The 144,179-nt window shown below is 40.2% G+C and overlaps 2 protein-coding genes and 1 long non-coding RNA gene across 4 annotated transcripts; 2 read left to right on the forward strand and 1 right to left on the reverse strand.

Moving 5' to 3' along the window:
- The first annotated feature begins 36,221 nt into the window (after positions 1 to 36,221).
- Positions 36,222 to 83,710, forward strand: ctif (cap binding complex dependent translation initiation factor). Of its 2 annotated transcripts, XM_023961200.1 has the most exons (13): positions 36,222 to 36,461; positions 37,781 to 37,852; positions 39,516 to 39,638; positions 39,786 to 39,859; positions 43,191 to 43,295; positions 43,440 to 43,518; positions 59,467 to 59,543; positions 61,932 to 62,012; positions 67,353 to 67,932; positions 69,428 to 69,727; positions 73,164 to 73,319; positions 79,452 to 79,505; positions 80,830 to 83,710. In XM_023961200.1, exons 1-13 carry the CDS (start codon positions 36,285 to 36,287, stop codon positions 81,049 to 81,051), a joined length of 2,100 nt encoding a protein of 699 aa, XP_023816968.1. In that variant the 5' UTR covers positions 36,222 to 36,284; the 3' UTR covers positions 81,052 to 83,710. The 2 variants fall into 2 exon arrangements, with proteins under 2 accessions (XP_023816968.1, XP_023816969.1); XM_023961201.1 differs by lacking the exon at positions 61,932 to 62,012.
- Positions 83,711 to 85,372: 1,662 nt separating this feature from the next.
- LOC110016054 lies at positions 85,373 to 96,008 on the forward strand. The gene is made up of 2 exons (XR_002291317.2): positions 85,373 to 90,870; positions 94,457 to 96,008. It is a non-coding gene; the product is annotated as an uncharacterized LOC110016054 (long non-coding RNA).
- Positions 96,009 to 125,273: 29,265 nt separating this feature from the next.
- smad7 (SMAD family member 7) lies at positions 125,274 to 140,352 on the reverse strand. The gene is made up of 4 exons (XM_004074708.4): positions 138,935 to 140,352; positions 138,207 to 138,260; positions 134,958 to 135,029; positions 125,274 to 126,145 (listed from the first exon to the last, which is right to left on the reverse strand). The coding sequence occupies exons 1-4, from the start codon at positions 139,398 to 139,400 to the stop codon at positions 125,610 to 125,612; spliced, it is 1,128 nt and encodes a 375-aa protein (XP_004074756.1). The 5' UTR covers positions 139,401 to 140,352; the 3' UTR covers positions 125,274 to 125,609.
- Between the last annotated feature and the right edge of the window lie 3,827 nt (positions 140,353 to 144,179).

Below are 144,179 nucleotides of genomic sequence, written 5' to 3' on the forward strand. Positions count from 1 at the left end.
TTTGTAGGTTACAACAGATCTGTGATTTACTGCACATTTTGGTGGCTGGGATCACAGCGCGGCCCTATGGTCTATTTGCTGCCCCCACCTGCTGGTTAGAGAGCTCCGGTGTTTTTTGTTACTCAACAAATTGAATCCCTGCCAATCTCAGGGTGTATATTTGTCCAAGTGTTAACGTGTGTGCGTGTTTGTGTGTGTTTTACACAAGGCGATGATCCACCCACTTGCTTTCCATCCAGCTCACAGTGATCTTTCTCCAACACCTATCTGCTGCAGCCATTCAGCCCGACAACAAAAGAGCGCAGCAGCACAAGACCACTGCGCCCGGGCCACTGGCCCAATGAACTCCAACGTGCTGACAAGCACAAATAATCAGCCTCTCTTTATGAAACCTACACGTACAGCAATGACAGTTTGCCGGCTGGTGTTGTTTATGTCACACCACTGCTCTCGGAGGCCGCACGAGGGAAAATTCTGCGACCTTAAAGTCTGTTGGGTCTGTGCCGTCTAATTCCAGGTTTATGGTTTTGCCTTTTATAACACAGACGAGGCTACCCGCCTGCAAACACACGGAAATGTCATCACCCACCCCCCTTTTGCTGCTAATTGGTGCCTTGGTATACGTTCCCTCCAGCTTCAGCTGGACAGATGTTTGAGGAACCTCCCTCAAACATCCCTTTGCTAGATCTGAACACTAAAGATAAATATCAAATATTGTAATCAAAATTATTGACATTGTGAGATATTTTTATTGACATTTCAAACATTTTTAAAATTCTACATAAAGCTGCAGCAATTTTACCAGTTGTTGAGTGACTACAAAACTCATTAATACAAATAACAAAACAGAAAAAACTGTTTTTTGGTCACACAAGGCATCAGGCAGTAAATGGAAAGAGAATAAAAGGGATAGGACACTTTAAATGTTTCGGTATTCTCGTAGATTTAAATTTAACTTTTAGAGATCATTTGGAAACGTTTCTAGAATTATTCAATTTAATTGATCAAACTTTAGAAATACAAGACCTGATCTAACTAATGAGCCAGCAAAAGTATATATATGTATATGCATATATTTAATGGTTTTTAATCATTTAGTCTTTTGACTGACTACATGGTCTCAAACAAATGAAACAATTTTAAAGCCAATCAAGTCCCTATTTAAAAAAACAGCAATTGAAATGTAAACACTTAGGTTTTGTGGTCATGTCACCAAGTGCTGTTGTATCTTCTATAAATTCTATGTTGTTACCTTTGTGTGTCGTTGTTTGTGCATCATTCAGTGTGTCCAATGTCTGTTTGTTTCTTTACCTGCCTCAGGACAACAGATGTAAATTAGCTTTGATGGTAATTCTGGCATTTCTATGCTCTAGCGGTATTAAAATATTAAATAATATGCATTTTCCCAACATAAAATATTTAATCAAATCAAATTATGTGAATGAGAAAATAGAAATACATGAATAAATAAATAAAAATTTGTACGGCACCCAGATGTTTTCAAACAACATTGTGAACCTGGTGAATAATATTGCTGTCTTGGTAACAAGGTCAAATCCTTTTATGTTCGTTTTCAAAGCTAGAATTGAATAAAAGCTGTAAGTGGAGAAATAGTACACAGGAGAGGAAGAACCTCAGCAACTACAGATGGGATGTGAGACGATAGTGGAGTAACTTCAGGAGGACTGAGGACCGAAATGTAACGGACAAAGAAGATAAGATGAAAGGAAGAATAAAAAGTCAGGGTTCCTAATTTCCTTGGACCGTCACACTTTCTGCAGCCAGCTGGAAACGACAAGAATTTTTCCACTGACTGTCCAACTTTAGATTCATACAACCATTTGTCACAACTGACCATGCGGTTTATCTGTTTTGTTCGTCTTCTGTATTTGTCTAAAACATTTTTTTTTTTTTTTTGTCTTCTGGTTTCTATTTTTATAACTACTGGCGCACTGACTGTGAGGTAAAGTCAGATGTTCACTATAAGTGAACACACATACACACACACACACAAACACCCATCTCCGGAATCCTGCAAACCTTTTTTTTAAACCGCGCTTCCCTTTCTTTCCACACAGCGGCAGGCTTTTACCAGAGAAGACACGGGAATTGTGCGTCACTGCAGACAAAGGTTTACTCTGAACTGAGATTATGTACTTTTCCCAAAAAGTCACAAATAACTGGAAAAAAAACACAACTCAAAACAAAAATTATAAAATGGTTAAAATGTTTTGATTAAATGAGCACATAAAGGTGGAGTAAAACTTAGACAGGTTTCCAACCAATCTTAGAGCCACAATCATTGACAACCACTAGATCCGACTTCTAAGAATGAGTTTAAAGTCACAAACTAACTCATCACTAAATAAATAAACAAAATCCCAGAAAGAAATAGAACAAGCAGACTCTAAACAAGACTAAAATCCACAACTTTCTTATTAGCTATATTTCTAATCATCACACCACTGTTCTGCCACACCTCGCTTATCAATCCGAAATAAAGAATAACATGTTTTTATAAATGTACAGGGAATGATTGTTAGTTGTGTATGTTCCTGTATTCACAATAAAGCCTTCGTGTCTCATATCTTGTTTCTAGGGAAATATCTGGAACAGCTGTTGTCTTTTATTGTTTTTTCTGAATTTTCAGAAAAAACCTGCATAAAAAACATTTTCTTTTTTAACATCCAAACACCGTACACTCCCTCCCAGGAAGCCCAGCTGGGGTTGATCAGGTCCCAGGTTTCCCCTTCCTCATCCACAGCCACCTTGAGGCTATTTCTGCTGCCTCAGTCAGCTCCTTGGTGGCCCTTCGCTTGCTGCCCCCAGTGATCCCCAGCATGATGAATCCCTTGCAAAGGAACTGGCCTATGAACCCCCCACATCCCACCTTGATGAGCTCACACCTTGCCGTTGTTCCGGCACTCCTCTACTAAATCAGCCTACATTCTTCCTATCTTTTGCATCGTCGATCCGGTCCACCCGAGGGATGGTCAATTCCAGGAGAATGATCTGCTTGGAGGGTTCTGAGATGAGCAGCACATCTGGGCCCTGGCAGCTGGTGGTGACTTCTCCCCAGCCCGGACAAAGGCGATGATGTTCTTCGCTAGGCGGAGGAACTTTCAATGGCTATTGCCACTTCTTATGGTGTTGGCTATTGCCTTCAGGACTTTGTCATGGCGTCGGTGGTCATTTAGGGGTTTCGAACAGCAGCTGAGGATGTGCTCCAGGGTCCTCTTTATTTATATAGCCCTATATCACAACACAGTTGTCTCAACAAGTTTGCACCAGTAATTATACAAAAACATCAAATCAGTTATAAAATACAATAGCTGATTGCTAAACTAAACCAAACAGACTAACCGGGGATCCCTGCCCTTAGACCCTCCTTCTTGGTAAGGAAAAACTCCTACAAAAAAATGATTAAGGTACAAAAAGAAGAAACCTCTTTCCACATGAAGGTGTTCAACACCATCAGACACCTATGACTCCTCTGTTTTTTGATTTTTTGTTTAGCAAAAATGTTAAAAACATAAAACCTCCCATCTCCTGATGTCCTCTCCCATTCTCTAGCAACCTTTAACCCCCACAATGTCTCAGTGATCTTAGAGCTCATCTGCAAATTTAAGTCCTCCACATGTCAGCTCCATTCCCCTCCTAAAATTAAAAAAGGCCTCTCTCTTTTCCGTTTCCTTACCTCTAACCAGCAGCTGTCATTGGAGTCAAAAAGTGGGTTTGGTTGTAAAAGCTACAATCTTCCTTCATCCATTCTTAATTTATCATTTAATGTTTTAGATCTAGGGTAATAAAGGTATTTGCCACTTGACTCTGTATCCATCTTCCTATGAAATGTCTTTATGAACCCATTCATTCCCTCTTGCTTCCATCACTGAAACAAACTGTCTCTAAAATCTCCAGCAATCTCCTCCTGACAACACATTTCTACATCTTAGCACAGCTTTCTACTGCATCTCCCACACCACCCTCCATACACCCTGCTTCAGCATCACTCACACCCTCCTGGGCTGGCTTTGTTCAAACTTCACAGCCTCCACTCAGTTCTTTCAACTAAATCTAATTCAACTAATCCATTCCTTTGCTGTCACTTCAGGTACAGTATATTCTCCCTTCTCTTGTTAATCCACCTTGTTCCCTTTGTTAATCTTTTTTCTGGAAATTTGAAATCCGCTTCCTGTGGTTTATGGGTTACTAGTTCTGCTACAGCCTTGGGCTAGTTTGAGTGTATTTGAGCTAATAGGTTGTTTGTCAGGGTGGGTATACATTTAAAAGCAGAAATAGGTGATACATTTCTGGTTTAGGACAGTGGTTTGGGACCATCCAACCACCACCCCCATAAAAGCTCAGTGGCGTTTAGTGAAGAGTCTTGTGGGTTCAAATTCATTGTTGATTAATAGAAGGATATAAAACGTGACCCAAAACACAGAGAGTCAGGATTGAGGGGTTGGACTGAGGGGGTTTAACCAGTGTGGCTGTGTCTGCAGCCCAATGCCCCTTTGGGGAATGGGTGTCATGCACTTCCAGAAATCTGACAAATAATGAAACTTTCAACATCCCATTACACGTTACATTTCAACCTAGACATTAAATGAAACCTAGTTGTCTATTAACCACAAATTTTTGCTTTCATTTTTACATCAAAGCAGACAGAGCAGTAAATCATGACTTTATTGTTACCCTTAGCCAAAATCAATCAAGTGTACTAAAATTAAATATAATGGATACTGAAAGTGAAGCAGTATACTTAAAGTTTACTTTTCAAATACTATCCAAATATTGTAAACTTAGCATCTACAGTTGATGGCTCAGTTGGCTGCATGTATAACTGACACATGGAAAAACCAGGATTTGTTTTCCAGGTGTGCCATGAGCTTCATCCAGTGTGTGTCCTTGTACAAGACCCTTCAGAATACTGTCTATGTCACCAAAGGGGGGGGGGGTTCTCTTCCCCCTGTGATGGTTCCCAGCCCCGAAAAAATACACAGTGGTGTCAGCAAGGGCATCCAGCATAAAAATCTCTACCAAACTCAATGTGTGGATCAGTGAAAGCTAATTCGCTGTGGCGACCCCTGAAGGGATACCAACAACATCTATAAGTTCTAAACTTAAAATGTTCCAGTTCAGTCTGAAGAAGTATTTAGTTAATATGTTTCCTACACACAACTGCAGAGGCTGTGAGGTAGAGAGGAAAAGCAGATAGAGAGGTGGTGGTGGGCTCAGACTCACTGCTTATGATTCCAGACCCCAAAGCAAACTTCCTAATAAATAAATAAATAATTAAATAAATAAGTAAGTAGTTTTCATACTGTATTGGGTTTACTGGATTTTTTGAAAAGTGAAAAAACAAAAAAAAAGGCTGTGCATAAAAGTGAATTTGTATCCATCATTTCACTCATCTTGACTCTGGATGTTTGACAGGCAGAAAACTCAATACAAGGTTGTGGAAAATAGACAAAAAATCCAAAGGAAGCTTAAGGTGCGCAGTTTAGAAACAAAAGAAGAGAAGAGACAGAAAAAAACTGCAAGGATAAAGGAATGCAGCCAGTGTCCAAAATTAACACTTGCTAGGCGCCAAATACAACCACATTTGATGTTTGAGGAATAAAATTAGGAGGAACATTTATACGGCTAAGGAAGGTTTGCAATTAATCAGACTGTTCGTTAGTTCATTGGGGATTTCATAAGTTCTGCTGCCATTGTCATATACGGTCAGTGCCTTATGCAATGTACACAATCGTTTGTCGTTTTTTTGTTCAGTTTTATTTGGCACATGAGCACAAAAACAGAAGAATATGTTCTTAAGATTCCATTGATGTTCATTCTTGAAGCCAACGGAAATGACCAGAGTTATAGTTCATGTCAGTGTTGTTTTCAGTTCAAGAAAAAAAAAATGGAAAATTTGGATTTCAAATATACAAGTATATTTTACTTATATGATTAATAAAGTAAAATAAACTATGTAGTTTGTTCTTGTGTTTGTATTTAGTTATTTAGGGCACGGCTGCAGAGGGGCGTGGGGGCGCCGTCCACTTTTCCCCCAAGGACCGCCTCTGGTGACAGCAAACAACAGCAACAACAACTGGAACTTCATTTCCCACATTGCTCCGCTTCCTAGTGCACGTGTCAAAGCTGCCAGCGAACCGGACTGGACGTCACATTCCTGCATTCCGCTTTTCCCGGTGTCGGAGTTTCTCTCAGAGAGCTAATCCCCTTTCTCCCAGTTGTTTATGACAGCCGGACTCATGACACGGCGGATTTGATTTCACGGGTTGATCCCGGGTCCTAATCTCCTCCAGGGTAAGAATTTATCCGGGTTTAAACCGTCTTCCCGTGGGAATGCTGTGAGAGACTAGAGCGGAGGACTTTTTGTTTTTTTTTAAGAACTGCATTTGAGCTAGTTTTCGCTTTAGACGAACTGGCTAAAGTACATAACCTATAATAATCTCCACTTGCAGACTTGTTGTTGTTTAGCCAATATGAGAGAGAACAGTTTAAATGCGTTTGTGGTCATATGTTTACTGTGGAACTTAATTGCTAAGCTAGCCAGCTGGTTAGCCGCAAAGCTTGCGTCACCATTGTTACCGGCGGCACGCGGGCAGACACACCCGGGCGTGGAGGAGCTTCCAGATGTGGCTTTGTTACCGTCACAGGGACACTGACTGTGCCGCATTAGTTCTGGTGATTGGGGTTCTGGCTGGACGCGCCGTTTGACCATAGCAGCCTTAGCACCCCCCCCTCCCCCCCGCAACATGGGCGTTGCTTTCCAGTCACTTAAAACTGTAGCTAATGCGAGGACGGAGTCTCATAGCTGTTTGTTACTCTCATTTCAACGCGGTAACATTGTACTTTCACCGAGAAGTGTTCGGAAACTTGGTTTAGGGGGTTAAATATGACTGCAGACACAGAAGGAGCTAAGCTAGCTGCAGATCAGCGGGGTGTCTTAGCTGTGTTGACCCTCACAAAGAAAGAGAGGATATTTGCTGCTGCAGCAGACCACTGAGGAGGGATCAATAACTGATTTGACAGCCATCAGTCTGCAAGACTGTTTGTTATAGCATTTTTAAACTGAAGTAAATCAAGTCCAGCCATGTGTTTTGATGTTTTTTTTTATATTAATACTGGTTATCCTTAAAGGTCACTGAAAGTTGCTGCTATCAACACAAAGATGGAAAGCATGCTCATATTGGCTTCATTTGACATAAAACAAATCCAAAATCCATCTTTTTAATTCATAGAAATTCTGTTCATGTCAGTCACATTCAGGTTCCTGTTTAACATTTTCTTGCAATATTTTGCATCTGGCTAATTTGATCAGACTCAGAGATAAATAAGATCTTTGCGTTTCGAGACTATTTGTTTTGAGATGTTTAGAAGGTTGGTTTGACAGTTGAATAGCCATGTGGGGAGTCCACATGGCTATACAACTGTAAAACCAACCTTCAAATGGGTGGAAATTCCTGATAGATTTACAGCTTTTAGTTTTGCTTCACTTGTTGCATTTTCAGGAAAAGCCTAAATAATAGGGAGTTAATTTATTAAAATGATTTGTATTCCTACGATCAAACCAGATGGATCTGTCTGAGGCAAGTTGTTAATCGATTGGACCAATACATTACAAAATTGTTTCAAAATGAGATGCATCGATTTGGAAAAAAACAAAACAAAAAACTTTTGAGTTGAGGTACATTAGTTCTGTTTTACAGTAACGTAAAAACGACCATCACAGCGGACAGCACACGTGATGGCAGCAAAAAATGATCACGCTATCGTTACAGTCCAATGTGTGGAAACACTTTGAATTTAGCAAAGACATGTGACCATACAGTGTGGTGGAATGTTCTCATAATAATCCGTTTGGATTGTTTTGATGTGGAAAAACAACAGAGGGTTGAACTTTATGAAACTAAAAGGTGAATGGATTTGACATTAATTCTTGTTTACTTGTTTGTTTGTACACATATTTAACTTACACTTGATTATCTTGCAAGAAATAGAAGGAATCGTGAAAACTTTACCAGCACTGTTCAGTAACCAGGCATTTATCTGAGTCACACTGGTTTGGCTAAAAGTGTTTTAGATCAATTTTAAGTAATTGAATTGGATGAACCGATATCGACTATGAATCGTATTAGCAACCGCAAATAATAATATGAATCAAATCGTTTTTTAAAATGAATCGCTGCATCCCTACTGTCTAGGATAAATCCTGCAATCCCAATAGCTACATTGGCACCACTTCCCTACACTGTTCTTCAATACTCTGGCTCTTTAGTCTATTGAAAATCTGTAGTTTTTTCCCCACAATAAAATGGACTTCAGCTCAGTGCCTTACTAAGAACCAAAACCTTGCTTTGAAGGAGACCAGAGTTGGCTTCAAAGATCCGCACTATAGACCCCAGGTGGGTTTTCACAACTTCGGACCATCAAAAGAACAAACTCGCACCTGAGGGTGCCATAAATTACTTTAATTTGTCTTTGAGATACAAAAAAAATCACTGCTACAAATCATTGTCATATAAATATATACCGTATATAAAATCAGCTTTGTATCTGCCACTTGCTGTTATATTAATCTTGGTTTCTGTTCATTCTCCTGTGTTGACTTACTGATCAGCTCTGCTTTCATTTACCGGTAGTTTTTTCCCCATAACATACGTGCTTTTTTGAGTAATGTTCTGCTTTTGCATAGATCCCCAACTACCGGTACAACTGTTGCATTTTGAATAAAACATTCTAAGGTCATTCAGGCCACAAAAATTGCTCTGACTAACTGGAAAGTGAGTTTTGCTGCTTTAGACCTGACCTAATTTAGACCTTCATTTTATTGACACCTCAGTGGTTTGTCATCAGCCTGTGATTTGCAGGCCCAGCACTGCTCATGCCTCTGCTGGCGCTCTGTTTCCCTTCCTGTCTGCCAGCAGCAACAACAGGTTGCTTTTAGGATGGCGATGCACAGCTTGTCATGTGGATGCAGTATCTTAAGAATCGTCAAGGGGAGGGGGTGGACTCACCTGCAGGTTGTGGAAAGGGGACAAAATATCTGCAGGAATGTCATCCTGAGTCACACTGTACTGCAGAGATCCAGGCTAGTTTCAGTTGGATGATCTTTTCATTATGGATCACGGTTGAATGAGTGGAGATAAGAATGAGATAACATGGCTGGTGATGTTCTAGATTTGTTAAGAGGAGAGATACCTGGAGGAGGCTGAATGCTTAGAACAGAGGGAGCTTAATTCATGCAGCAATAGTGAGCAAATGAGTGATACCTGCCCTGTGTTTGTGTAAGAACATGCTTGTTTTGTCATCATCTCACGTGTGCAGGTGAATAATGGCCACCACTGCTCTTTATTTCACCCTTTGTTGCTTTTCTTTTCCCCTATGTGTCTGCTTAGCTTTGAGATCTCCCTGTGAAGCCGGTGAAGTGCTTCGTGTGTGTGTGTGTGTGTGTGTGTGTGTGTGTGTGTGTGTGTGTGTGTGTGTGTGTGTGTGTGTGTGTGTGTGTGTGTGTGTGTGTGTGTGTGTGTGTGTGTGTGTGTGTGTGTGTGTGTGTGTGTGTGTGCGTTTGTATTTCTACCCTTGTGGGATCCGGGACCTGAAATTTCACCCACCTCGTGGGTACCAATTTTTTCCGTGGGGACCGAAGCTCGGTCCCCACAGGCACAAGCATTGGAATCAATAGAAAAAAGCCTCCTGATATGCCTAGTGCTGTTTTTTTTGCAAAGTAAAATCGGTCCCCTGGAGATGACTTTTCATGACAAGGTGTGTTTCACCATGACATCCTAGTGGTCAGAGTGGGTATAGCAGTGTGTGACGTTGGACTAATGGGGACATTTTCCTGACAAAGTGTGTACTTTTTCAATATCATATTTTATGATTACAAATATTGAAATTACTTTTGGAAAGTGACAATATTTGTATTGTCAAACAGATATACTTAGTTGACACAAATTATGTCATTTTTAAAGCCAGGATAACCTGGCAATTTCTACTCAAATGTCAAAGGTAAAAAAGTGAGGCTTGAGGCCTAGTCCTGAAACAACACCTTTTGGGGTCTTGTGAGGGGAAATGTGATCGTAGGAGCATCACACTTTGTACAGTAGCTAAGTACAAGGTTTTAACCATTACTGGTAAGTTTGGTAGTTCTCACTCTAAGCAGATCTGAGAAATTAAAGAAAACACCTCATCAGGAAAATCTAGGATGAGCTTATTGTAAATGTTTGCGTCTCCCTTGGTGGCCCAGTTTACGCAAGAGACTCCAAACTCTGGATGGTGCATTAGGGTAACAGCCTGATGTAATGAAAGAAGTTTCAGCCCCCCAGGTCAAAGCATTGTTCCTGTAGCCCCCTGTACCCTTGTTTCGGCCTACTCCAATTCAAGTGTGAAATCAAGATTAAAAATGCTTCCCTTTGGCCAATAAAGCCAATCTTTGACTATGTTGTATCATTCATCCCCCTGATGCAAAATAACTTTGTTGTTTGTTGCTAGCATGATGCTAAAGCTAACTATCTAACCAGGCAAACAAGCAATCTAAAATTTGGTGAACTTATTAAGCACCCCATGAGGGGCTCTCATGTGAATTTTCTCCTGTTTTTAAACAATATTGGCCCAAGGGGGCAGCTCCAAATACCTGAAAAACAGAAGTTCCAGGGTTCACAGTTTCAAAAATATATGTCTGATTGTGGCAAAACAGACGTCTCCCAGTTTGCAAACCCCTGTACAACATGTTAAAAATGTGGGTGCACAGAAACCCCTAGATATTTTTCATCCCCAAACTCCTTGGAAGAAAAATCAGGAAGACGTACACAGTTACCCCATTCTGAAAGAAAACAGCAATTCTCAAAATGTTTTTGGATGGATTTTTCCCCCACAGGCCCATTTGAACCAGTGACCAAAGCCTGGGTTAAAAATTTGAATGTAACTTAAACACCAAAGGTGTTTTTTTTCCCCTAACAGAAGGCATTTTGTTAATATCCATCCAAAAAGGGTTTTTTGTGTAGGTACAGAACACCATCCCTCCTAATGCATTAGCATTAGCATAATGCTAATGCTTATGCTAACGACACACTGCCAGAGCTCCACAACAATATCAGCTCGCTCCAGCATAAGCACCCGGAGGCATTTTACGTGGTTGCAGGAGACTTAAACCATGTAAACCTGACAGACACTTTGTTCAAGTTCCACCAGCATGGGAAATAACACTCTGGACTGTGTCCACATCAACAAAAAAGATGCACACAGAGCTGTCCCCATCCTCATTTGGGCTTCTCCGACCACATCGCAATCGTGCTGGTTCCTGTTTACTGCCCTTTCCCCAGACGCCAGGCACCAACACAGAGGACCATCACAGTGTAGCCCAATGAGACTGCCCCAGCTAACCAAGACACAGACTGGCAGGTCTTCAGAAGGCAGCTTTGCACTAGGTGGAGGAGCACCTGGAGGATTATACATCAGGTGTCCTCAGGTACATCAGGAAGTGCATGGAGAACTTCACCTGCACCATGACTGTAACGTACTATCCCAACCAGAAACCCTGGCTGAACGCAGAAGTGTAGTCTCTACTGAAAAACAGGAATGCTCCTTTCCAGTTTGGTGACCAGGTAGCACTCAGAGTAGTGAGAAGGGATCTGCACGCTGGGGTGAACAGGGCCAAGCATACCCTCAGAGGATCCAGCAACATTTTACGTCCAATAATCCCCGTAGTATGTGGAAGGGCATTAAGTGCATCACAGACTACAACACCAGAGTTGTTCCGAAGACCCCTTTCTACAAGACGCACTCAACCTTTTGTAGCGCTGCTTTGAGCTTTGAGGACTCCAACCCTGAAGAGTGGAGAAGTGAGGAAGACCATCCAGAGAATCAATCTTCACAAAGCTTCTGGACCTGACAACATCACTGGACGGGTCCTGACAGACACCAGCTCACAGAGGTGCTAACAGACATTTTCAACACCCCCCTGAAGCAGGCAGTGTTCCCTACCTGCCTGAAGACCGTAACGATCATCCCAAACTCCAAAACATCCTCAGTGACAGGTCTGACGGACTATTGGCCAGTGATCCTAGCTCCGATGGTCATAAAATGTTTTGAAAAACTGTTCATGACCCACATCACAGAATCCATTGGTGTTACCAAGGACCTGCACCTATATGCATACAGGTCAAACCGATTCACACAAGATGTCACTAGTGGTCCACACAACACTCACCCACCTAGAGAATAAGAACTCGTGTGTTTGCCTGCCCTTTGTGGAGTTCACATCAGCCTTCAACATAATCATCCCAAATACCCTCATCCATAAACTGCACACATAGGACTGTGCTTCACTCTTTGCAACTAGGTCTTGGACTTCCTGAAAGACCATAGTCTGTGAAGATCTGTGACCCCCCCCCCCCCCCCCCCCCGATCACCCTCAGCACGGGCCTCCCACAGGGCTCTGTGCTAAGCCCCGTCCTGTTCACCTTGCTCACGCATGACTTCACAGCAAGTCACTCCAGCAGTCTGATTGTGAAGTTTGTAGATAACACATCTATACTTCGACGAATCACCAACAACGATGAGTCCAACTACAGGGAGGAGGTGGAGCATTAGGAGGGCTGGTGCAGAGACAACAACCTCTGCATCAATGTGAAGAAGACCAAGGAGATGATCGTGGACTTCAGGAAGGACAGTCATGCTCCTCCTCCTCCTCTTTACATCGGTGGGGCTGAGGTGGAAGTGGTTTTTAGCCTCAGGTATTTGGGTGTGCACATCTCCAACGACCTCACCTGGAGCACCAACCCATCCTGCCTGGTGAAGAAGGCACATCAGCGCCTCTATTTCCTTATTAGGCTCAAGCGTGCTGTGATTAGAATCTCAGTCCTGACCACCAATATGTGCATAGTGGAGAGTGTCCTGACCTCCTCCATCACTGTGTGGCACGGCAACTGTTCTGTGGCAGAGAGAAAAGCTCTGCAACGGCTGGCTAAAACTGTGCAGAGGACTGTGGTTTCACCTGCAGTTCACCACTGAGATCTACAAAACTGGATGCAGGAAACGAGCCTCCTGCATCCTGAAAGACCCCAGTCAGCCCTTGCACCCTCTGTTCTCCCTGCTCTTCTCAGGCAGGTAGTGACAGAGCATTAAGAGCAGGACCACAAGACTGAGGAACAGTTTCTTCCCAAAAGCAGTAAGACTGGTGGAGATTCGGCGATATTTGTATCGATTTTAAATGCTGTCAGGCTGATAATTATTTAATTATTTATGAGCGCCCTGCAGCGTTTAACTCTTGTTTTCCATGTAACCCTTGTGCTATCTTAGGCACTTTAACATTGGGAGTTGGGTCATCTAGACCCACTACATAGTGCTCTGAACCTTTTTTCTTCAATGATTTGTGATCTTCACTGGTGTCCATGGATTACATGAAATCTTTCCACCTTTATCAACCTTTGTCATGGTAGGGAGAAGAGGTCAATGTAAGGGTGGGGTCATCTTAGAATAGCATAAGGGTTAAGCCTCCGACCGCTAGTTGGCACCGAGCCTCTTTGGGCAGCTGTGATGGTGTGGCTCTACACCCCACCCCAATGAAAAGATCTCAGTGAGAAGCAACTTGTTTTTATGAGACATGAACCACGTTGACCACAGTCAACGTCACCCCCCGAAGAGGATGACATCAAATTAATGGGCCGAAAATCGTGTATTTCACACACAAAAAGATTAGTCTGAAACTGAAGTCGAAATGTTCGTCTTCCCGAGGCAACCAAATCATTAAAGGGTTGCTATGGAGATAAAATCAACAGAAAAGCCGCCATTTTGAAAAACGTGGAATTTTTGAATCATGTGATGACATATAGCTCTCACCAATGGAGCAATGTCTTTTTCTGAGTCAGTTGATGATACTGATCCCTAAGCTAGCACTTTTAGCCACATTAGCATAACTAGCATAGTTAGCATTATTAGCATTTTGAGCAATGTGTTTTTCAGAGAGAGTTGATGATGCTGATCTCAATGCTAGCACTTTTAGCCACATTAGCATAACTGGCATTGTTAGCCTAATTAACATTTTGAGCAATGTGTTTTTCAGACAGAGGTGATGGTGCTGATCGCTATGCTTGCACTTTTTGCCACATTAGCGTAGCTAGCTTAGTTAGCATAATTAGCATTTTGAGCAATGTGTTTTTCTTAGAGAATTGATGATGGTGATCGCAATGCTAGCACTTTTAGCCATATTGGCATAGCTAGTATAGTTAGCATAATTAGCATATGCAGCTTTGACTAGCCTTGATCAAAGGTGGGTGATGAGGGCGGTGAGGCTGGGGAGGGCGGTAAGAGCGGCGGTTGTGCTTAGAGTTGGGCGTGGAAGGCAGATTGTGTCTGCTATACCATGCTATACAACGCTGGTTGCGGCTTTAATTTTTACTTAGGATGGGCACCAAACCCATCCTACCATTGCAACAACACATCATCAGTTGGGTGGTTTGGGGACCACAGGATTTCCTCTCTGCTCTGTGCACATGATATTGTCCTGTTGGCTTCATCGAGCCAGGACCTACAGCATGCATTGGGGTGGTTTGTGGCCGAGTGTGAAGCGGCTGGGATGAGGGTCAGCACCGCCAAACCAAATCCATAGATCTCGACCGGAGAAAGGTAGTTTGCCATCTCTCGGTGGGTGGAGTGTCGCTGCCCCAGGTGGAGGAGTTTAAATATCTTGGGGTCTTGTTTAAGAGTGAGGGAAGATCGGAGTGTAAGATTGATTGGCAGATCGGAGCAGCGTCCGTAGTTATGTGGTCGCTGTATCAGTCTGAAGAGAGCTAAGCCAAAGAGCAAAGCTCTTAATTTACTGGTCGATCTTCATTCCAATACTCACTTATGGTCATGAGCTCTGGGTCATGACCCAAAGAACCAGGGCCCGAATACAAGTGGCTGAAATGAGCTTCCTCTGTGGGTTCACACTGTGGGGTGAGAAGCTTGGTCACCTGCGGAGAGCAGGTGACCAAGAGTATAACCACTTCTCCTCCACATTGAAGGAAGCCAGTTGAGGTAGCTCATGCGTGTAGTCCGAATGCTTCCTGGACGCCTCCCTGGGGAGGTGTTCTGGAACTGAATCACTGGGCAGAGGCCCCGGGGAAGACCCAGGACACGTTGGAGAGACTACATCTCAATGCCGCGGGGTCCCCCCAGAGAAGCTGGAGGAAGTGAGCTCTTTGTCTGGTTATCTTTGCTTAGACTCCTGCCCTCGTGACCCGATCCCGGAAAAGAGGAGGAGGAGGATGGATGGATGGATGGATGGATGGATGGATACATACCGAACCGAAACTCTGTGCCATGTTGCTGCCAGTATCAAATAAAAACACAAATTGGGGATAAGAACGGGTGGAGCAGAGCCTCTGACCAGCAAATGCATGGAGCATCATCCAAAATGCTGTTGGCAAAGCCTGTCAAAGTGCAGACTGTCACGTAAATAAAGCATCTTAGGCACATTAAAGCACTCTCCTTCATCCTGTCATGATGCCTCATCATCACACTTTTTTTGTTTTCTGGAAAGAATTTATGTTTTTATTTTCCTTTATTTTTGAAGCACCGTTCAGGCTCCTGAACCGTTTAAAAGTAAGAAACTAAATTAAGCAATGTTGAAAATAAACAGCATTTATTTCCTCAATCAGCCTTTTAGGGCCTTATTGGTTTAGCAACATCCATTCCATTTTTATTCTTACCATTTTTATTCTTTCTTATAGAAGAATATTTTGTTTTGGAAATCAAACAATGTTGACTGTGCCCTTTATATATTTTAAGTTACCAAAATAAAAGCACTATGAATTTGCTTGGGTAAAAGCAACTTATATATTATTTACAGTTGCAGGGCTTAACATTGTGCTAATCAAATAAATTGAATTTTACACTTTTATTCTAATGAAAGATGTATTACTCTTGTTTATCTGCTTATTTAATATAATAATATCCTATTTTCTATTTGCGATTACGTAGGATTTGCTGTGTAAATTAGGGTTCTTAATTACTCTTTCATTTTACCCCCCACCTTAGTAGCTGGCATAACACATAAATTCTTCCCTGTGAGATTATTAAAGTTTGATTTCTGCATTTATTTATAAACAAAACAAACTTTTTAATGATTACACAAGTGAATATAGGTGCTGTAGTAAAGCTGAGGCACCCATATAGTAAATAGTTGCCAGTTCCTGACTTTTCGGGTTCCCACCGTGACTATCCCCCTCCCCCACCAAGACTGAGAGAAGGGTGAGCAGAGCAAAGCCACACCCGCTCAGCTCCACAGGTGCATCGTCTCCCTCTCAGCTCAGGCAGCAGTGCAGACAGCTAACCCAGTGGAGTCTCAGAACGGCAAGGATTTTTCATGGAATCTAGGTAAGTCTCATCAAAACTTTTTAAAAACAGACAGTAAATGACTTTGAGACATATTTAGTCCGTCTAGGCATGCTTTTCTCCGGTGGAAATGCTCGAGAGCCGAGCACATGGCGATGCTAGCTAGCTCGGTCCTTTGAAGCTAACGCAGCATGTGCTTGTGGGGAAGCTAGCTTTCCAAATGATTTTGGTCAGGCTGTTACAGATCCTAAATACATTTTAAATGTAATTTATTGACGTGTGGCCTTAAATGTATTAATTTGTCTTAAATTCTGTGAGTTAACCCCCCCCCTTCGCGCTGCGCCAATCTTGCTGCTTGCCGTTTGTGCAAAAGTGTTGATAATTTTGATGCTCCAGCAAAAGTATCGTAGTCACGTCTGCATGTCTGGGATCATTACATCGTTTAGATATTCTTCGTACCGGGATCAAAGCTCCCGCTGCAGGAGCTCCGTCTGAGTCATGTGACCCAGTCTCACTGTCCCGCATTAACCCGAGAGGGTAAAACTAGAATAGTTAGAGGATCTCATTTTTTTCCTCTTGATGAAAATAAGAAAAATATCAAAGTTTAGGAGGCCCGACCGAAATTTAATGCTTCATCAGTTTGACATGTTCTTACATTTAATGCTTGTATGTATGCTTGCTTAGATAAACATGATGTTCATGGTCTTTGTAAATATGATTTATATATTTTAAAATGATCTTTAAAAGGTCTTAAAGTCTTAAATTTAACTTTTTAAAATCTGTAACCATCTTGGTAGTGTTTATTTTTTTTTTCATTTGAAAATGCTTACCAATTTGATTTACTTTGGTTAATTTGTTTGTTTGTTTTAAAACCAGCATCACTTCAGTATTTTGTGGTCTTGATTTTTAGAGCTAAACAAAAAATGTATGACACCATGGTGCCCTGTTGTACGGTAATCAAGTGACTTTAAAAAGTATTTCTGGTTCCAACATTTAGTAATATTTTGATCATGTCTTTTGTTTAAAACTCGAGTCCCGCTTACATGTTTTTATACTTTTGCTTCCTGGTTGGTTTATGGTGCAGTAGTAAATAATTGAGCACATTTAGTACTGAGCATTTATCTAAATACTTTAAATCAAAAACTCAGGAAGGTCCAAAGCTAATGTTCATTTTGTGAACCTCATCTGCACAGACCCACTGCTGCGTCATCATTAAGATAATTGTGTAAAGTAAACTTTGTTTATATAATAGTTTATCAGTAAGGACATTTTTTTAGCTGAGTCTGTCTTTCATCTGAGTGTTTAATTAAACAACCTTTCTGTGTTTGATTCTTAGAAGAACCTTCAGATTTAAAAAGCGTGTGAAGATGCTTAGGGAGCAAAAGAAAAGGTGCCAGAAGAGGTACACAGAGGGCCTGAAGACCAAACATCCACCTGTGCAGGTAAAGTTTTTTTGCCACTGTTTTCAGTATACTATTTATTGGGATCAAAATACTTATTTATAGTAGATTTCTTCTTTGTAACAAGATTCTTAAAAAAATTCACATTGCAAAATAATTTATCATCTCCTTTTTAATAATGTAATATCTATTAGATGTGAAAGCATTGGTTAACACATTTCTGCTAAACTGATGTAAATGAGTAAAGTCATTTGTGTCCCCTTTATAGCCCTCTGTATCCACTGAAAGCTGCAGCTCCTTGGTTGGATCTTCAGACATCCCAGAAAGAGAAGATGCTGTTGGCAATAGCTGGGTAAGTGTCAAAAAGAACGGTGTTTTTTACCCTATGTTAACTGTTATGAAATTCCTGCTTGCCAGAAATAAATAGCCTGCTAAATTCCTTGGGTGGGGGGAAAAATAAAAATGTGGTTAAAAGTAAAACTGCAAAGATTTAACTTGTAGAGTTTTAATTCATAAATCAGTTAAATATCTTAAAATGTAGATATTTAATTTAGTGAAAAATTAAATCCAACATGTGATTAAACTTGTGCAGTTTTAATTTGTACCTTTTTAATTTTAAAAAGTAAAAATAATCTCTTAAGGAATTGGAACCAGACACCAACACCACTGCCTGTGTCCAACGAGAACAGTCAGATACAGATGAGCCAGAGGTTCCTCCCCTGACAAGAACAGACAGTGTATTTGTAAGTATTTATGATGGAATCCAGCCAATATCAAATACTTTTGTCAATGTTTTTATCAATAGGGCTCAGAATCTTTATCATCAAACTTTGCCTTAGACCAGGGGTGGGCAAACTTTCTGACTTGAGGGCCACATTGGGTTCTAAAGTTTGATAGAAGAGCCGGACCAGGAGCAGATGCCAGGAGTGAGAATGAAATAATATGGAATCTGGATGAAAGCACTTTTCAAGCAAAATTATATTTTACAACATTTTAGAGTTTTTAGGTTAAAACTTTTGTTTTCATTTTAGAGCCAATTACACTAACAGCTTGATGTATGTTGTGAAAACTCAGAGAAATGCTCCATTCATGTGGTGTTTGAATGATCATAAGAATGAAAAAAAAAACACATATTCAAACACCACATGGATGATAAAGCGGAGCCCCCAAACCTTTTCTTATGAGGGCCACAATAAGTCTTTTTTCTTTAAAACTTTAAGCTTCTTTATTTTATTGTGAAGCCCTATAATAAAGTTTTATTAATTCATGATCCTTTTAATACAACAAATAACACTATTTATGAAATAAAAAATAACCAAATTACTCTCTCTGTGATTTTCAAAGACAAAAAGTCAGGAAACAATATGCTGATACATTAAAAAGAAAAAAACAATGAATAGTGGATCCTCTCCCGTCTTCGTCCCGCTGAGACTTTGAAGCTGCAGCTCCTCACACGTCTCATAGTTTGCTCTAATACTGAGCAGCTGTGTCCTGCATGTCGTTTTCTTATCCAGTAATAATGAAAAAAGCAAATTTATCTGTCTTCTGCTGCAGCTAATCGTATATCTGCGTTACCTTTTCACCAGTACAGAGTTCTTCGTTTTTTGCAGGAGTTATGTTCTGAAAATAACCGTGATCTGTGAAATCCACGGAGTTTGGTTACTTACAGACGTTTTTTTATGGTAGTTAAACTTCTCACTGCCTTAATACACTTTTCTCACACAGACATGAACATTTTCACCTTTTCTCTTGTTTAAATTCTCAAACCTTCATAGAAATTAGGTCCAGGATCTTAGAATGAAAACAAAAATTTCTGTAGATCTAAAGCGCTCTGCCTTTCTGTACAGGAGACATGGAGATTGACTGACAGGGTCTTCAGCCAATCAGGACACAGGACAGGGTGTTTAAAAAAAGCAGCATAATCGATCTAAAAGAATGAGCTAAACTGGGAAAGATGAACTGTGACGTAGAAAGGGAAGACTGTCTTCTGCTCTATTTGACAGATTTTTAGAGGGTTTCAGGTTGGAGCTCAGACTGCAGTAGGGGGGAAGAAAATGTCACTTCTAAAATGGGCAGATAAAAAAAAACATGGGTCTCTGATATTGTTCAATGGGCCGTACCAAACATGGAGGCGGGCCGGATCCAGCCAGCGGGCCGCAGTTTGCCCACCCCTGCTTTAGACTGAACTCTTAACTTTTATAAAATATTATTTACAAAGTGGTGTATTACAATTTAAAATGAAAAACTTGTTTCTTTTCTCCAGCTCACTAAAGACTACTTTACCAAGCATGCCATGGTTCAAGATCTGTCAGACCTCCCCTCAAGCTGCATAGAAACTAAAAAAGCAGTAGCCTGCAGAGACTTTCGGCTAGCAGACAGATTGTGAGGATAATTATTTACTGACGGAGTTTTTTTAAATGTGTTTTTAGCTTTTGTTTATTTTTCTGATGGCCTGCAATCTACCCTGCTCATTACGTTAATGAGCACTCCATTTTAACACTTGTTCTATTCTGTTTTTACAGGGACTTCGGGACTTCAACATCTTCAACAAAACATCAAATGGAGTCGAGGAGTGAAGACAGTGAATCTGGTATTACACCCCCCCCCTTCTAAATTTAATCTTTTTATACAAGCGTTCCCAGTTGAGTTTTAATCGTGAAATCGACTATTTTAGCCAAAATCACTAAACCTATTTTGCTTTAAAGACAAAAACAAAACCTAACAGAGTAGTGTGATGTCGCACACAGGGAGTTCCATCTTGCCCTGATGGCTAAAATCTGGCTCAAAACTGTCTGGCAGGATTGATCCAATATTGCTTGTCATTATTTTTGCCCCACTAATATTAGCGTGAGGCTATAAGCTCGTGCTCGCACAAACGGCTATCTGTGACAGGGAGGGGAAGTAAGCCCAGTATTGTATTTCTAATGAACCACTGCCTATGGTCTTAAAAAATGTCTTAAAAAAGCAACACAGCTTTTGGATCTTGGCTAAAAACTGCACAATCATAATTAGGAGATCACTTTTAACGATTTTGACAAAAGAAAAAAAATGCATGTCTATGAAGACTCTCATTTATCCAGGTTGATTCCATTTCCACATCATAGTACAGGGTCGGGCAATTATTTTAAGTCGCATTGGGCCACATTGGGTTATAAAATTGGATAGAAGGGCCGGACCAGGAGCAGATGCGTGGAGTGAAAATGATTTAACATGGAATGTAGATGAAAACATTTGGATTGAAAATTATATTCTAAAACAGAATATTCTAGAGTTTTTAGTTTAAAACTTTTGTTCCCATTTTAGATCTCTATTTTATTGTGAAGCCCTTTGGTACCTTCAAGGAGTTGTAAAGTGTTGTATGAATAAAGTTTCATTCATTCATGATCCTTTTAAGAAAATAAATAACACTATTTATGAAATAAAACAATGACCAAACAACACTCTCTATGATTTTCAAAGACAAAAATTCAGGAAAAATATACTGACATTTAAAAACAAAAACAATAAATGATGGATCCTCTCTCGTCATAATTCCTCAGAGACTTTGAGCTCATCTTGCGTCTCACAGTTTGGGCAGCTGCGCTTTCTGTTTTCATCCAGTAATACAGAAAAAGCGAATTTATCTGTCTTCTGCTGCAACTACACATATATCTGTGTTACCTTTTCACCACTACAGAGTTCCCTCCTTTATTGCAGGAGTTTCGTTGTAAAAATAATCGGTGAAATCCACGGAGAATGATTACAGACGTTTTAAATTTATGGTAGTAAAACTCCTCACTGCCTAAATACACTTTTCGCAGACAGACATGAACATTTTCACCATTTTCTCTTGTTTAAATTCTTAAACTTTCATAGAAATTAGGTCCAGGATCTTAAAATGAAAACAAAGATCTGATCACGATCAAAGATTTCTATAGATCTGAGAGCTGCGCGTTTCTGTACAGGAGTTGAGGCACGGACTGGGGAGATTGATTGACAAGGTCTCCAGCCAATCAGGACACAGAACAGAGCGCACTGTTTAAAAAAGGCAGCATGATCGCTCAGATATAATGAGCTAAACCGGGAAAGATGAAATGCGACGTGGAAAGAGAAGACTGTCTTCTGTTCTATTTGACAGTGATTTTAAAGGTTTTCAGGTAGAACACAGACTGCAGAAGGTGGAATAAAATGTCAGATCTTGATTGTGTGGCCAGATTAAAAAAAAAGTGTGTTCGGCGGGCCGGACCAAAGATGGAGGCGGGCCGTATCCAGCCCGCGGGCCGTAGTTTGCCCACCCCTGTCATAGTAGTAGGTTTAGGGGCTGTCATCTGGACTTGGTTTTTAAAGTTAGAAAACGTTTCACCTCTTATCCAAAAGGCTTTGTCAATTCTGACAGAAAGCTAAACCTACTACTATGAAAGAAAATAAATGTACAGTCAGGACCATAAATATTTGGACAGAGACACATTTTTTTCCAATTTAGTTTCTGTACATTACCACAGTGAATTTTCAATAAAACAACTCGGATGCCATTGAAGTGCAGACTTTCAGCTTTTATTCCATGGGTTGAACAAAAAGATTGCAGAAAAATGTGAAAAACTAAAGTTTTTTTTTTAAACACCACCCCATCATTTCATGGGCTCGTTAGTCATTGGACAAATGAAATAACTGAAAACAAAATGGTCATTACTAATATTTGGTGGAAAAGCCTTTGTTGTCAATGACAGCCTGAAGTCTTGAACTCATGGACATCAGCAGATGCTGGGTTTTCTCCTTCTGAATGCTCTGCCAGGCCTTTACTGCAGCGGCAAACAGTTGCTGTTTGTTTGTGGGCCTTTCTGTCTGAAGTTTAGTCTTCAACAAGTGAAATGCTGCTCAATGGGGTTAAGATCAGGTGACTGACTTGGCCATTCAAGAATATTCCACTTCTTTGCTTTAATAAACTCCTGAGTTGCTTTGGCTGTATGTTTTAGGTCATTGTGCATCTGTATTATGAAACGCCGCCCAATCAGTTTGGCTGCATTCACCTGGAAGAGATTGTGTTTAAAAAATGCTTTCGTTTTTCACATTTTCATGCAATCTTTTTGTTCAATCTATGGAATAAAAGCTGAAAGTCTGCACTTCCATGGCATCTGAGTTGTTTTATTTAAAATTCACTGTGGTAATTGACAGAAACTAAATTAGAAAGAATGTGTCTCTGTCCAAATATTTGTGGTCCTGACTGTAGTTGAAGCTGGACTTGAAGAGCTGCTTCACAGTGCTTCCATGGCTGTTGTGTATGTGCCATTAGGGCATGGGTCTTTAATATTGACATTTTCTCAATTCAGGGAAGACAAAAAGTGTATGATTGTCATTTTAAAATAACCATATTGTTCATACAATGAACAGGACTCAAGACTGAAGAACGGACACGGCAGTGAAAAAGTCTAAAAGTCTAAGAAGCGACCCTTACAAACAGGTATGCTTCCTACATGTTACACTTTTAAAAGTTTCTTAAAAATGGCACAAACTATGTTTTCTAACAACCATTTTTAAGGGAGGGGGGTATTATTTATTATTACATTTCTTGCTTATAGCATATGTAGTTCAAAGATAAAATGTTACTAATAATTGTGCACAAGAGGTACATGTCATCAAAACTGTCTAAATCAGACTTTGAAACATCTCACTGCCAACATTGAAAGACTTGAGTTTCATGAAATTGTCTTATGTCAGCTTTCAATGAAAATGTGAGGTTGTGTGGTTCTTGTTGGGTTTTTAATTAAAATGTTTTCAAAAATGGAGCCCATGGTTTCTACACAGCAGAGAGACTAAGGCATCGATACTGCTGAGACGGGTAACTTTGCACAATACAGAATCATTTCTAACTACACCAGCAACGTGGCTCTGATACTTTATTTCCTTCTTTCAACACAAGATAAGAAAATCTATTTCTGTGGGCTTTCTTTTCTAATGAACATCTGACATTTAGTTAACACTGTTACAAGTAGTCAGACGTTTTGCTGAGCTTTTGATATATATCGTAGCATCTCCTTAGTTTTTGTAAATAAGAAATGCTCATTACCTTGAATCTGGTCTAATCACGTTTTGTACGTTGGTGACTTATAACATTTTTTCCTTTCTTTTTCTAAGGAGCTTAAAAAAAAAGGACCTGGTCTTCAGCAGAGTGCCGAGCATTGGAAAAAATTTTAGGAACCTGCATTGAAGGTGGGAGGGTACCAGGAAAAAATGTCTTTCCTGCATAGAAGCTTCGCAGAGGGAGCTGGAAGGACGAACATGGCAGGCAGTCAAGTTTTTTGTTAGGAACAAAATCACAGCACTGAGGCGGTATAGTTCAAAAAGACGTTAGTTTTTGTTAGTTAGAAAGATGTGATTCAACTTTATTTTGTTTTCTTTAATTTAAACCAGTGCTTGTAAATCTAAGTTCCAAATTTAAGCTTCAGACACATGCACTTATTTATCTTAGTGACCTTTTTTTCCGGAAGCACTTAATTTTCATTTGAAGCACGTGTATCGGTCAAAGGTGACCTTTTAATTTCTGAAGCACTTAATTTGTATTTAAAACATATGTATAGGTCAAAGGTGACCTTTAATTTCTGAAGCATTTTATTTGTATTTGAAACAATTGTATAGGTCAAAGGTGACTTTTTTTTCCTGAAGCACTTGATTTCATTTTGTAATTTTTTGACAGGTCAAATGTCACTTTGTTTTTATAAAGCACTTAATTTGAGTTCAACAGGTCTTTGTTTTCTGGTTAAATCTGTGTTTACGTTGTGGAACTCCAGGCCTTTAGGGCTGATGTCGTTTTAGTTTTCCAGATCTTTTTGCTCTACCCCCTTCCGATCCGCTGCCCCGGTGATTCCAGTCAGTTAAAAGTAGGAAAGGGAAAACGAGGGGGAGCCCTAATTTTTGTTTTCCACCAACTCCTGCTTTTGATTGACTGAGCTCACCTGGCCCAGTAGATCAACAGGAAGTAGAAGAAGAAAATCTGGAAAACAAGCAGGATGTCAACACTCCAAACCTGGAGTTCAACAGCCCTGCAGTAAGTGTGTGATAGAACGTTTAACGGGTCAAAGGGAACCTTGTTCTGTCCAACAGCAGTATATTTAGTTTTATAGATTGGTAACTATAAATAAATTGCCCATGTCTCTTATTTGCTGTTCGCAGTTTCCTTCATAACAAACATATTTTGACAGTGAATGATGCCTTGCATGTTTGGTAAATGACTTTATTAGTCAGGAAGTGTGAAATGAGTACTACAATCCCAATTGCCTTAGTTACAGAGCTGTTAACCAAAGTTAGAGTAACTACTGTTGTATGGGTGGTCCCCATGGGAAACCAAAATTCAGGTTTATTTTTCATGTTAGTGTTTTCAGTATTTGAAATGACAACACTCCTTGAAAAAAAATTACATTATTTTAGCAGTTAAAACCATCTCAGAAAACCTTGTAGAAAAGGTGGATCCCACCAGGAGGGTCCTAGTCATGGGACCTCACGGGGTAAGAAATACGGGTAGGTGTGTGTGTGTGTGTGTGTGTGTGTGTGTGTGTGTGTGTGTGTGTGTGTGTGTGTGTGTGTGTGTGTGTGTGTGTGTGTGTGTGTGTGTGTGTGTGTGTGTGTGTGTGTGTGCAAACACAACAGCATTGTGAGTCCATGGTTTGAACAGTTCCACGGTTGTGTCCAATCCTCTCATATTGGGTCACTACAGAAACAAAGGGAGACGACAATGGCGCTATTGTTTTTAATAAACGCGTGTTCAGCCATCCCTGTGACCCCCCCCAGTACGGCATTTGTACCCGGTTTGTGATTGGTCTGTTCACTTCACACCATTTACGCAATAAATACTCATGTGGTGGGTTCTTTGTAATACTGCTTTTATTTTGTTAGATTTTGTTTGCTGCATGGTAATCTATACATCAGCCCCCTATTACTTTTTTGGGGGATGTTCCCCCAGTATTTCTACCATTGTGGTGTATAAGATCTGAACTGAGTGACCCCCCTCCCCGGGAGATTTATCTTGGTTACCAGAGAACTTTTTGAAAATGAAATGTCAAATACCATTTTCATGAACATTTTAATTGACAGAGTAAGCAGTGTTGAAGAAGAGAATGAAAAAGCATTTTGCTTTTTCATTTTAATTTTGAGTCAAAATATGCAGCTTCATTTTCAAAATGAAAAAGCATTTCTGGTATTGACTTTTATTTTTAATTATGCTACAGAATCGCTTCCATACAGACAGACTCTAATCACTCACTGCTTGCTTGCGTTGTCTGGCTCCAGTGTGGTGGTGTCCATATTGTGAAAAAATGGCGCCTGAATTGACATCATTTGGCTGGAGCTGGATTAAGCCAATAATATATACAGTCAGTCAATGATTTCTATAAGATTAAAGAACATCAGTAGCTCAAAAATCTGTAGTTATGTTAAAAAAAACAACCTCAGACACAAAAAGTCAGTAACTCGGCCCTGTCCTGTGGGGGGGCATTCTGGGGGGGGGGGCACTATTGGTACGGGGCAGGGGGGGTTGACGGGTCGGGGTCTCCGCTGAGGCCATCGGCGGTTTCCCCGGCCGGTTGGCTGCCTCGGTCCCGTCGAGGCCTGACCAGAGCTCTTCTAGGGCCGGCGTTTGGGGGTGGGGGCCTGGGCTTGCTCCGGGGGGGGCCAACGCTTTCTGGCTCCTCTCTCTCTGTGTGGGGGGGGTGGTGCTGGGCCTGGGGTGTCGGCGCCTCCGGGGGTGGGGCCCCTGGGCTGGGTGGGCCTGGCCCCCTTGTTGGGGGGGGGGGGGGGGGGGGGGGGGGACAGCTGTTTGACCACCTCATATAACCTCATAATAGGGTGAGGGGTTGGGGGGCTTAGCCTGCGTTGAGCCTTGGGGGGGGGGGTTTACTAGGCAGTGGCCCCCCTCCTATGGTTGCCGTATGGAGTGGGCCCCCCCTCTTTCGGTTTTATTTGCACCTTAAACATGTAGGGCCCTTGGTAGGGGGGGTGCTTGGACATCACTGCCAGCAAGCAGCAGATGTCCTCCTGGCACCCTACCCGCCAATTTTAACCGCACCTTAGACATTTAGGGCCCCTTGGTGGGGAGGGTGAGGGGACGTCACTGTGAGTAATCAGGAGATGTCCCCTTAGTGCCCTACCCGCCAATTTTAACTGCACCCCCCTTAGTACATACACCCCTCCCCCCCTCAATATATACATCCCAACATAAACACACACACATGCACACACACACTCTCTCAAACACACATACACGCACACACATTTTGCAAGGAAGGTGGGACCTAGGACCATCTGTCCCCTGCCTCTTCCCTGGTGGGGGGTACGGGCCCCTTTGCAACGGCGGCCGTGTCCCCGGGGTGCCGGCTCCCTGGGCCCGGCGGTGCTCTCTCCGCACGGTGGGGGGGGTTCACATTACATCTGAGCCGGGGGTGTTCGTGTCCCTGGGGGGTGGGTTCTGGTCCTTGCTCCCGAGTGCTGGGCCCCGCCAAATTTCCAACTGTGGCCGAGCCTGGTCGGGCCATATTTACAACACCCCTTGTGGGCCCTCTTTTTTCCCCGGGGTTCCCCCCTCCTGGGCGGGGGGGGGGCGGCGGGCCCCTGCCTCGCTCCTCCCTGGACCAACCGTGGGCCGGGCGGATGGCTGCCTGGAGTGCGGAGCGGGTCTCCCTTGGGGGGTCCTGGCTCGTACCTGGGGTTGGGGCGGGGGGATGCCCGGAACTCCTGGGTGGTGGTGGGGTGCTCGTCTGGGGCTGTGGGCGTCCTTCTCCGGTGGGGCCCTGCGTTGGGTTCTCCCGGCGCGCCGGGGGGGCTGCTCTCCTGGTTGGGCTGGGGCGGCGCTCTCTTTCCCTCCGTGCCTCCCTGCTCTCTGGCTCTGGGGGCCTTGCGGCGGCCCTGCTGGCCCTGGCCTGGGTGGCGGGCTTGGTCGCCCGGGCGGCGGTTGTTCCCTGCCGGTTCCCGTGTGGCGTTGGGGGGATTCCGGCTGCCGCTGCTGGTGCGGTGGGGGTCTTGGGGTGGGGATGGCTGGGCACTCTCCCTCCTTCTTTTCACGTTCCACCATCCATTTTAAAAGAACATAAACACTCACCTGAGCACAGGTGTTAGCTCAACAGACTGAATGACTGAAATATTTCACACTAGTTGGTTTTAAGGCATAAGTATGCGTGTGAACACTATCTGTTTTGTGTACATGTCGACAGGTGGACATTTTTGCAACTAACAGGTGTGTTTATAACATTTGAGTGTGTGTGGACAGGCTCCGCCCTTTTTTTTTTTTTTTTTTTACATTTAAACCTTACCATAATGATTAACAACCAGTAAACTTGTTGCTTTATGCTGCTTCATGGTCTTATCCCCCTTCCCCTCCTATTATCACCCCCTACCCCCCCCCTCTCTCTTCTTCCCCTCTTTCCTTTTCCGTCCGGTCCAACACCAAAGATTTTCAGACATGTTTGAAATTAATAAAGTTTGGCCTCAATTACAAAAGGGGTTTATTCAGACATACCTTTGGTTTGTCTGAAAATTAATAACCCCTCTTGTTAAAGTAAAATATGTCCAACCCAAGAGGCCCTCAGCTCTCATCTGACTGCCCAGCTGTTGGACAGGACAAGTTAAAAAAAAAAAAAAATTAAAGTTAAGCTAATTTGTGAGTATGCTAAGGCGTCCAGTCAGAAGTAGACCAGATTAGTTGAATTAGCAGCTTTCCCCGCACGGGGTGAGAACATAGGCTTGAGCTCCCACTGGGTAGACTGGTTCTTATGATCCACCCTGTTTTAAGGCATAGGTGCCGGCATTGTTGCTGATATTCATTATGTTGGTCACCTATGACTATGACTATGAAGTGTATGACTGCATTTTCTACAGATGATACGTCAGTGGCATATCACATTGATGTATTCAGGAGTGAATGTAATCTGCTTTTTTCTGTCTGCCTAATGTTTTTTAATGGAAATATCCCATCTCGGTGTAGACTGATGCTCATGTCTCACCCCACACACAATGAAAGTGTGTGATTGGTCTCAGGCTGTTTCTCACGGCACAAGAGTGTCCCTCTGAATGGTGCTTAGCTTCAGGCAGAGTCTTCAGAGAGCCTTAGTGGGACATGCACTGCTTTTCAATTAATGGTGATTACCAATGTATTTTTGAAAGGTGAAAAATATTTTTTGTTTAAAAAATAAGCCATTCAGTAAATGTACTTTGCAACGCTCAGAAGACTTCAGTCAGTGCAACAAAAATTTGGTTTAAAAACGTTTAATCAGCGTAAAGAATGTTACAAGACAAAGCCTCTTTAGGGTTAATCATGAACAAGTCTTGGAAAAATCTGTCATGTGGAACCCAACTCACAACTAAATGAATTATTTAATGATGTTTGGTTTCTGCTAAATGAAAAAGTTGATGAGATGTGAAAGAGAGAGTCTTCTCATGCAATTAGTATCTAGAAGATTGAATTATTATACTACTTAAAACAAGATATGGTTGGTGGTGATCAAATTTTTTGATGTCTGTGTCTTCATTAGAATCTACAATTCCAGTGCTGTACTACAACATTAAGGATACAAATTAGTTCCAGACAGGATGGCATGCAGCTCTTTGTTGTAACAGTTGGTAGAGTTAAAGAGGGACAGTGGAAGGGTGGAGAAGGGAAGTAGGTGGAGCTTCTGAGGAGAGACGAGACTGAAAATTGCCTTAACTTGGGAAAAGAAGGAAAGGGTGTACTATACTTTTGTCTGTTGTCTGCTACATTGATTGTATCCCCGAATCTTTTTTCTTCTTTATCTTTTGCCTGCTCCCTTTAGGGGTCGCCTCAGTGAGACATCCCCTTCCATAATCCTATACTCTGGATCCTCCTCATTCACACCAACCAACCTCGTTGCCATTTTTAGTAAAAGTCCTTGAAAAGGTTTTTTTTTTTACCAACAACTCACTGACTTTCTCTAAATAAACAATTCATTTGATGTTTTCCAGTCAGGTTTTAGACCCCATCATAGCACAGAAACTGCAGAGTGTCAGGGCTAAACATGGGGAATCAGCGTTTCAATCTTATACAGCCAAAAAATGGAACAGTCTCGCTGAGGTTGTGAAACAGGCCTCTACTATATTAAGGTTCAAATCTAGACTTAAAAAAATCCTTTTTATAAAACTGAAGGGGCCTTATCGTTACCTGTTTTCATTTTCTTTTCTCTTTCCTTTTTTTTTAAAGTAAATGTTATAATTATTATTTATGTTTTTAACATTTGAACTGCATAATCACTTTGCCTTCTCTGAACTTGTCCAAACTATCTTAATCAGGGTTAATAGCTTGATCTTCAAAAAATCTAATGTAATTTGTACCTCTTCATTCATTCAACTCTGCCTTCTGTCTCTTTCTCAGAGCCACTGTCTCTAAACTGTCTCTTTTCATTCTTGCTGACATTCCTCTGTCACACCTGAAACCTTCTTCCATCCAACCTGTTTTCCCACTCTCTCTCTGTTGCTCTGGACTTTTGACTTTAAGTACTTAAAGTCCTCTGCCTTCTTTATCTCTGCTTGAGTTCCTCTTATTTGCATTCAGTCTTTTTTTCTGCTGACCTTTATTGGTCTTCTTTACAGGGCAAACCTCCATCTATCTAGTCATCTACAGTCTATATACAGATCACAATGTCATCTGCAAACATCATGGTCCATAGAGATTCCTTTTATAACCTCATAGGTCAGTCTGTCCATCACCAGAGCAAACAAAAAAGGAGCTCAAAGCTGATCTTTGGTGCACCCCCACCTGTACCCTGTTATCCTCTGTCACATTAACAGCATATCTGGCCACTGTCTTACAGCTGTCGCATATTTCCTGAACAACTTTAATGTACTCTACTTCTCTGCCACTTTAGACTGCCTCATCCAAAGCTACAGCTCCTTGCTATACTCTGTCACAGACTTTCTTTAGACCCAACAGAGCTCCTTCTGACCTTCTCTCTTCTTATCCAGAAGCATCTGTAAAGACAAATTTTGCGTCTGTGGTTTTCTTCATTGACATGAAACCATACTGTTGCCCACAAATGCTGACTTCTGACCTCAGTCTAGATTTAACCACTCTTTTCTGTAACTTCAGTGTGTGACTCATCAGTTTAATTTTTTCTATAGTTTCTACACCTCTGCAAAAGTGCACCATTTCATTCCATTCCTGAGGCTACCTTTCAACCTCCAAGACCTTATTAAAACAGCCAAGTCAGAAACCACTGCCTCTTCTACTCCTTGCTCTCTAAAATTTTCCTCTTTCTTCAAAGTTCGTCTCCCATCTTTCCATCACACCTGTGGAACCCGTCAACACATTTCCATCCCTGTCCCTGATGACCCTAACTTGATGAACCTGCTTCCCATCTCTGTTTCTCCGCCTTTACTAACCTTTATAAATCTGTTTTTGCCTCTTTTGTGTCCAACCTGTAGCACCAGTCATATCCGTCCTGTTACTCTTTCTACCACCAAGTCTGCTTATCCATTTTTCCTTTTTCCAGATGACAAACCAAATACCTTACTCTCAGCGTCCTTGATCACTTTAGGTCTGGCTGTCCAGTCATCTGGGAGAACCTCGTGATCTCCCAAAGCCTTTCTCAACTCCTCCCTCAAAGCCACTCAGCACTCTACCTTTTATAACTTCCACCACTTGGGTCTTTCTTCTGACACTTTTCCTCTTCCTCTCTACTAGTCCTGACGTCCTCCTCACACCACCATTTTATGCCGTCTGGCTACATTCTCTCTGCTACAATTTTGTAGTTGCTGATCTTTTTCAGATTATAGCGTCTGCTCAAGATGTAATCAACTGGTGAGCTCCTCCCACCACTCTTATATCACTACACATTTTCTCTTTTCTGGAAAGATGTGTTCACCTCTGTTATTTCACCATCTGTCATTCTGCATGTTTGTCCTGAACACCAAACTTATACATTATATCCATCTGTTCTCCCCCATCTTTGTTGAAATCTGTCCCAGTCACCACTCTTTTTTTTCCCCTAAATCAACCTCCCTCCAGACTTTCTTCTTCTAATGAAGCTCACATCCTACCTGGAGGCTATAATCACTGACGATATTCACCATCACACCGTTAACTTCCAGCTTCAGACTCATAACTTGACCTGACACTATTAACCTCCAGAATATTACTGGCAAACTCCTTGTTCAGGATCAGTCCTACTCTGTTCTTCTTTCCATCTACACCATGCTAAAACCCTTCTCTCAATTTAAAGGCCTCCCTCCCTTTCCGTCTGGTCTCCTAAACACACAGGATATCCCACTTTCCTCTTTCCATCTTATCCAGGTGACTTTTTTTTTGTCTGGATCACTTTAATCTCCTCCCAGTCTCTTTACTCCACAAATCTGGTTGGTGTTATTTTAGAACAGAAGGTCTTTTCTTCCCAGCAAAGAAACTCGGGAGCTGAAGAAAACCATTCAGACGGAAGTATTATTTAGGCTAAAAGTGGCCTAATAAACATTTGAACAATGTTCTGTGAGAGACGATGGTCTTTAAATCCTATTTTTAGGATAATTCTGTGTTTCTGCAGTACAGACAGTTTAAAATGTACACATATCTATCTTGTTTGTTTTGTTTGTCTAAAAATCAATGACCTTTTTTGTGTGGATTTCTTTCCTTGCGGCAGTAACTCAATACTACACGTCAAGGAGAAGAGTAGGACATCTAACTGGCAAGCAGCCACTTCCAATATGCATCTGTTAACTGAGTGTTACATTCAGGCTACTGTCATTGAATGCATCTTCATTCATTCAAACTGGAGATAAAATGATTGTGACGGATCTATCAAACTGAATCCAACAACTCTCGCAATGAGACAACTGCAATTACAAACGGTGTGCTTCAGTCATTGATGCCCTTCTGACTGGCAGTCCACAGTAAAAAAATAAATAAATAAAAAAAACTTTCATATGTAACTTTTGTAATTTTCTATTTATACACTACTACAGGTTTTTGGCAGCAAGGACAGTAAGCTAATTCATTAAAAGCATACAGTTTTTACTTAAATGAATCAAGTGGACATAGTCATGCAAACAGCTTTTAGCCTCCCGGCACAGCAGCAGGAGAAAGCCACTGCTCTGTCTGTTCCTAGTGGGAGGGGTTTTATAGTAGCAGGGGTCACAGTGAAAGAATGTAAAGTTATAAACTCTGACATCCCCTGCTTCTCTTACTGTTTCTTTTCTTTAAATACTTTGTTTTTCCTCAAGATGCAAAACAAAGTAATGCACTTTGCTTATATGGGCATCTTGAGTATTTTTTATGTATAGGAATATATTGAGTTAAAATAGGTTATTGTTATATATGCGTTTAAACTACTTTGTTTAAATTACTTTAGGCTTTTATTTTGTTTTTTTTCCCCTATTTTTTTTTCTTTTCCTTTTTACTGATCCAAAAGATGATACGAAACTATGACCCTCAAACTGTGACTCGATCCGAACTGTCAGTTTTGTGATCCGCTGCACCCCTAACAAAAGAGATTAAAGACTCACTCCAATGAAAATTGTGGTTTTGGTGTTTTTAATGTGTTCCAGTGGCATTTATCCGATGATGGAGGATGTAAAGAAAATTAAGTTTAAAATTGTGTTTATTAGTATTTCTGTATAAAAATCATGATGGAAAAAATGCTGTTGGAAAAACCTTGTTGCAGTGACGGTTGGAGGTGGGAGGGGCTGTATGCTCCTGGGGAAAGAGTCTTAAGAAAGGGATGGTGGGGCGTGTGGGCAGGCTTACTCCATACCAATGGTCCCTCTCACAACTGAGTACCAGTCACTGAAATTTTTCTCACTGAAGCATCTCTGACTTTAAAGAGTTCAGAACTGTTAATTCTTGGCTCACTTCTATGGTCGACTCCACACTTTGTAAATCCAGCATCTTTCCCATTTATCCCAGCGACTAAGTGATTCTAAACCTGATTCTGTTGGGTTTTGTTTCCAATGTCTCTGGTTGAACCTTTTGAATGTCTTCTTGAAAATATTTAAGCCTACGTACTCTGATTTTTTTTTTTTATCTTTACATCTCAAAAAGCCGGAGAAATTGAACAATATCTGCTAACTAGTGGATGCGTCATAGCATGATCAAAGCATTAAGTGTTATAATAAAGTGAATAGGTTTTAGCAGGGAACAGTTGATAACAGTAGTCATCTTGTTTCCCGTTTATTCACTCTTTCTACTGGTTTTATTATAACTCCATCAATTCAGGATGTCAAATGATCAGTTCAGTGGCCTTTTGGTAGAGTGTCCGCCCTGTGACTGGAAGGTCGTAAGTTTAAATCCAGGCCGAGTCATACCAAAGACTCTAAAAATGGGACCCAATGCATAACCTGCTTGACACTCGGCATGAAGGGGTTGGATAGGGAGGTAAGCCACCAAATGTTACCCGAGCGCGGCTGTGTCTGCAGCTCATCGCTCCCCCAGGGGATTGGTCAAATGCACAGAACAAATTTCACTCAGCTAGGTGTGTGACATATAATGGAACATTAACTTTAACTTTAAAATTTTTTTTTTTTTTTTTTACATTTCTTCGTACCAAATCTTTGTTTGTTTATACAAGAGCTAGACAGTTCTATTGACATTGCCAGATTACAATTGTGACCCCAGGTCAGATTATAAATTACTATAGGACATATTCACAAGTTAAGAGATTACCAGTATGCTTTTGTCCTTTTAATGTACATAAAGATAATGGCAGCTTTTAAGGCTAAAGTACTGTTTGAACAAAATTTATTTCCTTTGACTAGAAAAAGTAATGAGTTTTAGAACTTTGAGTCTATTTTATAAATGGATGATTTCCCTTAGACTTATGGGTTTATGAGCGGATTGGAATGATTTTCTCTTAATATTTAAAAATTTTTTTTTGCAAGAATGCCATTTTTTTTCTTCTCTTTTTGAAAACGTAAGCAAAGCAAGTTTTTTATAAAATAAAAAAGTCTGCGGAAAGTTGTGAAGTTACGCCTCCTGCTTTCAATAAGTTTGCTAATGGAGCTGCAGCTTGAACCAAAATAAAGGCGTTAAAGGGACCTTGTGTTGGTGACGTGTTGGCTGCAGAAGCACAGGGCTCCCCAGTGAGTCCCCAGGGCTCAGCAGATACTATTCTGCCTGTTCCAGCCATAAATCCTCTTTGCATGGCTAGTGATCAACCCAGGATGTAAAGGAGCTTAGTAGTAATAGACAGGCAGGCGGGAAGCAGCTTCGCTGTTGGCTTGGGGTCATGTTATCACACACAACTCTGACAGAAGAAAGACAGCAAGGAACAGGTACACAAACAAACTAAGGCAGGTAATAAAGTTGTTTATATTATGAAATATGGTTTAGTTTGGCCAGAGGTCCAACTTTTAAAAGTCTAGATTTATACTAACTGAGTAACCTGAGTGCCCTGCTGTTTTATTTTTTTTAATTAATTTTATTCTTGGACTGTAGTTAAGAAAAAATAAACCAAAGTGTAGGACACCTGCTTGGAGAATTTGGTGTTATAAATCTTGCTCTACGCTTTGTATGTAGAGCAAGATGGCACCATTGTATGTGGCAGGCCATCAACCTCTGCTCTTCATCCTGTTTTTTATTTATTTTTTATTGTTTGTTGAAGTGACATCACTACTCATGTATGATTGCTTCACTCTACTAAACATTTTGTAAATAATCTGGAGACTTCTGCTATGGGACAACCAAAGACACTTCCACCGTCTCTGGCATCTTTTCCTCCCTAAGAAGAACATTGAACTATTGGGAGTGACCAGTATTTATCTATTTGTTTGTATTTTTGAAATACGATGTCACAAACTGCTGTCTTGTTGTGATTACTGCTAAAATTCTAAAGAAAGCTTTCTATATTGTAGGGCCTGGACTTTTGAATTGAATTCACACTTTTTTTAAGCTCTGGAGTTCTTCCATACGCTTTTAAACATGCTTTGGTTAAGCCTCTTCTTAAAAAAACTTCCCCTTGACACCTCTGTTTTATCTAATGTTAGACGTTTCCCATTCGTCTTTTTTTATATAAATGATTAGAAAAAGTTGTTTTGAATCAGTTGCATTCCTTTTTAGAATGCACTTTTATTTTTGAGAAGTTTCAGTCAGGTTTTAGATCTTGGCATAGGTCCACAATGACATTACCATGTCTGTTGATGCCAAGCAACCTGCTTCTCTTGTGCTGTTGGACTTGACTGTAGCTTTTGACACGGCGGGCCATACAGTCCTTTGTCTCAGCTAGAACATCACATCGGCATTCGCGACACTGCACTTGACTGCTTTAAATCCTATTTAACTGGGAGAAGTTTTTCAGTCAGGACTGGTGAGGCCTCCTCTGTCCTGTGGGGTTCCACAAGGTTCTATCCTCGGTCTTTATATTTGCTGCCATTGCACGGCATGATCTCTCTTTTCATTGTTACGCCGATGATCTGCAGATATATCTACCTCTCAGTTTGGGGGTTAGGGAGTAGGGAGGAAATTGGGACATAGACTTTTCATTTGATCATACTGATACATTTTTTTCTCTTCTGCTTACTTTTCACACAGGTCACATTTCTCTCCCCTTTGCCCCCCCCCCCCCCCCCTGCCCCCCCTCTCCAGTCACAGCAGTGGCTGACATGGAGAATTCCTCAGTGGCATCTGCATCATCTGAGGCAGGAAGCACACGCTCACAGGAGATCGAGGAGCTGGAGCGTTTCATCGACAGCTACGTGCTAGAGTATCAGGTGCAGGGGCTTCTGGGAGACAAGGCAGATGGAGAGCTGGACTTGGACAGTGGTGACAAAATGCCACAGGTTAGTTAGTTTTATTATGTAAACAGAGTGTTGTGTGTGTTTGCAGGCTGAGTTAAAGGGCTACTTATGTTGTTGTAACAAGCTGACGTTGATTCCTTAGTCACAACTGCCCGTACGGCTGGACACGTGTTGTCTACAGGTGAAAAATGGGCAAATCTGTCAGGAAGAAGACAGTTTATTAACAACTAGAACGCAGCGTAAGGACACCATACGACAGCATCACCTGTAGGTCATGAGAATGGGCTACTCACTTTATTCTTACAACTACTTCATAATACATTTGAGTAGGGCTGCACGATATGAGGAAAACTCGCGATATTGGTGATTAATATTGCGATAACGATATAATTTGCGGTATATAAACAAATAGCAAAACAACCAAAAACATAATTTCCATTTCACTGCAACAGTTAAAAAATTATACTCCAAATGACCCTTGTCGACATAGGAGGCAAACATCAAACATAAAAGGGCTCATCTGATTGATCAACAACGTAAACGGGTCTTTCCGATTGGTTAAATGCACAAAGGGATTTATTTCATTTGTTCAATATTTCAAGCTGCCATGAGTTTATTTTAGCATATTTAAGGTAACCATTTATTGCGATTTTTGTCATCTTTTGCGGTATGCAAATTGCACAGCTTGCTGTTGCGATAACGATAAATTTGCGATATATCGTGCAGGCCTACATATGAGTTAACTACGTACGGGTGCATGTGACTAAGATGTGCGTTAAGTCACACAAACAAAATGGTCAATTTCAGCTTAATAAAAAAAGCCAACTTTGTACAAAGCATAAAGCTAAGCTGGATCCCACAAAATGTCCCTGTATTTTAGCGTGTGGCAGTTAAGAACTTCTTTATTTCTGGAAAGGACTCCAGCAGAGCCAGACTCAGGAAGGCGGTCTGTTTAACCTGCCCATGGGAAAGGGCACAAAGCCTTTAACTCCAAACAAACAAACAAAACAAAAAACCACTTCACTACTGATGCATATTATGGGAAAGAAAGGAAAAAAAGAGGAACACTAGTTATTATATGCCAAAAATTCTAATGTAAACATTGACTCTGCAGATTGCAGAGTAAAGAAAAGAACACTGAGTTATTGAGCCAATGGGACTATGAAGAACTGTCTGTGGGATATCCTGTGTTGTATAACAAAAAATCTGGTTTATTCATTGAAGCATTGTGATGGGTTAATTATATAGATAGAACTCTAAAGTACACATAAAAACAAATTTATTATTTAGTCTTGAGCTGCAATTTGAGTCAGTGAGCTCTTTAAAAAAGCAGATAAATAATCCACATTTCTACATTTCAGTGGACTGAAGACTGCTTTGACAAAAGAGACGGAAGCTGGACATCATCACAAGGAAGAGGCTCCTCTAAACCTGTAAGGATTTTTGCCATATTCAGTAATTTTCCTGTGAGATGGTTTCACCTTTTTTTATAAAATATATTTTATAAAAAGAATTTCCCCCTGAAAAGAAAGGATGGATTTGTGTTTTGTAACCCAACACTCACAAAAGCGAAATATTAAAAAATTGAACTCAGATCAAACACCCTGGTATTTGTAAAAGTAAAATGAGCTCATAAGGAATTTATGTTTTCCAAACCCATATTTATTTTTTAGGTAATGACTGGATAAAAACATACAATACACAGTTTATACATTAGAAAAGTTAGATAAATTCTGCTAAATGTGGTCTAAGGGCCTCCTAATAAAGTGGGATTGAAAAACAGCCAATGGTATTCATCCATGATGTAAACCTGCTTTTACCTGTACAGGGTCCCAGGGTTGTCTATTTTAGGGCAAAGGCAGGTTACACCCTAGAGCAGGGGTCACCAACCTTTTTGATACTAAGAGCTCCATCATGGGTACTAAGTCATACAAAGGCCTACCAGGGCTCCTGAAATAACAAATTTGCCCAGTTTGCCTTTAGTTATTTATTTATAATGATTAATGATACTCATATGTGAAAAGATTCATCACTTTAATGATTTCTGTCAATAATTATCAACAATGACAACAAATCAGGAAACAGATATCAACATATTCAGCCCTTTTTTAATTAATGCTGATTGATGACTTAAAAAAATAAAAAATAAATCACAACCAACACAGTTTTGCTCCCGCTGCCTTTTTTAAACCCACACTAGCATGCATGTTTGACCTGTATGTGTTAACGTGCCCACAAAGGTGCGGGCACGTTGCGATAGTTCATTTGGCGATACTTGTATTGATTCAAAATGATGTCAGGATATTTATTTAATTATTTATGAGCGTGATGTTTCCTTTGGTCTTTTGTCCATTTTCTACAACCTTGAATAGACTTTTCTTTGTTGTGAGTCTGGAATCGCAAGTGGTGAGTCTAAGCTCCGTCCCCACCCCTGGATTAGAATCTGTACAGTTCTTAAAAGTCCCCTTCAAAATAAAAACATGTCCAGTTTTTCAGGATAAGGTTATTCTTGTCATTTTTAACAACACATTCATTCTAAATGTTGTCTAACATTGTAATTTAAACTGTAAATAAGTCACAACACACAACACTAAGTGCAGTTATTTTGGGAATGAAACATATGTCGAACAGCTTACTTTTATATTGTATTAAATCTTTAGAGTATTATCAAATATCATATTTTTGTGCTAATTTGAAATTTCTGGTCGCCAAAACATTTATACTTCACAAGCTACATAAAGAAAAAGAGACTCCAACTATTATTTCAACTCAACATTCAGACTGTTGGATAGGTAGATAACAGCTGAGCAATATGCACTCTGACATTATGTTGACTTGATGCAGTTTTAATGAAGCTCACAACCAACCAAAGGGGCAGAAACTGCCAGTTCATTGGTTTGAGTGAAACTATGAATTCTTGCCTAAAGGCAAATATTAAGGCTAAGCTGTAACCTGATTTGACTTACAAGTTAAATTAAGATTTTTCTCAATTTGTTTTTCTTAGTTTGACACAACCTCCGGACTGTCATGTCTTTTATAAATGTTCAGTATATCATAGTCTCTGCATTTTCTGCTTTCCTCCCCTTTAAACTGCAGGACGAGTGGGAGCACAGCAGCAATGGCAGTACTGGCTCTAGGCCTAGTTCAGGGTCCAGACAGGGGTCAGGCTCCCGTTCTGGCAGCAGAGGCCGGAATAACCAGTTCAAAGCTCCTGCTAAGGTAGTGAAAGATGTGCCTGTGTGCTTTCATTAGCAGTTTTGAGTGTTCTCCTCTGGCATCGTGCAAATGTCCACTTTATTAGGAAAAGAAAAAACACAAATTGAAACTGAAATATGGTGTGAATTTGTCATCTTTGTTTTTGTCTAGAACGGGAACAAAGATGGCTCCTTTGACATCCTGGGAACAGACATTTGGGCCGCCAACACAATGGACTCACGCGGGTATGCGTCTTAGTGTCTCACACCTTTTTTGTGTCTGCTAGTTTTGGATTCCATACATAGTTTCCGGTGAGTCATGTTGCAAATGTAGATGCTGTCTCACAGCTTTTGCTAGTCAGTCTCATGCTTTAAAGCTTAGTGTTTACAATCCTCTCTGTTTTTCCTAAATAATCTTTCAAACCAAACTTTGCTTTTCTTATTCCATACCAGTTTTCAGGCTAAAACCCGATATTTCAACATGTTTGCTCTGATATTTAACCAGCTTCACTGCCTCCTCTGAAAATGTTGGTCACAAAAAGTTTTATTGAAAAAAAAGTCAAACAATTTTTATGAAAAATTGATCTTTAATGTAAAAAATAATTTATTTAAAAAAACAGCAAGACACTTAATATTGTAAAGGGTTGATAGGTTTGATATAGTAAAATCTAAAGTCAAGACCATAAATATTTGGACAGAGACACATTCTTTCTTATTTAGTCTCTGTACATTACCACAGTGAATTTTAAACAAAACAACTCAGATGCCATTGAAGTGCAGACTTTCAGCTTTTATTCCATGGGTTGAACAAAAAGATTGCATAGAAATGTGTAAAACTAAAGCATTTTTTAAACTCAATCCCTTCATTTATTTCATGGGCTCGTAAGGAATTGGACAAATGAAATAACTGAAAACAAAATGGTGGAAAACCCTTTGTTGGCAATGACAGGCTGAAGTCTTGAACTCATGGACGTCACCAGATGCTGGGTTTTCTCCTTCTGAATGCTCTATCAGGCCTTCACTGCAGCGGCTTTCAGTTGCTGTTTGTTTGTGGGCCTTTCTGTCTGAAGTTTAGTCTTCAACAAGTGAAATGCTGCTCATTTGGGTTAAGATCAAGTCCACTGTTGTCTTCCGTGGACGTCCAGGTCTTTTTGCGTTGCTGAGTTCACCAGTGCTTTCTTTCTTTCTCAGGATGTACCACACTGTTGATTTTTACCCTCCTAATACTGTAGCAATTTCTGGCATGGTTTTTTTCTGTTTTCTCAGCTTAATGATGGCTCCTTTCACCTGCATGGAGAGCTCCTTTGACTGCATGTTGTCTGTTCACAGCAAAATCTTCTAAATGCAAGCACGAGTCCTCTAATCAACTCCAGGCCTTTTATCTGCTTCACTCATAATGACATAACAAGGGAATTTCCCACACCTGCCCATTCAATAGCATGGAAGTCAATTGTCCAATTACTGACGAGTCCATGAAATGAAGGATTGTGTTTAAAAAAATGCTTTAGTTTTTCACATTTTTATGCAATCTTTTTCTTTAACCCATGGAATAAAAGCTGAAAGTCTGCACTTCAATGGCATCTGAGTTGTTTTATTTAAAATTCACTGTGGTAATGTACAGAAACTAGAATGTGTCTCTGTCCAAATATGTATGGTTCTGACTGTACTTAGCGGCTTCACTGAGTACCAGCCACGTTGGCACAGCTGAAGACAGGCTGAAGTTATTCAACCTGCACCGTGGGATTATGTAAGCAGCTCTGTCCTTACCAGACACTGATGGTTTTAATTTAATTGTTTCTGCACTCCTAATTAAGCTGTGTGGATCTAGATTGAGAAGCTCATTCATTCATTTTTTAATCAAGCGACAAACTATGATGATATATCTGAATATTTAAATGTTATACTGTTTCCTGCTGCACGCAGAAAACACACAACCATTAAAACAGTTCAGAGTAATACAAGTGAGCGTGGCGTATATTCACACCCACCTTGTCTATTTGATTAAAATAGACCAGCATTTGCTCACTAAATAAGGCCGAACTCTGGTCTGGACCAAACAAGTGGAATGGATGGTCTGCTTCTGAAAGGGCTCTGGTGCGCTTTGCTTACTATGTGAATATAAACTAGCCTCAGTCTGGCCCAACTTCAACTGTCATCAACCTTTTTTAGAACCAAAATGTTAATGTAGCTGAAAGCCACAAGCTGTCAAACCTGGAGCAAGGAGGAGATGCCACGCAACCCGTTGAGACAACTGTGATGTGATATTGGGCTATATAAATAAAATTGAATTGAATGCATCCTTCATATTCGGGCTGACGCACATCAATTCATATTAATCGTTCTTTGTATATCACTGTTCATTAGGGTTGTCCTTAAAAGTGGAAATTGGAAATTCTAAGCTCCAACCCATGAAGTTGGTTGGATTAGCTGAAAAAAACTCTCCTTGGGAATTTTTCTCTCAATTGGACAATATTTACCCCTCCCTCAGTGACCTAGAAGTTTTCCCCTTCGGCCCCTATGGGTGCGCATTGTCAAAGAATAAAAACAACATAACAATTAAAATTAGAATTAAAATGAAAGTTTTAACATCAGAACTGATCTCAAACAATTTAATCTACAATTCTACATGTATGAAAAAGAACAAATATTAATGATGATGAAAATTGTAAACATTCAAAACATCCATTATATAACTGAGTATGCTTGTATTCCTGTTTGTTCTAAATGTGAAAAAAAATTCTTAAAAAGGCGATATTCATATTCCATATCCAATCTACAGTCTCTGTCCCAAACATTTGTTAGTGTTCACTCTGAGACTGCTAAGCCCATCTATTGGCAGCCAGCTTAGTTCTCCTTACTCTTCTGCTGAGGCACCATACCAGTCTCATTGAGGGAGGGGTAAACGTTGTTGGAATTGGAAAAAAATTTACAAGGAGAGTATTTTCAGCTATTCCAACAGATTTCAGGGGTTGGAGCTGAAAAAATATTAATTTGAAAATTTAGCCCTCTGGAAGGACCACCCTACTGTTCACACATGGTAACACAAAGTACTGTACACTAATAAATACATAAACAAAATATTAAATAAAACTGTTTTTGTATTTTTAAACCCCCCCCCCACACACACACACCACTCACCCATTTCACCTATAGCAATAACAACTCATGGTCGCACAACGTGCAGCTACTGGAGCAAACACAAACGCTGGCGTATCATCCTTTTAACAAATAAATGGAAGCGTGTGGTTTCAAACTCCTGAACAGGCACTAGTTAAAAAACTTTGCCATACACATGCTTCCACTTACAAACATTTGTCCACTTGCAAAATTTCAATGAAGATACATGCCGAACTAATCAAAAAATATAAATCCCACAGATAATTTGGACCAAAGAGGTGAACCAAGACTCTTTAATTTCAATACCCACTTCCATTATTCACGTTCAAATAAAGAATTTACAGTAAACTCTGAATCGTCTTAATGTAACTGAATTTTTCTGCAAGGATTTTACTATTTAAGCCCCATATGTTTTTAAGAGGCTGTAGCGTCTCTAATCATCATGGTTTCCGTGTTCCAGAGGTGCAGGTTGGGATGTGCAGCCAGAAAAGCTGGACTTCAGCCATTTCCACAGGAAACACTTGAGAGGCACGCCGAAGCACCTGCCACACATTGACAGAGAGGGGTGAGGCACTACTTGATCCACTTTATCTGTACAGTTTGGATCATGTTCAAAGTATAGTTTGAACATGGAACAGCATATTAATATTAAAATGATTTGAACCCCTGATTCACTGATTTCCTTTTTTCGCGCTCCTTTCATCTCCAGGATGAACAAAAACAAGTTTGTGGAAGAGGATGGCATAGACATGAATGACATTGAGAGGTTCCTTCCTCATCTGTGCTCTGTAAGTTGGACAAAAATTGCTTCATGATTTCTATTTTTTTCTTGTTTTATTAAGTTTATTAGGTATCATATGGTCAGTAATTTTGGTTAAGGACAAGGATTTGGCACTGAATATTTTACTAGCTGTTGGAGAGTGACCTCTAGTGGTGTAATGGAGGTAATGCTCCCTGAAGCAGCACTGAAAATGGAACAGCATATTCCATGCTGTTCCATGGTAAGCAGTATGCTGCTGCTTCAGAATAACTGGTGAAACTGATTTTAGAAGCCAGTAAAAGAGGTGACCTTTTGTTGGCTGTAGTTTTAGCAGCAGCTGAAATGTTCTGTTACTGCAGGATTTCAGTAGCTGTCAAGAAAAACAATGCTATTTCACTGGAGGAGACAAATCGTTCAGAGTTTAGATTAGTGTTCTCCCGCTTATTCGCGTTTAAATATTCGCAGTTTCACGTATTCAGGGATTTTTTTTCTTAAGTCACGGGACTCCTCCCGTTAATCACAAAGGCTCAGACAGCTCAGGATGCTTGTATGAGACTTTTGCATCTGAGGGAGGTGCTGCGGGAATTTCTTAGGGGAGGGGAGCGGATACAAAACGCACGCCGGCCCGTCGGCTTCCCTGCTGGCTTCTAAAGAAAAGGGGAAAAAAAGAAAACAAATATTTCACAGCGAACAACAGTTGCTTGCACCGGATATTGAATGGAGTTTGTGCCCCTCCATGAAGGAATGGCATCAGCTGACCCAGGTTTGTCCGGAAAATATCCTGAGAATAATTATCGTCTGGATGAATGAATGATTGATAAAATCGGCCTCTCCTGAACTTAACTGAAGGAGGAAGCACGGGCTCCTGGTTTTAAGGGACAGAGTGACTCTCCTAATGTGGGTTATAAGGTGCGCTACGGTGCAGCCCAGTGCTCTAAATAAATAATATAAAAAAAACTCTATGTTGAGCAATATTCAGGTGTTCTTTATTCAATGTTTTACAAAACATCAGAAGGGTTATTAATGAGTAAAGATCGTGACGGACATTCTTTGGCCTCAGTGGTTGGGGGGTTTCCGTACTTGCAGTTGTCTCTGGTCCCTTATCACCACAAATACGGAGAGAATACTGTAGACTGTGGGGCAGAGGTAAAGCAGTCTACCTCTGATCACAGGTTTGATTCCTTCTCTGCCTGTCCATGCGTGGGCAAGACACTAAATCCCCACATTGCTCCCAGTGGCCTGATTAGCGTCTTGCATGGCAGTGAATCCTGCCTCCTTAAAACGGAGTTTTGATTGTTTGTTAAGCGATTTGGACCTTACAAGAAGGTGGAAAAGTGCATCCTAAACACTCCCCACCTACCATTTAAAAGTTCAGACTGTATTATATATTTATAAAATGATACATATATATATACTATTTTATATTGAAATAAAAATAGCCCCTGAAAATGTGGAAGCATAGACTTAAATAACCATTTCTGGTGTTTTTTATGTGGATACATGAATGTTTCAGCTAAAAAAAACAAGTAGTCTTTTCTACATCCACGTGTGACATAACTGGGACAGTGGTCTTTGTTAGAAAACTTATCACACATAAATCATAAACAGCATGGCTTCGTAAATAAAGCTATAAATATCCTTTATGTTATATCTTTTTACAATGTCCAGCTCATTCTTGGTTAGTTTAAGAACAGATTAGCTTTACTGCCATATAAGTTAGCAAAATGACACATTCATATGGCAGCTGAAGTTAACTTTTGAAGTTTATTTGTTTGTTTTTTTCTACTTTCAACATTAACTAAAAAGGACTGAGGTGAAGCATCATTCTTATCGAAGCCCATCCAAAACAACCAAGGTCTGCTGCATTCACATTCTTTTTCAGTTATAGATGAAGCTAAGTCATTTTGGAGCACTAATGTGATATTTGTCTGATTTTTTTAACTGGCTGTGCCTGCGTCTTGCCCAGGACTCCCTTACAATAAGAATATCCTGGTTGAGTAAAGGTCAAATGTTGCAATGTTCAACCACCCAATTAAATTCAAGTCAATTTCAATTTTTAGATATATATTTTTAAATCTTAAATAAATTCCTAAATAATTCCAAATCATACATTAATAGAAGGTCAAATCTTTTTAAATCCTTGGTCTCAAGTCAAAAATACAAAGTCAAATTCAAGTGCAGTCTCTTACCAAGCAATTCAAGTCTTAGAGTTGAGACTCGAGTCTCATTGTAGTCAAGTCTCGAGACTGGAGTATTACCACCACTGGTGATAATAAAGACAAAAAAAGCTTTATGAATTACACATGTGATGCATCATTTCCATATATAGTGCCTATGAGACCACAGTGTAATGTATTCTATACCTGTTAAGACATTGCAGGATGCGAACATTGTTCTCTTTCCTGGGTGAATTGTGATTTATTGGAATGAGTTCGTTGTACGTGAATCCCGTCACACTGCTCTCCTCATGCATTCTATTCCCAGCCATGTCCTCCCTTTTCCAGCGTTTGAGCTCCCGCGTCGTCCTTTTTCCTTCCCTTCATGGCCTTTGAACTGAGCAGAAATCTCCTTTTAATCACGTTCTGGCCTAGATGGTCTACCTGAGTCACTAAGACGTCTGACTTATTGTATAGGCCTGAACCAAAGCTGCAGTTTCCTTTCATTCATGCACGGCCAAAAGTAAGAAAGGGTCAACTGAGTTTGTCTGCAGTGCTTCGGATCGGAAATATGCTGACAATGGGACACAGTCAGTCGGAGACATTACCGCGGGAACCTGGTTTTCCTTTCTCTACTGGTCTCATGCCGCTGAGTGTCTGTGGAAGTTTATGTCTAAAGCTCTACCACACAAAATCACAGGCTCTGATGCTACATTCATTCTTCTTTCATATCATTATTTATTTTAATTCTACTTTGTGCCCAAAATATCTGCAGATTGGAGTTCAGAATTCAAAATGTTTAATTCCTGACCAATAAAGTCTCATCTAAATCTGTTGCGGTCCTGATCCACAAGCTTAGTCACCATCCAGATCCTGACTGAACTATTGATCTGCTTTCCCACTTACTGCTGTTCTCTGCAAAGTCTGCAGTGACATTTTTGTGCAGTTGAAGAGAATCTAAATTTTTTTTCACACCATGCTTTGTGTCAATCTTAGCTAACGTAATGCAAAGATCCTTTCAGCAGCACCCCAACACAGTCAGAGCTCTGTCCAGTGTTGTTGCAAATGCTGCAGCCCTGGCTTACACCACCCTCTGCTGCAGAAATGTCACATTGTTGGAATTGCTAGTAAAATCCCAATGAGATGTCATTTCCCACAGTGGCATTAGTGAAAAGAAACCCAATTTATTCATATCTCTCTTTTTTTTTTTAAGTTATTGCATTCCAAACCTTGATAAATAAACTGAATTGTATTAAGTTTTACACACAAATAGATATTCTTTTATTAAAATGTATTACCTCTCTTCGATTTTTGGTGCAAGTTTTAGCTATCATGTCTGTGCTGTTTAATAAAAAAAAGTGTCAGAAATATTTACTAAAGCCTGCCATCACTGCTACATTATTGCTCTGCTATTCTTCAGCAGTGACTTGAAATGACAGATTTTATCTCTGCAATTGAATTAAAAAAAACTATTTATTAGTTACATCATCTTTGGACTTCCCTGTGACTTTCATGCTGGGTCATTGATTATGTTGGTTTAGGCTAGGGGTGTGACAACCGCATATATGTATAACCGCATAATCGCATCACCCCGGTGATGATCACCCCGATGAGATGATCACCGCGGTGATGACTCATCACCGCACGTCCCCACATGTTCCTCTTTTTTTTGTGTGAAAGTTCTGCATATTATGGTGCATGATTTGAACTATAATGAACACATTCATCTTTGCTAATATTTTACTTTTTCTGCGAGTTCTGTGTTCAGACTTCAAGGGCTTCTGGGGGAATTTTCATTGTATTCATTTCTATTACAAGCTGCGTGTGTTCTTGAGTGCGCGATGCGGCCCCTTGCCGGAGGATTTTGTGTTGGGTGGGGGGGTCACAAGAGTCCCGACACCGCACTGCTTCATCACCGCGGTGATCAAAAATCTCACTCCGTCACAGCTCTAGTTTAGGCTATGGCTGTGTACAGTTAATGTGAGCAAAAGGTTTTTTTTATACTCAGTCACATTCGGATGTTTTTTTTCTTTTCTTTTCTTTTGGAATCAATTTTTTTTTTTTGACATGCTCATTGTCACTAAGCACATAGTTAATCTCAAATGGTGAATGTTTCTTAAAATGGGTCTTTAGACTTAAAGTACCCCTTGGTTTATGCTTGTGTAACGAATTTACCACTTGTCTGACATGTAAATTGTTCCAGTGTCTCACAATTTTTTGGGGGGGAATAACTTTAGAAGTGATACGCTAATCGCTGGGGTCAACAGTCTGATAGCATCTGCTCGTTCCTCTGAGTATTTAAATGAGCGTTGTCACATTCACCACACCTGAAATGATGAAGGACAAATAAAAAAAAAATGTAAACAGGTTTTAATGAAAATCAAAAAGGAAATGCTTTCAAGTGTTGCAGCTATTTAAAGGAACATTTTTAAGAGGTGATGGTTGGACGCAGGCTTTAAATCAGAGTTCATATATTAGTCAGATAAGGGACAGGTTGGGCTGTCGTGATCTCCCCAGACAATTCAGCACTTGGAAGGAGAAAGTGGCTGGTCACTGAGGACACTTCCCATCTCTGTGGTTTGTGAACAAAGCCCGTGGCGAGGAACAAAGCTGAGAAACTGCAGACTGGTTGACCCCGCTGCCTGGAAGTGTACGTGCTGCAAAGCAGGACTTCAGTTGGGAAGACAGACTGAGGGCGGGTGGGAGTTTTGGGGGGCAGTCTGTCTGTCAGCTGTCAGTTCCCTCAGAGTTACTCACAAATATAAATATTTACTACTATCTTCTGGGTTTCCTCTCTGTCTCCTTCATGTCTTCAGTATCATTCACGACTTCCTCCGGTTTCTTTCTTTACGCCGTTTCCCCATTCCTCTTTGACCGTCGTCATCAGGGTTCCTTCTCCTTCGCTTCTTCCGTTCTTCACTCCTCCCCTCCATCCTTCAAATGTTGGTGGGCAGTAGAACAAAATCCAGGAGGTCATGGTGACCGGCAGCCCCCTTCATTGGCTCACTTCCTGCTATTGTCCTGGTGTTTGCAGTTTATTGGCTCCTACACATTATTAACCTCTTACTTTCATTCTTGATCACTACTGGACGCTGTTCTGCTGCCAGACCTCACCATGTGAGGAACAGTTGAGATATAAGGACATTCATGACGGGAGAAGCTTAGGAATGTAATACTTCCCCCTTGATGCTTAAAAATAGTTCAGTTTTTTGTCTTTTTTAGTTAAAAATCTAGAAAAATGTAGAAAAAGTCACAATAGATCACATGACAGAAGAAAAGCAGGAGGCTTAATTTTAGTTAAGTTTTTCCTTTTTTTTTATACACGATTTGGGATCTTTTTTATTTATTTAATATAACCGATGTTTCTTTTCCTCTAAATGAAAGAAATGTGTTGCGGCTTAGCTTTCCACCACAGTGCTGCTTTATTCTAACAATGATAAATTCTTCTTCTTCATTGTTAGCCTAAATACTTTGACCCTGCTGTCTGGACGTGTACGTGCTGCAGAGCAGGTCGCCATGTGTAAAAACAGCATTTCAGTTGAAAGGTCCAAATCGGTGAATTCAATTCCCGTCTGTTTTTATTGCATCTAGGCCAAACTGGTACTGACATATTTATTTAACTAGGTTTGTTAGTTTTTGTAACCCAAATGAAGAAAGTGTTCTGATTGTGGAGTTTTTTTTCTTTCTTTTTTTTGCTTCTGCAAAGCTTTTGTAAATACCTGCATCATTTAAGATGATTATTGGCTTTAAATGTTGTCCTCACTTTAAATGAGCAATTTAAAGAGTTACTTATTTGACCTGTAGCCCATACAGTTTACTTACCTAATGAATAATGACTTGATGCACATCAGCTGCTCATGACTCAGCAGTGCTTCTAAACAGTTTACTCTGATTTCAAAGCAGGTTTTAGAATTTACTTTATTTTTTCATTTTAAAGTTTGAAATTCAACCAACATTTTAAAAAAGAAAATATTTTGTTCTCAAACTATTATAAAATGTTTTTTTTAAATATAGACTTCTATTTCGTTTAAGTCATGGATCCTTTAAAGGGCCTACAGTCAAGACCATAAATATTTGGACAGAGACACATTTTTTCTAATTTAGTTTCTGTACATTACCTCAGTGAATTTTAAATTAAACAACTCAGATGCCATTGAAGTGCAGACTTTCAGCTTTTATTCCATGGGATGAACAAAAAGATTGCATAAAAATCTGAAAAACTAAAGCATTTTTTAAACACAATCCCTTCATTTCATGGTGCTGGTAAGTAATTGGACAATTGACCTGATCTTAACCCAAATGAGCAGCATTTCACTTGTTGAAGACTAAACTTCAGACAGACATGGCCACAAACAAACAGTAACTGAAAGCCGCTGCAGTAAAGGCCTGGCAGAGCATTCAGAAGGAGAAAACCCAGCATGTGGTGATGTCCATGAGTTCAAGATTTTGGGCTGTCATTGCCAACAAAGGGTTTTTTCAACCAAATATCAGTAATGACCATTTTGTTTTCAGTTATTTCAATTGTCCAATTACTTATGAGCCCATGAAATGAAGGGATTGTGTTTAAAAATGCTTTAGATTTTCACATTTGTATGCAATCTTTTTGTTCAACCCATTGAATAAAAGCTGAAAGTCTGCACTTCAATGGCATCTGAGTTGTTTTATTTATAAGTCACTGTGGTAATGTATAGAAACTAAATGAAAAAGTGTCTCTGTCCAAATATTTATGGTCCTGACTGTATATCACGCTTTTCTTAAGGCTTTCAGAGTAAACTAGATCTATATATATGATCACACTAAAGAACAATTTTTTAATATGAAACATCAGGTATTTTCGCAGCCCTTTTTCTTACTCGTAAGACGACTCGATCTCTGAGGCACCGGCTTTCGCTCCGTTTAGGTACCGCCCATTTCCTGACGTCAACCTAGAGGCCCTCGGCAGCGTCTGCGTCAGCGTTTGCCCACAAAAAAACAAACATCCAAACTTTTGCAAAGATGGATGCGCATATTGTGGATATAAAATCGTTTTGCTGATCCATGAAGAAAGTGTGTGTGTGTGTGTGTGTGTGTGTGTGTTAGCCTGGATTCCTCGCTTATCTAAGTTGCAATATCAGACGTGGAGTGGGAGGGGCTGGTGCTCAATGCGCATGTTTTTAGGGGAATACTCAGAAATGCGTGAATGGATCAAAATACCGCTTTGGGGTTGTTTATCATGAGAAATGAACATTATAAAACACTTCAAACCTCAAAACAGTTGATTTTTGTATGATTTAGGAACATTAAAGACCCACAACAATAAAAGGTGTTTTTAGCATTTTTTACATATTCTTGTGGCATTTTCTGATGATAGAGGACATGTTTAAACAAAATTTAGCTTAAAATTACATTTCTGAGTTTTTCTTTATTCAAATTGTTGTGAATCAGGAGCAAATGAAAAAATGTAGTTGGGGGAAAAAGCTCCCCGCTCCGCTCTATCCTGACTCATCCACTTGCAGACAAATGGATCCATGTACGTCTTTGTTTTCCTCGTCTGAGCTGACATCTGGATCAAAACTGTACGGCTGGATAGCTGCAATATTACTCGCCATTTTGTTGTAATGTTAGATCTGCGTTGTGAGGGGCTGCAATCTAGCAAGAAAATGTGTAAACCAGGGATGGGCAATTTCAGGCCTCGAAGGCCGGTGTGTCTGCATTATTTCCAGATATTCTTGCCCTACTCGTGACTGATTACCTGGTTCAGGTATTTCCAGCCAATCAGAACATGCCAGAGCAGGGTATGTTGGAAAACATGCAGGAATGCGGCCCTCAGTGCCCACCTCTGGTGTAAACGGATGGGAATGGGAGCCCCACTTGCACCGCACCATTGGTCCTGCCAAAGCTCTGAGGTGAATTTTTTTTTTTTTTTTGGCTACAAATGGCATAAACATAATTAAAAGACCAATGAGAACAATTTTAAAATAGATCAAAGAATGATTGTGGTGGGACTTTAACAATGAAACAAATAAAATCTGGATGTATAAAAGGAATAATTAATATGAAACACTGGCTACTTTATCAAGCACATCAGTGTAAATGCTTCTAAATACCAGTACCAGTGTACTAGTTTAACTAGTTTATCACATTTACATTTTCAGATGAGATAGATGCTGCAGTACAAACTGAGCAACTCCATAACACAGAAGAATATTTAGTTTTGTTTTGATAACATAACTAATTCACTTTGTTCATCTGAGAACTGATTAGCAGCTGTGTTGTGGTTCTTTGTTCAGAAATCAGGATAATATTTCAGAACGTCTGCTGCTCTTGCACCAGAAAGAGGGTTTTAAACTCTCGACTGTGCCGCTTGTAGGTAAATCTATGAGAGACAAAGATAAAAAGGTCTTGGCATCTTTGTGTCTTATGATAAACAGTCTGAAGCCAGAGTCACTAGATGGGTGTGCAGGTTCATCAAAGAACCAGAAATATGACAAGAGATGAAACCGTTGTGGGATCAAAGTGCCAAGTGGAAGAAAGAAGGGGAAAAAAACGGCTAATGTTTCATAAAACAGGAGTTGTAAGAGTTTTCTTGAAACAAGCTCTGTAGTTTGTATCCCTGAGAAGGATGAAGTCAGTAATTACTTTCTTTTTCTCCTAAAGCTTTGATGGGCTCTGACACAAACTGACAAGCGGTTGACTGGAGCATTAGCAAACGTCTGTCGCCCTTATTTAGTCGGTTTGTAATCCACCGTCAGCACTGTCAGACCCCATCAACGCCTTGTTTGACACATCTGTCAGTGAGAAAGATCACTTTGATTGACTGTTCAGTGAAGCGAAAGAGTGCTTCACGAGGAAGGTGTCAGCGACAAGAAACAAACAACTTTTTTTCTCAAATGTCATGTTGCTTTGTCCAAAACAAACCTTTATTTTTCATTATTATTTTTTAACAAAAATGCAGTCATGTGGAGTTAAAAAACAGTACTAGATCATGATGCATGCAAAATTCCTACATCACAGCAATGTCCAAACACTGAAACCTCTAACAGGATCCCTGCAAGGTTTTAAAAAGACTTAAAGCTATCAAAATCGTCTTAAATTTGATGTGATAGGACATCAATTACATTGTTAGAAAACATGTCTGAGTGACTGAAAATGATAAAAAAGTTGATTCCAAAATAGAATATAAAATGATTTAATATTCAAATTTCAATTTAAAACCTTTTTTGGGGCTTTTAAAAATTTCTTTTGAAATAACTAGTTAGATCAAAACCTCACAAAGGTGGAAGCATCTTTAACATAATTAGTTATCTCAATAAAATTCAATTGAAACCACTTTCTTGCTAAAATAGGATGCAAGAACCACATTAAAGTAAAATTGAGTCACAAATTTAATGATTTAATATTGATTTTTCTAAATTATAATTGATTTCAATTTGGATCCATTTTTTATTATTTATTTTTTTAACTCGGCCCCTTTTACAAGCTTCTTTGCTGCATTGTGCCATGCAAAGAAAGGTCAAGACTCAATTTTACTGGTTTTAAATCCATGAATTGAACCGAAAGTAGGAACCGATTATTGCAAATTTCGAGAACAGACAAATGATCGCGAAACACTGAACGGCAACATTGACTCTGTCCGAATTCCCTCACTAATCCCTAACTTCTAAAAGAAAAAAAACTATTTAGTGTGAGACGACGATCTAGTTCCCTGAATTTTTAAACAATTTGGACACCATGCTCACATTTGCTGAAGAAAAACCTAATAAATATGAACATTCAGAAAGACAATTTAGGAATCAACTGTGTTCTGATGATGAAACTTGGATGATTTAAAAACCATAATTAAAATAGTTTTTTTTCCACATGAAATATTTTTCAAACGCAATGCATTGTGGTCTATATTCCCCAGTTTATATTCTGTGAAATATCTTGGGCACTCGATTTTGGAATTGTAGATTAGGACCACTCTACAAAATGGTTAATGCACTATATACCATAGTGAGAAGTGAAGGAATTTAGACACAACTATTGACTGCTGGCTCATGGGCAGCACGGGGAAGAGCAAATTTAACAAGCCATGGTTAAAGAAGAAAAAAACCTTCATTCCTAACTTGTTAAGAGGAGTGGCGTGTTTGAGGCTCGCTGCACCTTCAGCCAGTTGGGAGGAGAAATTAGGATTAAATTGTGCATTAATAAAGGTTTTTTAATTTATTTTACAGAGCCCTGAACAGGGTTAAGCATCATATACTTTAGTTTCACTGTGAGCACCAAATTCCAGAAATTTGATCTTACCACTTAAAAAAAAATCAAAATAACTCAAATTTGGTGGGAATGCTGCTCTAGATGCCACATCACAATTGATTGCTTTTTTTGAAAATATTCTGCTAGAAATTTCTCTAAAAAAAAGGTTCCTGGCTTCTTTTCTTTCTCATAAAAAGGTTTGTATTTCTTATTGGTTAAACAAATGTGCAATCTGAAGATCCATGACACCATCAACTACAGTAGGAAGTCTTCCATCAATGTTAGTCAAAGTTGCAATGACAGTTTTTGATACAACTGTCCAATAAATTACATTTTATTTTTGCTTTTTTAACCTTTATTTAAATAGAATATTGTTGTTTTTTTTAATTAAGCATATTTGAGCATTAGTCTTTTGTGCTTAATCATCCCACCGTCTTCTCACCTTGTTGCATTGACAGCCTCTCTTCCCATCATTCTTGCTGTCTCCTCTGTTCTCAACAACCTGTCCTGCAGTCCAGCCCTGGACTAGTTTTAAATTTATTGCTCTTGGCCAATGGCCTCCTTGTAACATAAATAAGCTGGGAAGAACAATGGGCTGGATGACGGAGCATCATGCCAGAATTGTTACGCACCAGAAATGACAGGAAATCATGGACTTCACTTTCTATGCTATTGCAGAGAAAGTCCTCCTAATCTTCATTCTGAATCCATTCTTCACATTTCCAGCTGCCGTGGCGTTCTCATTTCCTTACTCTCCTTTCCGGACACTTGTACCTTCGCTGCACTAAAGCAGTGTCATTGTTATGAAGGGACTGACAAAGACATTGATACCAAAGATGTAAAGTTGAAGTACTAATACCTTTTTTTTTCTTGCACTTTCAATGATTTGTCAGTTAGCTTCCTTGTAATGCACTTAATAGGATCTATTTTAAATCTCAAGGTCTGATTGCACAAAATAATTTTTGTTTTTCAGCTGATTGAGCCTTTTCAAGAAACTCAAATTGTCTGGACGCATTTAACCCCAAACCACCGTCCTCTGTCTCTAAAGTCTCTGAACTAAATCCTTTTGTGGTAAAGCCATGTTTGTTTCATACTAAAACATTTTTCATATTTTTATTCTATTATAAACTTACATACAAACAGATATATGTTGAAAAAAAAATCCTTACACAAAAAAAGCTGGCAGTGAAGCTAATATAGCTTTATTTTCATGACTAAACTCGCCTTTGTTCGGCTCAGTCTCCACTTCTGTACAAGTGCCACATCAATGCAGGGTACCTCATGGTAGCAAATCAAGCAAAACGCAAACACCTACTGCTGTCTCGCACCGTTTCCAATAAAGGGGAAGAGCCCAGGCCACCAGTCTTCCTGCCTCTAACCGTAAATCGCACCGTTATAGCTTTATCTAATCAAATTGTTACCGAGAATGCGCAATAATTTACTCTCCCTCCCTGAACGATGGATCTATTTACTCCAACTGGATTTACTGAGACAGTCTCCAATGTTACCCCAACAGCCTAAAACTCTTTTGTTACCAATAAGTTTTAACACAACTATATTTACATTACTCTTCCTTAATCCTGCTATTTTATCAGCATTTTTTATTAAAGATATTAAGATTTATAAAGATTAAATCTTTTATTGAATATTTAACAAATACAATAAAATATTTTAAACCTTTTTTTAGCCAAAAGCACACAAGCAACAAATGGAAATGTTTCTCTTTCTGTCAACATTCTGCCATTCATCCCCCCCTTCGGCATCATTGTCACGTCCACAGCACTCACACTGGCTGCATGTAGGTAACAGGTCTTCTGGCTGAGGACCAGGACAGCTCAAAGCTCGCTTTGATCTACCTATCCATGCCTGCTAGCCTGCAAATAGCTTTTACACAAACACTACGCTCTTCCGCTTGGGCCATTTTTCAGCTTTCAGATTACTCCTTTTCTAGACATACATGGTTCATTCTTTATTATTGATGAGTCTCAATATCTGCCAACTAAAAACTTGATCAAGTTTAACTTTTATGTGTGTAGTTATGTTTTCAATCCACAAAGGGTGTAACGATTCATTTTAATGATTAATTTCATATAACAATTTGTGGTTGCTGATACGTTTCATAGTCACTATTGGTTCATTTTGAAAAATCTGATTTAATTCACAGATCTAACATAGATCTAGGACATCTTTAGCCAAAAATGTAACCAGTGTGACAGATTCCTTTTATGTCCTGCAAGATAATCAAGTGTGAATTAAACGTGTAGAAACAAGTAAAAAAGACTTTATGTCAAATCTATTCACATTTTAGTTTCCTAAAGTTCAGCTCTCCGTTGTTTTTCCACAACAAAATGATACAAACTGAGCATTAATAGAACATTCTAGCACACTGTATGGTCACATGTCTTTGCTAAATTCCAAACATTGGACTGTGATGATGGCTTGATCATTTTTTGCTGACATCACGTGTGTGTTTTCCACTGCGATGGTCGTTTTTAGTACAACCAACCTACCATACCTCAATCCAAATGGTATTTTCCAGTATTGATTATAGATCGATTTATATCATTTTGAAATGATTTTATAATGGTATTGGTCGATCATATTAACAACTTGCCTCAGACGCATCGATCTGGTTGGATCGTAGGAATATAAATTAAGTCGATTAATTATAATCCACTAAAAGGCACACTACTGGTTAATGAGACCTTAGAAAAATGAAAGTACGATAAGGAAAAAAGGAAAAAGTTGCCGCCTACTTAGAGAGTACTTTTATCTCTTTGGGTGTCCTGGTGCAAAGTGGTTATAACCTGGGGGAGGAAAAAGCTTGACAGATGTATATCACTACTACATTAGCGCCACAAGTAAAAAGCAGAAACCCTGTGTTCAGACACACTTTTGTACTCTGGTGTAAGAGGACTGGTAATGGAACCCAACCTTTCCCCGACAGCCGCTCTGAAAGTAGCAGAGCAGGGCATTGATGACACATTTGAAGATTTCTGGCTGTCAGAGTCTGCAGTAAACATCAACATCTGAGCCTTTTACCCCCAGCTAGCAAAAAGACTGTTTTACATGTACACTGCTTTCTTTATGGAATAAAGTTAAAGCTTCTGTGAAAGTAAAACCCAAGAATGGAAATTACACGGAAAATGCTGCAGTTGCAAAATGAGTAACATGGGGGCATTTATGAATCAGAAGTAGGGGCTGTTTTTGCCTTTTTTTTAATTTTCCTGAGAAATTGAACAAGGAAGAACGGAGTGATTATGCAAACAGCTGCGTAAGCTGTTTTCCTTGCCGACTGTTGTCAAACTGTTGCTCAATGTCAGGGGTTGAAAGTTTCTTCCCCCTCGGCACAGGCATGAGCCCCAAACACCCTAACTGAACACCAGTACCCTGAACTTTCATTGGGACAGGATGACACACACGGCGTACTCACTCCTCATGTGTCACGTCTTGGACGTTACAATGTGTTCACAGCTGTTCGTAATGGAGCTTATTTATGCACTCCTCCTCTTCACAACACCGCCCGTCCTCGCACACTGTATGTTTACCTAACAGCACTGGTCCCAAGCCACCTGTAACCATGGTAACCGCTCATAGTGACAAGGAGTGAAGGGGAAAATGTTCTCTTTGACTGACAGGCATAATGTTTTATGGATGATAGTTGTTATTTCTTTTTCAAATGAAGTGAGATGCATAAGTAGAGAGCAATATCCAACAGACCTTGTTTCAGCAAAATAAGAATATGGACGCCACCTCTAAAAGAATATCTTAAATGTTCTTTAAGTGTATTTTCCCTTTTCAAATAAACACTCTTTGCATCCAAGAACGTCTGCTGTCAAGCTGGAAAGATAAATGGAAAATATTTTAGTCACTTTTAAATTAAAGATTTACAGGAAGGAAAAAAAAAAAGCTCATTAGTCTGAGCTAAGTGAATAGTGCTGCATACCACCAAGCCATAATATAATAACTGTCGACACGCTATCTTCAGAATGAGAGGTGTCACACAGTTGGGTGTCGTTAATTAAAGTCCAACTCGGCAGCAGTGAGTTTGCTCTATACACAAACGTCTCTGTGCTCAGCAGAACATCAAAAGTTTAGTCATGTTTAGGTAGAAACGGTACAGAAATGTGTAGATTTCAAAAGCCCTAAAAATTTTTTTTGTTTGTTTTTGTAATTAATAGAGGTTACCAGAACCAGTCCTTGAGTCCTAAAACTTTTAGTTCAGCAGATTTCATGTTTGGTTAAATAAATATTCTCCTGTTAGCTGCACATTTATCTGATGCTTATATTTCCTGTCAAACAGGTGGGGGTGTTTAAGGTTCTGCTTTGACTCCTTCCTCTTTAGAGCAGGGCTGGCTGCTTCAGTGACGTTTGATAGTTTCCTGACGCATACCTTCAAATATTATTAGGCAAAGTGGTTTGGCTTTTCCAAAAACCAAGCTTGGTCCATTTATTCCTCAAGTTTAGGTTCTGCTGAAAAACTGGAAAGTTGTGCGTGTTTCAGTTCAGAGTCACAAATGGCCAAAACGACTTTTATCCTTTTGTTTTATTGAGTTGTAAAGCACTTTGGTACGCCCAAGTTTTGGTAAAATGCCATAAACTTTAATAGATCAAAAATGACCAACTGGTCAATATTGAACTACATTACTGAGCTGGGATTAAGCGAGTTCTTAGAAACATCTGTTCTTCACATCTTTCAAGCAGTTAAAGCTAAAAGATGTATATGGATACATAAATATTTGTAATTTGTGCAAATTTTTATGTCTTAAGACCACTGGTTTGCAATCTTTATAAAAGTATACTAAAAAGAAACTTCAGGCAGTGAAATTATGGCTTTAAAAAGTTGAAAAATATTGAATTCTAACTAATTGTATGAACTAATGTATACACTACTGTCACTGAAAGGAAATAAACCTTCAAAGTAAAATGTCTAAAGATTTTTTATTTTCAAACTAAAACTCTCAAGTACATAAAGGAGAAAATGTTTCTGTTGGAAATAATGTCAGTTTACATTAAGGTGGTTTCTAGTTGTTAGTCTTTTTGTATTTTTTTTAGGTGTTGCTGTGTCTTCATGTTCTATCTTCTTATCATGCTTAAATATTTGAAATAAATACATTTTAAAATTATCATCTATCTACTGTAACTGTAATCAGCAAAGCTTTGAGTGAAGGAAAACTGAATTTGTTGTAAAATGTTCCAAAACAGTGATTTTTATGTTTTTTCTACTGCTAAAGTTTTCAATCAACTTCCTTGTTTTTGAGTGACAAATATAATTTCTATCTTCGAAATATTTGTTTTTTTTTTTAATCTATTATGTATGTCTGATCTCTTGTTCTAAATTAAGATATAAATAATGATTAAATATTTGAAATTTTCAGACATCTAGAAAAAAGACATACATATAGAAACCGTTCAGACATGAGTCTGTCATGTCGCACATCTGAATGTGAGACACTCCTGAAGCATGTGGTGGTTTATCTGCCATTCCAACCTTAGTGTGAAGAACACAAGCATTAGGTTTAGATAAAGTATATTAAAGTGAAGTGTGATGAATTGTCTGTGTTTTCAGCTGCTGCTCCTTATGCAACATTTGCTCCTTGCAGGTCTTCCCACCCTTTCCTAATGACGCTGAGATCGCACACACCAAAAAGCTCTTCAGACGCAGACGGAATGACCGACGGTAACCAAGCACACATACGCATACAACAGACATAGACCCACACGAGTCGAGGCAAAGAGAAGAGACACATGCAGGCTCTACACCTTACTAGAAAAGTAAATAAACGTAGCAGTTGTCATTTGTGTTGGAGGATAAGGTCTAACTTCTTTTTAGATGCCTGATTTCTTGACTCTACTGTCCCAATTGGTTTATCATTAAAATGTAATTATTATTTTTTCCTAATTAATTTCTGTAGATTTTATAAAATCTGACTTCGCTGAAACTATATACTTGAGGAGAAAAAAAACCTCTCACTCCTGCCTTGATGTCACTACAAAACTGTTCTTCAGTTGCTAAGAAACAGGCCCACAGAAAATATTTTGGTTGTATTCAGGAAGAAAAAGGAGATTGTTTTTTTAACCAAACTGAGAAAAACACCTTATTCCTGTTTTTAAGTGAAGCAAATAATCAGTCTTTCCAGGAATTTTGTGTTTATGTGGAATGGCTGCAGCAAAGAAATGTCCAAACCGAGGAATGGAGCCAGCAGCAGTCTGCTTAGGTTTCGCTCTGTGTTTTGTGAACAGGAAACATCAACAAGGTCTATCCTGTTATCTTGTGCATCTTGCTGTCGTACAATTCTGTGTCACAGAATTGTTGCATCCCAGAGTAATTTTTTTATTATTTTTTATTATTTCTATATACTTTATATTTACTTTAGGCTGTAACATGATGAAATAATCTTTAAAAAAATGTTCTCTGATAAAAATAGTGGATTTTAAACATGTTCATGTGGCTTTTTTCTGACAATGGAAGACATGTATAAAGAAAACTAAGCTTAAAATTGCATTTCTAAGTATTTTCTTTTCATTAAAATTATTAGATGAAAAAAATGCTGTTTGAAAAGATTTTATTTATGCCGTACATAATACTCTGGGGAGGCATTTTGCTCCCAGCTCCGCTCCATTCCGATGCATTTACTTGCAGACAAATAGATCCATGTACGCCTTCGTTTTCCTCGTCTGAGCTGGAATCTGGCTCAAGACTGGATAGCTCCAATATTGATCGCCATTTTTGTTGTATCTGTAATGTTAGGTTGGGGTGTGAGGGGCTGTAAGATAGCTGGAATTAGTGTAAACCGAGAACTCTCAGCAACGGGAGGGAAAAGAGCAGCAAGCTCCGATCACCACCTAGATGTGAATTTCTAATGAACTCCTACCGCTCTGCAGAAACTATGTCCTAGAAAACAGCACAGGCTTCTGATTTTGGCTAAAAACGGCAACATCAGAATCAAAAGCCCACTGGGAAGACTTTTAAAATGGATCAAATGATGATCGGAGTGGGTCTTTGTTACTAAAAGGTAAAACAAGATGATGATGTACTAACAGTTTTTGTTCAGTTGTTCTACAAGTTCCACTGATGCTGAACCAGTTCATAATAACTTGACAAAAGGCACTTTTACTTTTTCTTGTGATGCAAACAGTTGATGTTTTTCTTTGTTCACTGTGAGAAGATTTGTCTTCAAATATTTATCATAAATAATTCCATCAACAGTAACAGTTTTTTCACAGCCTTCTATTCAAGCTGTAGTTTTAGTTCATATAAAATTTTAGTGGTTAAAAATGTTCCTTAAATCCTTCTTTAGCAGTTTTTTAATTACTTAGTAATATCTATATTTTTTTTACAAAGTTACAACATTTGTTAACATAACTAGAAAAAACATCCCTTTAAGGTCATTTTTGATTAAATTCCAGTCTGTGCTTCACCTACCGGTAAGTGTTTGTGGGTCACTGACTCTATAAGAGTTTGTTTTTCATAGAAAGGATATTTTTCTTTTATTGATATTAAGTGTTATCCATACCGGTTCTGCATGCATTTATGCCCACATATGCTGCATTTCGCTCAGTTTTATTCAAAATCTACAGATTTCTAAATGCAGATGCTCAGTCAGGCAGTTAAAGCTTGTCTCCCCACAGTCCATTAAGTCAGTGTGTTGTGGGCAGTGTGGAGTTTCTAGCCGTGGTATTGACCGTCTGGCCTGCAGCCCTCTCTTCCCCGGAGTCGATCAATTCTGCAGTCTGGGTCAACCAGCGATTCCATGAATTCTTCATCCATTCTCAGCAAACAGATTGATTGATCGTCTTCATTCTGCCTCTTCCCATGATCACATCTGCCAATTCGTTTGTACCTTTTTAGTCACTGTAGTGTTCTTCTGGACTCTGCAGTTCTTCACATGTTGTTTTTATGATGTTATCAACCTGTAGTTTGTTTTGTTTTTCTTTTTTGCTTTGCTTCTTCCTCCTGAAATTCTTATTTTCCTCCTCTGTGAAAATTCTCCTCCCATCAATTCCGTGCGTCTTCTGTCTGTTCTTATCACCTGCATTGTGGCATACCCTCCTCTCCTGCTTGTAGAACATTTGATCACTTCACCCGAGGGCAGTTAACCGTACTATTGCCTACAGGCCCGGGGGGGAAACGGCAAGTCTCGGCCAGGTTAGTGGTACAACTCCAAAGTTCTGAGGTTCATGGGGCCATAAATGTTTTTAGTATTGATCTTTTTGTCCTGCTCTTTAAAAAACCCTTTTTTCCAGTTAGCAAAACTTTTATTGTCTGAAAATCACACATTTAGAATAAAATAGAAGGCTTTTATTATCTTTATTCCAGAAAGAGTTATTTTTAAAGTGGGCAGACAATACAAACAAATATATATAATAAAACGCAGACTTTATAAAATAAGCAATAATAGAAAATGTGAATGTAAGAAATATAGGCTGAAAATGAAGCAATTTAGAAAAGTATAACCGTCAGAGTAATTTATATTTTAACATCTCACCCTAAAGAAAAGTCTATCCCAATTTTATAATGTAGTAAGTAAATATTAAAAAAGCTGGTGAAATGTCATCATTTATCCAAAATGCTGACAGCTTCTTGGCTGCTGTATGACAAACGGATGTTCAGCACCAGGACTGATGCAGTGTTCACTCTTTTAATGGGATCGACATTTAAATGTCTCACTGGCACTTCTCTGTATTATTACAAGATTAGCTGGACATCTTATGAGATAGTAAGCAAACAGAAATTATCTGTCAAAATTTAAAACCCTTTTCACTGACTGAGATTTAATATTTCCTAAATTTTTAAGTGTGTGTCTATGCGCATGTGCTCTATGGCTTAGTGATTTAAGAAGTGCCATTTTGTGGATGTCAAAAAAAGGAATCACACAGACAGACATCTCATCACTTTTGTCAAGCCTAAATTCTTAATCCTCCGGATTTTGGGGCTTTGTAGACTTGGCCTCACCTGTATCTGCTGTAGTGATAAGTTGATGGCGGCGGCCCTTTAGAAAGAAACAGCTGTGCGTGTTTACAGTGCAGCCCGTCTGACGTGTTTACATTTAAAAAAAAGAACTGCTCAAAAAGAACTTTCAATGTTTAGATTTCCACACCAAAAAGAAACATCACAATAAGTGCACTGGTTAGGATTGACTGGTGAAAGCTCAGGAAAATAAGTGTTTTTATTTTGTGAACGCAAGTTTAAAGGCACACTGTGATAAACACAAATTACACTTAACAGTGGAGGCCGTTTCTTTTGTGAGGACTTTTTTCCAGCTTTTCTGAGAGACAGGAGGCAGCTGAAAAAAATTGTAAAAAAAACTAAACTCCCTTACAATTCTGTGAAATGACAAGATTCTGAATTTCAAATTTATTTTTTGTTTTTGGAGCTATCTAGCTGTACAGTTTTGAGCCAGATGCACGCTCAGACAAGGAAAATGAAGATGAGGGGGTGAGGAGGACCAGAGTAGAGCAGTGAGACTATGGCCCATCCATGTCCGTTTCAAATGACCGGTCTTAATCTCCTGATCCATCACCATCTGAATAAAGAAATACTCAGAAACGCAGTTTTAATTACAAACGATTTTCATTGGAGTGGGCCTTTAAATGCAGAAGACCCTTACCACACATGCAACAATTGTACGTTCTATTTTCACGACTTTCCTGGAGGTGGCCGTAAAAGCCTGCAGGACACACCTGTGCTCCACTTAAGGTGTGCCCGCTCTTCTCTATGACACCCCACGAACCTGCAGCTCCCGTAAACCATTGAAATTTTGGCGTTTTATACTATATAGTACAATTGAAAGAACGGATTTTACATTTACATAATTAGATTTTAACAGCCATTGCTAATGGCTAATTTATCCAAAAAGATGATCGCCTGTTTGATGTAATTCAATGTAAATACTTTTCTCATTCCAGCTTCCAACACTAATCTGAAACTATTTTGCTAGGGGCAACAATTACTTTTACTTTTCCAAGAAGATATAGTCGTTTTGTTTGTTTTAATCACTCATAGCATTCCCAGGGCTAATAAAACTCATATGGAAGAGGTTCAAGTTTGAACTTTTAAGTATGAATGTGTCAAATAGTTCTGCTGCAAAGGTTTGTGTCTTTGTTCCCTAACCGCAGAAATGTCTGCCTCATCCATTTTCTTTGATGTGCTTTTGTTAAAGGTCACTTTTGAATAATTAAGAAACGCTCACTTCAGCTTCCATGATTAAGAAAACAAATAAAAAACAAACACAAAGCAACTCTATCATTTTGGGCCCACGTTGAATTTAAACATTTTTTTGAAGACAGACTTTTCTTTTATCATTTTTTTTTTTGTTGTTGTTTAAAAGCAAACTTTGTTTATGGATCCTCAATGTTGACTGTGTTACCCTGTGGTCATGTGACCTATGTGTTTGTAATGGCAAAATTGATTATATTATATCTATATCTCGTCATTGAAGACTTGAGCGAATAGTTAGGAAATATGGTTTTGACATACCGTATTTTCTGGACTATAAGTCGCCCTTTTTTTCATAGTTTGGCAAGGGGTGCGACTTATACTCAGCAGTGACTTATATTAGAACTAAATTGAAATGAATACATTGTTAACCCTCCTGTTATGTTCATTTGTGAGGAACAGAGATGATATTCCTGGGTCAATTTGATGTATGAGGTATGTTGAGTGTTAAGAGTATGTTAAGTGACTCAGAGAATCAGCAAACTTTTTTTACAGTAAGATCTTGAAGGCTAACAACATAATATTCTATTTTCCAATGATTTCATTTATTCAGAAATGCAATAAAAACGACAACTGTTTCTACAAATACAGGATGAAAACAGAGTATTAGTTGGCTAATGATGCTTCATGTAAGGAATAAAAAAATAAGTATGAGAAAGAATTACTGTGAAATTATGAGATAAACAGTCTGCTATGATTGTGTCATATGAGTTTGTGCAAGTTATTAGTTCATGGTCTCAGATTATGTCAAATAAATTTCCCGTCAAAATGCGACTTATAGTCCAGTGCGACTTATCTGTGTTTTTTTCTACTTTATAATGCATTTTTGGGCTGGTGCGACTTATAGTCCGGAGGGACTTATAGTCTGGAAATACGGTATTTGAACACACCCATCAACAATGTTTGAGCAGATGAGTTAGGTCACCTGTCAATCTCTGGTGGTGGTGGTGGTGGTGGTGGTGGGGTTGCTCAGGACTCTTGGGCAGTGATGCATGGGGCATCTGGGGGCATCTCTGCCATCTCTGCCTGGGCAGGAGTTGGGGTTTGTGCTCCCCCTGCTCCAGCCCCAGTGGGTGGTCCGTGCTGCTTCCCATGGGCTATGCAGAGGGTTTGGGGGTTCACATCTCCTCTTCTGTTCAGTAATATTGTGATACTAATAAACCAACTTACCTGAACCCACCTGTCTGCTCACACTGGTGTTAGTATGTGTGCCTGAAAAATGGGTTACCTGTGTTTGTGTTGGTAAACATATGCATGTGTGAGTTAGCTTGGATGTGCAGTTGTGCGTGTTTTAATTTTTTCCTGTGACAATGTATTAGTTTCTCTTTACTCCTTCCCTTCTTTACCCTTTTTTATTCTATCCTACCCATGCTTAGGATCTAGATCTAAATACCTAAAAGACTATTCTTATTATTTTTTTCAAATGTATTTTAGTTTTTTATACAAATCAAGGGTTTATTTAAATATACTCTTGTTTACCATATTTGTAAAAAAAAAAAAAAAAGGGTTTGTAAAAAAAAAAAAAAGAAGTTTGCTCAGCTTCTGGACAGGACACACAGCAAAACAAATAAAATAATGAAATAGTCATCTGTCAATCTAAACGCCGCTTCTACGTTTTAGTGCAAGTTTCTAAAAAAGTCTACATCGCAAACATGACACTAAGAATTTAGATTATTACAATTCTTTTTTGTCCTTGTCATATCTGCTGAGAATATTTGGCAACTTGCAATTGTTTGTGACTGCATTATATTTAAATTCGTAGAGATTTAGCGTGTTTTTTTTTTGTGTTCACATTTTACTTGGTGTAATCTTGATGATCTATGTCACTGTGAACTCAATGCAGCCATAACCGCTGTTGTGCAAGGTACTTCTAATTTGTAATACAGGTCAGATTACTTGTTAGTGTCAAGTAATCCCTCACTTTACAATACTCATAATAAAACTTGTAGTAGTAGAAGATGACACTAAAGGGACAAATATACATTTAGATGTGTGATGTTTAAAAATGATGAACATATTTGATTTTGGTGAAATGAAGACAAAATGGCACAAAATAATAAAGAACCAGAATGAGAAACATTCCAATCCTGGTAAAAGTATTGTAGGTGCAAAATGATTATCTGGTTTTATTTGTGGATAGAAAAGGTTATATATACATTAGACACTGATGTATCTAAACCTTAAGACCAAGATAAATGAATGCTCTTTTTGTTTTACTGTTACATCATTTTGTTTTGGTAAAAACACAAAACTGAGCATTATAGACACAACCTACAATGCAAAAACTGAATTCTAAGAATGTAAAAAAAAAAAAAAAACTTGTTTCAAGAAAAATTATCTTTAAAAAAAAAAGTAATTTTACCACCTAGAATTATTTTTTAAAAAAATGTCTTTGGTAAGACCACTTTTCTTACTTCTTTGACAGATTTTTGCTTATTTAAAGAAATTCTGCCATTGGGGTAAGAATCTTTGACTAATTATAAGGCCCTATCTTTGCAGTGTATGCTCTCACAGGAAGTACAAGTGAAGAACCGTCCCTAAGCTTCAGACTTATTAATCAATAATAAAAAAATCATACAGGGCTAAATCTAATTTAAACAAAGAAAAAACGAGTTATAAATAAATGTGACACAAAAAGACAAAAATACTGCTTACTAAAAGCGAGGTTGGATGAGCTCACTTAGCAACAAGATAGTCGACTGTGAAAGACCTGTAAGAAATGTTTAAAAATCCTAGTTTTTTTGCTCTATGAAGCATAATAGGACATTTAGTTACATAACCTAAGACTGTAAATTAAAAAAAAGCTGCTTGACCACAAGCACAAAATAGTTTATTTGTGACATTTTTGTATTTTTTATAATATTATTGTATTAACTCAACTCATGTATTCATTTATTTTTAAAATAATACATTTTTATTTGACTTAATGAAAAGAAGGATGTAGGTTTACTGACTCTAAAAAAAACTTCTAATAGAATTTGTGTGCTGTGACCAACAGGACACAACCATGCAGGGCAGGAAAACAGACGCAGTGTGCATCCACATGTAAGCAGACATGTGGACTTTGAATATATATGCAGCTGAGTGGGTGATTATTTGGATGATAGTCAGGTTAGTGCTTGTAAAAGGTTTTTTTTTGTTTTTTTTACTTGTCACAGGACAGCAGTAGCTGGCTTCTGCGAGAAACCCAGCGAGGAACATAACAGTGCAGGTCCAGGACAGCTGCTGCTACATCACACTGATGCTAACTGAAACCTGCTCTTATTTTAGGAAGCAGCAGCGACCTCAGGGCGGAGGAGGAGGAGGAGGAGGAGGAGGAGGAGCGAAAACCCTCCCTCAGCAGATTCAACAGCAGTCACCTCAGCTGCAGTGGGATCGAACCCAGCAACAATATCCCAACCAACCACAGCAGACGTTGACAGAACCTGGAGAGAACAGACACAGTCGGCCACCTCGCCAGTACCAAGGAGGGCAGCGCACGGCGGGGCCAAGTCACGGATACAGCCAGAACCGGCACCACTACCAGAAAGGTCAAGGGCAAGGACCGACTAATGCCCCATGGGAAAAAGGAGTGCCCCCCAGAGCAACCAAAGACAAAGACACTGAGAATGTAAAAGTGGATGACAAGCAGAGCAGACCACTGAAGCAAAACGACAGCAGTAGGAGTCCCAATGACTCAGCCAGACCTGACTCAACACATAGTACAGACCCTTTACCAGATCTAATAGTTAGGAAAGAATGTCCCAACCCCCAGCGAGGTGGAAAGGCCAGCGAGGGCCAGTCGGAGCAGCCCAAAGTCAGTCTTCTGCAGTCGTCAAAGGAACGACTGAGGGGGAGACTAAAGGACAAGGTACTGTAAAGCTGCTTAGTTCTGTCAGTCAGAATTACAGTAACCAGCCCTGATCTGCATGTGTGCAAACATCACAGGTTGGTTTTAATAATTGTTCTTGTCTCCACAAAGTCTGCCTTGAAGGTTTCTGTACGTGCTCATCATGCACACCAACACCTCCAAAGCGGCAGAGACAACAGCCCCTTATCGTGCAGAAAATGCATCCGTTTTTCCATCTTTAACTGATTTCCCTTCAGACAATTTCATCACTACGCTCAACCCTTCTCTGTCATTTCTGATGGTGTTTGGTCATTCTAAAGGAAATCTCTTCATTTTCTGTACTAGAAGCATTATTCAACCATCTGATATGATTTTCATTTTCATTGGAAAAAATCATTGTCCTATGAGAAGTAATAAATTTCAAATGTTGCAGTAGCTCAAATCCTCTCCTCGAGAAGCTCCTATAAAGTCCCACTCAGATCATTTTTCGATCTATTATAAAAACGTTCTCAGTGGTTTTTTAATTATGATTATCCCAATTTTAGCCAAAATCAAAATACCTGTGTGGTTTTCTAGAACATAGTTCCTGCAGAGTGGCAGGAGTTCATCAGAAATTTACCTCTGAGTTGTGGGGGGACTGTTGGCACTGACGACCCCGCTCCCCTTTCCTCTCCCCGTCGCTGAGAGCTCTTAGCATGGAGCTGGTGTCCCAACCAGCATTTTTTTTCTACTTCTCAAATGAGCACTTTTCTAAATTGTATTTTTTCTTTCGCGCCTGATTCACAACAATTTCAAAACGAAATACTTAAAAATACAATTTTAAGCTTGATCTTTTTATATAAATCCTTCAGAAAACACCACAAGTATCTGTTAATAGCACCTAAAACTCGATTCTCATCGGAGTGGGTCTTTACAGAATCTCACTTAAATTTCCTTTGCCTTCACGCCAGCAAACACGCTCACATGAACTCAAAAAGTTTTGATTTCAAACAATATAATTTCTCTTCACTTATGTTCAGATTCCAACAGTGTTTCAGTTGGCCGCGGCAAGAACAGACTAATTTTAGTGTTTGCTGCAAAGTTGTATTTCAGAATGCAGCTGATTACATTTTTGATGGCGAAAAAATATTTTTTTAAACATAGTAGTATGTTTAAAGGTTGTCATCTGGACTTGGTTTTTAAAGTTGAAGACGTTTCACCTCTTATCCAAAAGGCTTTGACAATTCGGACAATTCTACCTTTTGGATAAGAGGTGAAACGTCTTCAACTTTAAAATCCAACAGCCTTTAAACATATTTTCGTTAATATATTTTTTAATGTTCATTTTTATCCCCCAGTGCAACGGCTTGCTGTTATTACTGTGATATACTGACCATCCTGACTGTTTCCAGCCCTTTCATTTAATGTTTCAACTGTTCTAATATGCATTTTCTTTTCTTTTTTAATCTCTACAGCATGAAGCGTTGCAGCTAAACAAGTCTAACATCTTGCCCCTTTCCCCCTCGACTTTCTCCAGGAAGAAGCTCACGTGGAAAAATCCCAGTCCGGATCGCAGAGCTTAGACCGACTGGTGGACCTCCTCAACAACATGAGGAGCAACAGCAGCGGGGTGGAGCAGCAGCTGGCCTCCTTCATGGAGGAGGCACAATGCTCGGCGCAGTCTGAGGAGTCGCTGGCCCAGGTGGTCAGCACCATCTACTCAAAGGCCGTGTCTGATCGAAGCTTTGCAGCAACCGCCGCTAAACTCTGTGACAAGATGGCGCTGTTTATGGTGGAGGGGACCAAGTTCAGATCGCTGCTCCTCAACCGGCTGCAGGTAAAGGCGTCCCACTGCTTTTTCACTTTTAGCATCTTTTGTTCTTTCACGTTTCCACAAAACAGCATATTTGGCTACGTTCACACTGCAGGCTGAAACGACCCAATTCCGAATTTTTTGCCCCTAAGCGGCCCAATTCCGATCTTTTCATGACAGTCTGAATGACACAGATCCGATCTTTTCAATTGCGACCCAGGCCCCGTGGGTTTGCCGTCCTGATTCCGAATTGTAGCCGTTCTTTTCAATTGCGACCGCCGTGTGACCGGCCAGGCGACTTGATTCCGAATCGTACGTCATCGACACGCAACAAACGTCATCATTTTGCGGTGAAGTAGGCGGGAACGAGAACGTAAACATCAACCATGGTGGACGATGCTGCTGAGATCAGTCAGTGGAAGGGAAGCGAGATCCCCGATTGGATTAATATTTGGGGTGATCGCTCTTTTCAGGCCAAACTCCAGGGCTCTTATCGCAACTGGGCGGTTTTTGAAAAATTTTCCAGATAAATGGCCGAGCGTGGTGTTGAACCTTTACAGCTATAACTTTTTTTTCCTTTCTCCCCTTCCGACCGTCACCGTGCTCAGAAGCGCGGGGGACCCGAGGCGATCCTCCTCCTCCTCCCTGTTCTGATCCTTAGATTCTCCAGAATGGGTTAATAAAGAGTCCATAGCATTTAATCTGGGGGAAACCTTCTTTTATTATCATTTTTTATCCTCCTTCCTCCGTAACACACAACATGAATGCGCGCCCACACTGCCCCCCCCCCCCCTTATTCTCTATCGCGGCACGCGCTTGCACACACGGGGCGCGCGGGCCCAACACATACACATTCCTATTCCACAACAGTGGGTACAGACGATCCCGACTCCATTGCCTTCTTAAAATGAGAAGATTGTAATTGTGCTGCTCCTTCGTGAAAATAAATTTAATATTACAAAAAGAGCTCCGCTTTTGACAACACTGTTGTTGACATCTGCTCCGCAAACAAGTGACGTCGTTCACCGTTGAGTATTCTTCTGGCTTCTGCGCATGCGGGTCTCGTTTGGGTCGTGTCACGGTCACACTGGAGATCACAAAAGTTCGGATTTACTTGGAAATGTGAACGGTCTAGCAAATAATTCGGATTTTTTCAAAAAATCCGAATTGAGCATTAAGCCCTGCAGTGTGAACGTAGCCTTTAAGAGCTGTGTTTGCTCTGCATCTTCATTTATTATTAAAAAAAAACATCTTATAAAACTTTTGCTGTTTTTAACTACCTTGTGCTGTTAGGAGAAATAAACAATTTGTGTTTCGTTTTGTTGATATGCATATTTTAAAATTATGTTTTAAAAAAAATATCCACAAATTTAAAGATTAAAATATAAGTTACAATTTTTTTTTTTAAATTTCATTTACTATTCCAAAAGAAAACTGCAAAATTAGTTTCAAGCACAACGTAGTCTTGATTGCATGTCCTGCAGCCAACATTGTCTAACTACAGCATAAGATAAGGGCTGCCGGAGACTGGTTTAGGATTGTTCGATAAGCTTCCAGCTTGATAACAAGCTCACAGTCTGTAGTTAAAAATGTAATATCTACTGATTCTGCAGTTCCACAGTTAAGAATCTCGTGGGATCTCATTAGTTACGGTAAAAAAAAGGAAAAAAGCTGTTGGATATTTGAATGTGTGTCATGTTATTATGCTCTACAGCCAACGCAGTTTTTTTGCTCACTTTATGTAAAAGTTTATCTAAAAAGGGGAATAAAATCAATATTGCCGCTCTGCGGAAACGTTGTCCTAGAAAACGACACTGGTTTTTTGATTTGGGCTAAAATTCTCATAATCATAATTAAAAGAGCACTAGGGACGCTTTGAAAATAGTTTACAAGATGATTTGAGTGGGTCAGGAGATGAAACACTGTATGTTGCAATATATATTGCTATTTTACAAAGAAATGTATTTTTCTTTGTCTTTCCAAATCCCCACTAGGATTTCATTTATTTAAATGAAGCCTAATATTATGAGAAAGCAGCCCCAGGTGGAGTCCAGCTAAGTGTGAGACACTGTAAATGTCAGTGGACAAAGCAGCTAATCTGAACACCCAGGGGACAATAAGACCTGCTCTCCTTCACCTTTCATCTCTTCACTTAGCTGCACATTTCCAGTTTTGGGCCCGGGATGAAAACAAATGTTCCTCCATATCATACTTGACTGCTGCGTCCTCTGTACTTTCCTTTTCTGCCTCTCCTCCTCATCAGCTCTGTGGTCCTTCCTCTGACCTGAACAACACAGACCAATGCCCTCCCTATGTCTCTCCACACTTGTATTTTTTCCTCACTTTATTACTTGTCTCCATCCTGAAGTGTGTCTACCACGGTGCCAGTCAGTCTGAAAACAAGCTCAGAAGGTCTCCATGTTAACCCACCTGCTGCTGCTGCTGCTGCACTGTTTTCCCCTTTTTACCCCAAAGCCAGACTTTTTTATCTCAAGGGGCTAAAATCTTCATCCTCCATCCAGCAGAGAAACCCCCTCCCTTGATCCTTTTGCAACCATTGCCACATCTTATTTACTCCCACTTTCTCACTGCTCTGTGGTCTTTTTCTTTTATCACTCACTTTAATCTTTTCTTCCCACGAGCACAGACCCCCCCCCCCCCCATCTTTGACATTTTGACTTTTTTGGGGGGGGGGGGGGGGGGGGCTATAAAACATTTTAAATGTCATAAGTGGTCTCCTGAGGGCCTTTATTAAAAATGTTGCTGCTAGAACCCTGGATCTCAACATGGGGGCAATTAACATGTGACTGCTCTGCTCATTAAAAGAGGGTTTTGTGTGTGTGTTTTATTTATTTTTTTATATACAAAGCTACTGTTTCTTTCATAAAGAAGCTTCTGCTTAACATGATTTATTTCACCATTATTACTGACAGTTACTTGATCATTTTCTATTCTTTGGTGCGTTTGTTTCAGCTATTATTTGACATGTGAAGTTGCTGGTCTTTGTAGAGTCCTGAAAGGAAGAAAGCAGCAGCTCAGACTCTTCATAAAGTTTCCCTCCAACAGCTTCACAAGTGCACATCGAGCATTAACCCGCATTAACCACAACACTTCCACAGCACAGACAGGGTTTAGCACCCATCAGTTTAAACTTAGCACCCTCCTCTCCTTTTGGCAGATAAAAGAAGAGTGCCTGCCGTGGATTTCGGCTGCTTTTTGGCTTTAAGTATTTTAAGGCTGAAGGTTAATGTGTGTGTCGGCTACCTAAAATCCCATCAGAGAGTCTGTAAAGATGTGTAATGATGATTAATGGTCCTGCCAGGAAAGATTGCTCACCGCTGCTTTTAAATTCATAAACATTTAAATATCCGCCTACCTGCTGCCCACACAACTACAAAAGCTCTGCAGCATTTCTGTCTATGTTCCAAACTTTTTTTTCTCTTTTCTTTCACCTGTACAGAAGGACTTCTGCCGCCGCGGGGAGATCCAGCAGTCGGATGTGGAGCAGTGGTTAGGTTTCATCACTTTCTTATGCGAGGTGTTTGGAACCATGAGGAGCAGCTCCGGTGAACCGTTCAGGGTGTTGGTGTGTCCCATCTACACTTGCCTTCGAGAGGTCTGTATGCAGTCAAAAATCGCTCCCATCCATTCTCCAGTGGGAGACTTCCTTCATGGATGTGTGTATGTCTGTGTTTGGTTTCCTGTTTTTGAGCAGACACACTCTAGACAGCAGAAACCACATTTGGGTTTTGGGGTTGTTGTGTTTTTTTGACTCGCAATCAGTCGGGATGACATCAGTTCCAGGAACATGTGTGACCTACGGTTAAGTTCCCATTAGATGTTTGTTCTGTCTTGCACACACTCTCCCCTGTAACCATGGAAACCAAGTCTGGTAGCCACAGCTGATGCTCAGCATTACAGAAGTGGTTAATGGCAGATGGAGAATCAAAAAGGGGAAGCAAGTGTTTTGGAAGGAGTTGAGAGGAAGTGCAGGAGACTGTGGTCAGGTTGACGGTTTCTGTAGAGGAAGTTTGTTCAAACACCTTTGTTATGCACCATTTTAGTGTGAAGAAGAAATAATAGTAGGTGTTGGGGAACATGTTACTTCTACCACCATCGTCCACACCTCTGCCAGTCTGTCTCTTAACACAACCCCATGTCTTGTTAACAATTACAACAATGACACACAGCTAATACCATCCACGCCCTGTCTGAGGGTATTCCCAGGGCATTCTCTTAACCTCTTAAAAAGCTCTGCAGCAGAAAACTGTGGGTGTGGAGTAACACATCAACTATTTTCAAGAGGCAGCTGTAGCGTATTAACCAAGGTTATAGTCGAGGTAAGAGCACACCTGTGTGTTTGTCATAACTTACAGCCTGAACCCAAACAGAAGACAACAAAGTTACGACCTGGGTTTGACGAAACTGGAAAAAGCCTCCCTTAGAAAAAAACTGTGCAAGGATTAAGGAAGTGATAATGCCAGACAAGGTGTGAATTATCAGAAATTAGGCCTGAAACGTCTATTATTTCTGATAATGCACACCTTAAAGGGCATTACTTTGCTCATACCATGGAAGAAACATTAAATCAATTATTAGTACTTTAATGTTTATTTTTTTTTAGGTTTAAATCATTTTTCACAAAAAAGACTTTGATGCGTGGCGAGACACGTTGTCATGGTAACGGCTATAGAGCCTGCACCGGTCTCGCTCTACCACAGCAGAGGAAAGTGGTAAATATGCTAAACATCATGTTTAGTCAAGCAAAGCTTCATTTTAGAGGGAAGGTTCCCATCTTATTGCTTGTTTCTCTCCAGATGATGAAGAAAAAGTTTGTTTCAAAGAAGCAAAGTCTAAATTGTTAAATTCCTTTTGGTGTCACTCATTTCCTCCTTATGTTCTCTTCTCTTTTTGTCTTCTACCTCATAATTTTTGTCTTAACTGCAAAATTATCAAACTCAGCAAACAGGTTAAAAGAAACATGTCTTTTCTTTCTGTTTGGATAAACTGTGGAATATCATGTTCTGAGTTTCTGTTGTTCCTCCTACCAACTGCCGTTTAAGCCAGCGCTTAAAGATTGGAGCTTTTGCGACCTGAACCCCACAACCTGCAGCCAATCAGAATCCAGTCCTCAGCCAAACCATGGTATATGTTAGAGCTTGTAATGAGTTGGGTCAGCTGTCTACGTGAAATGACCAAGTTCTTCCAATGTTCTCTTTCTATTTGTCGAGTCTCCTGAGAGCTTTGAGCAGGACTGTGCCGCTCTCCATTCTCCACAAAACTGAAAAACTATAAACCACAAACAAGTGTTATGAACTAACTAGACAAAGAGCGATTCAGATTCTTTCTTGTTCATTTAGTGTCTGTAATTCTTCAAAGCGGATCACATTTGTCCGATGGAAAGCCCCTGATCTTTCCAGATCTCCAGATAAATTTAGAGGAGAACTGAATTCTCCTGATGTTGCTCTGTCCTCAGCCCACTCAGAAAAGGATCATAACAACAAAACACATTTTAGGAGCTTTTCTCACAAGCATCGAGGTGTGTAGATGAGGCACCAAGGGTAGAGGATTTTTATGCTTTAACCTGCCAGTTTTTTCTGCCGTGAACAGAAGCTGCTTGACTAACTCAACTACTGTGGTATGTGGTTTTGGGTCTAAAACCATTGAAAAAATGGAAACCTATAGGTATACAGTGTTCCTTTGTTTTTGGAGTTACCTTCAAAAAAATAACCTGCTAAGTCAACTTATTTTTTATAATTATTCTACTTGTTTTAAGGCTGTACAACTCCTCACTACAGACTTTATCCACTGTTCTTTGACAGACACGAACATTTCCACACTATTCTTGTTTAAACTCTCAAAGTTCAAACCTTAACAAAAAAATAAGTCCAGTGTTATAGAATGAAAAAAAGATTTATGTAGATGTGCCAAACGACACGCATTCTCCACGGGAAACATGGCACAGGAAATTGATTGACATGGTCTGCAGTCAATCAGGATGTAGAACACCGTGCACTGAAAATAAAAGCATGCAAAATGGTACTAAACAAGCAGCGAAACAAGACCATGAAAGGTACACCGCGCTATAGCGAGGGTTACCCCCAATCAATTTTTTTTTTCACATCATCACAAGCCTTTTAACAGATCCTATTTAACTAACTGAGAGTGACATGGAATGACAATGTTTCATACTCATCCTTTACAAATCCATTCAGTGTCTTTGATACCTTTGATCTTCCTGAATCTTTCATCTGATTACTAGATTCTAAAGCAGAAGTTGTTTTTTTTCTCCATATTAGGTTTTTTATGTGTTTAAACTACCTGCTGTTGTTCCTTCTTTAACTGTAAACCGTGTGTAAATTTAGAATAAAGACTCACCTTAAGGGCATTTGCCCTTGCAGAAGGGCTTTCAGAAATAACTCCTACCTCAAAAATGAAATTCAGAAATGTATACTCATCCAAAGTCCTGCTTTGAAATAAATAAGTAAACGGGTCTCAATGGGGGGAAAAAACAGGAGCACTTCCCAGTTTTAGAGTCAAAGAGCAGATGACAGGTAAAACAAAAAACTGTCTTTTATCAAAGTAAATTGGTCCATGTAAGGCTCTCAAACCATCAAAAGGATAGTGCTTTGCAGTTGCACACCACAGCAGGCATGCTAGTCGTGACATTACAAGTTATTTATATGCCGCCTTGGTATCCCTCTTTAAAAGTCCACACATGCCTTCATGGTTAGCATATATTTTAGATTTTGCGTCAAACGTAAGCTTGTTAAGTTGTCGGTTTGTAAAAAAGAAAGCAGCAACTCGACAAGAATCCTGCACTCTGTCTAATGCCGTCTACGCGCTGATGCGCTAGAGTTTTAATAATTGGGTTAAACTGAGAGATAAAACCACAGAGGAAATATTCCATGATTGAAAATGTTCCTGGTGGTTTGCTGATCCCCTGAAGAGGTTTACAACAATTGCTTTTGGTTGCTTTTTATGTTCCTGATCGAATTTCTTCAGAACGCAAACACTGAACTGAGAAATCACTGCGGAAATCTGTTCTTTGGTCGTGTGATGACCCTTCAGACCAAGTTAATTAAACTGTATTTTTATCTGTAGCAGATTTTCTGTATTTAATCCAAACCATTTTATTTTTATATAACATCTTGAACTTTTCTTGCAAATAATAAAATACTAAACAACAGAAATGTACAATAATATTATGATAACAGAACAGCAAACGTATAGTTATATAAATGATGACGGCTGTAAAGAGAGGCAAACTTTCTGATCAAATGCAGAACAGCTAATGAGGAAGAGTTTAGTGTACTAAACCAAACAATCTTCTGAACAACCCGTTAAAGGCCAGTCCTGCTTGTCATGTAGTTCCTCTATTCTGGAAGCCATGGGACTCAACTTTTTACGTCAAGAGGGTCTTCTGTTGCCCCGCCTTTCTGAGCGTGGTGAGGAGCTGATATAAGAGCTTCTGAATGAGAGGAGGAACAGCAGGAAGCTTACAGTGTGGGGCAAACTCAAGTGAAATGTCTGTCATATATGTGAAGGCAGCTTTTACCTGGGGGGGTATGGGGAGTATGATAAGGCTACATGCGAAGCTGAAGTACCTAAAAAGCATATTTACTTCTAATGTTAGTCATCTTTTTATGCTTATTTTATAAGTAGCAGAAGAATAACAGCAGATTTTTCTCTGTGAAATAACAAAAACTTTCATATCATCATGCATTTTATTGCATGTGTATTTTTTGTAAAAATGTTTTTTTTTTAATTATTATAACTGTTTTTGGTTTGGGTTCCTCAATGCTCAACAGTCTGTCTACAGCACTGATTGTATTTGAGAACTGGAGTGAGTGACCCCTCCCCCCATGGCGTTCCAATTTTGGTAATCCTATTTATAAAAAACATTTTCTGTAGTGTACGTTATTCAAGTTATAAACAGACCAATCCGAGGCCTCAATAACAGTAGATGGCCTCATATTAAACATTCAAATCCTTTGATTGACAGATTCTCCCGAAACCACTTTAAGTGAAAGGGTGTTGGTTTCCAACAATCTTGCTCCTGGTTAGTGACGGTGGTTGCCATAGAAACGGTGACCAAACACTGCTTACTTGCGTCGACTGGTTCCAATATGGTGACTGAATTGACTTTAAGTACAGCCAATGGTCTACTGTTAGTAGCTGTGATAACGGAATAGAGGTGACTTTTATTTTGACGGGACTTTGTGGCGACATGCAGTCTCCAAAAATTACATAAAACAGATGACTGTCAAGCTAGAAATAAAAGTTATGGAACATCTGAGATTTCTCTGAAGGATTTTTATTGTTGCTTTTATTGTCTTTTATTTTGAAATGTTTTTCTTTACCAAAGCCAGCTTTCATTTACTAAATAGCTCTTCTTTCACTTACATCCTTTCTTGAGGTTAGTTTAGTAGAGCTTTTGTAAATTTTACGGCTCTGTCTGAACTCACTCACTTTTCCCTAACTCTTCAAACTTGTACTGTGCAGGACTGCCCAGTGCCCTGGATTTGATTCCATTTGGATGCATGCTACTACTTTTTGTTTTTTAAGCCAAATATGTTGTCACCCATTTGCCAAAGTTAAATTTTTCTGTCACTCGACTCGTTTTCGCCATTTTTCAAATTACAAATCACTAAAAGGAATCCATGTGGTCTATATTTGCCAGTCCAGTGAGCATTGATACTCTGGCTTTGTCTGAATTCCCACCTTAATCCCTAACTACTAAAATATTATATAGTGCGGGAATATTTGGTGCCCTGGATTTTAAAAGCAATTTGGACACCATGCTCACTACTTTTTGTTTTGTTTTGTATTTTTACAGCAAATATGTCACCAATTCCACGAAAATCTAATTGATATGAGCGTTTAATGACTATTTATGAAAACACTGTGTTTAGAAAATGGAAACGTTGATGGTTTATAAAAAATACATTTAAATACTTTTTTTCGCAAAATTGTTTTAAGCGCAATGCATTGTGGTCTATAATTGCCAATCTAGTACCATTCTAGTGAGCATAGCGCACAGTGGTTTTTTGCAGAGACTTCTGGAAATATTCTAGGGCACTCGATTTTGGTATTATATATTCAAACAGCACTACCCACAAGGCAAACGCACTATATAGTGCACTATGTAGTGAGCAGTGAAGGAATTCAGACATACCCCCAACAAAATGGCGACTGCCCTATATAGTACACTATATAATAGTGAGTGAATTCGGACACAGTCAACGATTATAATAATATCTGACGTAAGCTCACACACATATTTTTGAGTCCTCGTTCTGCTCCGAGTTGTTCCAAAGCAGCAGTTGTTTCTTTCTATGAGGGGGGCCTCTGTGGGGGGAGCAGTCATTGACTGTGTTGACCATCTCTATTTGTTTTTGAGTGCAGCGTGTTTACAGCATGTCTGGCTGTGTACATAAAGCAGATTGATGTTTGATTGGTTCCAACTTGTCTGAAAGACCTGCTTGTTTCTCCCCAAAATGAAGAAACTTAGACCACAAAATCTTGAGAAATCAGCTCGAGTTTGGTTTCTCTTCTTCTTTTATGGTGATAAAGAAGCATTAGTCTAATTTTCTCATTCCATCCATGTTCTTGTATTTCCACTGTGCACCATCTTTGAACTCTTTAGTTTGCTATATTTTAAATCATTTTACCACTGCATTTCTCTTTTTTTGTCCTTTTGCCTTCCTTGTATAGTCATGTAGTTTCTTCTCTTTCCTTGTTTTAGCTGCTTCAGTCAACAGATGTTAAGGAAGATGCAGTCCTTTGTTGCTCAATGGAGGTATGGACCACACACACAACCCCAAGTCCTTAGAGTAACACAGGCCTTTGAGGAATGCCCTCACGAAGCAAAAATGTCCTCTGACGTCCAGTTGGTCTCTACATAGATAGACTTGCAGGTGTTCACACACAAAAATTCTTAATTTTCATTTAAACTAGCAGTTTATCTCAACTTGTCTTCCGTTTCTATCGGATGTGTAATGTATGGAAACAGCTTAGATCCCCTGTAGCGAAACCAAAGTTGCCCTTTCGATTCATGGGATGAGTTACAAATCATTACAAAGGATAGACACTGTATGACCTGCACAATACACTTTAAATACAACTCCATGTTAAGGAGTTACATAAGGAAGAAGAGCCACCTGTTTTAATAAGGCCTCACTTTAGTGTTAATAAATAAGTTTAATTAAGCCTTAATGATAAATATATTTAGCAGGATTATTCAGATTTAGAGAACCAGAAGCTTCCTCTGACATTTCAAATATTCAATTTTCAGGAGAAATGTAAATTTCTGTTTGGACTAAAATTACACATTTTTCAAAAGAAAAACACATTAAAGTCCCACACGGATCATCTTTTGATCTACTTTAAAAGCATTCCCAGTATTTAAAAAAAAAACAAAAAACTATTATTACGCCATTTTTCTAGGACTTAGTTTCTGCAGAGCGGCAGTTCTTTATCAGAAATTTGCCTTCAGTCATCTTCCTGTATACATTTTCTCCTGCTAGCTTACAGTCCCTCACAAACCCACGCAAACATTACCGGTGCAACAAAAACGGCGAGCAATATGGGAGCAATCCCGCCGTACAGTTTTTAGTCAGAGAGCAGCTCAGACGAGGAAAACAAAGACGAATGGATCGATTTGTCTGCAAGTGGAAGCATCAGAATGGAGCAGAACAGGGAGCTTATGGCTCTTTTTCATCTGCTCCTGATTCACTACGATTGGAATAAAGAAAACTCTGAAACATTTTTTAAGATTAATTTTCTTTATATATGTCCTCCATCATCAGAAAAACACCACAAGAATATGTTAAAAACACCAAATACACCATCTTTATTGGAGTGGGTCTTTAAATAAAATGCTACAACTCTTATATCGCGACAAATAACCCATATTGGCAATGGCTTTACTCATTGGTCATTTTTAAATGGAAGAAAGTCACGGGATTCAAAATAATAGCACAGAGGTGAGAGTTCCTAGCTTCTGGGGTACATTGTGGACACGATTTGCTGCCAATAAAGTGGCAGACGTTTGTCTCTGGCTTTCAGCGACACTCCCGTCCCTAACGTCTACCCCTCCTCCACCACTCTCTTTGTTCCCCCAGCTGCAGAGTATGGGCCACCTCCTGGAGGAGCAGCTCCCAGAGATGATGACGGAGCTCCTCGCCACCGTCAGGGACAAGATGCTGTGTCCTGCTGAGTCTGAGCTGACTCGCTCTCTGCTCATGGAGGTCATCGAGCTGCACGCGCATAGCTGGAGTCCCTTAGAGGCTTTGACCACCCAGTACTACAACCGCACCATCCAAAAGCTCACCACCTCCGCCTAGCCAGCTCCTGCTGCAGCGCTGCAGATGAACACCGGGAACGTCCAGAGGAGCCACTTTCCAGAAAGTCTAATTAGTCTTGCCTGAATAAATTAACGCTGCGTGAGGGTTTTAAATCGATTGGGTATTTCCACTAAAACAGGCGACCTCTGCTAGAACCAAACCACACACTACTTTACCAACCACTTCCCCCTAAGCTGAGATGGCAAACCAGAACTGCAGTGTGGCCAGCAGGGGCGTACGCAGCCACGCAGATTCTGGGAGCTTTCCCGGCTGTTGACTCTAAGGGATAAAGGACGAAACAAACACAAAAAAGCGGGGAGAGGGCAGCAGCCAGTCCATGGGGAACGGCAAGAGTTGTACCCCCAGATGAATGGAGGAGGGGACGGGGGTCAGGGTGCTCTGTTGCAGGCTTTTCATCGTGCTGATTTGCCAAGCCGCCCTACCCTCCTCCTCCTGCTACCCCCATCCGTCTGAGTCTGGGTGAGCCCCTGGGGTCTGTGTGGCTGATTACAACCCAGGCAGAAGGAGGAGGCAGCAGACCTGGTGATGTCTGTCTGGGCTGTCTGCTCCATCAGGCCAGGGACCAGGTCAAAGGGCCCTGCAGTGAAGCTCTTACGCCCCCCACCCCCCTGCCGCCTTTGTATCTTCCACCTCCTCAATGACCCACCCTCAGCAGGAAGCCCCTTTGAGGGGATGAGACAGCAGGCCTGCTGGGCCAGGCTGGACTCGGGATAAGGATCAGACAGGCTAGAGTAGGGTGGCAGATGGCTGCCTGAGCCCCTGTGAGGCGACACACTCCTAACACACCCCACCGGCACCCCGCCTCAGAGTTACCCACAGAGACCCAAACCCAGCAGTGGTGAAGGGGGGGTTGGGGGCATCAGACACTGCTGTCTGATAAATCCTTTGTCTTGCCTCTTCTCTTAATGAGTGCATGTCCATGCTCGGTCAGTCTGTATTGTTTATTCCTTCATCCTTAAGGTTTGTGTATGAGCTGTCATAGCAGTAGGCCTTATTGCACAGGTTGGGTTTGTTTTGCACCGTTCTCAAGCCACGTTCACACTGCCATTGACAACGCACGTTTAGCGGCCCCCTGCAATGGAAAGTCTATGTAAACGCGCGTTCCAGCTTCAAAATTCTCTCGCTCAAGCATAGTTAGTCTCTACGACCGTTTTCGAGCTCTGTATACAAAATACACCGGCACTGAACGCCTGTTAAAAGTAAAACCCGGTTGAAGTTCGACCAATCAGTGACTTGGATAGGGTAGTGACTTATGGATGCGATGCCTTTTGATTCACAAATAAGGGTGGTTTGGTCACGGCCAGAGATCTATGACACCAAGGCTTTCATTTATCAGAATAGAGCTGAAAGAAAAAGTCTGAGGCATGATTTGCGAGATTTACACCACTTTGACATTTTGCACCAAGCCTCTTCCAACTGTAGGTGCCGGACATAGTCTAGTAATAAGTAAAGAGAAGACCCTCCCTGCTTGTTCAGTGTGAACACCAAATGCGTGTTGCATGCCCGGTGTGTCCGTTAGCTTCAGCTGCTCGTTATGAAACCTGAGTGTTTCTCTTGACTAGTGGCCTTGTCAATGATCCTTCTCTTGGTTGCGCAATCAGGTAGGTTGGACCAAACTGCCGAAGTTCCTGTTTGGCAAAAAGAAAACGCTTTTAAAGATGAAAAAAGCAAAAGAAAAACGATTAGAGCATGGCATATAGGATAATAAGTGTAAATATTCTCTTTGCAGTGAACATTTAGCAAAATGTGGATTTGAATTGTATTTAATTTGCTTTGGAAATTAACCTGTGTACTTTGAAAATTACTAGGAAAATCGTACCGCTTGACCTCATGAGCGCATTATACCATGTTCCACCTAATGTTTGTTTTATGATACTGACAAACCATGCCAATCATTTATTACATGTAAATGAGCTTTATATTTAATCTGCAATGCAGCATCATAAGAGGGTTTTAAGAGGAAGACCTGTAAAGGGGAATTGGTGCGACCTAGCTGTTACGATCACAGAGACTGGCTGTGTGTGAAGGGGTTGACCTTTCCGTGCATTTTGAAGAAGTAGTTTCTTACATAAAAACATGTCTGCTTAGTTTCCCACAAATCTCTGTGGGCTGTTTTGTATTATTTTTGCTGTCTTGCATCAAGAATCAAAATGTGTGGCGTAGAAGCACAAAGCAGAAGTTTGGCCCAATGAAATGGATCCTAATCATCTGTGTGCATGTGTCGGCTTAAATGTTTTTTTTTTTGTTTTTTTTTTATGTCTTGTTTTTAGATTTTTATTTAAATTAAATGTAACTCATTTATGTCTTCTGAGTTTGAAACTTCTGAAAGCATAATATGTTGCTAGCGAGCGCTGTCTTACTGTGTAACTGAAAAGCTCATTGATCGGCTCTCACAGCAGATTGGGGCAGGTGGGGATCCCCTCCCCCCCCTGGAGCATCCCCACCCTGCGTGCCCTTAGACCCTTCCACCGGGGTCACGCAATTCACTCGACGGCTGAATGAGACACACCTTCATTTGCATATATTCTCATGAATATTGACAAGCGAGGGCGCCAGTCCCGAGGCGCTCCATTGGCAGCTGTGGGTCACCTGTCCTTTTTTTTTTTCTAACTGATAAATAAACAAAAAGAGAAACGGATGCGAGAGGGAACCGTGTTTTGTCTGAGTGATCGCCAGCCCAGGCGCACAGAAGTCCACGTGGTTTCCTCAACAAATTCCAATCTTCAATTTCAGCAAAAAGAAAAGTGAAAATGGAAAGACGGCATCAGAGGACGCAAACACAGGAAGGAGCAAAACAATTCAATTTCCATGCTGCTGAATCCCCACCACCATGTTGGCCTATTGAGTAACTAATTCAACTAGGAGAGAGAAGACAGAGCCAGACCTGTTTGACAATTAGCATCACAATTAATTAAGCTCCGTGCTTTGAAAACAAACACCAGACTTAAGGGATCATATCCACCAGGCTTGTGAAGAACATGCAGCTTTAAATACAGAAGGCCTCAAAGGAATAGTTTTCCATCAAAGGCCAAGCAGGGTCGACAGTAAAATGACTTGTTTCTTAAACTCTAGTTTGAAAGATTCATACAGATTAAAAAGAGGAATCTTGATGGAAAGAAATAATTTGTGGCAAACTGTCTCAATCTATGGGGAGATTCAAAGCTCTGTGCCATTTTTATTAGCTCAGTGGCTCTAAATCATCCGGAAAACATTCATTTCAATGGAAGAGGTGTTTCTATCAACTCAAGTGGGTTTGTGGATGATCCAGGAGCTTTTTGTGAAAAATCTACATTTTTTCCAAGTTTCGACGGCAATCATGCAACAGTATAAAAAAATACAAAAAGTGTAAACGTCTATAGCACTTATCTGCGTTCTTAGAAGACCCAAAGAGTACAGACAATGATGTGTACTCTCTGGCAGCGGCTCCACTGTCTAATGATATAGCCAACCCATAACCACCAGGAGCAACGTGGGTCAGTGTCTTGCCCAAGGACACTTTGGCACATGGCAGGAACTAAACGAACCAACCAGGGATTAGTCCCTTTACCTTGACACCACGGCCAATACAAGACATTTAGCAGACAATAGCAACATGGAGGTGATGAAGACGGTGATCACCACCCATCCTTGAAAATCTGGACTGTAGTGGTGGCTGTACCTGAATCCACACTATCAGACGCCGCTATGGTTCCACGGGCGGGGACTAAAGGCCCGTACACACCGGGACGAATATTCGCCAGGCGTACGCCAGCGTTTTTCGCCACGTTTTTTGTGTTCACACCCAGGCGATTTTCGCTGACGGTGAGCCGAGCGAACATGCAATTTCATTCCCTGACATTAGATGGCGCTTAATGTAAACAGAAATACTCCTGTACACAAGGTGGCGCTGCGCAACTTTACGCTTCTTAAAGTCGCTTTTCACTCAGAAGAAGATAGCAAGTATTTACGCGCTTGTCAGAATAATACAAAGAAAACATGAATATTTCAAGCATCAGTAGCTCCAACTGGTACTTGGTAAGGGGATATTTAAGAATGTCCGTCATTATTTCTTTGCGGCAGTGTTGACGCTACTTGGCGTCTATCTTCTTCGCTGGTATGTGTGCTCAGCAAGGCAGTTTTGTGTTTGAGCGCCCCCAAGTTGTGTTTTACTGTAACTTCAGAAGCTCCAGACACGTGTGCAAAAGCGCCATTCTCATTGGTCGAATAGATTTCGACGCAACGCGTCGAAGAAAAAAAACGAACGAGGCGTTTTTTTTTTTTGACGCTTTGTCGCGTGGCGTTTTTTCGCGTCGGTGTGCACACTCTCATTGGTGCCCTTTGTTTAGTCACGAGGCGTTAAACGTCGGCGAAAATCGCCGGCGAAATTCGTCCCGGTGTGAACAGGCCTTTAAGGAAGACGCCACTTATCCAGACGAAGCACACATAGACCTGCTTGGCCGGTGCAAACTCACATCTATACAAAGATGACTTTTTGTCTTCTATTTTAACAGTTTGATGAAACATGATTTGACATATTTTAGCCAAATCACAGTAAACAGCATCATGAAACCAGAGCAGGACATCAGGGTTCCTAACAATTTCATGAAGACAAAGATGACACACAGCAGAAGAAGTGGTATAGAAATAGTTAACAGATAAAAGCATATATTTTGCAGTGGCTCAGTTCTGACTCAAATCCTGTTGAGAGTTTGTGGAGGGAGCTAAAAGCCCCCTTCATTGTGTCATAGTGCGGAAAAGTGTCTGTGCTGCACTGCGGGAAGACTTTTTTTTTTTTTTTTTTTTTTACATTTTTTTGTCAGTGTCTTTGATGTCTTTGATCACAAGGGCAGAAGCACACGGACACAGAGACTTTTGATTCTAGTCCTCAGTGTTTAAAAGATTGATTTTATGAAAGGAGCATCGTTGACTCTAAAATCCATACCAGTGAAGGATATTAGACTGCCTCCTTAGATATTAAAGAAGAATGATAGATTAAGTCATTACTTGTCCCCAAAAAACCCCCTTGTAAAGACTGTTTATATTAATCTTTTCCTTATCTTAAAATAAATAAATGAAGTATCACTCGTCAGTGATTTTACAAGAAGATCTGCAACATTTTCTTTAATGAAAAGAAGAACTTTGTAAATGTTCTGTTACTGTGTAACATTAGAAAATGTCAACAAAAACCGACTTTGATGTTTGACTGAAGAGGCCTGTTTATCATTGTGTTGCATCATGCCTTCATTCATCTTTAATGAGGCGAGGATGCAGCCTAACTGTTGTAGTTTGGAAGTAGAAAAGTCGAGTGTAGCCGTTTGTCATGTTCTCTGCGGGGGAGCCAAGACGGCGTGTGCTGCTGTCTTTGAAGCTAGGTTGAAGAAATGTACATGCCTTCTTATCGTTTTTCACTTGCGTACTTGACGTGAACTTCAGGTTCAAGAAAACTGCTTCTGGCAAACACTTTCCCCTTTTCCAGAGTCCCCAAAGAAAGGGCGTCCGAACTTTTGCGGGGGGGTGGTCAGCTTTGGTGACCTGATTGAGGGCCATCCATTCCGTCAGCATTATTAAAACTATTTTAATCATATTAAATAAAAATTAAAGATTTGTTCGTTTCTTCAGATACAAAACAAATACATCTGAATACATTTTTACCCAAATTACTGTACATTTTTTGCACCATTTCTTTCCAGTCATTTTGTTGTAGAAAGCATGTCTTGGTAATTGCTCTTGATATTGAACTCCTTAAACAGCCACAGTCATATGGGGACATATGTCACAGGCATATGAGGCAGACAGTAGTTTCATATTCCACAAAAAATAATAATTTCCACTTGTCCTTGAAAGTGACAGCGTTGCCACAGGTTTACAATGGCTTAAAACATGATTTAGCCAATCATAATCAAGAAATGGGTCGAAATATTATTGATTTTATGACAAGAGCCTGTAGGCCGGTACAAATTTGATTGCGGGGCCGCATTTGGCCCACTGGCCGGACTTTGGACATGTCTGACCTAAAGAATACAGATAGTTTATCAGACTGTTAATTTATTTTTCATATTAAAGTATGTCTTCTATTTTGTTGTTTTTTTCTATCATTTTGCTAACATAACTAGTTATCTTATCCTAACCAAACAAAATTTGGCGGACAAAAAGGATGGATCAGATAGAAATCCAATGGTAGAATGTAAATGAAAATCAAATTGATTCAGTATTCTGGCATTGACACTTGGCTCTCGTTATAAAATGTAGTGGAATGTAAGAAGGTTTGGGCTCTTACAATTATTATTTAAACTTTTCAGATGAGTCAAAACAGATGCTTGGTGTCATGTAGGAGGGTTTCTGTCTTCCAGCAGTTCAGACGGTTCACTTTCATAACCGCTGATTATTTGCTGTACTGAGAGATATTATTGTTTTGAGGTCCAGCCTTATCAGATTGCCATTCCAAAAATGTCGGAGAAACGCAGCGGCAGGGTTGTTCAGACTAAACACAGACGAGTTCAGTTATCACTAGATAAGAAAAATAACCCAAAAATGATGCAGTGTGTGACTGAAAGGAGCCATAACTAGCAGTGAAATCCCTCGTTAGCATCCTAATGTAGACTTCAGTGATTAGAAGACCAGCAGATCTGGGCGCTAAAGATGAAACATCTGAAAGGAACACCTTGGTTTAAGGACAAAGGATGCAGCTCTGCTGACCTTGTGGATGAACTGCAGAGGAGCAGAAAGATGCGCTGCCCCCAAATTCAAATCTGAGGCAGCAACTGATCCTGAATTCAAGCATTTCCTTGTGCTTCATATTCATTAGCTGTCTAATGGGGCTTTGTTGTTTTTGCGTTCCCTCCTGTCTGCACACGGTGCATGTTTCTGTGTTTGATCAGCGAGCAGGAGAGCCGGAGGAGAGCGCTTTGGAATATATTCCGTCATCACAGGGGAACAGAAGCCAGATATTGTGCAAAACAAAAGTACAGTTAAAGCATGCAGCAGCAGCAAGCCCAGATGTGTTTCGACTGTGTGCTTTGCTGTGGGAGAAATCAATAACTGTGGGCTACGAAGTGGTTTTAGCTTGATCCCGTGACCTTTCCATCTTAGCAGCAGCTCCTGCGCTGCTGTTTATTCCTCACTCCAAAAGACACATTCTGTTTTAAGTATATTTGGATTCACATATTTTATCTGGCTCTTAAATACACATTTTAAAGGGTAATGTAGATTTCTGGGAAATCATTTAAAACTTCCTGATTATCTGTACTGTGACCTGAGTAATCTTTAAAATGAGATTGACTGTGTTTCGGGAGTTATTCATGAATTATATTGCATCACATTTGTTTTCACTCTGGTGTTTTTGGAAAAAAGTTCAGACTGCAAGACAATCTTACCTGAAAAACTCTTCAAGCTAAAATACATCACCAAAAATAAAAAGATTCAGAATGAAGAAACAAAAAAGCTATTTAGACACTTTTTTTCCAAACACAAATGCCAAACCCCTCCAGTTTTATATTAAATATGCCTACAATAGGAGTATTTTCTGGAGAATATCAGAATAGTTACATACATGTAATCTTAGTCGCTGTTGTTTATTTGAATAACTTTTTGCTTTTTGTTAAAAAAGCATTTAGGGGATCCAAGTCCTGCAAGAGTTGAAGTGACTTGCATCTAATTTGCCAACATTTTGAGCATGTCCAAAATATTATAAGACAAATATCTCTAATGAATCACAGGCTCATGTCATATTTTTCTTTTTGTCGTTTTTATTCTTTGAGTTAGGAAAGACAAATTGTGAGCAGCTCACTATCAAACTTACTGACCATTAAAGAAATATACTGAACTTATTTTCTTGCAGAAGAGAAAATAATACCTTTTTTTTTTTCTTTTGAGAAAAAAAAAGTTCTTGAGATTCAGTATTTGCTGTGAGGAGTCTGTCAGTGTAAAGCTCCAGTCCTGCTGGAAGCCATTGAAAACAACATTTTGTTTGTTTGTTTTGCCTGCAATCAATTTCACTTTAGTGCGGAGAAGTAAAACTTAACTTTAGCTTCTCTTTTCTATTCTTTTTTTTTTTTTTTACATTGTAACAAGTATGGCGGCACAAAATATCATAAATATATTTTTCTTCAAATTCAACGTGCACACGTACAATTGATGGAAAGACTGAGGTTTTTTAAGTAAATGTAAAATGTGACATTTAGCAAAGCAGAAACTGAAACGTTGAATTCCTGCTTCCTGGACAGGCAGTAATGGAGGAAATGATGTCATGACCTGCTCACTTCCTGAATGAACTGCTTCAGTGACCTTTTGGTAAAGAGACAGTTTTTTTTTAATCTAAATATGTCAGGTTATGCAGATTAAATGTTTAATTTGTATCCCACCTATAAAGCATATGTGCATATGGAGGTGCAAGAGTGAAGTAACTATATGTTTAAATGTGCTTTTTTCTCTAATTTATCACTATGGATTTTAATTCTATTTTTTTAAAGCAATTTACAGAGTCCCTCCTATGAAAATCCTGTTCTTGTGGCATTTTTTCTGACGATGGTGGAAAAATATGAGTTTAAAATAGCATTTCTGATTATTTCAGGACAGCACCTCCAGGGCTCTCTTTTATTTGGCTTCTCTTCTGTTATAATCTCTTCTCCTTGATTGGTGTTTGTTTGCTGGGTTTTAGGGTGTGAGGGACTGTAAGACAGTGGGAGAGCGTGTAAACAAAGGGATGATGGGAAATGGGGGCAGGCTTACTCAGTGCCAACGGTCCCTCCCACAACTCAAAGGTAACCAGAGTTTATTTATGTTCATATTTTTAGCCAGAACCGCTCTTCTTTTGGAGTCGAGACAATAGATTCATTTGGAAATGTTTGCATCCACTGCATCCATGTGTGAAGCATGTCTTTACACGGATACTTGACTGGAAAAGCTTTTATTAATCCTCTACTGTGCACTTTACTCTGAATAATAGCGTGAACGGCTGATTAAGCTTCCAGGATCTTCAGATGACTGACTTTGAGTGGATGTGCAATCAGACAGATTGTTTAAAACAATGTCAGCTGTTCTTCAGGTGTAGTGAGAACCGTGTTATCTTTACTAGCTTGTGTTAGCAAACCAACTGTCTCTAATGAGCCACAGACTCAAAGCCCAGGCACAGTTCATCAGGGTTACGGCAGTTTTCAGGATATTTATGCATGAATGAATACAGTGGAGATTTAGAACACAAAAATGAAGCCCTGCTGGCTCACCACTGTTTTAACTAGTACTCCTTCAGTGAGCAAAAATGTACGCCAACATTTCCAAGCAAAACACAGCTTGTGAAAGTCTATCAATCACAAGCTAAAGAAAAGCAATAATTAAAGCGCCCAGAAGCCTGACCTTACCAAACACCAGTCTCTGTAAAAATGTCAAAGTGCTCAACGAACAAGTGATGTTTCACCACCCAAACAGGCTTTCAAGCAGAGCTACAGTAAACCTTAAAAAAAAACAAAAAATAATTATTCATACAAAAAGGGATTCTTTGGATTTATAATCAACCAACTGGTACTTTTTATGAATTTCTTGCTCCCGTTTGCAGCTGCTAAAAAGAGTCTGCATTCAGATGGCCGTGCATGACGTCTCTGTTACTTAGCGTGCCCTTCTCGTGGCCTGGCTAAAAAAAGTGTGCTGCAGTAGGCTGTTCTCACTCCGCCGCTGCCAGGAGCAGCACACGGGCCGCCAACGTCAACAGACAGAGCTTCATGCAGGGGAAGGAGGGGAGAGCCAAGGTGAGGCAGAGGAGAAACCCTTCCACAACGGAGAAAAGCTGAAAAACAACCAAGGAAGGAATCGATGGGAACAAAACAGGTGTGGAAAAAAAAGATCAATTCTGCTGTGTCATCACTTAGTAGTTTTGAAAAAAAGAAAACCCCTGAGCTGTTCACTTTATGAACAGTGGGAGTAGTAGTGTGTGTCATTTCATGCCCTAACTGGACCAGCCACTCTTTATTGCTGAAAAACAGCGTGAGCGAAGCTTCCGCTGTGAGCTGCACTTAGTGACCGATCATTCAAGCGCTATTCCACACACATGAAGCACAATGAGGAGCGGCGAAGGGACCCGGCAGCATCCGCAGAGCGTCCTGCTCACCGAGGCAGAAGCGAGTACACAAATGCTGCGCACACACACACACACACACACACGCAGAGCAACCGCTGGAGGTGTCAGCAGACGAGCAGTGGGAAGTCACACCTGATGTCTTTGTCGCAGGGCCTGTCAATGTGGCAACATGCGACAACACGCAGGATCCTGTTGCTAGGCAACCCAAACTTCCCTGACAGATCGTGGGTCGGTTCCCGGGGAGAAACAAAATTTAAATGAAAGGAATTAAAGTGCAAAAAAAAATAAAAATGTGAAGGTTGTTTGCGGAGATCTGAGGAAGAGCGACGGCACAAGGTGACATTTGAACTGGAGCGCGTCTTTATCAGAACAGCTGCAGCTGTCTGTCCTCCCCTGCTTTTACAGACCCACTTCCCCGCATGCCAGCAGGCCTTTGACATGTGAGGCGGCGTGCTGTGCAAGGCGTGTCCCTCATTTACTGCGTGTGTAAACACACACATAAAAGAGCTCAGAGCGTGGCCAGGGATCACATGACCTCAAGTACAAGGTACCTCTCTGTCTGCGAGCATGCAAGACTCCTGCCTCTGATTCATCTGGCATCGGTTACACACACATGCAAATGCTACGTCAAGGCAGGTTAATTTTATTTGAACAGCCAAACATCACATATTTGCCTTGAGGGCAAAACATAGCTGAGGAAATTCAAGAGTAGAAAGTTAATAGGACTTAATCCACAATAAAAAATCTAGTGCTGGATCCATAATTATACCAAACTTGTTGGGTTACATTCAGTTATTAGGCTTAAAGAGCATCCCTGCTTCAGTACACGTCAGGCTGCAGTGTCACTCAAACAGTCATGTGCTGCAATTCACAGCAGTAGCATATTCCCTGGTGCTAGAGAGCCAAACTTGTTTGTTTGTTTGTTTTTCATATTTTTGGGGCAGAAAGTGATGAGGCTGTCAGAATTGAGAGGCATGCTGTTGTTCCTATTAACTCTCACAAGCTAATTTAAATCAATCAATCAATCCACCAAGTTCTGAACCTGCTTAATCCCTTTAGGGTCACTGTGTTGCTGGAGCCTATCCCAACTACTGTTGGGTGAAGACGGGGTGCACCTTGATTAGGATCGCAGTCTATTGCAGGGCCACAAAAGACACCCTTGTCACCCCCAAAAGCAACATGCATACCACCCTTGACAACAGATGTTCAAACAGCCCCTCACAATGAAAACCCTATGTGAGCACATGCAAAATGCACGGCTGAAGAAGAAGAGTTTTTGTTCAATTACAACAAGATTCTGACGTAAAAAAAATCAAGTCTTTTGTCTTCTAAAACATTCATCACCTGGAATTTTAAAAATATTGCTATAAATAAAACCCCATCAATTGACTTTCAGGTTGTCAGCACTAAGGTTGCCAACTTTCCCTCCTCTCCTATTTTAAATGATGATTTATGGATAATATCATCTAGAAACTCCAGTGAAATAATACAGCAACACTCAGACGGTGTAAATCGTTAAAGGAGACCAGAAAAAGTTCAGGTCATTCCAAAAGTGTCCGCTCCACCTGTCTGACTGAATTCATGAACACTCATCAATATGTAAATCATTTACAGCACGCTCATAACCGTGTCTGGTCTGTGTCCTGCAGGTTTGTTACAAAGACTAAAAGGGAGGATTCTTTTCTGCTTGACATCTTTCATTCCTCTTAACACCATTTTGGAGCATGCGGGCACACACACAAAGACACACATACGCCCACACCGACAGAAAAAATGTAGAAAAAAAGAGATTTTAGACGGGCAGTTCGTTGGTTCCCTAGTAACAAACAAAGCAGTTCAATGTGCTAAAATCAGATCAGTAACTCAGAGACACATTAGACATAGATTCAACAACATCCCACTGTCGAAACCAAATTCAGTGACTTATATTTGCATAGCGGGATGTGCTAATATACGTTTTTGCCGAAAAAGGAAGGCTATGAGGTATTGATGACAACCCACACAACAAGAACAATGCAGTCTAAGTCCCTGAAGTCCAGGTCGCATGTTCCCCGGCCCGCTTTATTCTGATGCATCCACTTGCAGACAAATAGATCCACGCCTACGTCTTTGTTTTCCTAATCTGCCTCAATTATTGGATAGCTCCGATGCTGCTCACCATTTTTGTTGCACCGCTAATGTTAGGTTTGGGTTTTGAAGGATTGTAAGCTAGCTGGAGAGATTGTACACAAGTGAATGTTGGGAAATGGGGGCAGGCTTACTCTGCACCAACAGTCCCACCCAGAATTTAGAGGGGAATTTCTAATGAAACTATGTTCTAGAAAACAACAGTATTTGTTATTTGGGCATTTCGTTTAAACAGAAAACTTGCAAGTTTAGTCATTCTGCCCTCATTATCTGTTCGTCATTTTTAGCTGTGAATGTGCGCATGTATGCGTCCAACTTTATTTAATCTGCTAAAAGATATTTCAATTAAAGCAAAACTTAAATGACTGATTCACATACGTGCAAGAGGAAGAAGAAGTATAATTTTGGCAAAATTTATCGCTGCTTATTTGATCGCCATGTATTTCCTCAAAGGCTTTGGTGGCTACACTGGAAAATAGGGGGGAAAGTGTCCACATTTAGTTCTAAAACCAGTCATTTCCACCTATTAAACCTGTTTTTTTGTCACTGTAATCAATATACAATTAAGTACGTGAAACCTCAAAAATACAAACCATTTGCTAAGAACTAGCAAGAAAAAACGTATAATTGGTCCGTATAACATTTCTTTTTAAGTAATTTTATTTTACTTATTTAATTATTACTTTTTCTCTTTTTTAAAGCTTATATATTTTAATATCTTATTATAAGATTAAGTAAAATGCTTTGCTGCATGGACATATTATTTACTTAGTAGTTTCTTCTTATGGTTAGTGTTCCTTACCATTTTTAGGCTATCTCGTTTTGCAGTGAAGAAGTTCTCCTGCACTTGCTAGCATTCAAAGTCCACATCAAGTTCTCACCTTTTCAACCCCCTTTCTGCTCATGACCACACTTCTGCTCCTGGCCCTGTTGGATCATAGGTATCATATCATATCATAGGGTATTGAATCTGGACTGTTTTTACGGTTATGCTCTTCAGTCTCCCTCTTTGAATAAATCACTACAACCATAAAGGGAGTTTATCGGAAACAAGACTTCACCAACTTCTGAACTTCAGATTCTTGCTCCCCTCCAGGCGTCTTTCATAACCACTCACTCTGACTCTTTTCTGGACAAGCAAGAAGTCACGTTAACAAGTTGTTGCTCTACTTACCCAGACTCAGATGAATTGTTTGCCTTACTTTTCAGTGTCACCATCCACCAGCGGCCTCTGAGTTACAGCGGCCAACCTACGCATTTGTCCTTACCATCTCAAGTCAGATGGATTCTTCTTCAGCTGAACCCATGTGCTCACAGGATGTCCTCAGTTGCCAGAAGATGTGGCCTCGCCGCCGCGTGCCCTCATCCTCCTCATCTGAGCTTTTAATTAAACTGTTAACCTGTCACTCCTAAGTCTGAGTCTAACCGGGCTGTCCAGCAAAACAACAGGACAAAGTTGTGAGGACAAACACTGGAAAACAATTACGATTTTAAATGTTCCTGGCCATTTATTTGATGTTAGAGCCACATTTTTCAAATTAAGCATTATTCAAAACAATAAACTTGCCTTGGAGTTCATGGTTCTATTGTAAACCATTTTAAAAGCAAGAAATATGATTGAATATGGGTCTTCTTCTCCACTGTACAGTCCATCTCAAAGTGTTCTTCATTTGGTCACATTCTTTATAGTAAAAAGCTGAATGCCATTTTAACCCATGTATTCTAAATGCAAATTTGGTTTGGCTGTAAACCGGCCAAAAGAATCCGGTCCTAAATCACTTTTAAAATGAGATTTGAAGTGAAGCGTTGAGCTTCCATCAAAGCATCCTAATGGCTCCCTGTGGTAGCAATGTACATGGCTGCTTCTTAATGACAATAATACCATGCTTAATGATGCACCATCTTTATGGCCTAGAACTCTTCATCCAAGATTCATGCTTTCATTAAATGTGAGCTTTTTTTTAATATTGACTCCTAAGTAAAATGCCAATATAATGTATACGATAATTACAAAGCGTGGGATTGAGCATCTCTCACTTATTTAAAGTAATTCATTTTCTGTGTCTCCAGGCTTCATATCTTTGTATCTAGGTGTGTGTTTGTGTGAACAAGTGTGGTGGTAAGACAATATCAGTGTAAAACATGTTGTGTAAGTCTGGCTCTTACAATGAAATAATGCAACAGATAGGTTGGAACTGCAATGATGTGCGAGAGTGTGAGTGTGTACGGGAGTCAGAGCCTCTTTGGCCGCACTTAAGACACGAGCCCCACAGACAAAAGACCATTTATCGCTCCATTCAGGGAATTGTGTGGCCTCTTTTGGAGACACTGGGGCTGACACCGAGCTTGGCGGCACCGGGCGCAACAGTAGTCGCATTATTTGGTGTCAGCAGAGGAGGAATGAGTCCAGACTTAGGCTCTGAATGCCTAACGTGCACGCAAAAGAGGCTGCGTGAGTGTAGGACGTGTTTGTGACTAACAAGAGCGTGTATTACAAACTTAGGGAAAACAAAGTAAGACGTTGCAGAGCGTTTGGCAGTCGTGGTTGCAATATTTCCTACCCCTCCAAGGAGCTGAAGGTGTTTAGAGTTAAGTTGTCATGGTAACTGCATATTTCCCTTCTCAAGGTGATCAGCTTGGTTCACATGTCTTAGCGCTGCTTCACAAAAACTCATTGTTAGAATAATGGTGTGCAGGCGAAGGCTCCCTCTCCGCTTGCAGATTCTGTGATTTCTGCCAACACACTCAAAAAAAAAAAAAACTGTTTCATCGACATGAAACATTGATTTTAGAGACTGATATGCACTGTAAATTCTACCATTTATTTTATTGAATGAAGGCATTCATATCACCTGCAAACTTAACACACCAATAAATCTGTAACCGCAATGTTAAACATTCATTGATGTGTAATATTTATTGGTCAATTTTTACTGTCCAGCTTCAACTAAATCAGATATAGAAGACATTTTTCAAATGAAATCAGTTTTATTGACAAACTCTTTAGACTATCATTCATTTGTGATTGATTTTTTTTTCTACTGATTGCTGCTTAAGGTTAGACATTATTGGACACCATAATTGGTCATCATCATCATTTACACCTTCCTCTGACTGATTAAGTTATTGATCAGTCACTAACATTCCCCTCTGGTGTCTTTTTATCTCCACACAAAAACCTAATTCTTTAAATTATTAATAGGATTGGCAATTAGCAGGTTTTGATAGCAGAGTTCTAAATATTCTGGGTATTTACAGGACATTCAGGCTTGTGTGCGGAATGACTGCCAAGAAAGCAAAAACACTCCAGTTTGTCTTGACGCTCTCTTCAGAGCCAAAGAAAACAGCAAAGTGTCAGAATTAACATACAGGTGTAAAAACGTGTTTGGCTGAAGGTTATTACAGGTCTTCCAAAGCCACAGGCTTGTTCGCTATATTCATGCAAACATAGCTGCTGTACTGCGAGCTGGCTGACATAGGTGACAGTTTATTTAAGAATCTTTAAAAAGGAGTTTTATATCGGCGTTATTTCAGATACAAACAGTCATGCACTTTATCATGCCCATGTTTTCCTTTGAAATGCCCTTCTGCAGATGCTTCCTTTCCACCGTTTTACTTTTGCATGTGGATGGTCCACTCCCAAAAGTGCAATGTGAAAGCAAGTATTGTTTTTCATTTCGCTTGTTAAAGCTGTGCCATATTAGTTTTAAACAAACTAGTAGGGGTGTAATGATTAATCAACTCAATTGATAAATCGATTTCTACGATCTAACCAGATTGATCTGTCTGAGGCAAAGTGTTAATTGAATCGACCTACACCATTTTCAGATCTATTTAAAATTAAATAAATAGATTAAGATGAAATTGGAAAGTACCATTTGGATTGAGGCACTGCAGGTTTATTTGACTATATCGAAAAACGACCAAGTGTCATTATAGCCAATAAAACACCTGTGACGGCAGCAAAAAATGAAATATGAAAATGATCAATCCATCATTCCAGTCCAACGTGTGAAAACACTTTGAATTTTGCAAAGATGTGTGACCATGCACTGTGGTAAAATGTTCTATTGTTTTAATGTGGGAAAAAAAACAGTGGGCTGAACTTTAGGAAACTAAAATGTGAATAGATTTGCCATTAATTCTTGTTTATTTGTTTGCTTGGATACATAATGTTACAAGAACAAGTAGACGGCTGGATCCAAATGCAGCAGGTTTATTAGCTCAGCTAAAAGTCCAAAAACTAAATCAGGGTCGGGCAGGCAGGGGTCAACAACAGGCACCAGATGGTCAGAAGAAAGACGGGGTAGTCAGGATCCAGGCGAGAGTTGGGGCAGGCGGCAGACAAACAGAGTCAGAAACAGAAGATCAGATCCAAATACAATGCTCAGTAATGAAGGCAGAATGGTACTAACAATACTTCACACTGAGCTTCACTCAGTGCAGATCTTAATCCTTCTGCTTTCTTGTGGGGTCCCCCACAAGAAAGCCGAAGGGTTAAGTATGTTGTGGTTGATTGAATGAATGAGAGTCAGGTTCGCAGCATCCAAGAAGTGTGCGCTGGGGTTGCTGGGTAATGTAGTGTGGTTAGAACTCTGGAGATGGTTCCCACTGGTGACACAGAGTTCTGACTTCTGACTCATATTTAACTTACAATTGATAATCTTGCAAGAAATACAAGCAATCTGGAAAAGTTCACCTGCACTGTTCAGTATCTAGGTATTAATCTCTGAGTCACACCCATTGAACTTTTGGCTATTTTGGATCAGTGAATCGGATCGTTCAAAATGAACCTATACGGACTACAAATCGTATCACAAACAACGAATTATGATATTTATAGTAGTCAAAATGAATCGTTACACCACTAGAAACTGGTATGATTTAAAAAAAATGTTGCTGCTTTAAATGATTTAACACCAAATTTAGCTTCAGTGTTGACATCTTTTTCAACTACAGTGGCTCTTCAACTGTTTGGGAAATTGTGTCTGTCCATTGGATTCTGGAGTGGAGAAAAGCAGCCTAACACTGATAAGCAACTTTTTCAGCAGGGAAGTGTTTACATAATCCACGAGAAGGATACATGTTCACTTATGATGAATGTGTAAACGGTCAAAGAGTTCTTTAGGTGCTGCCAGTGATGTCTCCAGTGTTAAAGGGATCATTTTAGAAATTCATATAAAATATGTTTAAAAATTGTTCCTTAAAATGCTAGGGAGAAAGCTATAAAGTGTGTGAAGAGAATAAACAACAAAGACTTTGTCTAAAAAACTGAAAAAATTCTTTTTTTCTTCTAGAATATTCAATTCAGAAGGGTTATTCTTGGTTAAACGCTTCATCCTTAATAACAGAGCGATAATTAATAGTTAAACTCAGACATGTGAGGGGAAAAATAGTATTTTTCTTGTATGGTTCTTTAAAGTTAAATCCCCAACATCTACAAAAATTGGTGAAGATCTTTGTGCATAGTTAGCTTTTAAGTCTGTCCTTGCAAGTGTGACTGTCTCCTTGCATTATCACTTGTGTTCTGCCCTGGAGACCTCCTGTTGACAAGCAGAGCAAGAAGAGCAAAAACCATAACTGTGAAGCACAATGTGACAGACAGGCTGGATGAACTGTTAACTTCCTCAGAGCACCCACCCCCGTTCACTTCTTCCTCACAAGTGCACAGTCTTGCACTCTGCTCTTTGTCCCAGCCCTCCCTTGTATCCTTTTCTCAATTCAACCCTCCTCCAACCCACATGCCCGCCTCTATTCAGCCTCTATTCTCTCAGTCTCTGCCTTTGACCTCAGCTGTAATATAGAGGCTAACCTTACACGTCAGAGAAAGGTCACTCGCACACAGAGGGGGTCAAGGAGAGGTTGCCTCTGTGCCCTGAGGTGCACCGCCTTGGTCCCAAAGGACTGTAGGTTGTGTGACAAGGAGGAGGGGTGCGTATATGACCTCAAGGGGGTTGGCAGATGTTCATTCAAATACATATGCAGCTGTATGGTTACCATGGCTATTCTTGAAAAATTATTTTGATAATACATTAAACGTTTTCTGTATATTTTGTCATTAAAGTTAAGTTTAACGTTTTTTAATTTATTTATTTTTTGTTTTTAATTTTAAAGCCATTTGATAGCAGAACTATCTAGTCCCAAAATTGTTCACAGCCCTGGCTAATTCTGGACCTGTTTCAATAAAAAATAAAAGCTCAGAATCTTTTTCTCACTGATGGACCTGAACCCTATTTAATTAGTTTCTAGGTAAATCCTCCATCATTTACAGTCACAAAAAAATCTTACCTGGGGTAAAGCTAATTTTAGGCTTGGCTACCGGTATATACATTATTTAGAGCAACAACAGACTAAAGATATTCCCAAAAAAAACTTTATTTTTCCAAAGTTCTAAATGTTCATTGTGTCTGTCAAGTAATTGTCTCCCGCCCACAAACTGATCCATCTTCGTCTGAAAGGGACCCTTCTGCTACAATGGAAAGACAACCCCCTCACACACATGAACACAGTCACACTTACATGCAGCCAGATGGGCTTGTGTTCCCCCCATCACCAGACAAATTAAGTTTCAGCCTCTAGATTAATATTCAGGCAAAGCACTGGCTCTATATAATTGAATCACGGTGCCAGGATTGTACAACAGGGCCTGTTTTGGATGTAGTTATCAAGTGCACACACTCACACACACACACACACACAACACTGGGCTGCCAGCTGTGCTTGGGATTCTGTCAGCCCAATGGGGACAACACAGAGCTGCAATTATTTGTAAACCAAACCCTATTAAATACAAGTATTTTTCACCTTTAATACTTTTTCATTACAGAGAAACTCTGCTGTTTATGATGGAGGACAAACAAAGACTGAAAACTAATATAATACCACATACTGAATCTATTATACAGAATTGTATTTTGAAAAAAAACAACTGCTCAGCGGTTATTGTAGCCACATTAAAAATCTCCTCTCTACAGTAAAAATGATTTATTAAAACTAAACAAAAACTTTTTGATGTGCACCTTTTAAGAGAACAAACATGAATCTATTGTTGCTCAACAATCTCTTATATTTACAATATTAAAACAAGTAAAGTCTGTTTCAGCCTAAAAGAGCTTAATCAATTTTACATGGGCCTAAACAATTATGTCCCATTTTGTTAACGTGTAAAAGGTGTTTACTTAGGCTTTTATTTTTTACAAAATATATAATATGAAATCAAATCATCTTTTGATCTCTTGTAAAAGCGTTCCCAGTGAGTTACAAAAGACAGATTTACATGGATTAATTTGTCTGAAAGTGGATTGATCAGAATGCAGCAGAGAAGGGAGCTTGTGGTTTGCCGTTTGTAGGTCCTACGTCACACCTACAAGCTTTTTCCAACTGCATTTGCAACTGTCTACTCCTCATTTATGATTTGAAAAAAGCCATACTCAGAAATGGAATTTTAGGCTTATTTTATCTTCCTAATATATATCCTCTATCATGACAAAAATGCTACAAGAACATGTTACAAAAACACCCACAACACAATTTTCATTGGGTTTTTATATACATGTCATTTAGAAAACCTGGTCTCATCTGCTTGCCTCTACTCCACTGATGCATTTGTGATCACAAAGACTCAACCCAATTATATATTATACAATTATATACATCAAAAAATCCTGATCTATGTAGTAGAATTTATCAGATTCATGTCAGAGTACTACATGTATGTAATGAAGTAACTTTCCAACTCCCCTATCATTTTGAAAACCCTACCCATCTGTTCTTTGTAAATGAGGCGGCACTGGCGGTTGTTGCGTTGGCTCTGTTAATTTGGAAATTCATATGTCTAAAAAATAAACACTGTTGCTGCTTTTCTCAGCTTTTACTCCTTGAGGAAGACACAGTGTTTACCCTGAATACACACCTCTACTCTGAGGCCTCATGTGACTTCCTCCTCCTCCTCCTCTTGCGTTTCTGCTCAGATGTTAAACTACAAAATATTGGAGAAAAGAGGGAAGTATTGGCTTTTGGGGGAGAAATCTACATGTGTTAATGTGATATCTCAACGTGAACTTGAAAAACGAGACAACCTGATATTTGGTGTGTCTGTATCTTCTGCTTCCTGTTCTCTCAAAGGCTGTCAATATGGACACACACCTCATTTCTCACCAACCCTTGACTGTCACTTGTGCACATTCTCCTCCTCTTTCACACTCTTGAGGTTCAGATGTTGGGTAGCTCATGTCACTCGCCACATTTTGCTTTCATCTTTGTTTCGGCGTTCTTAGTGATCTAAAACTAAGAGACAAATATTCAATTTCAATCATCTTCATCCACTACCTTCTGATTTTTTAATCTAACACATGCTGAAGAGGACAGGAAAACTCAAGAAAAAGGCAAAAGTAACTTCTGGAGCATTGATGAAACCTTTCCTGCTCTAACCATTTGGCACAGTCTGCTCTAAGTCACAAGGCTATCTTTCATCCACAGCTGTTTGTAGGCTGCATGAGAACTTTCAGCTTGTTAAGCTCAAACAAACTTATCTGAAGACAGCAGGACAGGTAACTTTGCTCCACAGGCGACTGTTAATCTAAGGGATGTGCTGCACATTTTTAAAGAAAGAGCTGTGCCAATTACCCAGACCACTTCCTGTGTGGGGGCTAACAGAACCAGACTGCACTTCTCTGTCTGTCTGCACTAAATTGGCTGTCTTGGTTTCATAAAAGTAATACTTTACATAATGTTGGCCATAGAAAACAGTTACTAAAGACACATAAATTCATGTTTTGTTTGAATTTATCCCATTTCCCTCCTGAATTCTTCAGTTTGTGGAAACTTGTACCTCTAGAATTTCATAAAATCCCTGTACTATGAATTGTTCTAACATTTAAACACATTTCTTCATATAAGATTAGCATGCATTTCTCCTATACTCACCAATTTGAATATAGCTCTAAAAAAGTCTAGGCTTTTGCTGGTTATTCTGCAATTTGACAATACATTTTATCTTGCGTGTCATTATAATAAAATCTCTGATTGCAACCAGATGTAATAATCCAAACACATATCTGAGGTGTGTCGAACCCACACCACACAAAGAAGCATTCAGAGACCTGCGTGTGCAAATTAATAGAAACACTCTGCCCCTCCGAAAAGTGCCACAAAAGAGCGCTTCATGTTAGACATTCCATTTCCTATAATAGACGTTACACACCCATCAACTTAAAGCTATAATCACAACAACAGCACCACTAATGACACGCTATAGAATGCCACACCTTTATTAAATCACACCACCACATAACTGACTAGCAAAACAGAGGCACAGAAGGACTAGCAGCCACGACAAAGTGCGCATCTATGTCTACTGTAATCTACTGTACTGCTCCTGGCCAGATGACTGTATAAGGAGCATGAATAATAGAGCCAGATGTACTGTTCTGGGTCAGCAGAGCCTGTCCACTTTCCCAGAATGCAATGCTAACATGCTGTAGAGATGCCGTTCCTATGAAGAAAAGAAGACCTGTGTAGCAATAATGATCAATGCAGTATTGGAAAAAAAGCAGATTAAGAAATGAAATAATATTATTGCATAAGGTGACTATTGCAGTTTTGCCGAACCACAAATAAAAGCATGTGGTGGCTTTATGATAATTTTCTTTATATCCCAATCATCTAGATAAATCCTTGGTACAAAGGCAGAATATCTGGTGATATGCTTAGATGAATTCATAAAAACTGCAATTATGTGTTTTTCAGCTTTAAAAAAGCCTGACCTTTGGGGAAGTTTACAGTTTAAAACCCGTTCATGCTTGAATTTATTTCCAATTATATACAAATATATTCTTCTGTGTTTTTCTTTTTAAAGTGATGCTAAATTTGCAAATTAGCAACCTATGATGAAAAGGGGTTAACAGTTAAAGTTAGCATAAACACTTGGACAGATCACTTCATAAGGAAAAATGTAAAAAACGACAAACATATTAAGGTGAAGTATAAAGACCCACTCCAATGAAAATTGTGTTTTTAGTGTTCTTTACATGTTCTTGTGGCACTTTTCTGATGATGGAGGACATATATTCAAAAAAAAACCTCAACATTGCATTTCTGAGTATTGCTTTATTTGAACCACTGGAGCACAACAAGTGCCCACAACTGGGAGGCTAATTTCTAAAGTTTCTAAACTACTGCAGCTCTACAGAACATATGTCCTACAAAATGATAGTTTTTTTTATTTGGGTTAAAAATGGCATTAGCATTATCAAAAGACCACTGAAAACGCTTTTAAAATAGATCAAAAGCTGATCAGAGAGGGTCTTTAAGATTTAAGCAGCAGCAAGCTTTGTAGGAATATAACAAATGTAAAAATTGGCAACATTAAACTTTTGAAATGGCATTTTTATAAATCCAACACTACAGAAATTTTTTTAGGTGTTTTTTTTTATCAGTCACAGCAGATAAAATACAGAAAATAGCCAGAATAGCTGGTTCCCGGTATTACTAGTTATTACTGTTTTTACCTTCCATGTATCCCTTAGGTAACAGCTGCAAAAGGCTGCTCCACTGGTGTTTCACTTGGTAAGAAATGAAGCTAAAATGAGGAAATGAAAACAAAGAAAAAGAGGAAAGCCAAAAAAATGCAGCAAACGTCAATAGAGTTCGTAAGGTCATGTGGGGAAGATAACCTAAGCTACCTGGACACTGCTGCTGACATTTAGGTGGTTTAGACAAAGCGAGTATATGTGGAAAACCTCCTGATGGACTGCAAACACCAGCATAGGTTTCAGTTTACAGCTGGTAGATGGCTACTCAAAAACACAGAAAAATGTATCTCCTGTGCACGCTTAACCATTTAAGTCACATGAGATGAAATGAAACTGTAAGTTTCCAGATACAGATGCTCGTCTTACTGCAATGGGTGAATGGGACTGTGAGCGTGAAGCGCTTTGGACCTTCTAAGAAGTTCTACAAGTATACACCATTTACCATTAACCCTTGTGCTATCCAATAACCCCACCCTTACACTGAAGTGTTCTCCCTACCATGACAAAGGTGGATAAAGGTGGAAAGATTTCATCTAATCCATGGACACCAGTGAAGATCACAAATCATTGAAGAAAAAAGGTTCAACGCAATGTCTAGTGGGGTCTAGATGACCCCACTCCCATCGTTAAAGTGCCTAGAATAGCACAAGGGTTAATGAGGAGGAACTCGTAGTGGGGAAAGACACCAGTAATGAGAGGTTACTGTTTTTGATGACTTTCAAATATTAGGTGATATTGGGTCTTTGTAGCTACTTTATTTTATTCTTTTTTATTTTAAGAGTTAAAAATATTGAAGTTAAATTGCTTCATTCATGGAGGTACGTTTAGGTCATAGTGTTTACACTGGACAAGCAGGCAGGGGCTTCTTCTTCTTTTTCTACTGTTTACTAGCACACGTCCACCTATAGTTGGCAGAGGCTTGGTGCAAAATGTCAAAATGGTCCAAATCTCATGAATCTTGCTCCGGGATTTTTCTTTCACAGCTGTACTCTGTAATTTTTAAAACTTGATGTCAGTAGTTCGGCTATGCAAACACTGCAATTATTCATTTCTCCTCCATGATCAATTTTCAAATAGTTGGCACGTCTGTGAATTAAAAAGGACGCCATCCATATGTCACTAAAAAATCGGAGTGAACTAAATTCAATGGACATGTGTTTTGTAAGTAGAGCATAAAAAATGTCGTAAAACCTCGTGTAGCTTCACATGAACACAAGAGTTTTGATGGCGGAAGCCCGAAAAGTGCTTTAACATAGATTTTTTGTTGGAAGCGTCTGCGTAAACACATGTTGCCAAGGGCTTCACAGTGACAGCTATGATAAAAATCAGTTTTAGTTTGTAGGAAATTATTGCTATTTCATATCTTAGAATTTATAGGATATGATTCTAAAGTCTAAGTCTAAACTGTGTGCGGAGATTTGTTTCTGTCTGGTGTTGTAACATAACAGTGTAGGTACCACAACCATTCGGCCTGCAGCAACCGTTCGGGGTCCTTCGACTAGTGCTGACGTCACATTATGTGACTGACTGTCCTTTGGTCCGATGACATGTAAAGAAGATATTATGAAGTCCGTTGTAAACGAACAGAGCTCCGACATCGAGCGTGATTATCTTCTGAACGTGCTTTTATTATGATTATCATTCAATGCATTTGCAGCCGAACGGACTGCGGTCCGAACCCTTCTCTGGACTGCACACTATAACAAAGCACCTTCCCTGCCTGCAAACACGAAGCTACAAGACTCCAGCTGCTCCGCTCAGAGACACGGTTCGCTTGTGTGGAGCAGCAGCTTTATTACAGCCACAGATCTTTTATCACAAAGTGGTTTGTGGCTAAATCTCTCTATAAACACTACAAAGAATAATGTCAGACGCAACTTATGAAGGAAAAGAACTTTATGTTACAAAAGAAACGTAAAATGACAATATGTAGAGCCCGAGCAGATCTCCACACTACGTGGTTTGTCCACGTGGAGTTACCGTAGTGTGATGTTTTCCTCAGTCGAAAGGACCCCGAATGGTTATTGCAGGCCGAATGGGTATGGAACCTACAACAGCATTGACAAGTTGAGCCACAAAACCCCCTAATTTTATCTTTTTTTTTAACATTGACATCTATCCACCCGTTTTTGTCCTCCATCCCCAGAGGAGTCAGAGAATCTCTGTCTGGTATCTTGCCAAATATTTGATAAAGCTTCACATTATCCAGATAGACCTTGGACCCATGGACAAATTCCTCAGCTAACAAAGAGGATTTCATTACATGACCAGGATTTGCTGTTTATACATGTGTGTGTGTGTGTGTGTGTGTGTGTGTGTGTGTGTGTGTGTGTGTGTGTGTGTGTGTGTGTGTGTGTGTGTGTGTGTGGGTGTGTGTGTGTTTGTGTTTTGTGAAGCCTGTGGTGAGTAATAGAAGTTGTAGAGGTGAAGTACATTAATTATTCTCATCCAACTCTCCTTCAGTTTACATTTTGTGCCCTGTGTTTAAGGCTTTGTAGTCTTAAGATGTTTGTTTACAACCAGCTCTGTGCATATTTGTCTCCATAGCTAAATTAATTTCCAAAAACTGTGTTCTCTGTTTTGTGCTCCAAGGATGTAGGTTAGTTAAACATTTTGATCCTGACTGTGAAAGTCTGAAGTAGTTTGTAAGTTTATGGTATTCTAATCTATTACATGATGTTCTTTGTGTTTACAGAGGCTGAATCAATAAGCCTGAAACATCAATTGACTCTTTTTTTCCCCCCCCAAAAAAAGATCTTGTTTGGTATTGTTTAAAATTAGGTACTGATTTTATTCCTCATTATCAAATTATGAGGAAATAGGAAAAGCAATAGATGATCTGTAATTTTTGGTTTAACTTTATTGACATCTTTGTAAAGGTACAGTTTCTCCCGTCTGATTACTTCCAAATGATTTGTAATATTCATAATCTTGATGATATGATAAACACTTAACTTAACATGAAAGGACTATTTCATTAGCATGTTCCAAACGTTCATTAAAAAGCCAGCTGAATGTACCTTGGTCTTTTTTTCTGCCTTGTGGTGGATCAACCATCCACTAGGGGCAGTAGAGGGTTTTTCATGCTCATTTCAAAATGGCTGCTTCTATGAAAGCTCAAAAACATGTTTGGCAGGAAATGTTTAACTCTAAAAAATATTATTTTTATTCATTTCTTTTAAAAGAACTTGCTCCATTTAAAGAATGCAAATGTTGTCGGTAAGTAATTTTAATACAGTTACACCATGTTAAAATGGGTGAATCAAATTTGAGACATTGAAATAAGGTCCTTTTTTATGTGACACTCATGTTAATATTTTAACATTTTAAACTAACATTGCTGTAAAAAAAAAACTTACAAAATAACCCAACAGATTATTATTGGTACTATCTATAACTAATCGAAAATAAATGACATTCCAAACTTTTTTATGGATTTCATCAATGGGTTTTTAAAAAAACATCTTAACTAAAAAAAAAGAAGAAATTTCTGTCAATTCTTTGATATAGAGTGTTAAGTCAGAGGGATTACAGGGTCAAAAAAAATATCTTGAACAGTTAGCATAAAAAAACAAGATTTTAGGAATAGTTTTTTAACACAAAGTTTTTTTTAAAAAGTCATAATATGGAACCAAAAAAAATCCTTTTTGTTTCAGTTCTTTTGACGCACATACCAGAGGACCTTACTGGATGTCAATCAGCTTCAAACATTTCAGCTGCTGTTATGAAGGAGAGACAAAACAGCCTTTTTTCCTGATCATTTAAATTTGTTTCTTCATTCATGCTACAAACTAAAACAAGACTTTCTTGGTTTGTTAGCCTCAGGGTTGTACTTTAAAATTACACTAATAAGAACAATCCCTATTAATACCTTGAAAGATTTTCAGTGAAAAGGATTTTAGAGGAAAAGAAACAGGTCTCTGCTCGTTAATTCCTAATCTAACAAAATAATAGCCTCAATTTAATTTCTATGTTTATTTTAGAAACGAGTTGATTTTTTATACAGAATAAAAGGGACTGTTATTTTCTCTGATTGTCAGTTAGAGAATATTGATTGAATGTTAATGAATGCTGATATAAAAAACCCCAGTTACAGAGAAAACGTAAAACTCCAGAGACGTATATCTTTTTTGCTTTAGATTCCTGTTTACGCTGAATACAGCTTTTATTTTGCTTGTTATGCAGAAGACACATTTACTTTTACTTTGTTTTATTTTGGCAGCATCGGATTCTTCGTCATACAAGAACTGTAATTACCAGAACAAATCAAACATGAAAAAAAACATTTTATAAGATCTCTTTTGCAATTTTTTGAGAAGATCTGCGCACGTCATCTCACACATAGAGCTTGTCGGCTCACTTCTTCTTGCTTCTGTAATTATTCTCAGTAACCCTCGACACCAAATGACTGGATGAAGGCAGTTTCAGCTTCACTGGAACCAAAAGTCTAATTTTATTAACTCAATTCCAAACACGACTAATTAAAAAATGAAAAAGGACTGTTTGAGGAGACAAATATTTTTTTTAATTCTCATCATGAGGGAGATTTAAATATGTTGTGCCAAGAGAATTTTTAAAAATCACAAAGGAATGAAACAATTCAATTTAATTTAATTTTACTTATACAGCCCAAAATCACAACAATAGTAGTCTCAATGGGCTTTGTACCTGTAATTGTAAAGTAAACATAAAACCATAAGGATCATGAATACATGGAACTAAACAGACTACTGGTGAAATAAACTGGGCATCCCTGCCCTTAGACCCTCCTTCTAGTCATTTGTAGTTTTTCCTTCAGAATTAGTTTTAATTGTTCAGAACTGTCACCAAAATAAAAGATCATCTGAGGAATCATCAAAAATAACAATCAGAAGCAGACTTCAACATTGGAGATGCATCAGTGTGTGAACACACTTTAAAGACTGACAGCAGCGATTAAGGCTGAGGCTGAGTGTGTCATAATATCCACATGGACTTTGTTCAGCATTTTAAGAGCATAGATGCAGCAACAAAGTATAAATCCACCACAGTTCTTAGTAAAGGGAAGAAAGCAGCCTGCACCTACACACTTTTTAGAACAAACCATCCAAATTTCTTTAAGTCATTTAGATGTACATAAGGAACCAAAGTTTTGAAAGAAAAGTCTGCAAATAAGTAATTAAAGAGCACTCAGCTGATCTATTGAATCTCTACATGCTAATGAAGTTAACCGGCACAGCAGCACATGGAGCACAATTCAGATCTGCTTTATGAAGGTTCATTCCACCATAACAGCAAACAATCTTATTTATAAAATAAACGTTTTTTTCACTTTTTTAAACTGTTTTTATTCAAATATATGGGCAGTCACAGCAAAGACTTTGGTAAGATCACATTAAAGTGGCCACCACTAAAATCAATTACAGTAATACTGTGGAGGAAAGTTATTTTTTGTGTGTATTTTATCACTACACACAGTAATTGCAGCCCCATACTAGGGTTCATGTGTTGGGGTAACATAATGTAACAAACAAACATAAAAAAATGATAAAGGTTAGTAGAAGTAAAAAGAAACAAAGTTTTCACAAATTCTAATAACTATGGTCCAAAATGAATTTAAAGTCTAACTCTGATCATCTTTTTGATCTATTTTAACATCGTTCCCAGCGGTCTTTTAATTATGATTATGACGTTTTTTAGGTCAAATCCAATGTGTCGTTTTCATAGACATAGTTTCTGTAGAGTGGCAGTAGTACATTAGAAATTCGGTTGAGTTGTGGGAGTGATAGTTGGCACAGAGTAAGCCCGCCCCCCTTCCCCTCCCCATTGGTTATAGCTCGGAATAGGAAGCTTGTGACCCACCTTCTAGATAACAAGTAAGTTTTTTTTCATCTGCTCCTGATTCACAATGATTTGAATAAAGAATTCCTCAGAAATACAATTTTAATGTCATTTTTCTTTATACAGGTCCTCCATTATCAGGAAAATGCCACAAAAACACAATTTTCATCGGAGTGAGTCTTTAAAACAATGCAACATAATTATGTCTCCTTGCTAAAGAAACTAAAAGGAGATGTCTAATGAAAAATATTTAAAAACTTGATTTTATTAGACTGCTTAAATTTGTTTTTCCTTAATGACATTGTGTGTAGCGTTTCTGTCTTTACTTCCAGCTGTATCATTTTCAGGTAAAATAAAACATGTGCTGTTTTTCCAAATATTCTAATAGGACTAAAGTTTTCCCTTGATGTTTTGAATGTGTTGTGTCTAAAACAGTGCAGAAACAGCAGCACAATTTATAAATCAAAATCAATTTCAATAAACACTGCCTCTCCCTAAGGGGATAAAGATTTTTCTGGAAAATGCCTTTATTTTATTTGGGCCACTGTTTCTATCTCAGCCCCAGTGTGTTTGTTCGGAAAGCATCGCTCAGCCAGTACAGCGTGGAAGTACGTAAGCACTGATGGCTTCTTCGGGGAAAAGAGGGCAACAGGAAGACAACACTCAGTGAGAAAGGACATGGGAGGGGAAAAAGGGAGGAAGCGTAGAAGTCATGAAAGGAGGTGATAGAAGTGGTGCACATGTAGACATCAGAAGTCTGAAATCAAGCGTTTTGTCTTGTCCAAATGCTTGATTGCTGGTCCTCACAATATCCTAAATATTTCAAATCATTTAAATATTAAACAAAGAAAACACAAAGTAACACAAAAAAAGCTGTTTATGATTCATGTGTTTTTAGCAAGGAAAAAAATTTAAACCGTCACGTCTGTGTGTGGAAAAAGTGATCCTTCACCACTTCTAAAGTACAAAATTAAGTGAAACTTTGGTGCAATTTCAGTAAGAAGGGTCATTCTACAGGCAACTCAAGAATTAGGTGTTTACTCTGAACCACTGCAACTATTAATTCCACCTTCATAATTGATTTTCAAAGTGTTGGCCTGCGTGAAAAAAGGACAGCATCCATATGTAACTTCTTGGAGTATAACAATTTATTGATTCATTAATTTCCATTATCACGATCCAACCATATCGATCTGTGTGAGGTAAGTTGTTAATCAAATCAAATTGGCCTATACCATTTTTAAAAAATCGTTTTGAAATGGAAAAACTCAATAATTGATATTGGAAAATACCATTTGGATTGAGTCATTTTAGATTTATTTTACTATAATGTAAAAACGACCAAGTGCATCACAGCGCACAACACACACATGATGACAGCAAAAAATGATCAAGCCATCATTACAGTCCAATGTGTGGAAACAATAAATTTTACAGAGACATGGGACTTTACAGTGTGGTAAAAACAACAGTGGGCTGAATTTATGAAACTAAAATGTGAATGGATTTATGATAAATTCTTGTTTACTTGTTTTTTTATACTTACAATTATCTTGCAAGAAATCCTAGGAATGTTGAAAACTTCACTTGCACTGTTTAGCACCCAGGTATTTATCTCTGAGTTATACTGGTTGAAGTTTTGACTAAAAATGTCCTGGATCAATGTTGGGTCAGTGAATCGCATTGTTCAAAATGAACTATAAATCGTATCGTCGACTACAAATTATGATATGGATCGAATAGTTGTTAAAATGACTTGTTACCCCCATAGTTTTACAGCAGGACAAATGATGCCATCCAAAAATCTCTGCCAGTTGTTACAAGATTGTAGCCGAGGAGGACCCAACCAGTTTTTAAGTTTAATTAAGTTTCCACACAGGGCTCAGTAGGTTTCAAAGATATTCATTTTTAATAAAAAAAATAAAATAAAAAACTTGGATTTTGTGTTAACGTTTTGTTCTAATAATGAATTAGTAGATGTTAACAAATATTGGGACCTTTTTACTCCTCTGTATATGTTTATTACTAATAAAGCTGCCAATAATAAGTAATAAATGGAGCCAAAGAAGGAATTTAGTGGAAAGTAAATGAAAGATTCAAAATCTGCTCAATAGCTGTACAAATTCTTGTTATTTTACCCAGATTTCCAAAAATCCATTAATGAATCTCTGCTATAAGCCTCTACTTTAATGGAAGTAGTTGACAGTAAAGCTACTTTTCCATTATGCGGCTTTGCTCTACATGTGGCTAGACACGGCAACACATCTTGGTTTAGTTGAAGCACCCAGCTTCAGGCGAGCTTGTTATAGAAAAGCAGCCCAAAATGTAAATACCACAGATCAGCGTGGGAGAGGACCGCGCAGAAAGGGGTAGGACTTATGGGGAAGCAGCTTAAGACCTCAACAAAAAAAGTTTAAAAACAAACATTTAATTATTACAATTAGAGGAAAGACAAAAAGCCAGTGGCAAGTTTAAAAATAAGTTTTTTTTCAGTTTTCCCTAAAGAAAACAGTAATAAGGCCACTTTTTGTAGTACATAAAAATAAATTAAGCAAAGAGCAGGTCTGAGAGTGCAGAGAAATGCCATAAAAGCTCTAAAATAAAAGGAATGTGTAAACGTATCAGATCGAATCAAAAATGACTATTGCTATAGCCCCAAACTCCTGTGTCTATTTAAAGGTTAAATATAAACAAAGCTCTGATATTACAGTTGAATTTAACCAGAAATTCTTCAAAAAGCTCACTTGTGAATTTTTAAGGGTCAAGTTTCTTCTAGAAAAGATAGTTCAGCTCTGCAGTCGTGCGAATAAATTCTAGTGTTTTCATTGTTCTGTATTGACCTACCGGTGCTGTATAAGTTAAGAACAACATTAACAGCAGAAACCACAGGAGTAAACTTGTGTCATTACTTCCAGTCTGACGTCAAGTGAAAAGCAAAGGAAAAACAGGATCTTCCAGAAGCTCTCACTCAAGTGTGTTAGTGATGAATTGGTGGCAGTCTGTGCCTCATGTAACCTTCTGGCAGAGAGCAGAGAGATAATTAGAGAAAAAGCAGAAGTTGCCGCAGTCATCCAAGGATATTCTTTCTTTCTATGTCTTTGTATCTCCTTCTCTCCTTTTCTTCCTCCTGCTTGGATCAGCACTGCTGCTTTGATCTGACTCTTCACATAACAAGGCCCCGGGGTTTCCAGTTGGAGACGGTAGAAAAAGTCCAAATGTAAGTGTGTATGTCAGTGCATGCTCGTCTGCAAGTGTGAGCATGCGCATATACTTAAATTATGTGCTGAATATCATTCTGCTTATATCAAACTCTAGCGTAAATTCCCCCTAAGAGATTCTTGTACTTATTTTTTCTCTTTAGTTTATTCCTGAAATGCACTTACGGTATATTAGTAGCAGAAGATATCACAGTCTATTAGTTAAAACTGCTGCTGTGGTTTTTTTTTCCCCCCTCCTGCAAGTTTCGTCTTAATTGGCATAAAAGTGAGACACTGTAGAAAACTGTTGAAAAGGGTGATAAGTTGACTTACCAGTCAAACTTGTAATGGAAAGGAAGAGGAACTGGCAATTTCATTTCCTTCAGCTCCAACTTAAACAACATTGCTCAGACTTTCAACATCCTGGGGCTTTTTGAACTAGAAGATTATTTCCTTGAAAACTGCTTCTATTGATTTATTTGGCTCTTCATAGATGAAGCTAATTAAATCATCTTGCGAGTGGCATCTCCCTGCAGTGTTTGACCTGAAAGACTGGCCAGAGCCGCCTGCACAGCCAACAACAACAACACAAAAACCTGAGAAAGTGATTGGATATTTGGTTTTTATGTAAACGGGCTCCTTTATACCAGCCAGCGTACATTAGCGTGATCATTGTTGAAAGACGAAAATGTTTCTTTTGAGTCTCAATAAAGCTTTGAATTCAAAAGTAGTTTTTTTCAAAACCATTTATGTCAGAGCTTCATTCAGTATTAACCTTATTTTAATTTTGGCTTTGTTTTTGATCATTAATGAGAATTGGACCGTGTGAGTGTGATGTCACCCATAGAATAGGGTTTACTTCCAGCTCCAACCATTTTTTCATGATATAGACGCCGCTATGTTGGAACCAGACAACTGCAGTGAGCAGTAATGTGTCCGAGTCTGTCTGAGTCATTGTTTTCTATGGCAACCACTTTGGCCAATCAGCTTGTTGGACGTCCATACCCCTATCAAACCTATCTGGAAGGTGAGCTAAAGAGAATCGGTCAATCAAAAGTTTCGAAGGTTCTACTTGAGACCACATACATTTATCGAGACATTTGATTGGAACGTTTATAACTTAAGTGACTTGCATAACAGAAAAAAAATTGTGACCAAAAAAAAGAGGATTAGCACGAACATGTTAAAAAAAAGGTATCAGAGCAAGAATGGGTGTTCTGACAAATGTAATGACAAAGGAACGGCTGTTTATTTCTCTAGAAAAGTCTATGGGATTTTGGCTTCTTGGGTACTTCCTGTTTGGAACACAGAGGGGGAGGAGTGACTCCGTCCAGTTCTCATAAACAGTCAATAGTTTTGATGTATTTTAATTTTATTTGTTTTTTTTTTTGCATTGAAGTTAAATACTGGCAATATTTGTATATTGGTTATTTCTGGTCAGTTTAATTGATCATTTACTAGCAGTTTAATTTAATCTATTGTAGTGACTCTTAATATTCTATTAGTTAAAAAATGTTCCAGACCTATTAAATGGATTTATAAATTATTTTTTTAATGCTAACTAACTAACAGCAATTAAGAGGAACACTGGACACTAGGGTCTGCTTTGGTTTAGGAGAGCTCAGGCAGTTTATTCCCAGCCAAGGCGTCTCCTGTAGGAGGTGGCGTGTCTGGGTGACGGGATTCCCATTCCTCTGAAGTCTGGCAGTTGGTATCTGGTTACTCCTGTAGGTCTGCAGTGATTACCCTCCACACAAATTCCACAGTCCCAATTCACTCCAATACACACAGGAATCCTACAAAGTCTGCATCATGAACAAAGCAAATACACACACAAACCCAGAGACCATCAAGCCCAGTACAAGATAATTAAATCAGCTATAACTGAGTATTTTATTCTGTTTAAAGCTTTTTCTCTGTTTAAACTGAGTCCTTTAGCCATCCTCATAAACTGAAATAAAACTACCCACCCAATTTTCAAACTTTTCAAAACTTTAACAGTATGTGTGAGGTTTTTGTTGCCGCTGTGGTGCTAACTTGGCTGTAAAACTCCAAAAACGCTGTAACCTACAGGCAAGCGTTTGTCACCTCACACCAAACTGCAATGAGAGCAGCGGTCATGGGGGGGGGGGGGGTCAGCATCGTCCGTTTTCTCATGCTGGAAGGAATGCCGGCAAACACCAGCAGCTGAGAGGACCTGGTGTTGCACAGTTTCCTGCTATACAGTGGAGATTTCATTTGATCACCTTAACAATTGGCAAAAGCTGTGGCTCAACTAGCACACGGTTCAAACTATACTTGGCATAAAAGTGCAGATGAGCTCCATAAACTGTTCTCCTATTTGTATTATTGTGATGCACATTTATTGCAAACATGTGCTTCTGATCATGGAGCTGTTGGGGTCAATCATGGCCAAAGCCTTCTGAGTTCATGCTGCCATTTGTATATTTAAAGCCATTTAATGTTTAACCTGTCAAAACTATCTGACAGAATATATGTCAAGTTTTACAAAAATGCTGCAGCTATAATAGCTATATATACATTATGTAAACCATAACAATAACTTAAATTAAGGCTAGAAACCCAAAAGGAGACAGTCTAAAGACATTGTTATAAATAGAATTTAAGGTCAGAAAAAGCAGAAACTCAGGCAAAACATACTACTGAAAACGCGCACATTGAGTACAATGGTTTCAATACTGTTTCATAAATTAATTTTAGTGTTTTCTTTATTATTAAAAAAAAGGTAACGCAATTTTTGATTGTCAGCTGTCTGTTAATTGCTGTCCACTTGTTAGCCTCTTCTAATTGCCTAGTTATGCACAGCTAAAGGTTTGTTGACGTTTTAGAAAGATAAAACTTTTGTTTTTTATAATTTCAGTGCAAATCAAGCGATTTTCAGCTGACCTCTTTATGACCAATATTAAGTCTTAGTCACATACTGCACATCTGTACATGTGCTGGGGGATTTTGAGTTCTCCCGGCTGGTGGAGGTCACTGAGATCTTTAGGGGAGTGCGGGTGTGTCTTAAGACGCGTATGGCCACCTCAACTGACGTCATGACAATGGAACGTCCGATTGTTATGTATGGGGTAAATATCCTGAAGTATCTATAAGGCAAATATAAGTTGCATGCACTTAGGACGTATCAGTGAGGCTGTGGTACAGTACTCTAGTCTTTTCTAAGTTGCACTGACTCCTTACTGACTGCGTGCATTCGCTCATTGGACACTTTTAGGATGCCAACACAAAATCTGCTCTAATTGTCTAATTTCCTCATTTCTAAGGTTGCTCCTAGGGACCCACGCAAGGAGCGTGCACTTATCACTTGAACAGCTCCAACCCGGCTCCTTACAAGGTGCAGAGGATTTAAGGGGGTTAAAATATAAGAAATCTATATGACACCCCTTTGTTTCACCTACTTCACCCTTTTGTGTTCACCGCGACTTCATTTGACCAAACGGTCTACAACAAACAGTCTACAACCATGCCAACAAGCATGTCCTATACAGGTTTGACCATTTTTCACCTGAAGACAACCCAGGAAGGGCAGTTGTGACCAAGGCCGTATAAACAAATAGAGTTTCTTTAACCCTTGTGCACACCATCCCATATCTACCCTACGCTCTTTTTAGAATCGCAGAAACAAATTTTTTTAACCCTTGTGCTATCTTAGATGACTCCACCCTTACATTGACGTGTTCTCCCTACCATGACAAAGGTGGATAAAGGTGGAAAGATTTCATGTAATCCATGGACACCAGTGAAGATCACAAATCATTGAAGAAAAAAGGTTCAGAGCACTGTCTAGTGGGTCTAGATGACCCAACTCCCAATGTTAAAGTGCCTAGGATAGCACAAGGGTTAAGCTATGCAAACAAACTGCAGGGTACAGAAAGAGTAGGATGGTATGCTTGAGGTTGACATATTTCTGTGTAAATGAATTAATAATTATAAAGCAACAACAAAAGCAGCATACAAGCACAGACTCCATTGCCTTCAGCCTAGGAATGCATGAAAGATTTTGTGTTCTCACACTGCCTTTCATCTTTAAAAATGAAAATTTAAATTCTAACTCTACGTTAGTAGATCTGCCATCAAGTATTCTTCTGTATTGGTTTTGTTTGTATAGATCAATACCCTCATTGGGTCAAAGCCGGCACAATTTACAATCAAGAGGTGAACTCTTGACTGAAACTACATGGAAAAGGGTAACTGTAGGCTTAAAACATTTGTTAAGTCAATATTAAAACCAAGAATTGATTTTTCACACTCAATGTTAAGCATTCTCCCTGACATTTCTGGATTTATCTTGTTAATAACGAGCAAAAATGCCAAATAAAAAAGAGTGATGTTGGAAATCAAGAGGAAAAAGTATATACAATAAGAGGGAAAAAGTCCAGTTCTCCACAAAATCAAGTGTTTTTAGTAAGCTAAGTGATTTAAAAGAAAAACGGGAATAAGCAAATAAAAAATATAAATGTTTTTAAGAAGGTGTCCACCTATGGAAATACATAAATGATACTGAACATGCCACCTGCATTTGTTGTGTATATTTCACCCAGTTTTGCACGTCTGTTGGTATATTACTAAAGCTAGAAAGATAATGAAGACAAATTAATAAAATTGTGGATTGTATGTGGTCAAAATGACAATTTCCTTAGGTTGAGTTGCTTTTTAACCCTTGTGCCATCCTATGACCCCACCCTTACATTGACGTGTTCTCCCTACCATGACAAAGGTGGAAAGATTTCATGTAATCCATGGACACCAGTGAAGATCACAAATCATTGAAGAAAAAAGGTTCAACACACTGTCTGGTGGGGTCTAGATGACCCAACTCCCGATGTTAAAGTGCCCAGGATAGCACAAGGGTTGAAAAAGGCAATGCTGTCACTTACATCTAGGAATGAATATTTTTCTAAAAGTATATTAAATATTGAATAGAGATTACGGATCATGCAACCTGCAGAAAGACAAAAACAAGATCACCCACTGTTTGTTTTTAAGAATATGGTAATCTGATTATCTGTGATCAGAATTATTGCAAAAAAGTATGGTAAAAAAAAATGTAAAAGTCTATCTGGAAGGTGAGCTAAAGAGAATCGGTCAATCTAAAGTTTCAAAAGTTCTACTTGAGACCACATACATTTATTGAGACATTTGATTCGACACTGACCTAGCATTTTGTTTTGACCCACAACTAAAATGATTGATTGTTTGATTTGACTTTTATCAAAAAAGAAAAGAAAAAGTCTCTTGGCCTCCATTTGTTGACTTCATTCAACATTTGTTGCACCTTTCAACCACAGTTTCTTTGCTTTTAATTGAAAGTTTCTATTTACTTACTGGAAAACAAGGATATCCATGCTAATTTGAAGGCAAACCAGCTTTTTCTTCCAACTTGGTGTTGGAATGAAGTTTTCATTTGACACATTACAAAAGAAGAAACTTTAAAGCATAACAGAATTTTCAAAAAGGCATCAAAACCTCAACCTACAAAGATCAAAAAAGACACAACGAAGAGACTAACTAGGACACCCTGAGCTTATTGAGTTTAACAGTGAAATGGAAATTACAGCACATTTTGTACTCTTATCCCTGTGTTTTTATTCAGTTACCATAACGACAAGGCTGGGTGGACACTTGAAAATGGTTGCACTTTTTGAAGCAGGCTAAATGTGTGGACAACACTACAAATAGCTGGTATCGCCCAAAGAAGGAAAAACAGGAAGACAAAGAAAAACAACCACTGTTTTAAACTTCTATATATGGATATATGTATATTGAATCATTTCTGTCTCATAATTTAAAGTAAAAGTCAATACCGGTATTGCTTTTTCATTTTCACAATAAAGCTGCGCTCGTTGACTCGAAAATAAAATGAACAATCCATCCGCCAAAGGGCTTTTTCTTCTTCTTCAACACCGCTCATTCTGTCTCTCCATTCCGATGCATCCACTAGCAGACAAGCAGATCCACGTATGTCTTTGTTTTCCTCGTCTGAGCTGGAATCTGGCTCCAAACTGTATACAGCTCGGATATTGCTCACCAGTTTTCTTTCACCAGTAATGTTTGTTTGGGGTTGTGAGGGGCTGTAAGCTAGAAGGAGAGAGTGTTAACAGATGGATGACTAGAAATGGGGATGGGCTTACTCCACGGGATATTTTGATTTTGGCATAATCACAATTAAAAGACCACTGAGAATGCTTTTCAAAATGGCTCAAAAGATGATGTGAGTGGGTTTTTAGCACAAAATATTGTTAAAGAAATCATGTTACCTAATTTTTATTAATGACATGATCAATTACTACCTAGCTTATGTCTAAGGAAGCATTTGTGTCTCATAATTCAAAATAAAAGTCAATACCAGAAATGCTTTTTCATTTTCACAATAAAGCTGCCCTTGCTGACTCAAAAAAAAAAAGAAAAATCAATCCGCCAAAGGGCTTTTTCTTATTCTTCTTCAACACCGCTCATTCTGTCACTTCAGTTAACCCTTGTACTATGCTAGGCACTTTAACATTGGGAGTTGGGTCATCTAGACCCACTAGACAGTGCTCTGAACCTTTTTTCTTCAATCATTTGTGATCTTCACTGGTGTCCATGGATTACATGAAATCTTTCCACCTTTATCCACCTTTATACCATGGTCCGGTTGAATACTCGATTCTGATTGGCTGCTGGGTATGCGTTAAAACCTGATAACCGCACGATGAAAAAAGAAGTTCCGGTCGGCTAGCTTAAATGATTTGTATCACTGCGCCGGCTTCTGTAAAACAACCTTTTGCTTCATCATCTGGGCAAAAACAAGCGGTAAGCGATTAACTTTCCCTCTGAATTGATGCTTTATTCAACCCATCGGGACGATCAGCATATATATATCGCCGAATCTTGACTGCAGCGGTGGTGCTGCGCGACGCGGACTATATGTTACGTGATGCGCATCGCGCCGCATCACGTAACATATAGTCCGCTGTTTATGAGAAAAGTGATCCAAATCGGAAAAAAAAAACAAGAATTAAGGACTAAAACCTGGTTAATATGTATTGCTTTTGTAAGTGACCATGGTATAAGCGGGTTAATGGCCTTCGAAGTGTGCGGTTACTACTTTTTAACGCACTTCGCGGAAGCAACCGTCCTCCGCTTCGCGTCGGACGGTTCAGGCTTCCACGGCGTGCGTTAAAAAGTAGTAACCGCACACTTCGTCGGCCATTAACCCTTACTTGTCATGGTAGGGAGAACACGTCAATGTAAAGGTGGGGTCATCTAAGATAGCACAAGGGTTAAATGATACAGAGACACAGTTCTCCCAGGAGACATGGTTCTCCTAAATCCAGTAACTCACTCACACAGAGCAGCCAGCCTGTTCGCTCCAAGGCCTTCTCTGGAGCGCCACACCGAATGACAGAGTGAGCGGTGCTGAAGAAGAAGTAGAAAAAGTCGTTTGGCGGATTGATTTTTCAATGCAATTTAGACCTTAGTTTTCTTTATACAGGTCCAATTTCATGAGAAAAATGCAATAGGAGCATGTAAAAACAGCTAAATCCAGATTTTTATCGCAGTGGGTCTTCAAAGTGAACTAAATTTTGTTTCCTACCTGTTCATTTTAGCAAACCAATGATTGTAAAAACTCCTGCCTCCCGAAGCAGATTAATATTGGCTCAAAATAAAACGTAAAAATTGCTGCCTTTTGATTTAACCAAATGTATGAAGATGCAAGCTTTAAACATCAATTGCATGGCTACTGTCAACAATATCGTGTTTACTTTTAATGAGATTAGGAAAAACTAGACTGTGGGGCACGGCGGCGGCTGCGCAAATAGGCAAATGAATCTAAGAAGTGACAGTCCGAGTCTTTAAACCCCCAACAAACGCTTCCAGCTTGTAAACATGGCTAGACTGTCCCCACCCCACCTTGTCTGTAACCTCCCACCTCGAAACCCTGCCCCCTCCCGCTGGGCGCTGGCAGTTGGGCAGACTGTGTGTCTTATCCACCCCCCAGGGGAGGAGGAAGAGGGGGATGGGGGCGGGCTTTGTGTCTAGCACAGGATTGCGCCCCCCCCCCCCCCCCCCCCCCCCCCCATCTCGTGCAGGCCCATGTACAAATAAACACAAGAGGAAAGACAATAATAAACAAAACAAACTAAAGGCCCGCGAGCTTCTAAACAACAAAAACTCCACAATGACATTAAGAAAGTAAGGCACAACAAGTCAATCAAACAAAAGAGATGCTGCTTCAGAGTTAGAATAATCCATGACATGAAAAGGTCATGGCACATCTAGACACAAAAGAACCGGCCTCCAACCCCACCCAGACAGGCCTGGAGGACCCCCACCTGTATGCACATCAGTACACAAGACATCCTGCTGCACAAATAATGCAACCCTGTGCTTCCAGTTGAATCATCAACTACATACAAATACTAACAACTGGTGAAAATGGGAAACTGAAATGTTTCATATTTACTTCCCTTCATTTTTTTAGAATTGTGTCTTGATTTCTGGAATTTGGTTTGATTTCTAAAATATAAAGCTGGTTTTTTTCATGTGTTTTGCTTTAAGAATTGTGATCTTTTATTTTGCGGCGAGTGATATGTTGGTGTGCTTTGCCCTTCAGGGCCACTGTACTATAAGGAAACAAATGAAAACTATCTTCTACATCCAGATGGTACATTTTGAGGGTTGCCATTAATATATCTAGAGGTTTCAGCACAAAGTATACTTAAAAGAAAAAAACTGGCTGCTTTCTGCCACAAACACATTTAGGTGTATGTTTGCTACACTTAATATAACAGTCTCCTGACATTTATGTGGCCTCCTATTTGCATATATATGGCTTTGACAGAAACATATTTTATATTAAAGAAAAAACATGTCAAAATGCTAAAGTCCCACATTTGCATTTTAGGATTCTGACCACTTCGGTTTGGAAAATACAGGATCTGCAGCTCCAGTGGAAGGAGAACACGAATTAAATGCAACCAAAAGTAGGGGGGGATTCTGTTTCCTTTCTATTGGTGTTTCTGAACTCTGGTCCTACCATCCCTGTTCTGCATGCTTCACTTCTCTTCCTTTAAAGGTTAAAATTTTATTATGAAAGTAAAAAAGTAGAACATGAAGGACAGGGGGATTTGAAGACCAGAGATGGGAAGGGTGAGGGCCAGATGAGACTTTCAACCTGAAAAATGCTTAAGAGGCCTCATTCGATGAGCATCAGTTTGTGTTTTTTGCTTTTAAAGGCCACATAAAGTTAACAACACTAATTCACAACTTTGAATTCCATTCATTTAGAGGTTAACAAAATAAAGTCAGTACTAAAACTATTAACTTGAACGGCACAAATTTTACATTTGTTGATTCATTACACCCCTAAATGGAAATTTCCTGCTGCCTTACGTGATCAGATGATTTAGTAATTCTAATGTATTGGAATGTTTAATATGCCTTTACAACAAAATGAGAATTCCTTGTTCAAATATCAACAATTTTGCAAAAGACCAAGAACTAAGCTAAAACTTTGCTTCAAGCATTTTAATTTCACATTTTTTGAACTGGCTGTTGTTTTTTTTGGCCATTTTGCCAAAGCAATTGTTTATTTTCACAACCCCCTGACATCCCTCTAAATGGCTACTGCTTCTAAATCTTATAATCAAAGTTTTTCAAATATAGAAATAATTAGAATTTGCATTATGATTATTATTATTTCGGGAGCCGGTTTAGCTCGTGCTGGTTTGCGGCGCCTTCCGTCCGTGAAACCAGGGTTCGACTCCGGGCTGCTCCCTGTTCCCTTCTCTACCTCTGTGCCTGTCCCAAGCCCAGTTGCTTTGAGAGGGTTGCATCAGGAAGGGCATCCAGCGTAAAACATTGCCAAGTTTACCATGCAACTCGTTCGCTGTGGCGACCCCTGATGGGAAAAGCCGAAAGAGAAACAACAACAACAACAACATTATTATTTCAAATCCAACAGCAGACAATAAAACTGTGAAACAAAAACATCCAGCAGGCCTAATCAGAAGGAAACAACTCAACTCCAAACAATGAAGGCTACAACTAACAACTGACCACGAAAAGCATCTTTGTATTAGCCACACACATATTACTACACAAATATACGTTTTATAAAACAAAAACAACACTCTCCAAGAAAACAAAATGAGGTTTACTTACATCTCTTGACACCTTTTCCTGGTTGTAACCCTTGTACTAGTAACTGTAAAGAACTACAAGCTACTGTCAAAAGTAGAAAACATTCTCACATGTTAAGCAGATACTAGTGTCTCTATGCATTTCTGTTTTTATTCATGCCAAAAAAAGAAATATAATTCCTGTGTAACCCTTGTGTTCTCCTAGGCACTTTAACATTGGGAGTTGGGTCATCTAGACCCACTAGACAGTGCACTGATCCTTTTTTCATCATTGATATGTGATCTTCACTGGTGTCCATGGATTTCATGAAATCCTCTTCACCTTTATCCACCTTTGTCATGGTAGGAATAACACGTCAATGTAAGGATCGGGTCATCTGGACCCCATAGGTTAGCACAAAGGTTAAAGTTTAAATTCCAGGTAATAGTCGTATCCCAAACTTTTCTGCTCTTCACTTCCTTATAACCCAGGAAAATTTCAAACCTCCTTTTAGAATCAGCATAAAACATTTTTTAATGATGAAAAATACATTTTAGACATTTATTTTATAATAACTTTAATTTCATCTAAAGCGTGTGAAATTTAGCAGTAGATGCTGCCATTTCACGAGGGCCATTTTGTCAACTGCTCTGAATGTAAAAATAAAGGTAAGTAATTAATATGCTACTTTTTTAGACTACTAAAAATACAATTTACTTGATCATTTGCATCTGATTTGAACAAATTAAAGAAAATTGCTCTACATTTGTTGAAGTTTTATCCCAAAGGTTTATTTACTAGCTCATAAAGTGCTGCGGTTTTTCGGAGAGAATATTGATGCAAACATTTGTAAAGTAAACATGTGTTTTGTTAAGGTTGTTTACAAATCCTGTAACAGTTTTAATAGAATTATAGAACAAGGTCATCCTGTCTGAGGGAAGTCATGGGTCATGTAACCACAAATACACACGCACCCAAAGCACCAAGCTACTTTATCTAAATTTGAAAGGTTAGGGATTACAGCTGGGAGGGTTTTAGCCGGTTTTTTTTGTGTCATTTTGAGATTTGTCCAGAGATGCTAGAGGAACATTTAGCTTGCACAGTTTACATCTGATGTAAAATAACTGTTTTGGTGCTGGGTCCTCTTTGTTGAAAGAAAAATCAGTTGTTTTACTACAGGTTTTTTTTAAATGGGAAAGAATGCAAGAGTAGGAATCTACTAAAGGTTCAAGTTCATAACTGTTTGGGCTTAATTTCATCATGGAGAATCATCGTTGAATTCCATTTTACCTTTATGTGTAACCCTTGTGCTATCCTAGGCACTTTAACATTGGGAGTTGGGTCATCTAGACCCACCAGACAGTGCTCTGAACCTTTTTTCTTCAATGATTTGTGATCCTCACTGGTGTCCATGGATTACATGAAATCCTCCCCACCTTTATCATGCTAGGGAGAACACGTCAATGCAAGGGTGGGGTCATCTAAGATAGCACAAGGGTTAAAAAAAAGTCGTTCTTGCCGTTCTAAAAAGAGCGCAGAGTAGATATGGGATGGTGTGGAAAGTGGGTCTTGTGAATGTAGGGCTTTGAGACAGTGTATGGGTAAAGCAGGCTTACAGTAATAATCCTCTTCACAGACACCCATCTGACTAGCAACAGGACGAGGTCCAGACAGACTCACACACACACATACTAAGTGTTTATTAGATCTGGTTTGTCTCGTTTGTAGAGCTTTAAGCGTTCATAAATAGGCCATAGCGTCCACGGCATAGTCAGTATCAAAGACTTTAGTTTTGTCTCCATAGTTACTTTTCATAGATGTGACAAAAAAAATCTTCATCCTTTCTCTTAACCAAACATTTGAATAAACTGGTTCCTTTAGAAACCTGGACCCACTGTTGACTTTATTGGTTCCTGACAATCGCCATTACCGCTTCCTGGCTGTGATGTCATGAGTCAGGTAATGACAGAGAAGATGAGAGACATTCTTCCCCAAATAACTCAAGAAAACAGACAGTTTTTAGGCATGATGAGGCTGTAGAAACAGGGGGCTTTGAGATGGGATTCTGTCAAAGTCTGACTCATTTTTGTCTTTGAGGAAATTGCTTTTAAGATACACGGCATGGCCTAAAAGCCCTTTAGTAACACTAAGTCAAGCCAATGTTGACTTTAGTTATAAAGAAGACAAAATTAGAGGGGCTTTATGGAGGGAACATGTGGATCCAATTTAATGAACTGATTTGAAAATTGTGCAAAAAGAAGGCTGGTAAAATAATAATGTTAAAATCCCCCCAAAAGAAGGAAAAACCAAAGAGACTGAATACAAAATATTATTGGCTTTTTTTTATTATTTTGGCATTTCTTTGTTTTTGTACTTATATTAAGCAAAGTGCATCTTGTTTTTTTCTCATCAACACATTGCACAATACATAAATAATGATGCATATAAAACATCTTCATATTTACAATTAATAATATATTTATATTTAACATAAAATACATTTTTTTCACTTCTTCTTTAATTAAATTTCAGTCAATTATGAAACAAAGTCTGTCAGGATTTTAAACTTTCTTCTTCTTCTTTTAAATCCTTTTTTTTCTGTGTTTGAGCCGCTGGAACGAAAAAAGAAAGATGGGTGAAGTATTTTTTTTCCGAGGATGAGGGTGACGAGGGAAAAGGCTGCTGCTATCGGGTGTTGAAGATGACTTCTAACCAGCATGGGCAACTACTGATGAACTGTCTGGTGTAGCATTGTCCCCAGCCTTTCACAAAGCTTATCTGCACCGTGAAGCCTGTGCGAGGCTGCTGCGTGAACTCGTGGTCGTTTGGCCTCTGGAGGCTGTTGGCCTTGTCATAGTCAAAAGCTTTAATGGAGAATCCAGGAAACACCTTGTGCACCAGCAGCGTGCGTGAGTCTGGGTTGTCCAGTGTGGCCGACTTGATGAAGATAGGGTAGCAGCTGCGGTTGTAGACCCACACTCCGTCTGGCTCGCGTGTCAGCTGGATGCCATAACCGATCTTGCTCCGCACCATCTGCACCAGTTGGGACTTGTTGTCGGAGCAGAGCTGGCCCAGGCAGAAGCCGTTCCCTTGAGGTAGATCATAGAAAATGTCCAGAGAGGGCTCCTGGACCGAATAGAGGCGCCCAACGCGTGTCTTCTCCTCCCAGTAAGCCACCACGCACCAATAGCCTCGCTCAGAGTCCTGCAACGCCAAAGAATCTGAAAAAGAGGAAGCATAGAATGTTATAAAAAAAGTAACATCAATGATTATGGTAAATAAGTAAAGAGGTGCAAAGAGAAGTGGATAGAAAACTCAAATGTCAAATATATCTAAAAGGAAATCTGCTGCAACGGAAGAAAGTATGCTTTATCACTGTTTTGGGAAATTGCGACTTCTCTTAAGTCGGGAGCCAAAACAAAACTGTCCTCCCCAATTTCTGCCATGCAGGAAAGCCATGTCGGAATTCCTGGATCTTTGACAAGAAAATCAACCCAGAGACACAGCCAGGCAAGTTTCCACATGTACTACAATATTTATCTAGGCATTAAATGCTTATCTTCTGTCTGGCTCACTGTATTTTTGTAGCAGCACTGCCAACAATGTACTGACGTCAGCCTACCGTCCTCATCGTCTCTACAGCAACACTTCTCACTCTGCTGGAGGATATAAAATAAAAATAAAAACCCATCTTTGATTGACAAAGATAAAGCTAGGATGACTCTGGCGGCAACCAGATGAAGAGCTCTCACACAAACACATAAACCATGCGCGGCAGACGTTTGAGACAGGCCGTTAACTCTCGAACTCTGGTGTCTGGACCGTTGACAAGCAAGGCCTCACCGGTCTAAAGTTTCCCCTGGGTGTAAAAGAAGTGTAGAAATGGCTATGCTCTAGTTTCCAAACTCCTTCCCCCCCTCGCCTGTTTCCCCCCCTTCGGAGTGCCTCCTGTGCCGTCCCCCCCTCGCCCTTCATATCTCTATTCCGCAGAAATCTGGCTCTCAGCTAGAAAAGTGGGAGCCAGTCAGGCGCAAGGGAAATGGAGGGAGACAGGGAGGGGGGCGGGGAGCAGAGAAGGAATGCTTTTCACATATTTTGACTGTTACTTCTGCAACTTTTGCTTCCCTCTCCTGATCTTTAGGTACCTTTGAAGCTTTTGAAGGGTCCCCACCTCTTTGTTGCGACTTCTCTTATCTGGATTTGTCTCTTTGCTGGATTTTTTTCCCGTCGAAACAAGTTTTTACATAAAAAAAAGAGGGGAGACAAAGTCCCTCCCAGCACACATCTTTCTCATTTGACTCCCTCTTTCATTTGGCAGTAGCTGGGAATGTAACCGGTAATTTGGAAGGTCCCGTCTGAGACTAACTGTAATGGTAATGCGGCAGGATCTTTGCCGGTCCAAGCTGACTTAGCACGGCCTGTCATTAGCCTTCATTAAATGCAGGGAGAGGGGAGGGAAAAAGACAACATTAGGAGAGGAAGACGAGGATGGGGAAGGGGGGGGGGCGCAAACTGAAAGCATGCTTCTCCATAAAGCAAGAAGGGCTTGTGTCCTTTGAAGTTGGACCAAACCGAGCCAGAGGGGGATTTTATTTTAAATCTCATGGCGTGCACAGGAAAACAAAACATCCAGCGATCTAAACGGGGGGAAAAGGAGGGATTTATCTCCCAGATAAGACTTTGTGTCTCCTGCAGATGTCAGCCTCCGATCCTGACATGTCTTTTAGACACACAGGTGGATAAAGAGAAGGACTCAGACTTCTTAAAAGTTCACAGTGAGCCTTCAAGCGGCGCTCACCTGTGCGGCCTTCTGCGTGTGTGCGTGTTTGTTTTTGCTAGGAGACAGAGCTTGGCGTCACAGGTCATTAGAGAGACTGCCTGTCTGAGCCTGTCATTGCAGCCTGAAAACACCCTGCTATTCAGGACTGCACGAACTGCCCCGCTTCCACTGCCTCACGGGCTTCTTCTATCCACATCGGAGAAAAGAAAACCATAAAAGGAAAAACTGCAAAAAAAAAAAAAAAAAAAAAACACTGACTGATAATATTCCAAGCAGAAGAAAAAGCTACAAAGCCAGTAAAGCAACGCCGTTACAGCGATCCTTTGTTTAGGCAAATATCGCTTCACCAGACCGACTATAAACAGACCCAATAGACTCAAAGACAAGCTGCTAATCAGTCACGGTTGAATACTTTTTAGCACTTTGTCATAAAATGCAGCATTCTGCTCTTCATGTATGACACCGTGACATCAAATGGCCATTTCTATAAAACCATCACCATTCTCTGCCCAGCTTCAATCCCCCCTACAGGTAAACAAACTCATTCTGCTCAGTTCCTCTAGTGAAACTGGAGATGGGTGGACTGCTCCATCTAAATGTTCACAGATTGTCCAAACAGCAGGTGAGCTAACACCTCACACTGCCAGCTAAACATGGAGATTTCTAAAAACCCTCATTTTCTTTCCTCATGAAAGGCCTCCTTTTGAAGTTCATTTTGTGACACAAAGTGCGGAGCTTATCGATTGCGTGACAGACTCCCGAGGACCATGTGTCCCTTTTCCTAACACCTGAATTCTTACTGTTCATCTGTCTGTCTGTCTGCCTGTCTGCCTGCTGAAGCTTTAGCCTGCCTCCCCACCTGCTTGTCCGCACTCTCAGACTGCTTGTGCCGTGGTTCTTCTTGCTGGAGATAAGCTGCCTGGCTGGCAGCCTCCGGCCATCTGTCACCTCAGCCCTTTAAGCTCAGCTCCTTTTCTCCTGGATCCAGATTCGGCCACCCTCCTTTTCAAAATAAAAGGCCCTTTTTTTCTCTGACACAAAGGGGCAGCTGAAATGGGCCATGTGATCGCTTGCACTTTTTGAGGACATCTTTTGTTTTTTTTAAAAAGACGAAGGCAGGAAGCAGCATTTGGAGTCAAAAATATGAATTTCTACTTTTGTGTAAAAAATCTCTTGATGATTTAAGCATACTGGCACAAATCGGACGATAAAAATGCTACAAAGAATTGAAAGTTTGTCATGTTTCGGTCCCTCTTTGTGTTTTAATAGTTGCCCGATTAAAAGAGTGTCTGGAGGGGGCAGGGATGGCTGAGGGCAGCAGTGGGTGGGGTGGCAGACTGTGTGTTTCACTTAGGGCCAGAGGCACAGTCTGGAAAGGTTAATCATTACCTCCGTCTGACTCCACACACACACGGACACACGCACACCAGGGTGCTGCTATTCTTAGAAGCCAACACAGTCAGAGAAACGTTCACACCGTCACACGTACACTCAATTTTCTGCCTTCGGTTCCGAGCACTTTCAGCGTCGGCAAACGGCGAGAACAATCCCCAGAACTGTCTCGCACTGATCCCCAAAGAGTGGCCTTCGCTCAGACGTGTAATGACCCTGTCGTCATCACAAACAAACATACACTCGGCGGCAGAAAAAAGGGGAACGAGGAAAACATGAAGGAAGCAGCCAGAGGGAGGAGGAAGAGCTCTTTACGGTGCATTATTTTCTAAGTCAACACCCTCTTTCAAGCCGGGGAAAGTCTATTCCAAAGGTTAAGGGTCACCCGAGAAGCATTCCTTTTGTTCCCTCTCCCATGCCGTACATGTTCAACATGAAGAGTGTGCTTTTATCTGCAGCCGAATCCAAGCAAGCTCTGCTTTCGAGCGCAACATTTTTGGCATCATTGATTTTTCTTCTGAGTTTTAGAAGCAAATCCTCAACAAAGGACTGTCTGCTGGGTTTAGTAGGAGCCGGCCACTTTAGGGAAAGAAAGCCCAGCAGTTATGCTACTGTGTGATCACACTTAAGTCTAAACTTTAACACTACCTAGTCTGTTTTCAGTTCTTTTTTTAGTGCGGAAACTGTTTGCTCCTGAATGTGATTCTGAGCAAAACAGAAGCTCACAGAATCAACATTTTTTAGGCTTATTTGTGATATTTGTTAATCGGATCGTAAAGTACCCCCCCCCCCCCCCCCCAAACACTCCACTAATGCAGACCTGCTTTTCTAATTTTTAATGTTTTATTTTCTTGTAAAACTAACTATTAATCCTTTCAGGTATCAGGCAAAGTGTGGTTTGGCAGAAATCCTTCATCCCTATGTGCTTTGCATCCAGATAGTTTTTCATAATTTTGGTATACAAACAGTTTAGAAGCCTTTGCAGCCCATATGTCTATAAATATAGGCCAACTGTGACCACTGCAAGCTTCAGACAACTATTAAATGCATGTAAATTAAAGCAGTCACCAATAAAGGATGATCCAATGCTAATTTGCTGCTCAAGATTGACATACCTATACCTCTGATTATGCAGTCAAATAGTAGTGGGTTAAAATCTACTCAAAGAAAGGAAGTACTGCTTTAGGGTACCATGTTATGTAAGCTGTTAAGTTCTTCCCCCACTTCAGGAAACCCAAATAAGCCCTGATGGCAGGAAAACCACACAGGGGAGTGGCAGAGTTTTGCTATCTGCAGATCAGACTCCTCGCAGAAACACAGACAGATGGAACGAGTTGCAGACACGCCATCTCTAACACGGACCATCCGGTCAAGACCGGGAGGAGATAAGGAAAAAAACGGCGCCACGTTTTCTTAAGAGGTCCATTTAAAGCACAAGTTTCTCCATGAATAACACGATCCGCAAGCCTTGATGTCACTCGGAAAGGAATGCCTCCTGATTATTTGGACTGCATCCTCCATCTGGAAGCAGATTAAGCCGCAGCACAATGCTTTTTTCACTGTGGGACATTTTGTTCTCCTGTTATGCCGGTCTCCCTATTCCTATAGAGGTCTTATTCCGACACTTCATCATGCTGACCCTCACACTCACCATCAGCAGCAGATTTTCCAGGGTGACAGGACTAATAAACACCAGCTAGTTGGAAACAGGGTGCCAGGCAGACTGGAATGATGTCACGAAGCTTATTTTTACAAACACACAAGTCAGGAGATTACCACCAGAGATCTGAATCTTGGAGCCCTTTGCACAAACGCACACACATACAAAGGGCGTACAGGCAGATGGACAGACAAGCTGAACAATCACCCGCATTGTAGTAGCACAAAACACCGTGGGAACTACATTAAAAAGATGCCGCAAACATACTGGCAACCAGCAAAGCCAGTTAGATGTGTGTTTTTACCCTGTTATTAACTACCTCTGTAAGTCGGTGTGTGTCTACGCAGATAAAGATGTAGGTCCCAACAAGGACAATCCTGTCTCTGAGTCACACTCCCACTTCATGAATGAGCTGGAGACAGAGTGTCTCACTTCAGAAGTCTGACACACACACAAGGGTCTGTGGGCATATGTCTCCACTTATTTCTATTTCCTTTTAAACTCCTCTGAGGAGGGATTTATCCCTCCCTTCCCTTTTTTCCTTTCACACATTCTCCCTTCTTGTTCATGGTTTCATACTTCAAGGTAATGTCAAAATCCACTTCCAGAGCATCGGTGCAAACCCAAACTGTGTTCTCCGTGTTCTGGGCTTCCCTCCAGCTGTGGTCTGGAGCCAAAGCTACAATGCCCTCCTTTCCAATCAGGGGGCTACGCTAATGTGGGCTGCAGCCTCCGACTATGAGGCACTTGAAGGCAAACGAAATGCAAAGCAAGTGAGGCACACTTTCCTCCGTCCTCTCTGCTCTCCAACCGTCTGCTGTCTCTGCTTGCTGTTTTTTCGTTTTGTGCAGCATAATGACACAGGGTGGGGAGCAGAGGGCGGCCAAAACCAAAAATTGAGTCCCTTGCCAAGAGGCGGCTTGGCTGCCGCGCAAGGAGAGGAAGTGGGGAGTAATGAGAGATCCTGGCCCAGCACGGAGCGGCCCGGCTCTGCTCGCCTGGCTGGTTAACTCGCAGTCTCCAAATTACAGAGAGCGGAGCAGAGCCGTCAGACATCTTTCCCTCCACCCAAAGCCGCCATCATCTCTCCCTCTTCAGTCCTTCCTCTTACCGTTTGAGCCGAAAAGACTGCACATTTAGAAGAAAACCATATTTCTATCTAGAAGGGACCTCCATAAAAAGGAATTGACACGTTTTTCTACGAGTAAACCAAGCGCTCGGTTTCTCTTTCTTTCTTCACACCCTCCTTTCGTTCTGCTTAGTGCACCCCAGTGTTTGTTTTCTGTCAAGATGAGGCCTCAGCTGCCTCCCTGTCTGCTCGCCTTTTCCTCAAAGACATGAGATCATATCCTGCGCGGCCCTTTCCTTTCCCTAACCCAAACAAGGCAGGAATGCCGAAGGAGAGAGGTGGACTGAGGGTGCTATGTGCTGCTCTTAATTATTTGAGAAATCTTTGTTTTGTTTGAAGGAATAAAAATGGTTTCTAATGTATTACTGCAGCGATACTCAAACAAAACCTCACTTCCTGACAGGAACTCTACATCTTTGCGCTGCACCAAAAATGGGCCATTTCTTTGGGGCCTCCTATGTGACAGCAGAATTAGTTTGATTTAATGAGCCAAGGTGCCAAGACTAAATTTAATCTCCATCAGAGCCCCTGATGAAGGTTACACTTCTAGCAGATTCACTGGATGACTAATTGACTGACTGAAGGGCTGGCCGACTGTCTGTCGAGCGAGGTGACTGGCTGGTGGTGTAAGAATACAACTCGGTCTAAATTTAACCTGCAGTGGGAGGAAGCGCCTGTGTGACAGTCGGCCATGCGCCAGGGCTCGCACTGGGTCATTTTATCTGCGTTGTGTGTGTGTGCGCGCGCACATGCATGTCACCGCAGCCCGACTGGATCCTCTTACATCCAGGCACTCCAGGTCTGTCCCCAATGGCACCAACAGGCATGTCACTGAGACACCAATGCTACACATCCAAGCTTCTGGCACAAACTCAAGTCTAGACCTAGTTTAAGAAAGACTGATCTCCAACTGGAAGTTTTTTGATGTGGAAAAATCCATAACTCTTAAAAAGAAATGAAGACAGTGTGCCTAAAACACTTTCAGTAAACAGAAAAACTACAAAAAACAAGTAAGTAAATATTCACAGGTAATATACTCCAGTGTAAATAAATGTAACATAAAACACTCTCACAACTTTTAAAGCTTGTCAAAAGGATGAATGGCAGCATGAATATTACCTAAGCTGCTTATAACTCAGTTACTTAACACTCCACAGATTTATAACCAACAGTCCAGCACCCTCTTAACCCTGACCCGATCACCATTTCACAATCCCCTCTTTTGATCTCTCCATTTAGTTCTCTGGTGAACCTAAACCTCTGAGCTGAGTCCTCACCCCAGCTCAAACCACAACCGGCGCCCTGACGCCGGATCCAGCCATCCTCTCCTCTACCCTTCCTCTTTGCTCTGTTCCGAGCTGATGACGTGCGCCAGCGAGGGGAGCTTTGGAGCTGCTAGCCTGGCAGGCAGCCTAGTTTGCATTTGTGCTTGTCACTGTCGCAGTTCACTTAACTCCTTCCAGCCTGAAGACTCCTAGTTTTTCAAGGATGTTTAATTAGAGATCTTAGTCTGTTAAACTCATTTGGTTTCACATTTACAAAAAGAAATGACATATTTGGTGGTAACTGTATACTCCATGTCATAAACGACTTCTTTACAGATTTTTTTATGTTTTTCTTAAAGACATTAGGCCCCTATTTATTCAAGCACAATAAAAGAAAGACTTTAAATTGTTCCCTCTCTTCTCCTCAGAGCTTCCCTGCAAATATGTCTGAAGAAGAAGCCCATAAAAAGGGCAGAGCGAGTGAATTAGAAGGTCAGCAGCGGGCCTCTGGGAGAGCCATGTTTCTTTTGTCAGGGCCCCAGAGGGAGGGAGCAGAGACGGAGGGAGGGAGGAAGAAGAGGAATGGATTAGTTTTTTTTTCCTCCTCTAGCTTGCCAGGGAAATCATGAAGGCCAGAGTGCTTCATCAAACTCTGCTCCTCTACCTCCTCTTTAACTCTCACAGAGGAAGCCAAGTCACCAAACAACGGCAATGCCATCCTTGCAAGGAAGGGAAACTGGGGAGGTGAAGAAGGCAAAAAGAGGAGGAGGGGGGGGGTGACATTATTGAACTGATGGAAGGAGCATGGGGGGCCTGTTAAGACTCCACTTCTTGGGTTTCAGAGTCTGAACTTCCAAAATGTGTCTTTGGTTATTGCACGCAGGGAGGACTTTGGTGTCCATCTGATGCTGGGGAGGAGGAGAAGGAGGAGGGCAGCATGATTTCTGAACCCTAAGCTCCACTTGGATCATTCCACCCCCACCCTTTCTGGACACACATCCAACCTCCACCCCCTACCACCAAACAAAAGAAGGCGGGAGGGGTATAGGCAAGAAGCACCAACTGACATGAAACAGGCCCGGTAATGACAACCATCTGAGGCAGAGGAGAGCACGGAACAGGGAGGAAACCCACTCCCTCTCTCTCAAGAGCATCATCCTATTCAACAGCCTGCGGACTGGGCACTGGGTTAGGAAGGCGACACTGCCAAGGGGGGGGATTATGGGAGAAAAGCTGAGGAAGCCCGAAACATGTCCTGTCTGAGAGCTGGAAGAAAGAAAGGCAGCTGTGTCTCACTTAAAACCACAGAGCTCAGAGGAGAGTCCCACAAAGACATCGCCTGTTTGAGCAAACACGCTGAAACAAACACTCGAATGTCAGTCCAAGCCTGCCCCCCACACACACACGCACACCTCCACCCCACAACGCCGCATGCGCCAAATGGATTCTTCTCAAAACAACGGCCCGGCGTATTTGTCCTCCATTACAACATTATACGGAAAAGAGATGAGAGTGACTGGGAGAGAAGAGAGGAGTGTTGTTCAAAGAGCCAGGAGGGAGGAATTTATGTGGATGTGGGAGAACTCCACCACCCTCCTTCACTGGCTTTTTTATTACTGAGGGGAAGCAGGGGCCCCCACAACCACTGCCTCATCATCACAAGTATGGAGGGGATGTGTGTGTGTGTGTGTGTGCTGGGAGGAATGCAAAAAGAGAAGGAAAAGAAAACAGAGGAGGGAAAATGATATTTAGGAAGAGGAAAAAGGAAGGGGGAGAAGAAAAAAGATGAATTTAAGGAATTATTTACCTGAAAGCCCCACAGGGGCCGAGTATGTGGTTCCTCCAGTGTCACTGGATGAAGGTCCAGAGCCTGGAGAATCTGATGGGAAAAATTAAAAAAAAGATAGTGAGTTAACGGCGAGTTTATGGAGGCGTGCTTCTGTGTGTGTCTGTGAAGAGAAGCAGCAGCTGTGAGGTCGTCAATCACCGGGTGAAATCAATGCCTAATGAAGACGCTGAAAATGAAGCCCACACTCTCTAACACACACACACACACACACACACAATTTACAGCAGAGAATTTCTTACAACCCTGATAATCCCCCATAATCCACTGCTCCGAGAGGAATGTTAGCCCTGCGTCTCTGCCTGGACGAGCCGCTGATCTAGAAAGAGCCGTATTCTTCCCGCTAATGACCGAGGCGAGGTTGTGTGCAGGACACTTTGATCCCTGCTCAATAACCCAATTCACATCAAACATTAAACCCCTGATTGGTGTCTCGATAATTGTTTTCTGCTCTTTCAAATATGTACAGACAATTAGCATGAAGAGCAGCACTTGTGCCAAACAAGGGGTGTCTCTCCATTCTACAATGAGACACAAGGAGCTCACAGTCCTTGAAAGCTGATATAATTTTTCTTCACAGCAAATCACAGAGCACACAAGAGAACTCAACACTAGTAGTTTCACTAATGATACATTCCTTTAGCTGCAGGTCAGCTACACCTAACTGAACCCAAGGGTGCAGTGGTCACTTTAAAGTCTGTTTTTTTTTTCCTGATCTCTCTAATGGAAGCCATGTGCCCTGCTCGAATTAAACACAAAAGTCACTGGAAATGAGCAACTTTGTCTGATTTCAGCAAACAAACTTAGATGGGTTGAGTGGAAAATAAAAAGACCCAGTCCGCCCCTGCCTGCTCAGTCCGGACACGGCGCGTGCTGCTGTGGTCAAAAACCAAGAGGCACCGCAGGCGAAAGCCACTTTTCATTTGCTGCCAGGAAGCCTTTGCCCTCCCGAGTTCTAGTTCACAGCTGACCACAGGCCTGGAGGGGCATCAGCGAGGAACAGCCAAACAGAGTGAGGACTTATCCTCCGCCCGCACAGCTGAAACAAGGTAAAGTTTTATGCCTGGGCTCCTTTAATATTGACCGCTAGGGCAGGACAGGCACCCTGACGCACATAACCCCATTTCCTGCTCGCCGGCATCATAAAAGCAGCATCATAAAAGCCATCGCTCTTCCGCTTCAGGTGGATATTTACAAGGTCTGATTGGCCTCTTAAAGTTAATATGCAGATTTTCTGATGATTCAACAGCCTTGTATGAAGGAGATAGACACTAAGAGGCTGGTATCTGGTAATGGGATGCAGGTGATTGACCGCTCCTCGAGGACTTATCTGCCCTGTGTGAGTCCATCTACCCTTCAGCAAACTCCAGTGTCCAATTAAAACGTCCTTCACCTTCTTTATACAGACTCTTGGAGTTGCTGCAGCTGCGCTGTTCAAAGGTTAGGTTCTACTTTTAAAGACCCAGTCAAATGAAAATTGTGTTTTAGGTGTTTTTAACACGTTCTTGTAGCATTTTTCTCATGATGAAGGACATATGCAAGATTCAAGTGCATTTCAGCGAATTTATTTCTTCATATCGTTGTGAATCAGGAGCAGACGAAAACATGCCATTGGAAAAAACTTGCAGTTCCGTACAAATTACAACTGGCGGGCCACAAGCTCCATTCGGATGCATCCACTTGCAGACAAACAGATCCATGTACGTCTTCGTTTCCTCGTCTGAGCTGGCATCTAGTTCTAAAAGTACATGATAGCTCCAATATTGCTTGTTGTTTTTGTTGCACCGCTAATGTTAGGTTGGGGTTGTGAGGGGCTGTAAGCTAGCGGAAGAAACTGTAAACAAAGAGATGATGGGAAATGAAGACAGGCTTACTTCCTGCCAATGGTGCCACCCACAACTCAGAGGCAAATTTCTGATGAACTCCTGCAGAAACTATGTCCTAGAAAACGACACAGGTTGTCTTCAATTTTGGATAAAAACGGTATAATCAGAATTAAAAGACAACTGAAGACGCTTTGAAAATAGATCAAAAGCTAGTTGGAGTGGGACTTTAAAATTATGGGAAAATATCACAGTTTTTTTTGGACTTTTGGAAAGTATAAAAACATCTGACTTGTTACTATTCTCGGCCACATGGACACACTCGAGACTGCTAGGACAAGGGAAACAGGGTGGAACCAAGAGTTGTGTAATCACTTCCTTTTCTGCATCCCGCTCGCATTTCCTATTTACCTTCTTGTTTCCTTTTATCGCTGGAAACTTTCCAAGCAAATTCTTGCAGAGGCTCTCTCGTGACAAGTCCCAGGGAACCGGCAGAGACCTTTTTGGGGGTAGCAGCGTCTCTTTGGGCTTGGGGAGCTGCTTGTCAGCATAGAATATTACCAGAGCATGGTAAAAGACGACAAAGAGAGAGCGAAGAGGAAGGAGGGGGGCTATGAAGAACCGCAGCTGCAGCTGCAATTACTTCCTATTGTTTCCACTCACTGAAAGCCACTTTCTCCTTCTTCTGACTAACTGGCTGGCTGACAGTTGGCTGTTTAACTCCGGGCTGTTTCTGCGCCCATGGAGGCTGAGATGATCAGAAATAAGAGATAATTAAAGACGAGGGTTTGGTCTTCAAAGCGGATGTAACCCATGACGATGCTGTGGCCTGCTGCCACACGGGGGCCCGGGTCAAGTCAGAAAACAAGTGTTGGGTGGTGGTGGTGGTGGAGGGGGGGGGCAATCACTTTGAGTGGAGAAAAGACCCCCCTCCCTCCCAAACACACACCGCAAACCCCACTCTTAATCTACTGATCATTCCATCTGATAAAGGCTGACTGGCTCCAGACTCTGTTGTCTGTCTCTCTCAGCACTGTGGTTCACAATAGATAGATGGACAGACCACCCCCCCAACCCCACCCCCAACTCAGACATGCACACAAGCCCTGGTGACATGCCAGTCAGTCCATAGCTGGTATCTCAACTTCGTATTGCCTTGCCCTGGCTGCTAGCCACATTAGAATTGGCCAGCCAGCCAGGCGTGTCACTCTGCCCCCCCCCCACACACACACAACTCCCCATAAATCACAACACCATTTCCTGCAGAGGACACCAACGTGAAGTGCAGCTCATGACATCACTTCAAACATGCATATTATTGCACAAACAAACAAACAAAAAGCAATGACTTAGGAAATATCCATGTGAAATGATGCATCAAGCTCACCTGGTGGTTTCAAATAGTCCATGGGATATCGCGAATAAGGAGGAGGAGGAGACTCTGTGTGGAGGAGGAGGGGGGGAAAGAAAAAAAACTGCATGAGAAAAGAAGAGGAAGAAAAAAAACACAAAGGAGAGATCTGAACTTTCTGATAAGAGTTGTCATTCTTCAGGGGAGGGCTGATTTGTGCCTGTCAGCTCCGCCTGGAGAAGCAGGCAGTGAGGCTGGCCGGGCGGCTATTGCCTTTCATTGGCAGGCAGATAAACAGGGGGCCGCCTGGCGCCAGAAGGGCCACTATCAGCGTCTAGGACAAACTGAGATACGGGCCTCTTTTGGCCCGGGACGCCAAGCAAGCACACACACACATAAACACACACATTTCAAGACTGGAGAGTCTTTCTGTACTTTGGATGCCAATTATGAAATGTTGAAATTCTTAACAGGGGTGTTTGGAAATCTGAAACCGCGACAATGCGTATAGCTGAGGAGGATTTGAGTTTTGGAAAAAAAAAATCAAATGGAACAATTAATTAAAGTAGGTTTCTATTCAAACTCGACCACCAAACCTGCTAAAAGGATCTGGCACAGCTTCAGATCAATGGAACCTGAAGACCACTGTGCCAGAGAGGTGTTGTCATTAGAATTAGGTTAATTGGCACAGTCTTTTTCAGCCTTCTCTCCACCTAGGACCTCATTTTTTTGGAGTTTTTTTTAGTGAAAATATTGAAGCTCACCGAGTTCACAGAGCCTGCTCATGTGGTGAGGGTTGCAGCAAACGAGCTCGGGGTTGGCTTTCCCGTAAGATTCACAGCACGACAGCCTCTTCAGCTCCGAGGAATGCCTGAGGTCCGGCCACCTGAACACTTTGTAGAGCAGCATGGGGAGGGAGTAAGACTGTTGACCCACTTTGGCGTCCACTTTGCTGGGCAGGAGAAGGCAGGGGCTCCGGACGCCCCCCTTGGACTCCACCGCCTGCAAAAGCACCTCTAATTGTTTTTCTTTGATCTTTTTCAGTACCGAGTGGGTCAACGCCTTCAATTCGGCCTCCGACCCCGCGTTGGACTTGGCCACTTTTGTCGCTTTGCCCATGCAGCAGCCCCCGGAGCCATGCGTCCCTCTATCCGTCTCCCCGTCGCCCTCCACGGGCGCACGGCTCCTCCAGAGTCGCCGGACGAGCCCCGATCGTTTGGTCCTAAACATGCGGGACGAAAAGAGGGTTTCCCGGCTAAAAAACGAGCATGGTGTCCGCAAATCATGAAGATTCCGGGATCCGAGTCCAGGCAATGACAAGCAGCCTGAGAGAAAACGGTGGAAAAACTGGGAGCTGGAGAAGCAGAGGAAATCTATAGCATGCGCCAGTCTCTGAAGCTGTTTTTCCTGCAGAAAGGTCACCAGAAAGCGCTCGAGGTTGGCGGGACAGCCAACGTTTCCACGATCAGAATACAAAAAAAAAAAAAGATCACATCTATGAGCTTAGAAACACCAAACCGGAGCAGGAAACCTGCAGCAGCGGAGCTGCGTGAAGCCCGAATGCGTTACAGTTTTGTGCAATCCGGCGCTGTGAACTGACCCCTTTAAAAAAACGCCGTGACGGTTTACAGCGGGGGGAAAAACGCTGTCAGAAATGTTTATTCAAGTCACAACTAACTGGTACTTATAAGAAAAACCTAAGGCCTAATTAAGCCTCAACGCTGGCGCAATCATCCCATGAAAAAGCGAAGCTCTCCGCCGCGTCTTGAGTAGCATAATCCACAAAATCCTTCATCCGAGCGCACGAACTGGGGCTCCCCACCTTTAAATGTATATTTTAGTATGTAGTGGATGAGGTCTTCTGGTAAAATAGTGAGCCAAGGAGAAAAAAATCCAGGTCTCCCACCGGAGTTGAGTCGCGTTTGTAAAGCCACAGCAAGACCCTCCGTTTTTCTTTTTCTTTTTTGCGTCCACGCAGCGAGCCTGCTTTTAGCAATCCCTCCAGATAAAATAATCCAAAATCGTATCTCTCACGGAGTTTCCGTGGCTGAGCGTGGAGGAAAGCGAGCAGACAGCTGATCTGGTCCGGGCTAAAGGGCTCTCTGTCTGTAAATGAGGCGGATGGTTTGGGTGCCCTTGCTCCGTCTCCAGTCTCCAGTGCGCATTGACGCGCCCGGTCACGTGTGTGTCTAGACACCCTGTCGCTTAAAAGAAATGTGATTGTGTTGCGCAAACAACAGATCAAGTAGAGCCCACGGTGCACACACACACACAAGCGCGCGCGCGCACTTAGAAAACACAAATGAGAAAGTTTACGCCACAAAAGTTTAATATTTGCAGAAAAAAGAACAACATTAAAAAAATTTCTCAGTTAAATTATTTAGTAAATCTGCAGATTTTTTGGTTTGCTTTCAGTCCTAAAATAATGTTTATATATATATATATATATATATATATATATATATATATATATATATATATATATATATATATATATATATATATATATATATATATATATTCAATCATTAATTTCACGCTTGTACTGAATAAGCAGTAAATACGTGTTTCATCGTTAAAGCTATGAATCAGTTTAATATATCTTCATAGCTTTTCGCCACTGTTGCCATGGTGATCACACAGGGCAGTTTTATTGTTTTGGAGAGTTTATGGCTGGAGTTGAATTTAGGAAGTGAGCCACAGTGCTGACTCCTTCGGGGGAGCTCGTTGCTGCCCCCCATCGGACATGTTCGGTACTACACACACAAAGAGTTCCCACCCATCTTTATTTATCCAGCAGATCAATCCATCAGCTGAGGATCAAATTTGTCTTTTCTTGTCTTTTTAACATGTGCCAGCCTTCCTTCTGTGTCATTGCCCTCATGGAATCCATATTAATTATAACAGACTTATATATGTCTGGAATTTAGCTCAATGTTGGTGCCAAAAATGTACAAATACAGCTTGATGGGGAACACTCACTGTGATGTCTCACTTCAAACCCAATAAATTTAACACGTTTTAGGAGAAATTGTTCTTTTAAACAGAAATGAACCGTTTCTGGTCTGCAGACTTCCCTCGACAGACAGTAGTCCCGGGGAGGAGATGCAGTCAGCAGTATGTTAATATGACAGAGTTGCTGCAGGGCATGGGGGTGGGCGGCAGATAATGATGGTGGCAGAGATGTGTGGGGTTGAGGAGGGGTGTGTGTGCATGCGTGGAGGAGATGGAGAAAGATGGGGGAGGAGGTGGGGTGTGTGTGTGTATGTGTGTGTGTGGGGGGGGGGGGGGGTATCAGTCGTTTATCCCCCCCGTATTGTTCCCCCGGATCCCCAACTGGCGCCGAGGAGGAGCGCGCCACTGCAGCCCCAAACCGAGCAGAGGGACTGCGGCGCGTTCCTGGAGGAGTCTGGAAGCAATCAGTCAGGGGTGGGGTGGGGGAAAGGGGGTCTGTCAGGGGGGCTCTGTGGAGGTGCCTGCTGCTGCTCTCGTGCGCTGTCCCCTCCCCTATCCACCAATCTGCATGCCCTTCCCTTTGTTTGCATGAGACCAGTCTCCAGACTCCAGGAAGTAGACACTTTTATCTAACCGTTTGCCATCTCGGGCTGCCTGAAGAGTCTGTCTGCAGGCTGTGGAGCGGGGCTGTTTTCAATAAAAACTGTGCTCTGAGCTGAGACCCGTGTTTTTATTTACCCTTCAAGACAAAGTCTGCAGACGCAGAACATTTAGCTGCTCATTTAAAGACCCATTCCATTGTATTTTTTATCATGTTCTTGTGGCATTTTTTTCTCATAATGGAGGGCATTTATAAATGAAATTAAGATTAAAGATGGTTTTCTGAGTTTTTCTTTATTCAAATCGTTGTGAATCAGGAGCAGATGGGAGGGCCACAAGCTCCCTGCTCGCTCCATTCTGATGCTTGTAGACAAATAGATCCATGTAAGTCTTTGTTTTCCTTACCTCAGCTGGCATCTGGCTCAAAACTGGATGGCTCCATTATTGCTTTCTAATATTCATTCACCATATTGTTAAATACTATAGGCCAGAGGTCTGCAACTTTTAACAGTAAAAGAGCCACTTGGGCTTGTTTTCATCTGATCAAAACCTAGCAGGAGACTCAATATTTTACCCTTTAGGAAAATGGGATATTAGAATAGAACAGAATAAAAGCCTTCACTTTCATTATGGACGGTATAATGAAATTCCGGAACAGTTCCCTTCAATGTGGATGGTCAATACAAATAAATACATAGAAAAACAGAAAAAAGTGTGTAAAAATCAGACAAATGTACAAATATCTGGTGGCCCGTGGTTTAAAATTGGCATTCAGTACAGTCACAGCTTTTGGAAAGAAACGGTCTCTGAGACTGTTTGTTGTGGCCCAGTAGCGTCTACCACTTTGAATGCATTGCATTATGTTATTTTGTAAATAATAACCCTTGTGCTATCTTACATGACCCCACCCTTACTTTGACGTGTTCTCCCTACCATGACAAAGGTGGATAAAAGGGGGAAAGATTTCATGTAATCCATGGAGACCATTGAAGTTCACAAATCATTGAAGAAAAAAGGTTCAGCACACTGTCTAGTGGGTCTAGATGACCCAACCCCCAACGTTAAAGTGCCTAGGATAACACAAGGGTTACACAGGAATTATATTTCTTTTTTTTGGCATGAATAAAAACAGAAATGCATAGAGACACTAGTATCTGCTTAACATGTGAGAATGTTTTCCACTTTTGACAGTAGCTTGTAGTTCCTTTCAAAATAAAAGACTTCCTGTGTCAAACAGGAAAACCTCAGTGCGTGGAGTTAATGTACTCTTTAGAGAATTCAAGACAAAAATGGCATTTTCTCTGATGAGCCATCATCCATTTTCTCTACTCACTACTACTGTTAACCTGAACATAGACGGGAATTCATCGGTTTTTGATCCAGTAGAAAAGTATATAAAGTAAACACAAATTTATATATATTAGCAACTCCCTTCTGGACTGCTACTAACTATTGTTGAGCAGTATAAGATAATATGTGCTTTTATCAGATAAAATAAACTGAAAATCCAGAAAATGTCAAACTCTTTTTTACCAATGTTTTGCTTAATTGTTGAAATCTGCATTCTGAAGGAAGCGTAGAGCGAACACCCCTCTTGACGTCAGCATGATGTAAAAACCTTTACATAGTATATCTAAGGTGCATCTCAGCAATAAACGTACCTTCTTCTTTCTCTTTCGGCTTTTCCCATCAGGGGAATATCTCAGCAATAAATGTACCTAATCTACATTAAATGAATGCTAATTTAGTAACCCTTACTTAAATAAAACTAGTATTATTTCATTTTACTTTAGAGAACCACTATAGAGGGGTAAAAGAGCCACAGGCTGCAAACCCCTGCTATAGAACATTTAAGATATATTAGGATCAAATGGACTAATCTTTATTTATATACAGATTTTGCAGTTTTGTACAAAAGGGGATGACATTGTCCTTTCATTGGACAGATCGATGATCCAATCAAAGACAACAATCGTGCTCCATTATCCTTAAGTTTCATGTTTCTATTAACTTCAGTCCACCTCAGAGTGTAATCTCATCACCTCATTACAGCTCTTTTCACATTCTTCTTTTCCACAGAGGCTGCAGCAAATGCAGTAAAACTCCAAATGCACGTTCCAGCTCTTGGTGTACAAGGATAAACATGACACTCTTGGCAATGGGAATAGGTTTAATTGCCTTCTTTTAGCAGTTAAACCAATATTTTTTTAAAAAACTGATAAAACATCAGTAGATTTTCTCTCCTGTGGATGGTTCACTCAGAAGAGAGTGTTTCCTCTTTCTTGGAGTCTTTGTTAGAAGCTTGGCTGTGATGAAGGCTGGCTTCAATTCAGGGCACGTACACTGTACAGTGTTGACGTGCTCATCTTACCCTCAGCCAGGAACAGGGTCCATGAATGCTAAACTATTTGCTTGAAAACCTCTTTGAACTCAGAAGCAGCACCGAGAGCTTAT

The sequence above is a fragment of the Oryzias latipes genome, chromosome 12 (genome assembly GCF_002234675.1).
Source record: "Oryzias latipes chromosome 12, ASM223467v1".
Classification (NCBI taxonomy): Eukaryota; Metazoa; Chordata; class Actinopteri; order Beloniformes; family Adrianichthyidae; genus Oryzias; species Oryzias latipes.

Excerpts from the sequence above, each read along its gene's own strand:
- smad7 (XM_004074708.4), bottom strand. The coding sequence starts at position 139,400 with ATGTTTAGGACCAAACGATCGGGGCTCGTCCGGCGACTCTGGAGGAGC. Across the intron at positions 135,030-138,206 it reads GGACTATTTGAAACCACCAG|ATTCTCCAGGCTCTGGACCT; the intron begins GTGAGCTTGATG and ends TTTTCCCATCAG. Across the intron at positions 126,146-134,957 it reads GGCCCCTGTGGGGCTTTCAG|ATTCTTTGGCGTTGCAGGAC; the intron begins GTAAATAATTCC and ends CCTCTTTTTCAG.
- ctif (XM_023961200.1), top strand. The coding sequence starts at position 36,285 with ATGGAGAATTCCTCAGTGGCATCTGCATCATCTGAGGCAGGAAGCACA. Across the intron at positions 36,462-37,780 it reads GTGGTGACAAAATGCCACAG|TGGACTGAAGACTGCTTTGA; the intron begins GTTAGTTAGTTT and ends TCTACATTTCAG. Across the intron at positions 69,728-73,163 it reads TGCTCCTCAACCGGCTGCAG|AAGGACTTCTGCCGCCGCGG; the intron begins GTAAAGGCGTCC and ends TCACCTGTACAG.